The sequence below is a fragment of the Neolamprologus multifasciatus genome, chromosome 13 (assembly GCF_963576455.1).
Source record: "Neolamprologus multifasciatus chromosome 13, fNeoMul1.2, whole genome shotgun sequence".
Lineage (NCBI taxonomy): Eukaryota > Metazoa > Chordata > Actinopteri > Cichliformes > Cichlidae > Neolamprologus > Neolamprologus multifasciatus.
In genome coordinates, this window is record NC_140451.1 from 16,940,988 (window position 1) to 17,044,747 (window position 103,760).

At 40.5% G+C, this 103,760-nt stretch overlaps 6 protein-coding genes across 18 annotated transcripts; 5 read left to right on the forward strand and 1 right to left on the reverse strand.

Moving 5' to 3' along the window:
* Window positions 1-15,042: 15,042 nt before the first annotated feature.
* Window positions 15,043-29,098, forward strand: ercc6 (excision repair cross-complementation group 6). 5 transcript variants are annotated; one of them, XM_085182020.1, is made up of 22 exons: window positions 15,043-15,143; window positions 15,778-15,983; window positions 16,073-16,301; window positions 16,472-16,592; window positions 16,709-16,823; window positions 17,335-18,049; window positions 19,354-19,485; window positions 20,100-20,258; window positions 21,140-21,275; window positions 21,475-21,645; window positions 21,740-21,916; window positions 23,158-23,274; window positions 23,716-23,811; window positions 24,484-24,702; window positions 25,132-25,242; window positions 25,732-25,851; window positions 26,110-26,204; window positions 26,689-26,834; window positions 26,932-27,498; window positions 27,639-27,804; window positions 27,932-28,010; window positions 28,102-29,098. In XM_085182020.1, the coding sequence occupies exons 2-22, from the start codon at window positions 15,788-15,790 to the stop codon at window positions 28,546-28,548; spliced, it is 4,314 nt and encodes a 1,437-aa protein (XP_085038146.1). In that variant the 5' UTR covers window positions 15,043-15,143; window positions 15,778-15,787; the 3' UTR covers window positions 28,549-29,098. The 5 variants fall into 5 exon arrangements, with proteins under 5 accessions (XP_085038146.1, XP_085038143.1, XP_085038147.1 ...); XM_085182017.1 differs by having other exon boundaries at window positions 15,082-15,195; XM_085182019.1 differs by lacking the exon at window positions 15,043-15,143 and adding an exon at window positions 15,176-15,269.
* Window positions 27,638-103,411, reverse strand: wdfy4 (WDFY family member 4). Of its 4 annotated transcripts, XM_085182010.1 has the most exons (65): window positions 103,151-103,411; window positions 101,965-102,058; window positions 100,857-101,108; window positions 99,511-99,622; window positions 98,934-99,058; window positions 98,706-98,834; window positions 98,375-98,564; window positions 97,642-97,831; window positions 97,127-97,287; window positions 95,739-95,971; window positions 95,486-95,625; window positions 95,088-95,218; window positions 94,692-94,793; window positions 94,378-94,568; window positions 92,732-93,459; window positions 92,477-92,570; window positions 92,162-92,376; window positions 91,950-92,068; window positions 91,650-91,842; window positions 91,271-91,347; window positions 90,973-91,191; window positions 90,649-90,833; window positions 90,328-90,559; window positions 89,817-89,968; window positions 89,630-89,741; window positions 89,312-89,502; window positions 89,056-89,208; window positions 88,898-88,971; window positions 88,391-88,549; window positions 88,180-88,268; window positions 87,986-88,082; window positions 87,688-87,890; window positions 87,345-87,511; window positions 87,141-87,260; window positions 86,883-87,062; window positions 86,639-86,797; window positions 86,119-86,245; window positions 85,884-86,035; window positions 85,401-85,639; window positions 85,201-85,316; window positions 84,905-85,096; window positions 84,721-84,827; window positions 82,209-82,286; window positions 81,896-82,087; window positions 81,742-81,811; window positions 81,439-81,653; window positions 79,410-79,558; window positions 79,210-79,324; window positions 78,945-79,030; window positions 78,798-78,860; window positions 74,759-74,801; window positions 74,462-74,581; window positions 73,893-74,016; window positions 73,703-73,809; window positions 72,438-72,588; window positions 70,994-71,085; window positions 69,575-69,784; window positions 69,359-69,479; window positions 68,091-68,248; window positions 67,167-67,325; window positions 66,883-67,062; window positions 66,449-66,631; window positions 65,845-65,932; window positions 65,009-65,138; window positions 27,638-64,786 (listed from the first exon to the last, which is right to left on the reverse strand). In XM_085182010.1, the coding sequence occupies exons 2-65, from the start codon at window positions 101,983-101,985 to the stop codon at window positions 64,723-64,725; spliced, it is 9,726 nt and encodes a 3,241-aa protein (XP_085038136.1). In that variant the 5' UTR covers window positions 101,986-102,058; window positions 103,151-103,411; the 3' UTR covers window positions 27,638-64,722. The 4 variants fall into 4 exon arrangements, with proteins under 4 accessions (XP_085038136.1, XP_085038137.1, XP_085038135.1 ...); XM_085182011.1 differs by lacking the exon at window positions 103,151-103,411 and having other exon boundaries at window positions 92,477-92,567; window positions 101,965-102,241; XM_085182009.1 differs by lacking the exon at window positions 103,151-103,411 and having other exon boundaries at window positions 101,965-102,240.
* drgx (dorsal root ganglia homeobox) lies at window positions 29,364-35,328 on the forward strand. The gene is made up of 7 exons (XM_085182038.1): window positions 29,364-30,721; window positions 30,878-30,967; window positions 31,763-31,863; window positions 32,448-32,549; window positions 34,242-34,414; window positions 34,729-34,841; window positions 34,949-35,328. The coding sequence occupies exons 2-7, from the start codon at window positions 30,910-30,912 to the stop codon at window positions 35,326-35,328; spliced, it is 927 nt and encodes a 308-aa protein (XP_085038164.1). The 5' UTR covers window positions 29,364-30,721; window positions 30,878-30,909.
* On the forward strand, window positions 41,870-53,915 carry c13h10orf71 (chromosome 13 C10orf71 homolog). Of its 2 annotated transcripts, XM_085182008.1 has the most exons (2): window positions 41,870-52,083; window positions 52,358-52,467. In XM_085182008.1, the coding sequence occupies exons 1-2, from the start codon at window positions 41,950-41,952 to the stop codon at window positions 52,376-52,378; spliced, it is 10,155 nt and encodes a 3,384-aa protein (XP_085038134.1). In that variant the 5' UTR covers window positions 41,870-41,949; the 3' UTR covers window positions 52,379-52,467. The 2 variants fall into 2 exon arrangements, with proteins under 2 accessions (XP_085038134.1, XP_085038132.1); XM_085182006.1 differs by having other exon boundaries at window positions 41,870-53,915.
* Window positions 55,120-61,926, forward strand: vstm4a (V-set and transmembrane domain containing 4a). The gene is made up of 8 exons (XM_085182037.1): window positions 55,120-55,259; window positions 56,451-56,903; window positions 59,368-59,421; window positions 59,511-59,618; window positions 59,731-59,764; window positions 59,965-60,113; window positions 60,545-60,612; window positions 61,368-61,926. The coding sequence occupies exons 1-8, from the start codon at window positions 55,211-55,213 to the stop codon at window positions 61,518-61,520; spliced, it is 1,068 nt and encodes a 355-aa protein (XP_085038163.1). The 5' UTR covers window positions 55,120-55,210; the 3' UTR covers window positions 61,521-61,926.
* Window positions 74,898-78,757, forward strand: lrrc18a (leucine rich repeat containing 18a). Of its 5 annotated transcripts, none has more exons than XM_085182041.1 (4): window positions 74,905-74,956; window positions 75,784-75,879; window positions 76,031-76,120; window positions 77,733-78,757. In XM_085182041.1, exon 4 carries the CDS (start codon window positions 77,737-77,739, stop codon window positions 78,589-78,591), a length of 855 nt encoding a protein of 284 aa, XP_085038167.1. In that variant the 5' UTR covers window positions 74,905-74,956; window positions 75,784-75,879; window positions 76,031-76,120; window positions 77,733-77,736; the 3' UTR covers window positions 78,592-78,757. The 5 variants fall into 5 exon arrangements, with proteins under 5 accessions (XP_085038169.1, XP_085038167.1, XP_085038165.1 ...); XM_085182039.1 differs by having other exon boundaries at window positions 74,935-75,091; XM_085182043.1 differs by lacking the exon at window positions 75,784-75,879 and having other exon boundaries at window positions 74,898-74,956.
* Window positions 103,412-103,760: the final 349 nt, after the last annotated feature.

A 103,760-nucleotide genomic window follows, 5' to 3' on the forward strand; every position in this document is an offset into this window, starting at 1 on the left:
AGAAGTATGACCTCTCTGGGGAGGTATGGTATCTGTTAAAGCAGATATTGAGTTTGTTATTTTAGCCCCAGGAGGCAGAGAGGATCTGTTTTCAGATGTAACCATGGGGGTGCTGGTGTGGATGTTTATTTGTCTTTCTCATTGACAGAGGCTGTTATCTATCATAAGGAATTACCAGCAGCCCTCTGCCACCAATGATAATCCAATAAAACATCACCTACAGATGTTGGTGAGTGCCACGGGCTGATGTAGATGCAAACTATGGTGCAATTAAGCCAACCAAGCAAACAACCATGTCCGGCGATCACTAGCAGCCATTAAATGTGACTCTGGGAATCATGGGAGCTTGACCAATTTTTACTTTTAACTTTTAATTTTTACTAATTTTTTTTTTCAGTTAGTTTTATTTAAATTGGTTAATCAATTCATTTGATTGGTTCCAGTAAGAGATATGTGTGATGCATGTGATACTGGCTTTGCAGTGAAACATCATCCTTCTTACATCATTCAGCATTAAATGCCCTACTTAGACTAAATTGCATTTGATGTGTTGAAAGCTCATGCAGGCAGAGTGACTGACTGCTTCAATTTAAAACTGAATTTATAATGCTCTGAAAATAAATTCCATTGCAGAGGATGTGTGTGATGATAGTGTGAGAAACCACATTTGGAGCAACATTTGAGTCCTGCTCCCACGTGGCCTGTCTCATTTAATTTAATTTTTTTCTCCTCAGAAGACTTTTTTGAGCTTGATAAAATGGGGAATCAAGCACACTACCTGCTAATAAATCCACACAAAAGTACAATTGTGTTGCAACGTGATCCTGCACCGCAACAGTTGCAACATTTTACCAGAGGAGGCTTGTTAAAAAGGAATACAAACACACCACTTGGATCTTGAGGCTGATACAAACTGAACGCATTAGAGAGGATGTTGAGATGTTTAGTCTCAGGAGCCCCCAAACCCTTCTGGGAGAATTGGCAATGTGGGACCATAAAACTCCACTGACCTCTAACCTCTCAGAGGGGCTCTGAAAACATAGAAAGCACTCATGAATTTTAACAAAAAGATACATATAAATGTATAAAAAAGGGAAGGGACGATGGCAAGCGGAGACAGCAGGAGGGAGAGGGCAGAAGAGGGGAAGAGAGATCTGCGCAGGAAGGTTGAGTGTGGCCCTTCAGTAAGTGTTAAGGATAATAAAGACGGGCTTAAGAGGTTTCAGGAGCTGTTGGTGGATAACAGCAGGACAAATGAGAGGTTCCGTCTACCAGCAGCACTTGACTGACCCCAGCTGAGTAAACAACAAGCCACGAGAAACTGGAATTTACCTAGAAGGGAGGAAAGCTATAGGAGGCTGTTTCTCCTCTCAAATGTGAAAAATCATTCTTATCACAGAGAACAGTAAATAGTTTGGTGTTTTATAGCCATTAAAAATGAAATGAGCATGAGAGTGTCGTGTTATGTGATGCAACTGTCACTAACTCAGTTTTATACATAACATATTAGTTTCCTGCATTTGATTTTGCAGTGTAAATAAAACAGCGATGTTCAGATGCCTTTTCATCTCAGAAGACTTGACTGATAAAATTCCCGATGTTGCTGATTTTAACTTCTTAAAATTAAAGGGCTTGGTTCACATAATATCACAAACCAAAGTACCATTTATCTATTTATATATGACAGATGTCTTTAAGATTTAAGGGTAAGTCAGGAATTAATAGAATTTGTGCTTTAATCATATTTAAACAATGTAGTGGTTAGGATAATTCACAATGTTCAGTAATATCTGCTGGCAGAAAATTAGATCAGAAGATTAATGTCATGTGTCTGAAGGGTAAAGCCAGATAGTTTTGCATAGCACAAAGACTGTAAACAGTGGGAAGCCGCTAGCCTGGCTTTGTCTACTGTTAACAAAACAAACCTACAGCTTGCTATTTCTAGGGTGGGAGGAGTAATGTAGCTGAATCTCATAAAAATAAAACCTCTGGAAGGCACTGAGTTATCGTGTTTACCCTCCAGTTGTACAAATTACATCAAGTATGACCTTAAATTTATTACATTTGGCACCATTTTCAACACAAGATGCAAAAAAAAAAGCACATTTTCTAAAATTTCCTTTAAAAAGATTTGATTCCTTCAAGTTTTTTTTTCCTACGTAATTGGAGCTCAGCCCCAGGGGCTCATGTCCAGCATATTTAACTTGTCACTGAATCAGCAATGAATGACTTTCTTCATAGAAAAAGTTTCTGGGAGTGGTTTCTCAGTGGGCATCAAGCAGTCAGAACAGCAGTGCTTCCCTCGAGGGAGGGAGGTGATTAACAAAAGCTTGCTGAGAACTGGAAGACGTCATATGGACTGTGTGCCAGTTCTCTGAAGCAATGAGAACATGTATGTGCCAGCAGTCATAGTAAAACTACTTCAACAGATGCATTAGATGATGCATGCAAAAGCACGCTATGGATAAAAAAAAAAAAAATGCAAATAAACATCTGTCAACAGATGCCAGGAATGTTAAATCAGCAGCTTTTTACTGCTAACTGTGAAGCACAAAAGACAGCATCAGAGCTGATGGGCAGGTGAGACCTCACACAGTTGTGTTGATGCAGCTATGGCACTGTGCACAGAAAAGACTGAGTTGTAATAATAAATGAAAAGTAGTTTTCTTTCTTTTCAAAGCACCAACTTTGTGAAAAACATCTTCTTTGTGTGTGTGGTTTGTTAAAGAAAGGCTTATTTGATTAGCTTCTCAGTTTGAAAGCTGTGGCATAATCTGGCGCGCAACCTCTACAAATAAAGTCATGGAAAATGATCTCGAAGATGAAAGATTTCCTGAATGCGGACTTCATCGGCTCAAGAGAAGGAAAAAAAGAATTATGAAAATTATTATTCTTCTGCAAACCAACAGAGCTTTGTTCTACAACTTTCCCTCCTATTTTTGTTGGCAAAAGGGACCGTAACAAGTCAAAACTCTCTTTCAATTCACGTCTTTACAGCCAAGGAGTGCATGTATTTTTTTACATGCACTCCTAACTATTCCCCAGCCAGCTTACTGTCATGTGTTTTTTTTTCTTCTGTAGACAGTATCTTAAACAGACACCAAAATCACTGAGATAATGAGATCATTAAAAAGTGAATATTAATGGTTTCAAATGTAGATAAATTGCTACTTTCTTTTCTGGATCATGGGAAAAGCCAGTAGGCATCTTACTTTTTACCCTTATTTTATAACCAGTAATTATGTTCAAGCTCTTACACTATTTTCTTCTTGGCTTCACTCTCACCCCAGACTCGACAAACTTGTTTATCTCTTTCTCGTTGTGGAAATTACACATCTGTGCTCTTTTTCAACCACCTGATCGTGCCGTAATACTAAGGAAGCATTTAAGAGATGCTAGACCAGTTCTCTGTGATGAAATATGCTGACCTTGGTGAATGAAATTGCCTAGGACATTTCCTTTTTTCAGTGTCATGGCACACTAACTTCAGCCTCTACAGAAAACTGTAAAGATAGCTAACTATATACGATAGATACGAGAATAAAAATGCTTAAATATTAATCACATTTTTAATAAAAAGCTCCCAAAACAATGTAGACATGTGAAAAAAAAATCCTTTGTCATTAGTGCCTGAAAACTGTAAACTGAATAGAAATGTGGCCTACTAATATAGCCTGCATGTTTACATGCAGCAGAGTTGTGGCCAGCCTTTTCCAAGAATTGCTTTGTTTACACTGAATAAAGATGTGTTGGATTCTTCTGTTGGTCCCAATTTTCCTGTTTTGGCTTGAAACTATGCATCACTGTCTTCAGCTAGGAGTTTCCCTGCTTGTCCACTCTGGACAGACTCCGGGTCACCATAAACATGTGGCAAGATGACGACCCCATTATCCCGGTTCATGGCTCCTCAGGATGTTGCAGAGTGAGGGAAAACTAGTTCTGGAATATAAAATGTGCCCCGATGCAGGAAACACAATAGCTTGTGCTGAATGCTGACAATAAAAATGGCATGACCTTAAGCATTTGCCCCCAAACACAGACTACAAGCGAATATAAATGGATAGCGGTGTCACGAGGTCTGACGTGAGAAATTTTGGTGCTTGCAAAAATGAGATTAAAAATGACAGAGACAACAAAAAACAGTTTAAAAAGTATCATTAATCACAACAAAGAGCAAATAATAATTTTATACACAACAAGGGACCTAGGAAATTTTCACTGTGAAACAGGAAACATCTTTCATGGAACAATGAGACTCTTGTCAACAGTAATGTGTAACCTATTAAAGTCCACCCGCCTGCTTATTTTTTGTATTATAAAGCGTTACGTGACAAGATTCATTCTTATGTTTGGACATTAAGCACCTAGATGTTAGTACATTCTTGGTGGGCCCAGCTGTTGAACTCATGTTGAACTAATTGACAGGTTGACATTTTCTTGTGTGTGGATGAATGATGAGATAGCTCAGCTGATAGCCTCTGGTGTACCGATCTATATCCATGTCTCCAGAGAGATTCAGAGATGTGCTCTCGTCAATAATACAATTAAGCTACAAGTGTTGGAGTATTTGTCACAACACATGAATAAATACTGAACACTAACTTTGTTCTGTCTGTCAAAATCTGACTGCTTACCAAAGGTGTTCATTAAGCAACCGCATCTTCAGTCTTAATTGTAATTGCAATTTGCTCCCTTTACTGGTGTCTGCAGCATTAGTTAGCTTAGCCGAATGATTATCTTGTTGAAAGCTTATTGTGGCTAACCTATTGCTTTCTGGAGAACGAAGCCGACCAGAATTAGAAACAAACATCTTATTGTTTACTTAAAAAGTAAACTGTGATCTGAAATGATCCAAGTGGAAGTGATTCCTAGACCCTGCCCCACCTCCTCTCCACTGCATGCATTTACAGGCATGGTAAAAAGAAAGTATACCTTGTAAGGTTTTACATGTCAGGAAATATATATGTTTTCAAATCTGGTTATAACCTCAGATGAACAACATGTGACACATAACACCATGCCATTAATAAAAATCTTAAAAAGCTAAGTCAGACATTGTAGAATGACCTTTACGAGCTTGAAGAAGAACTTCTGTATGATATTTGTCTCTCAGATCATTTGGGAGGAATTTTAAATGTTGTTTCAGTTCACTGGGACCCTTAAGGTCCTACTACCACATTTGATTCAGATCTGGACTTGGGGCCATTGCAGCACTTTTCTGTTCTGTTCTTCTGTTGCAGATTTGATGGTGTGCTTCAGTTCATTGTCCTGTTATATGACCTGTTACGTGGGTCAAGATTTAGCTGTCAGACAGATGACTTCACTTTTGCCTCTGGAATACAGAGAAGTTCATGGTCATCTCAGTGACTGCAAGGTGATCAGGTCCTGCAGCTACAAAATAAACCCAGTCGCTAGCCCTCCGCCACTGTACATGACAGTGGATTTAAGGTGTTTGTGTTGATATGCTGTGTTTGATTTTTGTCAGACATGGCAGTGTTCATTATGACCAGACAAGACAGACCTCTCAATTTCGGTCTTGTCTGTAAAAAAGACATTTTTCCAGACGTCTTGTGCTTTATTCAGATGCAACTTTGCAAACCTAAACTGTGCCGCCATGTTCTTTTTAGAGAGAAGAGGTATTATTGTGGAAACTCTTCTAAACAAGCCATATTTATCCAGTCTTTTTCCAACTGTCATGGACTTTAACTTACAACATGCTAACTGAGGCTTGGATGATGTAGTTCTTCCTTAATACCTGTGGAAGGAGTAAGGGCATACTTAGTCATTTTACACACCGTTTCTGTATTTTGGTTTTGTTTTTGTCAAATAATTAATGATGCAGTTTTATATGTCATGTGCTGTTGTTCCTTCAAGGCTGTTTTTTTCTCTTTTTTTTTTAAATGTAACACCTGCTAAAAAACTACAGATTTTCTTTTTATTACACCCCAATATGTAAAACTTTAAAACTGAAAAACAGTGTACATTTGAATTATCATTACTGCATTTTTGGTTGGATGTGCTCCCCTCTTTGTCAATTAACAATCACTAACAAGGGAGGGAAGAGAAGGAAGAGAGCCAGGAAGGAAGGGCAGTTGTGGGTTAGGAAAGGAAGTCGACTCGGCTGGCAGCAGCAGAGAACTAACTGTATTTTCCATGACTGCCCACCTTGTGTTAGGTGACTGTGAACTGTCAGGACAGAGGATGTGGTGGAGGACAGAGGATGCACAAAGACACAATAAGAATGCGAATGAAAGCATTCATTTTATGCTTCCCTGCTGACCTGTAACACACACAAAGGTTTTATTTTTACTCACCGGCATGTCTCCTTTGCTGATTCTTCGGCCCAGAGCTGATATCAGATTTGGGTTACAGGCTTTCAAGACTCAAGGCTCTTGGCATTTTATCTATTCCTGAGTCAGGCTTTCACTTTCCCAGCAGTACTCCTCATTTATCTGGAAGTGTCTTTAGTGCACATACATAAATCTGCTGTTCTTCAGTCTTGTATACTTTTGGCAATTGATGTGGAGTTACCTCAAACCCTACAATAAAGGGTCACATTATGGCCAGTGCCACTCAGTCTTAACACAGAATAGACTTTATGCTTACCGGGCTAATTTAATGCACTCTTTATACTCTGATGGGACACATGATACATTTGCAATCAGAGCCTGAAGCTCTGGCTTGCCAAGTCTCTGTTGAAAGTGTAGAAACCAGAACATACTGGCAGAGAAAATACTTCATGAGAAAGTGACAGAGAGTACTTATGATCATCTAAAATAAGTCACTGCTGACCTTTGATATGGTGTTTTGTAAAAGGGATTTGGTGAAGCACTTCATATATTACTGCAATGCACTGGCTTGTTTTACTAGATTGGTCATTGCCTCCCACAGTTGATAGCTTTGTGCAGCTGGAAATAATTCTGCATCTGCGATTAAAATTGGTCTCAGAAGACAGCAGCATGTTTGATTTGGTCCACTAAGAAGATTAGCTAATCTTATGCATGCATTTACTTTTACTGGTCAATTTTTTCTCATCATATCATTCTAACATGTATCAGATTATAAAAGAGAGTTTTAAAAAAACAGAAAGAAAGTCTGCAAATCTGCAAATCTCTACACGTGCTAGTAGCATGCTACCAGTGTGAAGAGTGATGTAGCTTCGCTGCTTTTCACTCCACTGGGGACAGCAACAAAGTCACTTAGGCCTTTCTGTTATCGGCCAAAGTAGAGCTACTGCTACATACCCCACGGCTCTGTTTGCTCCCGGCTGGATGGCGTGGGGCAGGCTTCTAATCATGCTGAGTGAGGACAGGGGCCAAATCAGTGGGGATAAAGGGTAAGTGTGGCAGAAGGGCAGGAGCAGAAGACAAAGCTGCTAACAAAGCTTTCGGGTAATTTATGATTCCCAGGGTAGGCTGGGGCCTGTTCCTAGCTTTGTCGGCTATGAGCAGCCTTAACTCCATGGTCCATGGGCCTTCCCTTGAATAAATCAACCACTCTAAATGCTGACATACTAAGGGCTGCCCCTAGCAGCATATCGTCCCCTCACAACACCCCACACTCCTGTTGTAAATCAGTTGGGGATCACAGAGATGGACAGGCAGACACAGGGAGTATGGACAAAAGACTCCCTTGAGGCAAAAACTCCATAAGGACCGAAGGTTTCTGTCTCTTTTTAATGCATAGTTTTAGTTGAGCAATCTTACAACCACAGACCATCTTACAACTGGAAAATGTACGAAAAATAAACAATAATAAGCATGAATCAAATTTGATTTTTTTGATGCCTAATAAAAGTCTTTCGATTTATATTTTTTTCTCTCTCTGTTTCAAGAATATTTAATAAAAGACAGTCAGTGATTTATTCACCAGCTCCTCGAGAGACACTGAACCCCAAATTGCATTTGCCAAATGAATGACATATAATAAATTGCCTTTGCTTGCCCAGTTAAAGGATTTCATGTTCTTTCTTAGACTGCAAGCATATTGTGACCTCTGGGCTCATGAAAAACTTGCCAGGGTCATGTGTTCTTTTGCACAACCTTAAATGTGACCCAACAGCAATGATAAACTCACTTTTCATATGAACTCCCCAGCCATAACGCAAGGCAGATGCTTTTATACTTAGTTTCTCAATATATATCTGCACCAAAGTAGCAAAATCCTTTGAGATAATAAATAAATAATTTCAAAATGTAATGGTTTTTTTATCCAAGTCTGTTCAGCAGATAAACACTCCCGAGGCTGAACTTTTACTGTAGATAATGTAAGTCTAGAGTTATGAAGAAGTGTTGAGTTGTTTCCTGTTCCCAGCAAACTGGAGTATGCAGTGGCAGGAAGAGAGAGTTTTGAACTCGAAGTTTGAGCTGACCTTTGTCACCAATCTTACTCTCACTCATTACTTTTATTGTTTGTGCCCTTATTTGTCCCAACTTTGGGAATTCCCAGTATTTTCATTTTCCCCCCCAAATAACATCTGATAATCCACTTTTTAAAAAGGAAGTCCACCTTTTTTTATCATCTACCCTTATGATCCTTTGTACATCTTGGTTCAGCATTCCACCACCTTTGACTCATGATGTTGTGTTGTATCACTTCAGTTTACTGCCAATCTGCAATATAATTTCCCACTGGGTGAGGTCTCCGCGCAGAGGTCCAACAGTCAAAGTTCTGTGTGTTCAGCACACATTTCCGATGACGGTACACATGTTTCTTATTAGACTGAGAGAACAAGCACACAACAAACAATAGGGCTGTTCAAAACTTCTCTATAGATGCATCCCATGTGGGCACAATAGCATCAAACCTATCTCGCACCGCAGGGTAGCGGCACAGAGAAATGTGAGGAATCTGACAGTTAGTGCTGAAAGGTGTGGAAAATCACAGCTCAAAGGCAAACGAGTCAAAGAAAAGTGAGAAGTGTTTGACAGTTTGGAATTTTTTTTCCATGCCAGTCAATAAAAGGGTATTAAAGACAAAAGATAAGCTGCTGATAATTAACTGTATTGATAGTGGGGGTTTTAAAAGGTTCCCTTTAGTGTTACTAGCTTGTAAATAAACACATTGGAAAGCTGAATGATGGAGAGATGTGTGGAGAGAAAACTGAATGAAAAAACATTTGCATAGTTAGATGTGCAGTACTGGTGAAGTGTTTGAGTTAGATTTGAATTCACAATTATTTTTACTGTTTGTAGCTTGTCGAGCATGAGCCATAACTCAGTTTAAACATTTGGGAGGTTAACAAATCTTAGTAGTTTTAAGGTTTCCTGTTATAGGAAGTTTACATTATCAGCCTTTCTAGGTGCTCCCTGTGCACATGAGTTGACAGATAAACTGCTGGGTTTTTTTTTGTTTTTTTTACCAGAGGCAACTGTCCACAGTACATCTATCATCAGTTTGACAACTACAAATGTATGTTTTAGCAACTTGTGAACCGAATGCTGGAAATCAGACCTCTGGAAAAGTAAAATATACTCTGGTCTGGAATTGTCTAGTCTCTGCTCAAGCTATCTTTTACATCCGTTCTACTGTATTCCCTCTGCTTGTGTTTCAGGTCAAGGTCTTGTGAGGCACTGCTGCCACTGTATATCATCATACAAGTCCTGATTTCTGTGTTGTGGTCTGCAGCTATCACTGGCTGGAGTCCTCCAAGCCGCAGCAAAGAGAAGAGTCTAGTTATCAATGGAGAGTGATGGAGAGCTAAGCCAGCTCTCGCACAGTGAAACACAAAGGCACACACACATAAACACGCAAGTACTCATACGATACGTTTTGCCCACATTGCGGTTCTGGTGGTTTCATGTGATGTGTCACCGAACCACACAGACCTCATCCTGATTCTCTCTGGTGTGGTTTGTTCCAGCTGTGTTTGAGGACTACTAAATGCACACTTCTGTGTGAACTCACACTAATGTGTTGACACAAGCTGACCTGGAAGAGGTAGGCATACAGTGTGTGTTCAAATGTGCTCAGCCTTAGCTGGAGCTTGCGTGCAGGTGATTTCCTGTGCTCTCTAGGAATCACTTTAAAACCTTTTATTTGATTATTAAAACCGTTTTCCCCAGGCCTAACGTTTCTGAATTGTTCACCTCCAAAACAAGTTTTTTCTCAAGAAATTTAAAAGAGCGCAGCAGTGTACATCTGTCATGTGGTTATGTGTAAATGCACACCTGCTGCTGACTGGAATCACATCCAGATGAATTAGACATTTACAGCAGCATGGCAGTGGTCTGATGCACCCGGATGAGAGCCTAGCCCACCCCTGTAATTATTGTCAGACACACAAACAGACATGTATTAGCTGGGACAGGAGAGCACATGGGAGACATTAGCACTGCCAACACTGACACACATGTGTAAAGCATGCTGTGGCTGGAATATACATTAATATAGACATGACGATGCTTTACTCATGTTGATTTATTAACCGCTTTGAGGCTTAAGAGAACATCATAGGCCGTATGTCTGCTCGGCTGGGCCATGAAGCAGGCACTCAACAAAGAAGCACAAAGCAGGGGTTCAACTTAATGCCGCACACATCAGCAGCTGAAATTAGAGAAATTTATTATGTGTGTGTGTGGTTTTTTTTAGTTATCTTTAGCCGTCTTTACACATTAACTTGGGTGCTGGTTTTGGAGAGTTTGTCTGCCTGGGTGGGATGTGCAGGAGGCAGACCATGTGATGACCACTCACTGGCTGAACATACCCCAGAAGACAACCTGCAGTGTTCTCACATCGATGCAAATTGTGACAACCAGACATCACACTAACTTTGCTCCAGGGAGCTGTAAGGCTAAAGACCATTTAATGTCTAATCCAACCTCGTCAGATGTTTGCGTTCTTATATGCCCGGTGTAGGGTGATGAATAGAAGCGTTCAGGGCTGCAGTGCATTTTTACTATTGGCTTCAGGACAAGTGAGCTTGTTTGGTGCTTACTTACGGTTTCCTGCACCATTCTTGCACCATTTAAGAGCTGTTTAAGAGTTTCTTTTAGGGTTACCGTTGGGTTTGATCCAAAGGTTAGTGCACTTAGTTAATGTTGTAATAATAGAGAAAATGTCCTTTTTAAGTTCAGTTTTAATTCCACAGTGAGTTTGTTAGTTTCAGTTTTGCTTTTATTTTGCTCTATCAAAATTATAGGGGGATTTTTCAGGGACAAGAATTTCACAATACAAATAGAAGTGAAGGCTGTGACGGTTGTTGACTCAAAGTCAAGTAGACTTCCCAGAATTTAAAAAAAAAAAAAATAATAATAATATATATTTTTTAAATGGACCAAACAATGGATCACAATAGCTCATTGTGTTAATAAATTTCACAAAGACACACAACACACACACACACACACACACATTTTTTAGTTATCTATAGGTATTTATAGGTATCTATGATAACTAATACTTTTATGTGAGGCAGGTATTTCTTTCTTTCTTCTAGGAACCAAAATCTGTTTATGAAGTCATATCATGAGGATATGTCTTTCTCATAGCGACAAAAAATAAGCCATCATTACATAAATGATTGAACTGTAAGGTGTAGACATGATGTAAGGTTCAATTTTAGGTTAAGGTTAGTCAAATAGTAGTTGTGGTTATAATGAATCTCCAGGAAATGAATGTAACTCAATGTAATGTCCTCTGAAGTCATGCTTTTATATGCTTATATGTGTGCACTGTGACAAATGGAAGTGTGACATAGGGTAACTCTATCCCTGTGGCCTACATGTGTATGTTTATATACCCACAAATGTATTAGGTGTCAACTGAGACACGGAAATTGAAGTGTACATATGTAAGAAAACATTTATTATTGGACTACAACTCATTATTTTCACCGTTATTTCTCTGCCAATTATTTCCTTCCTCAATCAGTTAATGTTTTAGTGCATAAAATGTCAAAACAGGATGAACAGATACACATATGATCACATATTTAAGAAGGTGAAAGAGGCAAACGTTTTGAATTAAAACACTATCAAATGCAACTATCAAATAAAATAATTTGTCAATGCATTTAGTTGTCATATATTTTGTAAATTAGATTTTCATAAATCATTCATTCATTCATTTGTTCTTCTTGTGTAAATGTGTGTATTGAGAAGAAACTAGGGTCTGTAACAATAACAGATCTCCAGTATATTCACTTGAAGAATGAAGTGGGAGGGAAACAAAATGTCCCAGAGCCATGGAATTACTCTGAGAAACCTATCTCCACCATCATGACCATTCAGAGAAGAATGAAATTATACATTAGGTTTTGTGGGGGGAAAGAACCACATGAAATTATCATATTTCAGTTTTGCTTTTTTATCTGTGTGTGTTTTTAAACACACACACACAGAGAGAGAGAGAGAGAGAGAGAGAGAGAGAGAGAGAGAGAGACTTTCTCGTTTTGATATCTTAGTGAGGAGGTCTAATTGACATAAAACTATCCTTAGCTGCTTACGATAACCATCAAAAATGAATACCTAACTCTAACTCTTAGCCTAAACCTAACCATAACCTAATTGTAACCATGACACTAAAAATTTTGAGTCTGAAAATTGCCTTCAAACTCGTGAGGACAGGTACTTTTGTCCTCTCGACAGTTGGTCCCCACAAGTATAGTAACATTCCAATTTTTGGTCCCCACAAAGATGTCTAAACAGGTCCACACATCAAAGGAAAGTCTTAAAAATTAAAGTCTTTAGTACGAGGCTAAAGAAAGGATCCGGTTCATCAACACAGCTAATGGACCAGTTCTTATAGAGACTGTATTCAAGCGCTACTCTACTCAAGCACTTACAGCGCTTTGTACAATATGTGCCATTCATCCATTCATACTAGCACTTTTTTCCACATCGGACTGTTTTCTATCTGGTTTTCACACTCTGATGAACACATTGGAAAGAACTCTGGGTTCATTATCTTGGTATCCAAGGATACTTTGGCAAATAGACTGGAGCAACTAGGGTTCAAACCACCAATCTTCAGATTAGCGGGTTATTCCTCTTCTACCTCCTGAGCCACAGCCACCTCAAAATATCAACATAGATTAAGATCAAGATAAATCTTTGCCATCAGTTGGAAGTACGTTTTGGACGTGCATCCTTCTGTTTATTGTGATCCAGTGTTTCAGAATACAACCTATAAATTAAATTAGGAGAAAAACATCTTCTGCACACCTATGAGAACTGTTGGATTTATGAGACTGTATAAACAAAGATAATGACCACAAGGAACTCCCTTGATTGTCTCTCCAGCTGCCTCACCAAATTCTTGTAAAATTATTTCATTCTCAAGAAATTCGTCTGGTCCCAGAACGATAATAAAGGTTACCGTTACTGAAAGCAAGGAGGACAGTGTGCCAGCGACAGCAGATGAAACACAACTTCATACTGGAGCATGTATCAACATTTAGAGTATTTTGACACAAAATCCATAAAAAGCAAGGACCACCCCAATTTTCACACATATAAATTCAAACCTATAACACTGCCTGTAAATCTTGCCCCCTGTGTTATTCTACTGTCAGGATGCAAAGTAGCTCAGAGCAGCAGTGTTAACAGTACTCCGCGGCACCCTGGGAGATTTGCACCCAACCCTCATACGCCTCTGTGCATACAAAGAAGTGGGATTTATCACAACTGCATCCATTTAAGATAAACACTTTTGCTACCTGCAAGCTTGACATGGTCTATCAGTTAAATTTAACCAGTTGAACTTTCCCTCCATTATAAAACACATAAAAGCACAGCTGTGTACTAAATATTATCTCCTCCTTCTCTCGATAAAGGCTTGCAAGTACTGGTGAAATACGTGAGCGATGGAAGGGGAAGATAGAGGTTTGCATTCCTCTCTGCAGCTCATCGTGTGAATGCATCAGTTTATTTGCCACCTATGATGATTTATAAGCAGCTCGATAGTTTATTTAACCCTTCTTGACTCCTGTATGGAGTCAAGAAGGGCATTTTATACACTACCCTGAGAGAAAAGAAAAAAACAAGGAAAACACTGTGGCTGTGAGCTACCTGATCACAGCTCTACACTCTGCAGGTCTTCTACTAACTAAACTGAAAGGTTTTGCGGCAGCACGCTTTTCTTTTAGTTCAAATCTTCATCTCTGGAGAGGTTCCCCTGAAGGTGACCCACATTTACTGGTTAAGCAAATAAAACAGGCAAATGTCTCCATTTTCCTACATTCACAAGCCAAGGGTGACAGCAATATTCATCCTTATATAGATATGTTTGCTTACACAGATAACACTGTTTGGAAAGATTACTGACTGCTGCCCATGCGCTAAAGTGCAAGACGGAGAGGAAATTTTAATTAAGCCCTTCATTTATTTTTGCATTAAAGTGGAAATAAACTTCCTCTCAGAGGCAAATACTCGGAGCTCCTCATCCATGAAGTGTAGGCTTTCCAAGACTCAGAAAAAAATCACAGACACTTGGCAAATTAGAGGAAAAATATAATATATAGTGTCTTAGTAACATGTGGGAGCCCCACGTGCCACCAGAAAAGTTTCTGTGTGACTCTACAAATCCCAAGAAATCTACTCTCCAAAGAAAATGCCCTAATTTGGTGTTTTAATTTTAGTGATAAAGAGTTCCGCCTAACATGTTTATCCAAAATCAACAATCACTGTTCAGTTAAGCCAAGGTCTGATGACTGTCAGGGTCATAGTGTATGATTCACGTTATTTCATGACGTTCTCATCACTCTGTGATCCTTTGTGCCTGTAAATGGGATCATTGTCATCCTCTGCCATTAGTGCAAAAAAGAATTTTATCACAAGATAAAGATCATAACTTCTGTGCTGATCTGCAGTGATCCTTCCCTCTAAGGAGACAAAACAAAAAATGCCTGCAAAGCAGGTAGCAGACCCACCAGATCTTCAATCTTCTCGGCATTTTCCTTTAATTTGTCACATTCCTGCATATTAATAATGACTGAAGTGTCTAAGTAGTTCCCTAAAAACGCAAAGAGTTGTTTTTGAAAATGTGGTTCACAGTTTCTCCAATGTTAAGGCAAAAATAAGTGGTTTTGTGGCGCCATCTAGAGTGCAATGTTCTCTGCTGCTGTCAACCAGCAGAGGGCGCTGTTCAGCAAGTTAATCATTGAACGGATGCCTTCACTAACACCGGAAACCAGGAAGCGGCTGGTGAGCAATATGACATAAAGCGAGCCAGTGATGTTGTATAACTGCACGTTTTGTGAGTATCTCATTGTCACTGTCCCTTTGACGCTGGGCTTAATGGACCAGATTTTACTCAAACAGCGAGAACCAGTGGGTGCTGTATTAGGAACATATCTGAACATGTTTGGTCCTTTGAACGTCTTCTGTTTGTTGAAGCTGAACAGCTGATGATGTTCGGCTCACTGTTAGCTTAGCAGGTTAGCCTAGCCACGTAAACAATAGGTTGTGAGAGACTTTAATGTTTCTTTCATTTTTATGCCTATCCTATAACTCAGCGTCTAACCGCTATTGTGGTACATTCTTTAATTTAAATTGGTATTATTTACATTCATTTCTTCCCATTACGAGCCTCCACATTCACATAATTAGTTTAAAAGACCCTTCCGTTAATCGTTAGTAGCCATGGATATAAGCTAGGTTTACATTCCGATCGTTACATAATACCGTTCAGAGTTAACAAAGCCCTTTTGGACGCAATAAAAAGACGACAAGCAATAACTGTTTAGTTTTATTTCTCTATTTAAAGCAGTTCTTTAACAGCTTAGACGAGACAATGGCTTAAATTACTTGTTTGACATCTGTTTGACACTTCTGGCAGCTGCTTCACTATGCCTGTAGACGGTACAGAGGACCAGGTGCCCTCCTCTCTTTCTAGCCCGGCTAGTGCTGCCCTCACCCCGGGAGGAACGGAGGAGGATGGAGCTACAGGCGGCTCAGCAGTCTGTACTTTCCCTGAAAACAGTCAGGCCCCGGAGGCTGCTGCAGCCTATCCTGCCAACACTGGACCTGGGGAGGGCAACAGCGGTGAGCTGTGCAGCATGTTGAGAGAGGAGATGGAGAATGTCATTATATCCTTATAAAATCATTTCATGTGTTATCTTTGGTGCATTTAGTTGGGAAAAGGTCTGGAGCCTTGCTGCAGATTGACCGACAGCGCATCCAAGCAGCTTCTGCCAGTTCGGGAGCTGATGAGCTCCAAGGTCTTGGTGTGGCTGTGTATGACCAGCACATACTTGAACAAGGTGTTTTGCAGCAAGTGGACGAGGCGATCCAGGAGGCCAGTCAGGCTGCTGTTAAAGCTGAAGCCGAGAAGGAGTATCAGTCTGTGTTGGATGATGTCAGGTACAGGAATTTAAAAAAACAAAACAAAAACGCAAATGGTTTGTGTGTGTTGTGTTGAAGTAATCATATTACTGTGTTGAGATGCTATAAACTAAAAAAAATTGTTATTAACAAGTAGCAAAACGTCAAGGGACTAATAAATCTTCTGCTTTTAATCATGTGTGTTGCAGGTCTGTTACAGCATCTTTAAAACATATCAACAAGATTATTGAGCAGCTTTCTCCTTACGCAGCCTCCAGTAAAGACATCAGTAGGAAGATTGAGTCTGTCAAAAGACAGAAAGAAAATAAGGTAAAATACTACATGTGTAACGTTTTAAAATAAAGTAATTGGTTTATATGATGATGGTGTAATAACATAATAATAATAATGGTGTGATTGTGGTGATGAAAAAACTTGTCATACAGGAGAAACAGCTGAAGAAAGTCAGAGCCAAACAGAAGCGACTTCAAGCCATTCTGGGAGGAGAGGACACTCAAAGGGTGGAATTTGAGTTTTTGGCAGAAGATGATGGAGAGGAAGGTAACGTGTTGTTTTTTGTGTACTGACTGGAAACATTAACCACTGATCAGTGGATGGAAGCAATTTATGTGGCGACCAAGATGCCTAATTTGTAGCATTCACTGATTATGGTCCATATTAGGTTGATGAAGGAAATTTACTGTGCATTCATGGCTGTTTAGAATAGCAGGGTGTCCATTTGCTTTCTGCCTTCAGCAGATTTCACTTCTGACACAGGCTTAAATAGGTGTGACAACTCTCCTCTTGTATTGTTTGTTGCTACACAAGCCTGTTTTCACACATAATATTGTGCAATACACATAACAATACACATAATATGTATTTCACACCTAAAATTCAAGCTAGCAAGAAATATTTTCATGTACATACTTCCTGCACACTAGCCAAAGTATTTCCTTCTCTAAAACATAAATAGACCCCTCTGAATCCTTTAGAGTTTTCCTGTAGTCATTCATGTTGACTCTGGCAGTTAAGAAAATCTCTGAATCTGTATTTGTGTGTGTTGTACCAGAAGCGGGACCATCCACGTTGGGCAGCATGCTCATGCCATCTCAGGAGACTGAATGGGAAGAGCTTATCCGGAAAGGTCACATGACTCCTTTTGGAACCCGAATCCAACAGAAGGAGGTAAAGAAGGAGCCTCGAAAACTGATGCTTGCGGAGAACTCTGCTTTTGACCAGTACCTGGCAGACCAGGCCAAGTTGGCTACTGAGAGGAAGAGAGTCCCTCTCCTTAAGAAGAAGAGAAGCTCTGGGGTTGGAACCGGTGGAGATTCAAGAGAGAAAACCAAAAGAACGGTTTCATCTACCAAGGATAAAAAACTGCGTAAGCGCATGCAAAAGCTCCAGATAACTGCTTTAAAGGCCCATCCTAAGGCCCGGCCCAAGGCTGAGCCACAGCTCCAAAAGCAACGGAGAAAACGTCACACTGAAGGAGAGGAGACAGACAGCGAGGGGTCAGAGTACCTCCCCAGTGATGAAGGAATAGATCCTGACCAAGAGGAGAAAGAAGCCATGGAGGAGGGCTTTGGAGATGATGATGATGAAGAGTATGCGTTGAAACCATACAAGAGAAAAACCGAAGGGAAAGGGAGGAAAAAAGTAAAGAAAAGTGACAGTGAGGAAGAATACCACCCTGAAAGTACAGATGAAGAGGATGATGACAAGGGAAAACCGAAAAAATACAAAGATGATGGAGATGTGGAGTATTATAGGCAGCGAATAAGGTACGGTCATGCACTACTAACATTGCTTTAAACTCATGTTTAGATCTGTGGTTGGGTGCAAAGGTGTGCAGACTTTTTACAAAACGAAAGCAGCAACATATGCCTGCATATGCCATGCTCAAAAACCCACCAGATTGTTCCTTTTACTTTGCATCACATTTGTAATGGCAGTGCTGTGTGCTATTGTTATTCCTTTTACTTAAGGAGGAAGCAGTTGTCTCTTTTTCTGCTGGCTCCATAGTGCAGAAAGAGAGTTAATCCCAGATGAGATTGGCAGCTGTTTCTTGACTAAGCAAATTCACTCCCTGCTCTTCTTCTCTCTCTGCTCTCACACTGGCCTAATTATCCTCCTGCACATGGTTTTATACACTCACTCACTCTAATGCTCAAATTAATGGAAGAGCAGCCCTAATGAGATTTCATATTTATAGCTGCCAAATAAATTGTGTTGGCATGTGTCCTTTTTCTACACTATAGTGACTGAATGTCAATTCCACAGCATACGGCATGGACGGTGAGACTAGCTTATACGTGGAATGATATTATTAGAGCGGGCAGTATTTGTAGTTGGGTGGGATGTGGAGTGGGGGCAGAAAAGTGTAATTAACTGAACCAATGCTTAGTCTTGACTTAATTAGAGAGTGTGGTCTCCCAGGCCTAGCTTAAGGACCAGTTTCGTGGCAGGGTGACAGGACCAGGCCCAAATGAAGATGGATTCTTATCCTCTGTACCTCACACCTTTCTGGGGAACTCGCACTACTAATTGTCTGTATCAATCTTCATTTGCTGTGCGACGACTGTGCCTCTAACTGCCCTCTCTCCTGCACTATTAAAACTGTTTTCCTTTAACATTTCCCTTTTTGCTGTAGATGTTCCACTGCTCAAGGGAAATACCTTCAACTCAAAACATTCGCTATCCTTACACCTGTGTAGACAAATGCTCAAATAAAGCATGGAGTGCGAGAGGTGCAAATAGAACACCTTTCTATCCAGTCTCCACTTATCCTGTTTAGGTTTGCACTATATTCACTTGAAATGTCTGATTTAGTTTGGATCACTTAGTTGTTTTCATTTTGCATCTGTAACAACAATTTCATCACTGAAAGTTTAAACAGGTTGAATTCTTCACTGTTGTTCAGTTAGTGTATTAGTCTTTTTAAAAGACGAAGCAGGTGTTTGTTCTCAGCACCCAGGCTCACTGAGCTTACCCCTTGCGGTTGTGAGCTTCTAACTAAAATAAAGAAATTCATTTTATCACATTGGTGTGCAAACACTTCATCAGTGTATATTAATTTTCTCAACAGGAGATGGAAGCGTCAGCGTCTTCGAGAAAGGGAGGAGAAGAGAGAAAGGGGTGAGGAGCTAACCGATGACAGCGATGCAGAATTTGACGAAGGCTTCAAAGTTCCTGGTTTTCTCTGGAAAAAGCTTTACAAGTAAGTTCAGTCCGAAACATTGATTATGGGAATGAGTTATGTTAAATATCCATGCATGTAGATAGAGCCACTTTTATCAAGTGAGAAAGTGATAACAAGGACTAATAAAACATTTTTCGCATAAAGATTATATGTGTACTTTGTTCTGCATCACAGTCACTGCTCTGAAAAAAATAATGATTATTTCATCAGCGAGCCTTGCAAATTTATTTGTTCACTGCTTCTGAAGTTCACTGGTAGTTACTGTTAAAAAAAATCTGTGGGGTACTATGAAACGGTTATGAGAAAAACATCAGTTTGAGTTTTATGTGATTGATAAGATTGCCAGCCCAACTCTCATTGTGATTTTTACTCCATATTGCCTTTGCAATGTTTGTCACACCTACTATGCATGGTTTTAATAATAGTGTAATACTCACCGTGATTCATTGCCCCTTCAGCTCCTAGGATTATGTAGTTTAATGACACTTGAGCAACGTGGACTGGTCACTGACGAGCATTGCTGATCTATGAGATTACTGGCAACCCTTTATGTGTGTTTATGTGGATTGTCCATGGTTGCTGTTACAACCATGTGTTTCAAGTGTTTGCATTCATGTCAATGACCTTTTCAGGTACCAGCAGACGGGTGTGCGGTGGATGTGGGAACTCCACTGTCAGCAGGCAGGGGGCATCTTGGGGGATGAGATGGGATTGGGTAAAACCATCCAGGTCATCAGCTTTCTGGCTGGACTGAGCTACAGCAAACTGAGAACCAGAGGGTCCAACTACAGGTGTGCGCACACACACATGCGTACACACAAACTGTGTCCAGAGACTGTGTGTCTGTATGGTATGAATATTTGATTAGGGGGATTTCTACTTGAGAGTGTTCATCTGAATTATTAAACATGTTTCAATTATCAGACTCTTCACTTTTTTTATTATTTTTTTTTACTGCAGACATCAGAGAAAACACTGACACTCTGTGTATGAGGAGGGGGGGTTGAAAGTGAGAATGCGTTAGAGTGAGTGTCTGCGTGAACACTTAAAATGAATTTCAGGCTCATGAGGTGGGGGTAGAGCAGGTGGGTGACAACAAATCAACCGCCAAAAACGTGACGGAGCGCTGCTGATAATCTGGTTTTACTTCCTCGAACAGCACTCGTACATTTATTGGGTGGAGCTTCCCTGATGGTCAATACTCTGTCTACTATAGACGCCCACAAATTGATTGCTTGCAAACTCAATTATGGTCCGGTATCAATAGCTTCCACTAGGCAGAGGTTCATACCAGCCCATTAGTGTATCTTTTGTGCGTGCCTGTGTGTGTGTTTGGCAAAGTTCTTGTAGATTTTCACAGAGGAGCTGCGGATATCGCCACACACTTTCTTTGATTTATTATAAGTACAAGGCTGTAGTTGCGTCATTCCGCTGTGCGCTGTTCCTCATCCTTGAATGCATCATATATTGTCATTGCAATCTAAGCACATATACATTATTTTACTTAATAGGGAAAAGACCTTTTATTTTACACTGTAAAAATGATGGCTGTGATTTGCTACTGAAGCCTGCTCAGGTTATCCAAAGTTTAATGAACACAGTTCCATTGTTTACCCATCTTAATCTCTGGTTTTCGATTAAACACGTGTCTGTGGTGTTTGTTTCGCTGTAGGTATGCTGGTCTGGGTCCAACAATCATTGTGTGCCCAGCTACAGTCATGCACCAGTGGGTGAAGGAGTTTCATACCTGGTGGCCTCTTTTCCGAGTGGCAGTCCTACATGAAACTGGGTCCTTCACTAGCAACAAGGTAGCTGTTCATGAGTTTTATACAATCTTTTTTTCCCTCTGGGGGGCACTAGAGGTCTGTTTACAGTATTAGCTCCTGACCTTACCTCCCACTCTTTCCCTCTAGTATATGATACTAGACATGGTTAATAACTGCACTGGTTTATATTAAGGTTTAAATATTAAGGTTTGTGTCTTTGCTTTTTTCCCCCATGTTGCAGGAAAAGCTCATTCCAGAAATAGCAGCATGTCATGGTATCCTTATCACTTCATATTCAGCTGTGAGGAATATGCAGGAAACCCTACAGCTCTACGACTGGCACTACATTATATTGGACGAGGGTCATAAGATCAGGAATCCAAATGCTGGAGTTACTGTTGCTTGCAAACAGGTATTATATACACATGGACACATGCATGAACATAAGCAAAGTTCATGCGGTTGTAATTAATATAATAATTTTTCTAAAATTTTCTCTTCTCTAGTTTCGCACTCCTCACAGGTTCATCCTGTCAGGCTCACCAATGCAGAACAATTTGAAGGAGCTGTGGTCTCTGTTTGACTTTGTGTTCCCTGGCAAACTGGGGACATTGCCTGTTTTTATGGAGCAGTTCTCCGTGCCAATTACTATGGGTGGATATAGTAATGCATCTCCTGTACAGGTACACACACAAAATTGTGAAATAATAATTTATTTCAGTTCTGGTTCTGTGTCCTTTTCCTCTTTTGAAGTGGAGTAATGTTATTGTAATGGTAATATCATTCCAGACAGAAGCCAGTTAATCCAACAACTCTACTATTTCTGTAACTGTATCATAAGGGTGGAGCATAAATGGGCTATGCTAATTTGAAAATACCTTCTATTCATGTATGCAGTTTTGGAAAGCTTGATGGAAGCCATTAGGTGCAGTGCAGGATAATGTAGGCCCATGCAAGAAAACTTCTGTGCATCCCCAGTGTGTGAGAGAGGGAGAGGCTAAAGTAGAAAGGCGGGGAGCTAAATTGTAGCCCTTTGTCATTAGTGTCCAATCGTTAATAACTCACTGACTGAATAGATTTAATTATTTAAGATGGCTATTGATGCTTCTTCCGCTGTCGATAATAAAAACCTTTACTAATTATTAATGTTATTAAATGGTCAGAGAGGGCAACGCTCTGCTGCCTTATCTTCTTCTCGAAATTCTCAGAGCAGCAAAACAGGCCCTGAGATGATACATAAAGTTCATGTATGTTCAACTAGATGTATGTTTTAAAAAAAACCCATATGTGATTGAGGTGGGGCTTTATGAGCATGTGCATATAGGCTCTATTACTGAGGCATGCATTTGCAGCCCCATGTGAATCCACTCAACAGCTTGCGCCGAGATCACTGGATCATCTGCTGCCTTCCTCGTTTTTGTTTTTTCTTTCCTCTCCACTTTACCCCATTGAGCTCAAGATACCACCATGTTATTGTCCCCTCCAGCTTTGCCAAGGGTGTCTTTGATCCCCCCCGTGGATCCCCAGTGAGTTAATGTTTAAGAGACTAACTGGCTTTTAGCACTGACCCTACATACAGTTTAGCAGGCCATTTGCAGTGGGGCTTCTAGTGTGGACCAAGTGTGTCTGAATCCCCCCCTCTGTTTCCACTGGAACTGGCCAGCAGCACTGATGAAAGAAGGCTGTGTCCCTCGAGACCAGCAGCACTCAGATCAATGTTGAATGGCTTGTACCGCTTAGAGGGACAGCAACATGAGGTGATGAGAGATAGCAGATGAGTGGCCAAACAACAGCCATGCCTTAGGAAACATGAGCGCTGACAGGAGTGTGTATGTGTTTGCTTTGCATGCTGACCTGAAGGTTCCTTTTGTTTTAAAGCAGTTTGTTTATCCTTAAAGGTGTGATTTTTATTTATTTTTTTAAGGTCCAGACAGCATTTAAATGCGCATGTGTGCTGAGGGACACCATAAATCCTTACCTGCTCAGAAGAATGAAGGCAGACGTCAAGGCTAACCTCTCCTTACCTGACAAAAATGAACAGGTATTCATCATACTCTAAGACACTTGACCCTGCTCTAAGTATTGAACAGCGTCTAACGCCTGCATCTCTTAACAGGGGAGATGTTTATCTGATTGGATGTGACTATTATGTGCCACATCTAAGGAGTATTTGATGAATGTGCATCGCCCCTGTCAGGTGAAACCAGCTAATAAAGTCCCAGTAAAGTAAAAGAAGCAGGTATTCATTAAGGCGGCTGGTCTCTGGTCTGTCCTTGCGGCTGACGCTGGTGGACTTCTCAGTCCACTTCTGCTCATTAAGTCAGTCCCTCAGGACACCGGTGGCTTCAAAAAAAGCCGTTGCTTCCTTCTAATTTCTCTTCTCAAACACTTCACTTCATCAAGGGGCTTTAAAGTGGATGTTCACTGCTCATTATAAACTCTTACACTGCCCTCTATTGTGTGTGTTTGTGTCTGTGTGTAGGTTCTGTTTTGCAGATTGACAGCAGAGCAGCGTCAAGTGTATCAGAGCTTCTTAGATTCCAAAGAGGTCTACCAAATACTAAATGGGGACATGCAGGTGAGCCTTCATAGTTTGTGTTCTGCTTTTGTATTTGGTTGACACACACTTTACGAGGATAAGAAAAGCCAAAGTAGAAGACTTCCTGGAACAAGACATTCATTATTTAACCACCTAACAGAGGCATTTCCGTTTACCTCCCTCTCACAGAGACATTGTGTGGATTTTTATCAACTCTCGTACAATTAAAGATCCCCACCTTTAAGTGGAATCTGTGGAATTGAAATAATTTTTGCCATGTAAATTATGTTAAACCCCTAATAGCTTGACTTTGGTATTGTTTAAGAGGTTCAATTTGAGAAGGTTGTACAGTTGTGTTTCTCACATTAGTGAGACCCTTGAGAGAGAAACTACCATTTATCACCACTGACCAAATGGACGTGGTTGGAGAGCTAGAGGTGACCACAGATTATGCATATACGCACACATGCGTGCTCTTACAGACGTATTCAGTGGTCACTCTCAGTCCATTAACCACCATTACTAATGCAGTGACCACTGGGCCCTCATCAGGAAAACTGGCTAAATTGTCTTTAAATAAATTATGTAACTCATTCCTGTAGATTTTTTTAAGGTGCAACAGAGTAAAAATCTGTAACTTTATCAAAGTTGACATCAGTTCTGCTGACAGCGTTCATGAAGGAATCTCCTTTTTCTTTTTGTCTCATGCAGGTGTTCTCAGGTTTGATAGCTCTGCGTAAGATCTGTAACCACCCGGACCTTTTCTCAGGCGGACCCCGGATACTGAGAGGAATCCCTGAGGACCAGCTAACTGAAGAGGAACACTTTGGCTTTTGGAAGCGCTCGGGCAAGCTGATTGTTGTGGAGTCGCTGCTACGTCTCTGGTTCAGACAGGGCCACAGAGTCCTGCTCTTCACTCAGTCCAGACAGGTGAGGAACACTTTCCTGAAATAAGCACCAGTATTAAAGATGCATTAACAATGGTTTGTATAAATACAAAAGATTTTTGTAAAGCCAAGATAATTCTTTCCTCCTTTACATCTTAAATTGTGGTGTCATGTCATGTACGTGTTGCCAGCTACCTATAAGCCTGTTAAATTTAGTGTGTCTGTGAACGTGCGAGACAGAAGGAAAAAGTGAGGAAGTGAGAGAGTGTGTATATGTGATGGAGGCCCCAGCTGTTGCAGTCAATACCAATGAGATTATACCTCAGAGGGAACCTGAGACCCTCCCTGTCGGTATCTCTGTCCATGTAATATTAATCTGCTCTAATCCTTTTAGAGATAATCCAAACCTCAGCCCTTCTTTCCCCGTCTTTATCTCCTCTTTCTGCTGTCTTTATCCTCCCACTCCTTCCAGATGCTGGACATCTTGGAGGTGTTTGTAAGGGAGAATAACTACTCGTACCTGAAAATGGACGGCACGACTACAATATCTTCCCGACAGCCTCTCATCGCTCGCTACAATGAGGTAAGGATTAGTCATCTCTAATGGCTGTATGTGTTTCCAATGAAAATCCTGCCCTGAGGGACCAAATGCTTCAGTGGAATCCTTCTCACCCCGAGGTGGGGACGCTAATTGATGAAAATCTGTTGTTCAAAGTGGATGTGCTCAATTTTCTGTGTGTGGAAGATGTTGAAATATCACTTAGCATTAAAGCACTCTTTAAAACTAAAACTTTTTAAAAATGTGTTGTATCTAATACTAAATCTGATCAACATACACTGCATTTAGATAAAGCTGTTTTATCGTCTTTAAATAGGGTTTAATTTGAGAATAATTTGAGAGCAGGAGATTGTTATCTTACTTGCATTAAATTTTAACAATTTACTAATGAAATTTTTTTTTTTTTTACAGGATTATAGCCGAAAGTGATTATCAAAGAGAGTATGAAATTGCAGATTGGGTTCATTAATCACCAGTATTTTCTCTGCTTCTCTCTTTTCTTTTCTTTTTCAGGACAAATCCATTTTTATCTTCTTGTTGACCACTAAAGTCGGAGGTCTGGGAGTCAATCTGACTGGAGCCAATAGAGTCATCATTTATGACCCAGACTGGAACCCCAGTACTGACACACAGGTTAGACAGCCACACGTAAAATAATTAAAAACATTGACTCAGTGAATTATTTCTCATTTGAGTCTTAATGTTCGTTAGAGTTGTGATTTGTCACATTAAATTGCCTACTTTTTTTTTTTCTTGTTGGATGCCAGCTTTTCATGCGTTTCCAATTTCTTGTTGCCTGGTTCACCTGCTGCTCTGTAACATCGCTTTTCCTCGTTTCTCACTGAATGTTCGGTTTAATCATTTGCTCTGAATGTGTTACGCTGCTCGCAGGCTCGCGAACGGGCTTGGAGGATCGGTCAAAAGCAGCAAGTAACAATCTATAGACTGCTGACTGCTGGGACCATTGAAGAGAAAATCTACCACAGGTCAGACAGCAGTTTACTTTTCTAAGCACTTTATAAGGATAATATTCAGTTGCAAAAACAAAATCCTCTGTTGGCCATTGTGTTTCCTCTCACCGAGCCTTTTTGTTTTAGTTTTCTTTCTGTTGATTTCACACATTCATGAGTATTGGCAATGACGTGACTAATTGCTTACATCACTGCTATATTAGTACTTGCACTGTCCCAGTTCTAGGTAATTGAAAAGCATTCCTGCATTATTAAATGGCCAATTGAGGACTTCTAAACTGTTGCTCTGTTTGTTTTTTTGTCTGTAAAGTGCTTTCAGAAAGCAAGTTGGAAAAACTGCAGGCATAGTGTTTTGATACCTACAGTGGTGAGGTTAACTAATGTGCTCATCCATCAGCCAAACTACTCTGTGGTGACAGGGGATCAGGACTGCATGCTGAGCTGAAATGGCAGCTTGCATTCAAGTATGTAATTCTGTATTTTATCTGCTGTAATTCAGGCAAATCTTCAAACAGTTCCTAACCAATCGAGTACTGAAGGATCCCAAACAGCGACGGTTCTTCAAGTCAAATGACATCTATGAGCTGTTTACTCTAGCTGATCCAGATGGAGGTCAGGGAACAGAGACAAGTGCTATTTTTGCAGGTCTGTTGAAACATTTCATTGTCCAGTTATTGGGTTGTTAAAATAAGCTTGAGGGATTTAATTTTATTTAATTTGGTTTATTTCTCCCTCATAACAGGCACAGGTTCTGACATCAAAGCGCCCAAAAAACCCGAAAAGCCAAAGCCATCACACAAAGTAAATCACAGCAGCCATGCACCTAAACACTCCTCAGCAACCTGCATTAATACAGGTCCAGACAGCACGCACACTCCTGCATTAAGGGCCGGAAGTACCTCTCCATGCAGTAAAAACTCTCAGGGTAAACAAAATGTCCCAATAGACAGTCCAAGCACCAACCAGGATGCTGTAGATATAGCGCCTGCGGGACAAAATAAAAACAGCGACTGTGATGCAGCCAAACCAGACACAAATACCTCAAACTCAGCCAGTTTTCACCAGCACAGAGACAAAACCTCTGCCCGGACCAGCCCACAGAAACACAGGGAGAAGAGAAAACACTGTGACTTGGACAAACGCAAACATAAGAAACACAAACGCTCCCGGGATGCTCGATTCGAAGGCCACCGCATCTCTCATTTGGTAAAGAAAAGAACATATAAGAAATCCGAGAGCGAAGACAATGCAGCAGAGGACCAGAAGAAATCAGACGATTATGTCTTGGCAAAGCTGTTCAAGAAATCTGGTAGAAGTTTTTTTTGGTTGGTTTGTTTGTTTTGTACCGTCTGCAGTATCAGACATTTTTATATACAAGATTTGCGAAATGGCAAGTTTCTTTTTCTTATTCTTAAATGTGCTGTTCTTTTCTTCCATGGTGTTTCTCAGGTATTCACAGTGTGATGCAGCATGACACCATCATAGAGTCTTCCAATCCGGACTATGTTCTTGTGGAAGCAGAAGCCAATAAGGTGGCTCAAGATGCCCTTAAAGCTCTTAAAATTTCCCGGCAGCAGTGCAGACTGCGCTTCAAAACTCCTCCTGCCCCTGCAAAGTATGTAGTCTCACACTGACACGGTGGGGTTTTGTCTTTTTCTGTTTTTTTTTTAGAGCTTCACTAATTTAATTTAGAACAAACAAATACAAATGTATTTAAGTCATTCTCTTGTTTGCCTTCTCAGGAAACGCTTTGGACAAAAGAAGAATTCTCTCTTAGCTACACCTTCTGTTCAGTCTGTTCCCACTTCAACCAAATGCAAGGTAATGGCCAGGTTCTCATTAAAAGATGTTACTCTGTGTTTTTTCATTTCTGATGCCATTTTGGGTGTATTCATTGATTTCTTTTGTTTAGGATGCTGCTATTATAAAGAAGTCTGTGTCAAAGAAACCAGGTTCGGGAGCTCATTTCAGCGGGGAGGGTGCAGAAAGTGACTTGAATTCCACCCCGCTGTCATCCTCCTCTCTGCTGGCCCGGATGAAGGCCCGTAATCACCTCAGCATGCCCTCCAGGGGAGAAGAACCAGAAGAGGAGGAGGAGGATGCCTCGGGAGCTGCAGGGAGTCTTCCCGCTGCTCCGCCCACTGAGCACGATGAGCTGTTGGTGGATCTGCGCAACTTTGTAGCCTTCCAGGCGAGTGTGGACGGACAGGCCACCACCCAGGAAGTGCTCGAGTATTTCAAACCGAGACTGACCCAGGAACAGGCTCCTGTTTTCAGAGAGCTACTCAGGAGTATCTGTGACTTTCATAGGACCTCTGGTCAGGAGGGCATCTGGAGACTGAAAGAGAGCTTTTGCTGAGGGAAGAACATTTAAACACCCCTTCAAGCTCAAGCTTACAGTCGTTGTCTTGCAACCTTCGTGTTGCTTGTGTTCAGGAAAGACATTTTGCCGTACAGTCTTGGGTTACCTAATGAAGTCATAATTAGTTAAGCAAGTCTTGAAGGTAGTTTCTGTGATTTGGCGGTTGTTCTGTTGTTGTTTTTTCATTGTTGCTTGTACCTGGTGATACTTGAATTCATTTACTTTGATTTGACTAAAACAGTGTAATATCATATTCAGATATGTGTTTACTCTCAAACTGTGTTCTTCAAAAACCTCAGCGATGTCAGATTATACCAACTTTCTATTAAGTTTAAGAATAGGGTGCCATTTTATACCTCACTTAAGGTTTTTGTAGATTTTATAATAAACTTTCGTGTACACTGTAGAGGTTTTTGGTCACTTCAAAACAAATTAATATTGCCTCTCTGTTATTTTGAGGCATTTTAAAAACTGTGTTTTATATTAAAAAAATAAATGCAATCCCATATCTTGCATGTACTGTATGCAGTAAATCTGATGGCTGCTTTTCTGGCTTTGTTATTTCAAAAATACACAGATGTAAAGGAAGATGTATGATTATGAATATATGCCAAACTATTTGCAGGTTACAAAAGACATGTGGGACAGTTTTGAATCAAGAACACAGGTAAATGTGAGGACATTAAAATAACACGATAACGACATACCTTTTATTTAACTGTGGTGCTGACCAGGGTCCTGAAATAGTCAACGGCCAAAAATTCTGCAGGCCTAATCGTTTTATGCAAAATCTGCAAAACCTGAACTAGTTAAAGTTTATTTGTAAATGTGTCTCGACCTACGGAGATGAGATGAGTAATTGCATTTAGTCTTTTAAGCAATCATCAGAGGATGGAGAGGAAAGGCGCTGACAGGAAGCACACACGCAGACACACACACACAAACACTCTTAAGGCCTGCACTCTTGTCAAGAGTTGTCTAGACCAAATATTGGGATAAAGTTATCAACCGTTATTTGATTTCAATTTTCTCCACGCACCTCACCGAGGTCATAATAACAACTTTATTTTCAGTGGTGCATAAATTAATTACGCGCATTTAATAACTAAAATATCATTATATTCCCCCTTTAATAACATAAACGCTGCACGCCAGGGAAACCCTTAATAGCGCGGGGCCCTGTAACTGGCCATTATCCGCCTGTAATGATATTACAGAACCAATTACGCGCCATTAGAAGGGATTTTCTGCACTTTATGTGGTTTAGTCCAATCCCGCACTCCTCTTCTAAATTTCAGCTGCTTCTCGAAGCCTCATTTTGCCTCCACCTCAGAGACGCATGGCGTCTGCGCTCTGCCGTCCCAGATGCGCTTTAAAACTAATTGAAAGGGTCCCGCAGCAGATCATTTATCTGAGGAAGCGAAATAAATCGCTGGACCCCTTGCTGTGAACAAAATCAAAAATTTGGCCTTGTGAGTGTTCTACATGCGCAAACCCTTGTAAAGTGGACCCCCTAACACACCCTGACGAGCAATTAAACCACCCGACAGTCAATCTAAAACCCAAAAGCAGTCATCCTGCTTTTTTTAATATATGAAAGAACCAAATAAAAAGTGCAGTGGGTATGTGTGCATGTTTATGGTTAGGGAATATGCTTGACTCTGGAATAACAATCACTTGTGATGAATTTTTTTGGCACCAGAGCAGAGCTGCCGTTTGCCACCCCGGGTATGTCTTTCCTCTCCTTCTTTCTGTCTTTCTCTGACACACACACACACACACACACACACACACACACACACACACACACACACACCAGGGGTTGGAGTGAGAAAGACAAAGCCGTGATAATCCGATTAGGACCAATTAGGCGTGAGATTCTGCGACACTAGCTGAAAGCCTTAACACTCTATAGACAGTTATACAGTTATAGAGACATCTGGACACTCCCAGAGAGAAATAGAGAGACAGACACAGAGAGAGAGAAGTGAGTAGTGTGTGGGGGTGCGTGTGAGTGTGTGTGTTTGCAGGAGCGAGAGAAAGAGTGTGGGGGGAGCGAGAGACAGAGAGATCTGGACACTCCCAGGCAGAGAGTCAGAGAGTCGGTGGAAGTGCAGCAGCCACTTCTCTCCGAAGCGCCAACTCACTCACATCAGCATCCTCACCGCAGGTAGGATGCTCTCACACATTAACTTTGAATCTCGCCAAATCCCGCGCGGTTCCATATCTTCTGCTGACGGTTTAAGAGTGTTTTTGTTGCTCCCGTCACAAATCTGCATTACTCTAGGTCTGTGGGTTTAAGCTGAAACTTTTGTCTTTGTTCCAGGTTCCGTTTCGGAGTCTCTTAAGCGCGCAAAGATGTTCTACTTCCACTGTCCACCTCAGCTGGACGGAGAGTGCTGTCGCTCCAACACGCGTAAGTTCGCTGTCTCGCTGTTTTTCCAGCTACGGATTATTTCTAACGTTACTCTTAAAGTTGTTCTCTGTAAACTTTCGTGATGCTTAGACAGCGCGCGGTGATTCTGCGCGTAAAGTGTGTGTGCTGTCGGAGACTTGAGAATGGGCCCGAATTTATCATTACTTTCTCTAAATTATTATAATATAATCATTTAACACAATGTGTTGTTATTAATTGTTAATTAAAACAACACCGACTTATAAAATGTATTTTTATGTCGTGGTAATATGTAACTAAAAACTAGGTAAGTCAAACGGTTTCGGTTGTGAATCTGAATATCGCATGTAAAACACTCTTTTCAAATTTTAACTTGAAAGTGTTGGTTGCTTATTGCATATCTGGTAATATTTATATAAGTCCAAAACAACAGCCGGTATATTTCCCCCCACAAATTCAGCGATGGATGTAAAGGGTTAAGTCTGATTTTCTCTCTGCTCTCTTTTGGTGAGAAGAGCTGGTGGTTTGGCCCCGGGGCAGAAGGGGCGTTTTGTCCCGGGCACAGATGTTGGGTGTCATGGCTTTTAGTCCGTCATGGTTCCCCTTAGACACCTAACGTCAATGTTTCATGCAACTAATGGAAACACGAAATGTGCCTGCTTTGGCCAATATTTGTATTTTTATAGCCTTTCTTTTATCACTTTTATCACTGAACTTACCTAAATACATAATGAAGTTATTAACTTATTAAAGCAGTATTATTTTTTTCTAAGTGATTGAATTGTTTCCAATTTCCCTCTCTCTCTCTTTTTTCAGTGAATTCAGGCGGATTTGGCAACCACGCCCCAACTGATTTTGACGATGGATTTCTACGTAGGAAACAGCGCAGAAACAGAACAACATTTACTTTGCAACAGGTAATTATTTACCAGAACAAATAAAAAAAATACATATATAGGCTATATGCAAATCAGAGAAAAAGAAAGGGGCCTAGCTGAAACTTCTCTTAAAGCAAAGCAGGTGTAGGGCGCTCTAGCTTTCATCAGGAGTAGGAAATAAATACAAAGTTGGGCAAGTTTTCTATTTTAAGGCAGGGGGGAATTTCCCTGATATTCACCACAGACATAAAAAATAAAATTAAAATTAAACCTTTATCGCAAATCTATTTCCAAAAGCCCAGAGGCAATGATGCCATAAAATCATATGAAAATAGAAGACGACGACTGTTGATTATTTTATTATAATTGTGGATTGTGACGCGTGTATTTAACTGTAAGTACTTACAATTACAGGCTAATCTTTAACATCTTTATTTAGCGTTATTCACTATGTCTCTTTACAAAAAGAAAGAAAGAAAGAAAGAAAGAAAGAAAGAAAGAAAGAAAGAAAGAAAGAAAGAAAGAAAGAAAGAAAGAACGAGAATAGTCTGCTTATATTCAAATCAACTGGCAAATCATTTTAATAATTAAAAGTCTGCCCTCTGTTTTTTGCCAATGTGCAGTTGGAGGCTTTGGAGGCTGTTTTCGCCCAGACCCACTACCCGGACGTGTTCACGCGGGAGGAGCTGGCGATGAAGATCAACCTGACCGAGGCCAGGGTGCAGGTATGGCTGCAGCAGTGGTGTGTCCTGGGCACGTTTGACCATGCAAGAGAGGGTAAATTAAGGCACTCTGTCATTCCGGCTATGCACTTTAATAACATCAACATAATGGTGAATATTAGATTAGCTTGATTAATCGGTCATTCATAATTAACCAGCGATAATGTTCTTCACTAATTTGTCCGCGTCTCTGAGGTAGGAATACATCATCCGCGCAGATCTCGTTCTCGTGACACAGCCAGAAAAGAGAGAGAGAAAAAAAAACGTGTTTTAAAAGAGGGCAAAGTCCGTAGCCTCCACAACTCCCTTTTCCTATCTCCCTGATCCTATCACACACACGCGCGCGTACATAAAAGAAAAAATGGGCAAGCATGCACCTTAAATGTGCCAATTTATATTCCGCTCCTGCCCAGCACATATGCGCGGTTATAAACTTGGCCAGATGTAATTAAGTTATGTGTCCTGTATGTAATTTCCTGCATTCCAGATTTGCTTTTGGGTTTTGTTGTGCGCGCAGATCTAATTGTGGGAAATATAATAGTTTGCCTTTTGTTCCCCAGGGTCATCTTACTATCGCTTAAACCCAATGGCTGGGTTGATAATGGAATCCAGCGCTGTAAATTAGGGATTGTAAACAAATTATTCCCCTCCTAATCCGATTACCACATTCCTATTATTAAATCTGAACATGAATCCACCGCAGTATGCAGGGATATTAAACTTACATTATTATTAGAAAATAAATTTCCTTTCTGTTGTAGTGTTGTTGCCACCCCCCCCCCCTTTTTTTTTGTGTAAAGTGTCAATGGGCCTCCCCCGCATTAAGAGCACGCCGCAAATTGAGATTAATGGAGCAATTATAGCCCATTCAGAGATGGGTGTGTGTGGGGGGGCGCGACTTCTAGCTGGAAGGTGCAGGGGTGAGATAAGTCCATCGGCTGTATTGTTGTCCTGCCACCAAAATGTTGTCCTTTCTTTATGCCGAATGAATGCATGTGTTTTGTTTGGCTGTTGACATCATTTATACCCCCGGTACAATAGCAGGGATGCAGAGCACATGCACACCGACTCTAACCTCCATTCACACATCATGATTAATGCCTGCTAGAACCAAGTCCTAATCGAATCTGATGTTGTCAAACAATCACTAAATAGGGAAATAAACGACTTCATCATTGCCGCCTCTCTCTTGGGCAGCACAACTGTCAGTGGGAAGTCATTAAAATATGATAATGAAAAATTGCTCAATTAAATGTTGTTATAGGCACTGACCTTCATTCGATTAAGATACCAGAACTTGGCTATATGTGCTCTCAGCTCTGTGGATGCTGAAGGTTTTGGGGCTAAGTCAGGGACTGTGGGAAATCAGAGCATTGCTTTGACAGGTTCAAATGCCTCTTGATAAGAGAGGTCACAGAACAAAGGAAGTAGGGAATATTTCTTTTAACTTTACTGTTAACAAGATTTTTTTTAAAAATGTGAATATATATTTAATGTAGTTTCAATTTCTCTCAATATTATGCAAGGTAGATTACAAGCCTAAATCCAAGGAATTAAACTTAAATTATTAAATCTGCCGATGTGTCATTAGGCCCATTTTAGAATTCCAGTTTTAATTTATGGTTTAATTAATTTGTTGTACTTTTTTATTTTTTCACATTTTTAATTAATATTATTTTTTTTTGTCAAATGCAGGTTTGGTTTCAGAACCGCAGAGCAAAGTGGAGGAAGACAGAGCGAGGGAGCTCGGACCCTGAAGGAGGGAAAGAGCAGATGAGTGAGGGAACTCCTCCATCTCGCAGCATCAACTCTCAGTCCCCAGTGGACCAGAGCAGAAAACAGAAAGAACCACTGGAGATGCAGCCAAGGTGAGAAGAGACAGACAGACGACCGTCGTCACAGTTATCTTAGTGAAACAGCGTCCTGTTAAAGGGGAAATTTGTGAAGCACTGTCGGCCAGACTAGAATTTTTTTTTTTCAAAACTCTGATAGCCAACATTAACTTCTGGAGAAAGCTCCATATCATTAGTCAATAATTCTAATTCATTAGTGTATTTTGGAAATAGCTGTAGATATTTCTAGATATATATTACTAGAATAAATTGTCTGTTTAAAGTTATACCTGGATATTTAAGTATTAAGTAATTCCTAATACTTAATTAAGTATTTATTCTCTCTCCAGTATCAACAGGACAGTGGGTACTGGTGGTCCCTTCTTTCCATCCTGCTTACCAGGCACCCTCCTTAACTCTGCCACCTATGCCCAGGCTCTCTCGCAGGTCGCCACTCTGAAAGGTAAATATGATTTTTGTTAACTGATGAATAAAGATGGTAATAAAGATGATGAAGATCTATTTTTTTAAGTTGTCTTATCACAAATTCCACTGATTCTCATTTTTCAGGTAATGGCTTGTGCTCGTGCTGCGTTTCGGACCCCATGGGCTTGTCCTTCCTGCCACCCTATGGTTGTCAGGGTAACCGCACAGCCAGTGTGGCCGCCCTGCGCATGAAGGCCCGTGAGCACTCTGAGGCTGTGCTGCAGTCTGCTAACCTGCTTGGTGCAGCAACCGGACCAGGTGCCAGCGTGGGAGTCCTGTCAGGAGTCGGCGTGAGCGCAGCTGGGGTGGTAAGACCCTCGGTGGGTCCTCCCATTGAGGTGTCAGGCGCTGTCGGAAGAGGGGGAGATAGCTCCAGTCCCATCTTGGCCTCCAAGGTCCCAGTCCTGGGCAGCAGTCCTGACAAGCACCCTCACTGCCCTAAGGAACCACTGGAGAAAAAGTGAAGGCGCTGGACACAAACGTGGATGTACCGATACTCTAAATCTGTGTGACTGTGCCTGCTGTAACTACTCAACCCTGGCTGTATGAGAAACTAAGCACAAATGACTGACTCCAGAAACAGCCTGGGACGGACTTTTCTCATATCACACTGTATGGATGCAAACATTTAACTATTTATTTGACAGTAAGTTATGATTGTGAGAAATGCTCAGTAACTGGGGCCTCGTTCCCTCATAAAAGCACAACTGTGGTTTTTGGATCTATTATCTGTCTTCATGCGCTCTTGGACTCTTTCGATGGACTTACATAGAAACAATATGTGTGCGACAAAGACATATTTGATAATGTGAATTTAAATAATCCTGATGTTGTTCCTCTCATTTTCATTAGGAGGACTGGTGGTTACGTTGTAAACATTAATGCATGTAAACTGTAAGTGTGCAAATGGCTGGCAGGACAGTGAGGAGTTTTGCAGGATTTTGGGCAATATATTGTTTATGGCATCAGGTCAAGCAATCGGCTCTCATTCTTTTGAGTTTAAAAGTGAAAGTGCACTTTAATATTAATCAGGCATTTTAAGTGTAAATGTGTACATGTGCCAGACTATGTGTGAACCCCAGGCAGCCTAAAGCAGACTCAGCGAGAGAGCGGCAGTTGTCCCTTCCACTCTGTTAGCACATCTGTAGTGCCAGCAGACAGGGAACACACCAGTCCTGTTGTGACATGTTCTTTAAAACAATTAAAGATGTACTCGCTCATGTTCCTCTCCTGTTGCCTCTCGCTCCAGCCATCTGTTCTAATACATTATTTATCAGTTTCCTTTAAAGCTGGGAGAGGAGAGCATTCGTGACTCTTATTATTTATTTACTTTTAGGAACGCTTGTGCTCACCCTTCCTCTCTGCGAGCCTTTTTTAAATTTTTATTTTTATTTTTAATAAACCCCATTAAAGATGATATATGCTATTTGTTAATGTTGGATTTACATTTGAAAAAATATCATCTGTCATCACCTCAGGGCAACGTAGTTTATCACGGGCAATATATTTGTTGATTCATTATTCTTAAATATCTCCCCTCACTAGAATGACTCTTGACTATAAGATCGACTGATCAGACTGAGAATACTTAACCGCAGTGCACACAACCAGTAGTTGCTGATTCAATTTGCGTCCTTGAGGATTTTCAGGAAATTACTTTTGATAGTCAATAACACAATTAAGTAAACTACACACACATTATCATGAATAATTGATAAGAAATTATGTATTACCATGAAGTAGTGGTTCAATAATTGATGAGGCGACACCCTGGTGACACAGGAGAGGGAGATAATGTCAGAAGTCGTGCCAGGTTGTACACAGATCATCTTTTTCTTCTTTTTTTTCACACCATTATGTGTGCATGTTGTAAATATCTGAAAACTATACCAATAAAGTGAATCTTTTACTGATTGTGACTTTAAGACTTTTTGGTAGGATTTTTAATTTCTATGAACCCACAAAACATTTGTGTTACATTTTCAGAGAAAATCCCCAAATTTAGACAAAAGTTTCAACTGGAGGCCATTTTTTAAATTTTACATATTTGATATCATAAAACACTGCAGGTATAGAAATATTGCATTATGTAGCAACTGCTCTCCTGGATCTAAAAATGGCCCAAATATTATTACCAAAAACATTGCGCCTTCATATAATGCTTTATCTTTAAGTGCATGAGAGAGCTCCAGAGCAAAGATGTTGAGCCCAGTGACATGGCAGCTAATGATAACACAATATCCTTATACAAACCAGCTTCTTCTCCAAAATGTACCAGTATGGACAACGTAATCCGGCCAACTCATACAAAAGACACAGAAAAACACATTCAGTCTCTCCAAAATTGAATACAGCAGTTGTGGAATTTAATCATTAGCCAAAACAAAGGATGCTGAAGTTATAATGACTCCGATCATCATTAAGTTCTGCATGGTGCCCATAATTCACTGCTTTAATATTTCATAAACAAGTCAAGTTGGTGTTGACATTCAGCTGTGCATGTGGCATCATTGATAATTTTCTGTCACCTAAAAAAAGTCCTGAGGCAGTTTTGTGGAGCATTGTTATATCAAATTAGCTGGAGAGTGGCCAGAAAAGCAGACAAACATGGTGAATACGGGGGACAGCAGTTGAACTCTGTTCTTACAGTGCAGTTAATGGGCTTCTTTTGTTGCAGTAATGAAATATTTTTGCAGGGATGTGGGGAAAAAATGTCCTGAAACAGGGAGACGCTGCGCACATGCACCCATCCACAGACGCACGCAGACAATGTAAGACAGAAAGAGGCCGTACACTCAAGAAAGAGTCATCCATACATGCAGCTCCTTTTGCTTGACATTAGGTGCAACACTAAATTTTTACTATTTACATACCTAGCTCCCAAAGTCAGACATAAAGTGAATTCAGGCCTACGTCCAGTGAAGGGCCAAAACAACCTGCTAAAGTATCGTCTCTGCTTTTAATTCCTGCAGCGGAGCTGACCAATAACCCAATCAATTAGAATCAATTAGGCTCATTTCTGGATGGAGATTATACAAACAAAGCATATCTTAATGCAGCAAGTAATGTGCCTGTCTGCTGTTTGCCACATAACCACAGCTCTGCTCCCCCTTACTCAGCAGAAGGAAAAGCATCCTCAGCGTTTGTGATCAATGCTCACAGTCCCCGGCAGCTTCTCAATAAAGCTATTCTGAAGCAAAGCTGGAGAGCTGCATTGTACAAAAACTTGAGAGGTTTGTATCAAAAGTCCACATTACTGCACAGAACTGTAAAAACTGGGTGTTTTGTAATCTAAATTTGCCCACTAGAGGGACTTAGTGAGCAGGAAACTGATGTGAGCGGCATCATGTCTAACCTAAGTGGGGAAATTGAGCCTTTTGGTTTATGACATACAGATTATTTTTACTGAGGCATGTTACAAATGACAGTTTATCAATCAAAACAATTTTTTAAAAGACCGTACTCGTAGATTAAAGGCCCAAAAGTAAATAGCAAAACAAGATTATGACAGCAACTTGCATCTGTTATTGATATGAGTGGAACATACAGCTGATTGTCAGCGACTGACTTGGTTCCAGGGTGGAGAGGAAAATAGAGCATGAGAAGGGCGTGTGGGTGGAGTCTGTTTAGAAGGGCGGAAAGAGATTAGTTAAAAAGGGATTACATCAGCCTTTCCTAAAGTTTAGTGAGCTCTACGTAAAACCATCTGTGTGTGTGTGTGTGTGTGTGGGCATGTGCGGAGGAGTGCGTCTCCATTAAGGCCCATGTGTGTGTGTCCATCATCCTGTCAGGCCAGCCCTGCACCCGCCAAGAATCCCAGGAAACTATCTGCTGCAGCAATCTCCTATTATAGCAGCAGGCTGTAGGAGGGGAAGGAGCTATGGGGGTGAAAGGGGAGGTACAGTTCCTCCCCTTCCTTTGCCTTATGGCCTTTTCTGCTGGGGGTTGAGTGAGGCTGTAGTCAGGGAGATTGGACGGGCCATGGTTTGAGTACTGTAATAAAGTGAAAATTCAGGTTAAAATTAACCCCTCAGACATGATGTGTCAAACAAAAAATAAAAGGAAATAGATGGGGAAAAAGCCCAACAATGCTAGAAAAAAAAAATTCCCTCATTTTGGTCTCCAACATGAAGCTTCATTCAACCAAAGTGGCCAGAGGCCACTTGTTGACACTTAATATAGTGCTTGTCAGTTCTGTTCAACAAAGAAGGCGGCACTTGAGTGCAACACAATCAAGTTATTTCTGTCTCCCAGAAGGGCACCCAAGCTACAGCCCCTCCATACACCCTCCCAAACACCCAGCACCATAGCACATCCTCAGGAAGTTAGTGTTTTCTCTTGGTTTAGATCTTGCAACCTCCTCACAAACTTGCAATACGTTTCCAGTTTACTGACAGTTAGTTCTGGCTGCTAATGGCCAATAGTAGCTGTCCAGATTTATAAATAGTTGAGAGGCTGTTTGTTTCATCCATCTGACACTCGACACCAAAGGATTTCACAGACCGACATGCTAGCCCGAGTCCTCATTCTGGTCCCCCATGGTGGACACTCTCCCTGGGACAACTCCTCTATTTCTGTCTAGTCTCCAGCCCCAAGTCCTGCTTGCTGCTCAGAGACCTGACAGTGGACTACATAGAGGGTTTTTTTTGATTTCTGAGAGCTGGAGCTGTGAGAGGGGACAGATCAGATCAGCGTCAAAGGCTTTTTTAGAAAGATGAAACACTTTTGAGGAGTTTACAACAAGGCGCAAATTATGGAATATAAAACTCAAAGGTAAGACAAGAAGCTCAGTGTGCATTCTTGTTCATATTTGAAAGAAATACATGAAAAATGCCCCAAAAAACATGACCATAACAGATGTACATAACATTACTCTTAAGCTTGGAATTTCAATGATTTTCACACAGATAAGAAAAGTAAGAGATAAGAAAATCTCTGATCTCGTTTGTAAAGAGGTAATACACATTGACTTACTGAAGGTACTGTGCAGTGTTTAGCTGCACTTATAGAATTTGATTTTGTTCCACTGAAACTTGCTGACATCAGTAAACATTTACTGTTATCCTTTGAGAAGGTACAGAGACATTCCCGTTCAGTCTTCCTTTGGACTGGATTGGAGTCCCATCTGAAAACGAGTCATCTTTGGTGTCAGGTTTAAGCTGGAGATCCGTCACTGCACAAAAATAAACCTGTCACATGCAAGAATGGGCTGAACTCAAGCTGGCAGTTTTACAAGACACCATTGCAAAAAAAAAATAAAAAATGCAGCCGAATGAGGGATGGCTATCAAAATTGTGCACATCTTTAATGCTTCTTTTTAAAGAAGTCTCTCTATATATATCAAATGTTTTGTTTGAGTCAAGACAGACTGGGACGAAAACAAAAATCTAAAATGTTTTCATTGCTTTGATTGTTTTCTCAATGTTTCTTTTAATGCACTGAAAGAAGATGCTTGTTGTGAGTGTACTGGGACAATGCAAAGACATGGAACATGTGGCCTTGTTCAAGCTACTGCGTTTTTTTTGTTTTGTTTTGTTTTTTTGCTTAATAGAGAAAAGTGTTGCATTATAGTTTTAAACTTTTTATTTCTGCGTTGCTCTTATTAGATGCTGATGTAGTCGGTCAGTACAGCAGTGTGGTGAGTAACTGTGTTATAGATGTGTATCAGATGGATAGCCTCCAGGTCAAAAGATATTAATGAACCACTGGGTACTCTGAGAAAGGTGATGGCTGCTTGGCAGCTGCATAGTATTTAACCAAAATATACCCATGATATTACCCATTTACAGTACACCAGAAGAAGAATGTGATACCTCACCTATATCCCTCACCTATATCCTGCAGCTGGGAAGAAACAAACTACATTATTGCAGATATGTTAAACTAGATTTTAATATTTAACCCAGGGTTTGTGATTTGTAGAATTTTGGATATATTTTCTAATTCAGTTTAGTGAATTTTGAAGCCCACCACAAGAAGTTCATGAGTGTGAACAACAGGAAAAGTAAAGCTTCTGTGTCAGCTGTTCTACTACTTAGATCTTACATGTGGCCTTGGATGTTTTGAGTTTCATTTAGATTAAGGCTTTGCATGTTTATTTATGAAAGAAGAACATTCTTTGTAATTAATGATAATTTAAAGGAGTCTAAATGACATATAGTTTGTTTGAAAAAATAGATAACAGATTATGTACTTTAATGGCAGTAGATTAGGTCATTTTTACATGTAAAAATCCCAGAATAGTAGGAGCTATGCTTAAGGATATTATAATCTAATTTCCACCCCCTTTGTAAAGAAAAAAAAGTTTCAGTGTCACACTTGACAAGTCCTAATAAGATGTTTTCCCTCTTTGACTAGACAGGAAACAGGCTGATTGAAGATCAGCAGCATTAGTGACTTGAAAATGTGACATTATGTGTTCATTTCAAGCTCTGATTACTCAGTTTCTGTCTTGCACTGCGAAGTCAATTTGCGGTGCATGCGTGCCCATCTAAATTTGTACAGATGCATCTTGATTACCCTAAATAACTCACGTGAGGCTGTCTTCGCCGTGCCTAGCAACAGTGTAGTTTTATTCACAACATGTCTCTGATCTCTGAAGGTCACGGTGATTGAGTGGAAGGATTTACAGCGCTGTTTTCAGAACCACATACAGTACATTGTGGCTTAATGCAAAAGAAAATTTAAACGTATCAAGACCAGCAACCAAAAACATAAGCACCACAACAAATGACATAGGTGGGAATATTGTATATATTTTAGTCTTTGGATAAGTTTGCAATAAATTGAGCAAAATAGTGTTATGAAACTGTGTTGTATACAGTGATGGATTATAGCACTCATCCTGGCCTATTTCCCATTTCTTTTTTCTTCTAGGAAAACAACAAACTCTGGGATTGTTTTGGAGACAGGCCAGCTAAATGGCATGATGCCGTAGGAGCTACTGGCTTTACAAAATCCTGACCCAGGGCCCTAAATTCTGGGTGCAGCAGCTCCAGCAGCAGGCAGAGTGTAATTTTGAGGTCTATGTTTGCATGAATGTTTGAACAACTGAAGGCAGACATTTTTGTTTGCAATTCTGCATCATGACCTCTGTTGAGAAGCGCCGCTCTGGCCGAAAGAGTGGCGGGCATCGAAGGCACAGCGATGGAGGCTACAGCGACACCTCCAGCGGTGGGTCCTTCTTGGATGAGAATGACCGAGAGGTCTGCAGTCTGACAGACAGGGCATTCAGGAGTCTCTGTATCGGCGATGAAGCTGTTTATAATGACTCAGACCTAAGTCTCTCTTCACCCTGCACTCAGAGAGACAGACAGCTGGCCTTTAGCCAGAGTGGACAGGACAGAGAGGACGGAGAGGACGGAGAAAGGGAAGAACTTAAGAGAGCTGCACGTGAGAACTTCAGCCTCAAGGTGCAGCAGTATGGACAGGACTGGAGCCATGGAAGAATGTATGGAGGTGAGATTCACAGAGATCCACAATGGGAGGTTCATGGAGAAAGGACACAGGGGAGGATTTCTGCCACATTCCAGCACTCCGTTGTGGAAACCTCTCAAAAGGAAACATCTTTAAAGGAGGAACAGCTCAACTTTCTCAGCAATGGAGCCACAGAGTTGAGTTCACAGCAACGCAAAAGCAACTCCAGAGTTTCCTCTCTCATCAGAGCATTTAATTCTGAGCGAAACAGGGATGGAGTAGAAATGGATGACAAAATCAGAGAGTGGAAAGATGAGACGAGCTGGGACAAATCAGCTCTAATGAGTATCCAGAGGGAACTTTCTGAATTCTCTACATCATACCAGCAAAATTTTCACAGCGGTCATTTCCCCTCTTCTGGTTCATTCTCATATGGAGACACCAACCTCCATTCCTTTGGATCTGATGTAGCAGCAGTGTCTCACAGTTCTGCATCTTCTTTTATGAGATCTTCACACAATAAACAGAGCATGTGCACACAGGTCAACTGCAACTCTAATGTCTTTATACACAGCGAGTTTAGTCCCTTCAAGGTGTGGAGGGACCATAACAGGTTTCCCTTCCAGCAAGGACAAATCTCAGGCTTTATGCACCGTTCCGAGTTCGCTAAATGGTATGAGACACCTATGTACAAGGAGCCTTCACAGATGGGTCAACCACAAGGTCATTATACAGGTATCAGACGGCCAAGGAGTAACTTGGCACCCATGATTTCACCAGCTCTTCCACGTTCCACCTCGACATCTACAGTGCTACAGAACGCTTCAGCTGTGGAGAAACGCTGTGAATCAGAGTTGGCAGGTCATTACCCCCACAGAAAAAGAAGCCAGAGTGTGGGAACCAACAGGCTTCCGTCCCATCGCCCATCGACTGCATCACCCACCATTGAGATGTCTCGACGTGTGAGGGACACCATTAGCTCTGTCAAAGCCCTCCAGCAGAAAATCAAAATGATGACAGAGCAAAATATTACTACAGAAGTGACAGAAAACCAACAAACAGTACTTTACAGAAAAGAAAATGTAAGTCTTGGCAATAATGCAGTAACAGTGGCACCTAACGCTATTGGCAGTAACACAAGCACCACGCCATTTAACATCAGCCAGCTGCTGACACCTCTGGTCCATGCACATCAAGAAGCTGTTTCTTCTGATCTCCAACATTATGCAACTTCTCCTCAACCTGTAGAGCATTCTCCAGTACGAGCTGAAAGCAGGGGTGCGACTCCCGACATTAGGATGTCCACCTACAAATCCAGAGCCACGAGTCTGCTCTTCAATCTCAAAGACAACAGAAAACGAGTAAAAAGCACCTACAGTCCTACCAAATTTAAAGCAGCGGAGATACCTGAGAACAACAAACAGCCACCAACGCATGAGCCTAGAGATACTGTGATAGATATCCCTGAATTTCCAGATTCAGAAATTCAATTTTCACAGCTACAAGAATCCAGCAGGACAAATGCTGCTATGAACCAGTATCGCAGCCCAGAACTGTCACTTACAATGTCAAATTCTCAACCTGTAATGGCAACTACAGGCCAATATGCAGAATACTCTTTAAGCGATTACCAGAGAGCTCAGATGCAAGCACAGATGGTTCATCACTCTGGGTTTACTGGATTTTTACCTGAAAACTACACCGGCAATAAGCTGGCTAATGGACAGAATCTCCATGAAGATTTAGCATCATTTGCTCCCTATAGGCAGGATACTATGGCTGATGTAGGAAGGGGGCTGATGGGAGGGGCTTTATACACACATAAAACACCTTATTCAGCTACAGAAACACCAAGGCTAAATGCTGACAACAATCAAAGTGGAGAATATTTAATAAGCAAGCCAAACATTGAACAACCTTTTAATGAAACAGTGGGAAGGCTATTCACAAAGGTGGAGAAATGTGAGCAGCTCAAACACAACAAACATGATTACAGTAATGTCTCCTTACAGGATAAGTGGAGGCAGACAAACAGCCAAGATACAGAAAAGCTCAGCATGAATGCAACTATCTCTCCATGGAAACAAGAAACAGCTGCTTTACTGGAAAACACAAGGCAAGAAAGTCACCAGGACAAAAGAGTGCTTCAAACATATTCTGGATGTAGTGAGAAAACTGATTTGAAAGATCATTATTTTAAACAGGATTATAACAAATATAATGACAATGAATGTATAAGCCATCAGATGTTTTCTTCTGCTAAAGACAAACATATAGGCATGGGTGAAACAAGTCAAAGAAAACAATATATGCAAATTCCAAGGGGACATGAGGTCCAGAGTGTGGTTTCAGAAGTGAAACCACAGTCTGAACATAATATACACATAAATTCATTTAACCCAGACAAAACATCTGCCCCCCAAATAGCAGAGCAGATGACGGAGAGACAGTTTGTTGAGGTCAAGGCTAAACAGGTCATGGCAGAACATATAAAATCCCACCACACCCAGGCAGAGGTGGCAAAAGTTCAGCAGGGGGCTCAAGTGGAGCAGCCTAAAGCAGAACCCTCTAAGTTAATTTTAGCAGGGCAGAATGATTCGCAGAAAGACGCAGCAGAGCAGGTCAAATCAGGACTAATAAAGGAGGAGAGAGGGAAACAACCCCAAGCAGAACATATTAAAGAAATTAAAGAGGAGAAGATAAAAGGAGAACAAACAAGACAGTTCAGAGAAAAACAACCAGAGCTTGCCAGAGAGGAGCAGACAAAGGCTGAACATACCAGAGTACACGAGGTCAGAGATGAGCCAAGAAATATCACAGAGGAAGCAAGAGCTGAGCACATTAAAAAGGAGCGGGGTAAGCAGGTCAAAGCGGAACAAGCTGAAACAGAGAAGCTAAAAGAAGAGCCCATAAAAACTGAACTGGCAAAAACCGAGCAGGCTTGGCAGACGAGAATAGAGGAAGCTAAAACTGAACAGGCCACAGAAAAATGGATCAATGTAGCACAAGTCCAGCAAGTGGAGGTAACCACTGAACAAGTTAAGAAAGAGCAGACAGAAACAGAACAATCTGGAACAGAAAAGGTTAATGTAAAAACGGCTGGGGCGGAAAAAACAGAGCATGCAAAAGAGCAGCAAACTGAAGCAAAAGAAGTGAAGACAAATGTAGCTGAAGTGGAGAAGATCCAAACAGACCACATTAAAGCTGGGAGTTTCCGAAAAGCAAAGGAAGTAAAAGCTTCAGTTCATGTGAATACAGAGCAGTCTACAACAGGAACAAGCACAACGCAAGATGCCAAACCTGAAGAGGGAAAAGCAGAATGGGCAAAGCAGGAGCGAGCTAAAGCAGAGCTAATAAAAGCAGAAAGCATGCAGGAAATGTCAGCTAAACTCACAGCTAAACTAACGGCTACACAACTGGTCAAAAGTGAGCCAGATAAAGTCAAGCAAGTCAAGACCGAGCTAGCTAAAGCTAAAGCAGAGTTAGCCAAAATAAAAGAGAAAATGAGAGGTGAGCAAAAAGAGAAAGGCAGACATGCCATCATCATAAAAGAGGATGGCACTTCAAAGAATGATGTTCCTTTAAAGTTAAATATAAATGAAAAAGAGAATTACCTAAAGAAAGATAAGGAAGTTCAAAAGTGTCACCAGGAAGAAACAGTTATCAGAAAAGGCAGTGGTCAATCCAGCAGAGGCAGTGATGATTATGAACATCTGAGAGAGAAATATGGCTGTACTAACAGAATTTCAACAAACAAAAACAATTCATCAGTGGCAGGGAATGTCTTATTAAATGGTCCTTGGGAAAAGCAAGTTTTACCTCCTAATAAAGTTGAGAAAGTAAATAAGGAGAAATCAACAGAAGAACACAGTCCTACAAGCAGATTTATCACAGCTAACCAAAAAAATATAGAGGAAGTAGGTGGCTTTAAATCCAGTGAAGACTCTGAAAGTCAGCCTGTTTACAATGAGTCAGCCAAAGAATCCAAATTACCCAGTGCCAATTATTCTGTAACTAATGTAAATAACAGAGCAAATTTTGACACTGTTAGCGATAACACAAAGGACAACAGTGTTGAAAAATTGGAAAAATGCATCCCTGTGAAAGACACTGAGGTTTCACAGCAAAGAGATTCTGATTGGGCGAAACTGCTACCCCATGAAAGAAAACCTAAGTCAGCTGAGCACAATGTAGGCCCAAGTAAAGATCAGCATTTTATGCCTCCCAAATCACTGTCTCATAAAGAAAGAGCCATGACCAAGCAAGAGATTCTGACTTCCAAGATAAAAGCTCATGCCGAAAAGGAAATTTCAGCAATTAAAGAAAAGGGCTGTGCTATACGAGATGGATTCATATCCAAAAATTCTTCCAAGCAATTAGCTGGTAGTCAGACAGTTAAGATACGACAGAGGCCGCCATCGCAGGAGGTGTCTAAAAAGCATGAAAGTACAATACCCAGTAATGCAACACTGAAACCTCAGATGGGATCTTTAGGAGTACAGATGGACCGTGTCAAGTCTGTTTCACCTTCAAGCTCTGCTACTATACCAGTTAAATCTGCAGCAACCACCACTCATAATATCATGAGCACAACTGAATGCTTGCTACAAAATCAAAAGCTGGAGTCCAAACCAATGCAAAATAAAGAGCAGCCACTCACGATCAACCAAGATGAACAGAAGGCAGATCATGCAGAAATATCTGGAAAACCAAAAGATGGAGTTAAAGACTCTTCAGATATAAAAACTGACATTCCCAACAAAAAGGAAGAAGATCCTGCAGATGCCACCTGTGTCAAAGCTGCAAGCTCCAAACCTGTGATGACAGAAAAGGCTGAAAGTAAAGAAGAAGCTTATGTAGACTTAGCACCTTCACTAAACATTGTCTTTGGTCAGAAAAAAGAACCTCCAGCTGATCATAGCTTGCAGATTATGGGAATAATGGTAACTGTACATGAAAGAAAGCCAACTGTGAACACTGGTCAAGGGAATAACAATGCTCAAAACCATATGAATGTAACAGAGAAAGAGAACAACAGTTCAGACCTGGATAAGTGTTCTCCCAACTCATGTCTAGAATTAACTGAAAGAAACACATCTTCAAATGAGGTCATAAAGAAAAATAACACACAGGAAACAGAAGATCAGGCTAAATTTGTTAGAGAAAGTCATCCTGAAAATGTGCAAGAAACACCACTCTCAGAAGCAGTAAAGAACAATATGAAGATGTGTCAGGAAAGGACACATCCTCAGCAGGATGGTTCTACTATGAATACAAAACCTCAGGGAGAAACACAGCCAGAAACCTTGACCAAAAAAGGTACCATCACTGTACCCGCTAAAAATAAAGTGCCAGGTGAAACTCAACCCCTTCACCACAAAGAGGACATAAAAGCAAGACAAGGAAAGGATCACAACACAGATAAACTGCTAAGAGAGAGGACAGATGAAGAGAAAAATCCACAAAAAGTGCAAACAGCTCATAGCAATGAGAACTTAGCTGTCACAACAGTGAACACTGGAATCAACAACATGAATGATGCTGAAATGCTGATAAAGCAGGTCGCCAAGCAAGCTCTGAAAGAAGATATGACAAATGTGGACAATCAGGCCAACATCAGCAATGTAGATGGCAAAACAGCACCGCTACTTGAGGAAAACAAACATGACTCTATAGTTCCAAAAATGTTAAACACCAGTCCTTCCAACAAGTTATTCAAAAATGAAAACACACATGGATCACACAAATTTCAATATAATGACAACCAAATCAGGGATAATAAAAAAGAGAACGATAACGTGCACATTGACAGCATTGCCATCAGAGTTGTACCATCAGTAACTGAGACGGATAACATGACGATAGTTGGAAAAGAAGATGGTGCAACTTTGCCATTTGATCAAGTGCAAGCTAATAAAGAGAAAGAAGTTACATCATCTAGATGCCAAGAAAAAGTTATCACTTTAAGCACAGAAGAACAAGCATGCACTGAGAGATCTAGTTCTGATGACAAACATGTGCTGTCCAGTATTAGAAAACTGTCTGATTCGCTGAAATTTAGCAATCAACAGAATAGCAACAATGCAACAAGCGAGAATACTCAATCTGAGAATGAAGAGCTTGAAAAAGTAAAGAAATGTGAGGAACTGGTGGGTGAATCAAGTGAACAACAAGCAGATGGAGACTACTTTCAAGTACAAGGGATAACAGAAACCAGCAATGAGCCACAGTACAATAGCAAAACTGATAGAGATGCATCTGAGGGAAGGGGACTTCCAGGGTTACCACCAAACAGAACAGCTGCCAGCAATAAAACACACAATGAAGGAAAGATTGAAGCCTTTGTGTTCACTGTGGATCAAAGTAAAAGAAAAACAACCGATTCAAGTACAGTTCAAGATGAAGATGCTAAAAGGAAAAATTGGGAAGCAGAAGATAAGCTAGAATCAAAACAGACAGACAGATCTAGGAAGAGATGGAATAATAATGAAAATGCTAAGGCAGAACAAGCTAATCACATTAGAAAACAAACTGAGAACCACTCCACTGTATCGGCAACCGAAAGACAAAGTTCAAGAAAGTCATTCCCAGCAAGGGAGAGCACATTTCAAGAAAAACCTGAAGTTAAAACAAAACCAAAGGGAAAGCTATCCACAACACCAGAGATATCAGCAATTGCAGACTATGCAAGGTTAAAAGTAATTGTTTCAGAGGACAGAGAAGCAAATACTTTTCAGGAATACCCACCCAACAAAAAGGAAGGATTCTTTCCACTAATACAGACCCGTCATAGCAGACGTCCTGTGTTTACTACTGACCCACATGAGAACTCTGTAAAAGAGAAAAGTTTGCCAGATAAGACAGAAATGAGTGCTAAGGTGAATAAAGTACCCAAACTACTAGTATTTCCCATCACAGACAAAGAGCATCAAAGAACAGGGATGTTCAAACTGGGAGAAAAAGAAAGACAAGACTCCAAAGTGAAGGAAAGCCCGGTAGACAATGCAGCAAAATACACCCAACACAAAGAAAGGAACCATTCACCAAAAACTCAGACAATACAAATATCTGAAGCTGGCTCCCAAAAGGGATGCCAAGAAGATCAAACCGTTTGTCAGCCAAATAGTCATTCTTTGCAACCAGCAACATCATCTTTTGTAGTTAACGACTCTCTACATCCAACCATGGAGCAAATGCGCAACAGGAAAGAAAATTTTACCCAACAAATGCAAGAAGGGAGATTTGAAAAACATCAAGCTAAAGACCTGGGGCCTAAGACTGATGATGAGAGGACAGAAAAACTAAAAGAAGAAAGTCTTGAAACTCAGCATGGAATAATCATAGCAAAGCAGCAGAGTATGAAAAAACAATCAGAAGAAGAGCAAGCATTCATGTCTGAAGAGATAAAAAGAAAAGAAGACATGAAAATAAAGCACATATTGGATGAGAGTAGAGCTTCTCTGGCTGAAGAAGAGAGGAGAGCCACCCAGAGAGAAGAGGAGAGGAGAGCAAAAGAGCGTGAGGCCGTAGCTATTAAGATCAAGGAGAGGCGAGAGAAGCAGAGGGAAGCAGAGAGATCAGATGAAGAAAGAAAAGTCAAACAGAAAGAAGAGGATACTAGAGCAGAACAAAGAGAAGAAAAAGTGAGAATGAAAGAAATTGAGGAAAAGAAGAACAGAAGAATAGAAGAGCAACAGAGAGCTGCACAAGAAGAGCAGCAAAAAAGAGCTGCACAAGAAGAGCAGCAAAAAAGAGCTGCACAAGAAGAGCAGCAAAAAAGAGCTGCACAAGAAGAGCAGCAAAAAAGAGCTGCACAAGAAGAGCAACAAAGAAAAGCTGCACAAGAAGAGCAACAAAGAAGAGCTGTGTATGAAGAGCAACAAAGAAGAGCTGTGCATGAAGAGCAACAAAGAAGAGCTGTGCAAGAAGAGCAACAAAGAAGAGCTGTGCAAGAAGAGCAACTAAGAAGAGCACAAGAGGAAAAACAGAGAGTTGCAGAAGAACTGAAAAGAAGAGCTGCACAAGAAGAGCAACAAAGAAGAGCTGCACAAGAAGAACAACAAAGGAGAGCTGCACAAGAAGAGCAACAAAGAAGAGCTGCACAAGAAGAGCAACAGAGAAGAGCTGTGTATGAAGAGCAACAAAGAATAGCACAAGAAGAAAAACAGAGGGTTGAAGAAGAACTGAAAAGAAGAGCTGCACAAGAAGAGCAACAGAGAAGAGCTGTACAAGAAGAGCAACAAAGGAGAGCTGCACAAGAAGAGCAACAAAGGAGAGCTGCACAAGACGAGCAACAGAAAAGAGCTGCGCATGAAGAGCAACTGAGAGTAGCACAAGAAAAACAAAGGGCTGCCGAAGAACTGAAAAGAAGAGCTGCACAAGAAGAGCAACAGAAGAAAACTACACAAGAAAAGCTACAGAGAGCTGCAGAAGAAGAGCTACAGATGAGAGTAGCTCAAAGAGAGCAACAAAGGAGAGCAGTTCAAGAGATTCAACAGAGGAGGAGAGCATCTTTGATTGAGGAACAACGACAGATTGAGGAGAAGATACTTGCTAATACTGAGGCAGAAAAGAAAAGAAAACCAAGAGAAGGAGATAAAGTTATGCATATTTCAGAAGAGGAAAGGATCGAACAGATACAAATGGAAGAGCAAAAGAGACAAAGGCAGAAAAAGGAAGAATGGCTGAGAACTCAAACAGGGGAGGCAGAAATGAGATCTGTAGAAAGAGTAAACATCATAAAGGAAGAAAAGCAAGCCAAAGAGAGACCTAAACTTCATGAAAACAGCCAAGAAGCACTGAAAAATGAGATGAGAGTGGAAAAAGAAGGCATGCTAGCTCAAAGAGAGAATAACATCAAGGCTAACAAGAGAGAAGAACAAAAGTTAACAGCTGACAGTGAGAAGGTGAGAGATAATCGGAGAGAGGAAAAAAGAGTAGTACAGGTGGATGCTCTCCAGTACTATGCCATTACTTCAACAGAATCAGAGACAAAACAAAGAGAAAGGCAACTATGCTCCCCTTTACCCTCCCAACAAAGAAACAATCTATCAGAAAATGAGTCAACTGAGTCCCATGGGTCCCACACGAGATCTTATAGACCCCATGCCCCTGCATCTCCAGCTCCATCTCTGCCCCGATCCAACACTTCCTCACCTGCTCTAGGAGTCAAGCCCTTAATGTTCAGAGTAAAGGACAACACCTTCAGAGGTTCCACTTCCACCAAATCGGTTAAGCCACGATTCTATAAGAGCTTTGGAGAAGATTTCCGGGTGGGTTCACCCAGTGACAGGGGATTAGAGAAAAGAGAGGAAGGACAGGAGAAAATAAGACACAGTGCTGGAACTCCTGTCCAGCATCACACAGGTTTAAATAGACTCACTGCTATCAGTGAACCTTCAACTTTCCAGTCAGCATCTTCACCACAGGATCACTCAGCCCCTATCCCTCATTATAGGCCCTATTCCAGGAGAAGCATTGCTATGGAGGAAGATGACTCACGCTCTCTTATCAGCAATATGTCTGAAGATATGGAAAGTTTTGCCACCAGTGCAGCAGACCTGGCAGACATACGAGGTCTTTATGACTACGAGAGACCAGAATCAGCATGTAGCTTCAGCAGTGATGTGTCCCGTTCTTTGGGCAAACCTCCAGCTGTTCCCCCAAAGAGCGAGAAAGCCCTACGGAGGGCTCAAAGGCTAACTACCCGGAGAATGAAGAAAGAATTGTCCAAAGTTGGCGCAGACAGCCTTTCTGGAGTTGAGAAAGATGTCTCCACTATTCGTTCCTCTTCATCCACTGAGGTACGATCCTCTAATCGCCATGCTATGGCTTCCCCTCATTTTTCCTCACCTGTCTCCCTTGCTAATGCTCCTGTGTCGGGGTCCAGCTTGCCTTCCACCCATACAGAACACCACTCTTTCCACGCTTCCCCTCATGCCACTGGTCCTATTTCTATCCCTCATACTGCTGCCGTTTCCCTCCCTGGTGTGTCTCATTATGCTACTGGCCCTGCTTCCCATACTGCTGCTCCTAAGACTGTTGCTCATGTTCCCTCTTCTCCTACTTTCCACCAAGCCCACCACCCAGCTCCAGTGACACAGTATCATGTAGAGTCAAGCTATCCCCAGGCCTACCCTCTGACCCAGCGCAAGGTGCTGCAAGACCCCGGTTCTGGTCAGTATTTTGTAGTGGACCTGCCTGTTCAAGTGAAAAAGAAGACTTTCTTTGACCCACAGACAGGAAAGTATATCCAACTTAATGTGCGCGAGTCTGGCAAGAGCATCTCGCAACCTCAACCCCAGCAAACATGCCCACAGCCTGAAATACAGATCAAGTCCCAGCAACAGCCCTTCTCCCAGACTTTTCCTGCTGGCAAACCCTTTGTGCTTTATCAAGGGTACCACGGTTATCCCCAACACTACCAGCCTGCAAGTATCAATTCCCTGCATCCCAACAAGTCGCAGGTTCCTGCAACTCTCCACCAGAACCAGCAGCCTGGACATCAGGCTTTTGAACTGGGACAAAACTCTGATGGGCATCGCTACAGTCCAGAGAAGACCCCGTACATGGACACGGTTAATGACAAAGACAAAACCTGTAACACAATTTACAGCACACATGGCTCATATGAGTCGTTCCCAGAGTGTGACACAAACAGCCAGCTTGCAGGAAGCTCAGTTTGTGAAAATGATAACTCAGCCCACTCGCAATATAATCCTCGTGATATAATAGCTATGAGTGAACTGGAGGACTTTATGGAGGTGTCTGATTGGTGAGAGTAAAGACTGATATTAAATATTTAATAAAGTAAAGAGTGAATGGATCATAATATACATGATTTTAAGTGGTTGCAAATGACTTTTTCAAGTGAAAATAGTCTCAGAATGTTTTTGGTTTGTAGTTTTAATAAGTCTCTATAGCAAACTGTTATATTGTTTCTGCTTTTGGAGATTCGCTGTTGATTTACTTGTTTTACAGAGTTCACCATTCCATTTGACTTTGAATGTGAGAAGCTAAGCTATGCTTCTTGTGTAAACAGTGTCATTAGCACTGCCTGTTCAACCTAATTGCATTTTATTATATATCATACGGTATATCAAAAGTTGTTTGGAAAAACCTTTGCTACTGACAAGCCGGCTTTACCTTTAAGCACAAATTGGAGATTTTGAGATTCAGAAGCATAGTTTTTTAATTCAGCCATGTATGGAGTGAAAAAATGGTGATGTGGCTGTTGCTGTTTTTAAGAATTAATATCATACAGTAGTCTATTTTTTAAGCTGAATGTTTGTAAAAATTGTTTCTGGGTTGCTGTGAAACAGTAGCGTGACATGGGCTGAATCAGATAATAATCGATTAATCATTTCTCATCACGGTAGCTGTATTTTAAACCTCTTTGTAAAAGTTAGAAATAAACCAAAAGGAAAAGATAAAAAGGTTCATGCAAGAGGCTGATTTTATTTTACAACCATAATATAATGTAATATAATGACATCTTGTTCTGACTTCTGAAATGTACCCTGGGCCTGAGTGATTCAAAATGAAGAGTCTTTTTATGATTGCATAAGACAATTACAATGTGCTATTGTAATGTGCAGTAATATGTCCTGAGAGATAAAGGAAAATAACATTTTGTTGATGGCATTTATTTTGTGTCCTTTTTACTGTATGAAGCAATCCAAATGTTTAAATATTTTAATATTATACCCACGAGAGTGTGAAAATGTGCCTTCTTTTATTTCCCTTGATCCACACACTCCAATTAAATGTAAGGCGCTGTGGTGAGAATGCATGCCTATACTCTCCAGTTTAACATAACCATACTGCTGATCCCCTGAGAAGCAGTAACCTGCTTTGACCACTGTGGGGCAGAGCAGAGTGCTTCATCTGCTGGAGCAAAGACCTGAACTTAAGACCCGGGAAGAGAAAAACCTGAAGGAAACTCTGAACACAAGATTTTGTTAAGAAGTCAAAATCAGAAGTATCATTTTAACACATGATCCTCAATTTATAAAACTTGTACTGTGGCTTAACCTTATATTACAGCTGTCTGTCTATGCAAAAAAAAAAAAAAACCCAAACAAACCAGTAGATTCCCACAGACTCAGTTCCTCTTAAGAGAACACTACATACGACTTTAAGGGTTAAATCTGTTGTGTAATTCCATTTGGCTTTGGCAGAGCTCAAAGCGCCAGCAGAAGCCCTGCCTCAGCAGTTTAGCCTGCCCAATAAAGGAGCAGGCTTCATACCACTGGGACAGTCTGACAACCACAGCCAGAGACAAACCCATGCCACTCTGTCCAGCAGCTGGGAGAGGTCCCAGCACAGACAGACACACACACACACACACGGGGACAAATGTGCCTCGACATAAATGCATAAACACATGCATACATACACAAAAATATGAACCTCACACAAATAAACATCAGCATTTGGCCTTTACTCCGAGATGCAAAATGAGCATTATTCCTGGTGACTGAGGTGATGGAAATGCATTTTCAGCAGTTTACTGTGTATGCTTCTTAGAACTGCACACAATGTCACACACACGCACGCACACAAACCACGAGACTTGACCATCACTTTGGAGTTCTGGGGGTTTTGGGCCACGGTCCAGGACACACTCAGAACACAGGAACACAGGAAATGACATTTCCTACGTTTTGCAGGACACACAAGAGAAAGAGAGTGAGAGAGAGACAGCCACAGGGAGAGGGAGGCAGAGAGTACTGGGAGAGAGTGGGAGTTTCTAAGTGGGAACAGAGCCTTTACTGTTTCATATTACACAGAAAAGAGGAGAAAGAGGAGAAGAGTTAATGGTGGGTAAGGGCTCTGGTGGGTTGTGCAGTCAGGCTCTGTTTTGAATGTAGCTGCTTGTGTAAGTTGCTGTGCAGTTGTCTGGGTTTATGGATTCACTGACTGTGGAAAATGTACTTCTCTGTAGTGATCCTTGTCCTGACTAAGGCTCTGGTCACAGGTAAGTGTGCCTTCTTTACCGCAGCATACAGCAATGAGAAAGTGAGCAAGCAGGCGTAAAAGAGGCAATATGTGTTTGAGTTGTAACTTGAGCTGTCATCACACACCACCGTCAAAGTTTCAGTGCATTATGGACCTTTGGTAAGAAAATAATAGAAAGCATACAACTACAGTTATCATCTAGAAGTCATCAGATCTACAATAATCACAATTTGCAAGTGCATTTGTTATTGTGTTAATAGTGTGGTGCAGAAAAGTTGTTTACAAAAAAAAGAGCAAAAAAAAACAACCAGTTGTGGCGTTAGGGTGGTTTGTTGTCTGTGATCAGAGAAAACCTCAGTATAGCTTTTACATATAATTTGTGTCCTAAAAACTGCTGTAAAGCAGACTTACAACTCGTGTTTTATGTCCTATATATTTTTTCAGCTGTGCATAATGTTGTTTGAAGTACTTCAGCTGCTTTTGTTGCCACATTAAATAGTGTTAGACAAGCCCCAGAGAGCCTAAGGGAGATTCCCCAACAAACAAGACCAAAAGAAAAAGAAAAAGAAAGAAAAGAAAAGAAAAGAAAAAATTAAGCAAAAGCAGCATGGAAGACCAGATGGTCCCTGTTATCCTTCCATGTTTCTCCTTGCCTGTTCTGGGTTGTTCCATACCAAGTATGAATGTTTCCCACCTGTAGCTACTCTTTGCCTGTCTGGTCACACATATTGTGTCCAGACCCCTTTGTCTCTGCCCTGGCTCACAGCAGACTAAACCAAGAGCACATCCAGGAAAGTAAAGTCATACTTTAGCTGTTTCTTTTGCAGTGCTTTTACACTTCCTTGCTAAAACAGAGTGAATACACACACAATCATGGGAAGATGCACAAATAGAACCAGTGATTGTTTGAAGCTGTGACAGCAGACAAACACACTTTTAACTCTAGTTTATTACTAATTTAGAAAGAAGGATTGAGTCATATAAGCGTTCTGTGAGGCTTATGGTTTGATTTAATTTTATTCTGACACACATTTACCTAGATATCTTACTCGGAAAGTATTACACAGTAACAGAAGCAGACATTTTGGAAAAGGAACATACTGAGTAGAATGAAACTAAATGATATATTTAAAAAATTGAATTAAAATGAAGGCTGTATACATTTGTGCATATATAACCCAAAGCGTTTGTGGGGGTTTTTTGTCAACAGAGGTATGCCATGCTCTTAATGTGACAGTGACCCCTGGGCCTGTCGTCTTGGCAACAGAGAACGACAACCTGACACTGTCCTGTCTGGTATCTCAAAGGAAGAGGACCACCAGTGTCCTGATTCTTCACTGGTTCTTCTCTCCTCTAACCGCTCCTACTCCTGTGCCTCCTGCTTCCCTTCCACCCAACTCTCCTCCCGTACTCGACCACCCGCAGTTTCTGATTGTAAAGATGGGCATAAGGAGAAGGAAGCTGTATGGGAACTACACCTACCGTTTCCCACAACCAAAGTTTCATCTGCATGAGAAAACTGAGGGAGAGGTGTACCAATTGCGGATTCTCAGCGTGACTGGGTCGGACCAGGGTTTTTACAGCTGTAAAGTTCAGGAGATCCGCAAACACAGAGACATATGGAGAATCACTTCCAATGGTACCAGCACCACACAGCTGACAGGTAAAAAGATGTATTCCCTCACATCTCTGTACCATATTTCTTAAAATACAGACCCATGGATTCATCTGACTTCTGAGGTGGATGCTGAGAATTGAGGACTTGAGACTTGTCAATGTTCCTAGTTATTGTTCTGTATTCATATACACATGTAATCATATGTATATGATTACCTTTATTTAAGCTGCTGATCCGTTTGTTTATTTGCATATTAAAACTATAAAACTGTTTCAACTTTTGAGCCAAACTGAAAGGAGATAATTAAAAATAATATTTTCAGACTGCTATTTTTCAAAGAATTCCCTTAGCCCACATTCGTTTTAGTAAAAATGTCGACCAAGTTATCTGGAAATAAAAACAACCAAATTAAGGAAGGGCCACGATTTTCTTCTACTAAGAAACAAAGATTGTGTAGAAATGTGTCCTCTAACTTTAACTTACAATATTTGCAGATGGTCATGCCTATATGTTTGAGTGCGACCCCAGTCCTCTGGCATTTCCATCTCAAAACAATGAGCTCACACAGCCAAACCACACTTAACAAAATCCCTGCCTGTGTGCGTGTAAGGAGTAAAAGGTAGGGTGTTGTTGAGCTGGCAGGGTTCAAAAACTCTGATGTCAGCATTTTGGGTTTACTTTTATGCAAGCCTCAGGAAAAAAAATAAAAAATACTGGAGAGTTTAGTTGCAGCTTATTCAGTGTGTGCCAACAAACAAAACAAAGAGAAACGGGTTAAGAAATCATTTAAATCACATGAAGTAATAAATATTTCTTCAATATTTATTTTTATCTGTGCAACACACTGGACCGATCATCGGTGAGATGCACTGGGTGAAGGGGTTTACTAGAGATTTATGATGCTTTACCACACTTTGTGGAGGCCGTGTGTGACTCAGTTTACCTTTCAATAGTTTTACGCAAGAAAAGCGCAGAGGTTCGAGTCAGACAGAGCCTGACAACGCCCTGCCCTATATTCAGGGCAATGTCCCACTAAGGAAGCCACATAACCTCAGGCATCTCCGCCATGCATTGACCACAGAACCAGAAACAGAAGACCTGACATTATGAGGGTAAACAAAGAGGAAAAAAAATTATATTGAGGGAACCCCTTAGTCTGCAGATCTCAGTCTGCAGGGCATAGAGCAAAGACTACACCCTAAAGAGGTCAATGGACTACTTTCATTCACAAAACTCCAACCTTTTCTTTATATCTAGTTCCCAGCTTCAGACCTTTAATAAGAAAGTTTGATTGCTTTGAGCTGATTTTCTAAACTGGTAAACTTTCGAGACACTGTGTTCAAGTTCACTGAGCTGCCAGTTTCAGTGGTTGGTAATTTGTTTTCCACATTTACCTTCACAGCTGAAAGACCTCAGATAAGCCTAAATCTGGACCTGATGGTGTAACAGGGATATAGGGTATTTACATTTCACATAAAAGTATCACTATTGGTATGATGTAGAAACATTTGTAGTGAGCGTTTACATTTAATAGCTCCCTTACAGAGAAGCTGGTGACCTCAGTGTGTTTGCTCTCATCAGATGTGCGGTTTAACTGGTGGTTAACCTCAGCCCAGATTCCAGCCAATTGTAACTGTCGCCTTGTCTGGTGAACAAGACTGGTAAAGTTTGCCTGCTTCACAAGTCTTTATCTTAGCTTAACAGTGCAAAGACATGATAGCCTGGCCCACCACACCTTTATTAGTCTTAAAAGAAACTTATATTCATGGCAAAGATAGAATGTGGTAAGAGCATTTTTAAAAACAAGCTTTTATATTTGATGAATTGGAAAAATATTTGTGAAAAAAATTCTTCCATTTCAAGACAAAAGGAGAACAAAAACATGATTATTTACTTTTTATACCTTTTTCCATCCTAGAAAGATTCCCTAACCCACAATGTTCCACATTAATTATGTGTTACTGAAACAGAACAGTGAAGACACATTGACAATTTTGCATGTAGTTCAGTGGTCTGGAAACAGGCTAAAAGTCATTTAGAGTTAATATCTTACAATATGCATCAATCTGTGTGGAAAAGTCATATTAAAATCTCATTATGGAGAGCAGAGACAGTCTTTACTCTCCTCAACCTCTCCCTAAATACCCCTGACCTGTACAAAATCAGTGACAGCTCCCTTGTTTGTTTGTTTTCCCTTAGTTAATAAGGACAAAGAGAACACTGTTGATAGCTGATATGTGGAACAATGGGGAACCCCCAAACATGGTCCAAGAACAGCAACACAGCTACTATATGTGTGTGTGTGTGTGTGTTAATGTTGTGTTTGGCTGATGGTGAAGCAGACTCTCCCTTTATGACAGTGGTTTGGATATTTCCAAGAACCACTGGGGTTTGTTGTACAGAGCCACAGCCCTCAGACATCAACAAATATAAAGATACTCAGTCTGGGCACAGTTTCCATCTTTTATGTACAGTTTCTGATGACATTCTAAAATGTCTGTTTCTACAGTGCACTTTACACCCGAGGATGGTAGAAGTGAAGGATTGTGGCTTTTGTTTGCAGGTACTGTTCTCAGCTCTATTCCTAATTCTGTCTCATTTACACATCTTGCTTAAATAAAGCTTATTCTATTCTGATGTCTCTGTTTTTAGATGTGTATCTGTGTGCTGTGCTGATCTGCTCACTGGGCCTGCTGTCCATCTTCCTATTCACTCTCGTCCTAATCTGCCAGTACTTCTACAGAAGACACAGGCTCAAATGTAAAACCACTTCCCAAAGCAACTGTAGATTTATGGCTTTATGTTTCCCACATTTGTATCTAAAACAAACTGTCACATCAAATGTTTGTCTTTATTGCTTCTTTCTCTACAGCCAGTTACCCTCTGGTCAAATGTCCAGAAAGCAGGTACTAGTATGTTCTTTATTTAGAAATCAGAAAGCTGGGGGGGAGACAAACACAGTATTTGCCAATTATATATATGCAAAACAAACAAACGTTATGTTGAGCTTCAGAAGTATTTTTAAATGTCTATTTATTTGCACATTTTTAAAAGAGTATTTTTAGCTTTAATATAAATTAAGATCAACTTTATCTACTCCTTACAGCTCAGGAGAGACTGTAACAAGCTCTAGTAGTTGCTCCAGTTCCTCCCCAAGCGCACAAAGGAGAGACATGAGACAGAAAACCGACAGAACAAAAGCAGTAGCGCCACCTAAGCTACCTGAAGAGCCTCCACTGCACATACCAGCCAAAGGTAAAATGTCCTGCAGAGTCCTTCACAAAGTAAAATGTAAAGTCAGGTTTCAGATTTTAAACCTAAGATGAAACATACTAGAGGTACCAGAGTCACAGAGTGGCGTGAGAGGCCCTAGCCCCAAGAGCAGGAATTTGGCAAAGAACAGTAAATTACAGTAAATTGTCAGCAAGCAGAAAAGCAGGAATTAAGCTTGCACAAAAACAGTCAGAGAATGTGAAATTCCTGCCTAGTGTGTTACGAATTAAATGAACACTGTCACTGAAAACAGCAGAATAAAGAATTTACATCCGTTTTTAAACAACACTGTGATTAGGTTTAACACAAAGTGCTTGTGAAGGACAATTTTGACTTCAACCACAATTTAATATTTGCCAGTTCATTCCTCCTGGCTGCTATTTTGAGTCAATTAAGGTTGTCTCCGTTTTCAGTGCCCGTTGCTGCAAAGAGACCTCGAAAGCCCAGAAGGTTGAAGACTCAGCCAAGGAGATCTGCCACTGTAAGTCTCTTCCTTCAAGCACAAAACCTGTGAACTAAAACTATGAAGATCAGTTATGAAACACAGGTACTTAATACCTTTAGAATGTATTTATTAATGTTTCGAAAATATTTTTTTTCCGCGAGCACAGTTGTTATTGAGATGCATGCAAGAGGGAATTTGTCTCACGACTGCATGATTGTCTACAGCAGTTTATTGCCATGTCTTCATTCAGTTATGAGCTTGATAATTCTATTTAGCTTTATTGCTTCTGAAACACAATTATTTATTTATAGTGCTTCATTGGTTTTATATCTTCAATAAAAGTGTCAAACAAGTGTGTACAGAAGAAAACTACTCAAACTAAGCATCATCAGTATTTCGTCTAATGGTGTTCTTGTAATTTTGTACTGAAACGAAGCACTGGAGATGTGAGCTTTTCTTTAGCACGAACATGCTGATTAGATTAGTGCAGCCAGGAGGATCTGAGGATTTTGGATAGGGCTCCTGTTGTACCAAATGTTTTCCGGGTAAACTAAATGTTCCAAGAGGTCCTGAAAACAACGTAAACAGATTCTGCTGCTGGGAAACAGAAAAGATGTTTACCATGGAAGTTGACAAAAACTACAATTTGCTGACAAGATGAAATGCTGACAACTTACAGTTGTCTGTGACTATTTTTCCAGTTGTAAATTCTGAAATTGTTGCACATATATACAGCAACAATTCTTTTTTTGTAGATGAACTTACTTTTACCCAATTCCTCTCTCCTCTAGCCTCGAATATCACAGGAAGAAAGCCTGACATATGCAGAGCTAGAGCTTGTCCGACCAAGACAGGAGCCCCTGGTCCCTTCCACCCCCGACCCCACACCCTCCAGCCCCGACACAGTCTATGCTCAGATCCTCTTCCAGGAGAAATACCTGTAAACATGTAAGCTTGGTACCTCCTGCAGAGATCCAGCTCTCCGATCGGAACTGTGCAGCAGCCGAAGGACTATATTTATGAACTGTTAGTATGACATTTGTTTTATTTTTTGGGTGCAAGTATGCCATGTGTGGGTAAATGGGAGGCTTGTGCTTGCTGTGTTCAGTTCCAGTTCCAGCACAGCAGCTTTGGGTCTCATAACTTTGTTTCTTTGTTTGTTGGCATCACTGGCCTGTGAGCCAGATGTTTATAGAATGCTCTTACCGTTAACTATTCTTTATAAACTCAGGAGACTGTGTGGGAAGAAACTGTTGTCCAGGCTCTCTTACTGCAGTGTAATAAGGCACTGTAAAAGTCAGTTTTGAAATGCATTTATGATTACAGTACTAATAAATCATATTAAGAGATGCTAAAGAGTACAGTGTTTGATTTCTGTAAATACAGTTTTTAAGTGCAGCTTTTCTCTAAAGAAGGGTGGATTCCACTTTGCTTACGAATCTGGAAATTTTAGACACATATACAAACATAACAGGAATGTTTGATAATCTTTCAAAGTTGGGAAATCTCCTTTCTGCGTCTAATGATGAAAGTTACACAAGATTGAAACCATTCAACTGTCTCTAGGGTTTACAGAGAACGGCTAAGAGAGAAAAAAAAAATGTGAACAGCACTTCTTGTGGTCAAAATGCCTTGTTGAGGTTGGAGAACAGACAGACTGCTTCACACTAAGGTGTACAGAAAAGCGTTTCTGAATGCTGAAGCAGCCACTCCTGTTGGCTATGAACAGGAAACTGAGGCTGCAATTCATAGGGGCTAACCAAAATTGCACAACAGAAGATTTAAAGAAAGTTGCCTGGTCTCATGAGTCTCAATTTCTCCTGCAACATTTAGATAGAAGCCTCAGAATTTGGTGCAAAAAAGACGAAAGCATGTCTTCATCCTGTCTTGGATCAATGATTCGAGTTTGCTGCTGCTGGTGTAACCGCATGGAAGATATTTTCTTGTGTTGTTGCTGAGCATGCCAATGCCTTTATGATCACAGCGTACCCATCTTCTGATAGCTGCTTCCAACATGGTACAAAGATCAAATCATCAAATCGAGTTCAACCCAACAGTGCACAGTGGAGATTCTGATCGTGGATGTGCAGCTGACTGCGTGACGCTATCATGTCTCTGAGGACATTTTGGTCTATATTAACACAATAGCATGGATAAGATTAAACATTTAATAAACTGGTGTAATGGATCCAATACTTTGCCACCTTCAGACAAAAGGCAGACCAACAGTTTCCAGTATTTATGCTAAGCTAACAATCTAATATCAATCTTCTCATCCATCAACAATAAACATGCATGATTCCTAATAAAATAGTAGAAAGAATAGAAACAGCACAAAGTGCCTCTAATTTCAAAGTGTACTCAATGTGGCACAAGAATAAATAGCAAATATAAATCTTAGAAGCAGCAGACATAAAGCTCAGGAAAGGTGAAGGGTGCAGGCCATTTTGTGAAGGTCACTGTGTGAAAAATGGGATGAAGATGGAGGAAGAGAATGATGCAAATCCACACCTTTCCCTTGGTGAGTGGGAGAGATTGAGAGAGACTATCATCCCCCACAGTTCATACTCACTGACTAGAATGAACCCGCTAATGACTACATTTATTCAAATTAGACTAATTGTAATCATGGTTAATAATTAGCTTTACAGTGCATTATAATTGGGTTAGGCTACAAGATGGTTCTGCCTAGGTGCAATAATTTATTTGATTTAATTATTCTGAGGAACCCAGTGGTTTGACATTTCATATCATAAAACCAGCGATGTAGAGAGAATGGAGATAGCCGTTGTCTTAAGAGAAGGTCACTGCTAGCTCTCTGGGAAAATTATGAGGACTATTTTCCACTCTATTAAGCTACTCCACTTAGCACAATTAGCCACACACACAAAGGTTAAAGAGAGAGACCTCCTCCTTTATGATAGAGAGGAGTGGCGCATGTGCATGAGAGAGCAAGTAGGAGACAGAAAGCAAACAAACCTCCACAATCAACAGCCTAACATGCCCACTTATTCACTGGAGTGCAAGTGTGATAATGTAAGTGTTGCTATTACACTTTTCATCTGCAAGTTGGGACGAGTTTCATACCACATCTTGTGAAATTTGTCAGATACTCTGTTTATTTGGTATCTAATATCTTTGGGGATAAAGACACACACACACTTAAAAATCACCCATGATAGACATAATATGATCACAGAGAATTTAAGGCGGGTAGTGGTACAAAAAGGGCTGTTCAAAAAACCCTCATAAATACCGTATTACAAAGCAAAATGAAAGCACATTGTGAAAATCAAAATAGTAAAGTCAGCAAACTATTCACATCAAACTAAACAGCCTGAATTTTTCTTGCCACAAACATTTACCAGACCAAAACATTACAATGCTTACATGATTAAATGCTGACTTATTTGTCTCTTCACAACAGTGTTTGCTTGACTTGCAGTTTTTCTCAGAAATGTTTAAGTGAAAAAGCTGCATTTCTCAGGAACAGTTTATGAAGCGCGCATGCCCCTGGTCATCATTCACACACTCCTTCTCATGTTCAGTTTAGCAGTGCCCATTTCAACCACAGGCTTCTGCTGTGGGCCCTAGAAAGCTCTGCTAAAGCAGTAAGGGTCCATTTAAATGACTGTACGAGTGTTTCTCTCATCCGAATCCTTCCACCAACTCTGGAAAAATTTAGCCAGTGTCCTTCTGGTTTAACTCGAATTAAATAAAATAAAATCCAACACAGAATTCAGTCAAAAATCAAGGAGACCAGCAGAAAAAGGTTTTGGCAAGTGTCTATCAATAATTTTATTCAAATATACTGAAATTCTGTATTTACACACAGAAAAATACAAAATTAAATATTTGTGTAGAAGGTAAAAGTCATGTTTCGTCTAAATGCATCAAATGTTGTAACACTGTTTTCTGAGAAAACACAAACACACACACACACACACACACACACACACACACACACACACACACACACACACACACACACACACACACACACACACACACACACACACACACACACACACACACACACTTGACATACAGCACTTCTGCTGCTCAGCTGCAGCCAGACCTGAGATACTAATGAATTTCCCATCAGAGTCTCTCTGGGAGGATAAAGGGCGTGCAGAAATTGTGTTTTCACTCACACGTCCAGGTGAAAACTTGGCCCCAGGCATCGCCTGCCAACAGAGTAGCGTGAGTCCTGCAAAGAATACAGCAAGGGAAATGCAGTGTTGTGCTGTAAAGCATGCAGTGATATACACACAAAGAGAATTAGAAGCTTTCAAATACTGCATATAATTAAATATAAACTCATACTATTTTTCTTTGAACACAGAGATGAATAAAGTTTAAAGTACAGTAATAAACAGAAACTAAACCCCAGCTGGCATTCCTATGAGTGGGTGCTTTTTATTTACTGTACCTGGACATAGCCAGCGCTGTGACGGCTGGATTATTTTTGTAGCGCCGCTGTGACACAGCTTGACTTCTGTTCAGCTCTTGATGTAACACCAGATGTCTCTCCCAGCCTTTAGCCTGGCTGGAGTTGCTCACTGTGGATTCATGAGAATACATTAGCATCTACTTAATAGTGAATTACAGGGCAGTTGTCCACCCCGCCTGAAATCAGAACCTCAGTTGTCCTCCCCACCCCAAAAACCAAAAAAAATAAAAAAAATTCAGTGTGTATTAAGCGTGTGTCCATCTGCAGTCAGCAGGCTGCAAAAGGGAGAAAAAGCCCTCAAATATAAATGCTTCAGTGTTACGTAAAAACTTGTCTCGATGTAATTGGAAAGCATAATACTCCTATGAGGTGACGCGAGGCTGTAACCAACGTATGCCAAATTGGATCTGGGTATTATTGCTTTCTAAATTATACACGCTCACACACGTCAGCAAAATTACTCATCAGTGTTTACTGCCTCTATGTTTAATAACTTTATAACAACATAATTCCTGCTAGCCCTAATGCTAGTGAGGGATAGGATGAACATTACAAGCTCTCATCTGGAAACCACACTGTCTAGCTCTGAGATGAGCGGTTAAAAATAATCATCTCACTTAAGAATTTATCTAATTAGATAGCAATGGTTCTTTCTTCGTCTTCTTTTTTTTTTTAACACTATAAATAATGATGGTCTTTGTGTGCAGTTGCTTTTCAGATGGTTTCACAGTTTTGTTATTGTCGACCACTCTCATTCATTTTATTATGAACACAACACCTGCATGTATATCCCATCGTTCTGCCAGTAACATTACCGTCTCTCTCTGTTTGGTCTTGCCCTGGGGACACAGGCTCTTCTGGAAGGCCAGGTAATTGTGTTCTGGTGTACTCTGCCCTCCATATCTGTATGAGAGACACATAACGAGTAACAAAATCATAAATATAATTCAAGATAATAACAAACACACTCATATATGCACCAACATGCATGCACATACGCACACACACACACACACACACACAAACGTAATAATAAAGTAATGATACTGTTTATGTGTGCGTGCTGTCCACGTGGCATGGGCACCCACTCCAAAGTGAAGCACAATTTACTGTTTGCAGCTTTGATTGCAGAAAGGCAACACATGCTTATATTAATCTTAAGCAAAAAACAGTCACACACTGCACACAACTCATATACTGTTATTAATACTTTGATGGACACCCAAGCTGGTACCAGCAAGGCTAATACCAAAGTAATGACTGCCACAGTTGAATACTGTACAGAAACACTCCCACTGATCTATTAGGAGCTATAGAGAATTGTGATAGCATTAACAACAACAACAAAAAAAACATTCTACATAATACACACAACCATTATGTTATTTACCTGCATGAAAAAACAAAAACAAAACTCACCCGTATAATGCCATCCTCACAGCCTGTGATGATGACATTCCTGGAATCCCACTCGTGTCTCTGTGTAAAGCTGATGCACAGGATGTTTGACTGAGGCCCACAGGAAGTGTCAGTGCAGGTCAACAGCTGGCCCTTCATGGTCCACAGGTAGAGTTGCGGTCCAGCACATGACACAATCTCTCCCTTGGACACATTAACATAGTGTTGACGTTCAGGTGTGCAGACATACAGACAGAAAGAGGGAACAAAAGGAGAAGAACACACACTAACAGGATATTCATGCTGTTAACAGTGAGAACCCTCCCTTCCTCATGCTGCGAGATGAATGAAGAGGAACAACGTGACGACAGTGAGCCAAAAAATTCAAAGGACAGGAGGAAAAGAGAAGGTGAGACAGAGCAGTGGAAAGAAGGGGACCCAGAAGGTGGACTTACAGTTAGATCATTGATAGCCAGTGCAGAGACGACGGTTGTGTGTCCTGCTAACTGAGTGATATAACTTAGCTCTTCCAAGTCCCACAGGATACAGGTGAGGTCATGAGAGCCGCTCACTATTATGCTGTGGACCTCAGACACAGCGAGACACACCACTGCATCCGTATGACCATATAAAGGCTGTGAAGGACAGTGGGGTCAGTATTAGTGCATGTGTGTGTGCAAATAAGTTGTCAACAATACTGTTACATTTCAAGAGCATACAAACATTTGGACAGACGAACCTGTCTGAGTTTCATGTGAGTGAGTTTATCCTTAGTGACTGCCACATCCCACACACAAACGACAGTGCTGGTTCCTGCAGTGATGACGGTGGTCACATTGGGACAGGCGGCGCACAATATGTCTCCCCAGTCACATAAACTCTCACACACTGCAAACGTCTAGAAGTCGACATACATAAAGTGTTTAGAATTACACTATGTTATGGTAAAATCTGAACTCAAGTTTAGCATCAACTGAAAAATAATTAACATTAAACACACTTTAACTTGCTCAAAAGAATACAGTTGTAGTCCTGCAGCTTTAAGGTGCATCCATGCTCCAACACACCAAAATCAAATGAATGGCTTGTTACTAGGCCTTTACCAAACTTAATAATAATAATAATAATAATAATAATAAACTTTATAAAGCACACAAAACCAAGGGTATACCAAGGTGTTTGACAAAATAACATAGGAAAAAAGGAGATGGGAGAGGGAGAAGGGACGCGGCACGCATTAAATATAAAAACCATGACAATCATAACACATAAAAGTGGTAGTAAACTTGATGGCATGCTGAACAGGTAATTCAAGAATCGGATTCAGCTGTGTTGGAGTAGGGATGTATCTAAAGCTGCAGGACAGTAGCTCTGAAGAACTAGAGTTGGAGACCCCTGGCACAAATCAAGGGGATGGAATTGGCAGGTATGACAAATCAAAACAATTTAAGTTGTGAAGAAACCAGCAGACTCGCATAATACAGTAGTGTGTGCGCTCAGCAGATTTTTAAAAAAGAAAAAAAAAAACTTAGGGTAAATTAATGACACTGTTAATTACTTAGCATAACAGGTCCCTGCCTAATTTGCACTCACTTCCTTCCAATTTTGATTTGAAGTTCAGTAGTTATGGAAATGTGTAAAATGCATTGACATTACATAATACCTTTTCTGTGGCATGGTTTCCAAAGGCACAACTGTTGTCAGGAAATCCCCAGCTGAAGAAGCAGCACAGTAGCGGTGACAGGAGGAGCTGGTTTTTCTCCAGAACCAAGACCTCTTTTTCCAAGCACAGTATCTGACCTACCGGGCCTCTTGACAGCTCTACAGTAATATTTAGAACAGTATATAAAACTTGTCAAACCCAACACAAAAATGTTATAGTTTTAAAAAAGAAAAAGAAAAAAAGAAAGAAAGTAAAGAAGTATATCTGTAATAAAGATAATAGCTCTTCAAAAACATCATATTAAAGAGTTTCGTATCTCAGTAAACTTGTAAAGTGTTTCATTAAAGAGAGAACAGAAAAACTGGGCAATTAAAACAGCCATCCTCATGGTTACGAGCTGAGGCTTGGTCCTAGGGGGCACCTGCATCTGGGGGTAAGGCAGTGATTGCGCTTGTAACTGACCTATTCATGCAGGAAGAGGCAAAATCATTAGATCCGATTGCCAGTTCTGCTTCTATAATCCCCAGAAAGAAGCTCTGTCTGCATTAGTTCTTAGTGTTCCTCGTCCTATTCATCTCTATCTGCTTATTGATCAGATCAGACACTCTAAGATTTAATATGAAATGTAATATGCAGGAATCTCTCCCTGAGCATTCGCAGATTCATCTCCTATCCCTCAGTGGGCCTATAGGGATATCCCGATTATTAAGTAGGGCTCAGCAGCAGAGTCATCTCCATATTGTAGCTCTAACAGATAGCTTCTATCCTTCTGTAGTGTAAATTAATCTATGGGCATTCTCACTCCATTTCAATGATTCCCTTAAGATTTGGGCACATCCGGTGTATAATAACCAACATCAAATAGTAGGGAATAAAATAAAGATGGAACAATGCAAAACAACGAAGATACTATAATTGATTCAATTTAGTTTACTCAGCATAAAATAGCAGTACTTATAAAAGTGTTGAATGTGTGTCATTCATGAGGCTGTATTAAGATTTGTTTTTATCTTATACCATAGTTTGAAGACTAGAATAGTTTGACAGTTTTGCCGCAATTACACCAAATATGAAACCAAGGCCTGTAGCAACAAAGCAGCTTACAATAAAGATTGGAAACAGGTTGAAATAGCCACCCTCCCTTTTTACAAAGAAAGAAAGAAAAGAAAGGAAAAGCAAAGAAGGGGGAAAAAGCTTTTGAGGGGCAGGAAGCCAGAAATCCTAAGATATGTTGCATATTCTCTGAACGTCTTTGTGTTTAGTTATACCTCTGAATGGTTGCGCAGGGGTCTTTAGCTTATCCAGTTTGAAATAAAATGGAGTTGGCTGATGTGTTGATGACCCTTCTTTCTTAGAGCCACTGCGAGGCGGATGGGGCTTGATGAAGAGCTATGGGATATACATAATACATAATACAGTAAATATACTCCAATTACACTAATTCATCGTCACATTATTATTATCATCATCATTTTTTTTAAAACCTGTTTGGGAACTTGTCCAAAGTTGCTGACATATCCCAAGATTGTGCTCTTGATGACAGGGTCTTTAGTGTCCTGCCAGCGTTTCTGGGGGTAGAAGTAAGGGTGGAACGTGTTCACGCTTTCTATTGCAGCTTGACCTCGTTGCCGATATCCAAAAATCAGATCGATCCACAGGTGTAGGTTGGCGCTCACATAGTCACTTTCCAGTGCCTAAAGCAAACAGAGCAGGGGATTGTTTCACAAACTAAAACCATCTAGTCAAATAATATTATAAAGCTATTAAAACATGCATACAACAGTCTTTAAAAAAAAAAAAAAAAAACAGCAGTGTTTAGCACTCGTTATTATTGTGGTCCCCAAACCATCAGTCAAACTGCTAATATGACACCAATGCACAAAACTTCTAAGACTGTACAGCCAATCAAATTATTAAGGTACCCTACGATTCCTTCCAAAAGTCAATTTAGAAGTCCAGGACAGCAAAAGACCGAACAGCTGTGTTATGAGCATATCTTCATGTTACAATTAAAGAATGATTTGGGTTGAATTAGCCAGAGATTGGTTTTGAAGAGTTAATGAGGAAAAGTGGGCATTATGACCAGCTATATCCTAGCGCCACATTTTAATAAACACGTCCTGGATGAACAGAAAGGTGGAAAAAAAGAAAAAAGTATCATAACAAGGATATATTGTCCTGAGTTAATTTGTCTGTGGAAGAAAAAAAAAACAATCTTCTAAAGTCACTAATTTTATGAGAATGGTAGGCAATAAGAGTAGTTCAGTAGATTACAGAGTGATAACCATCACATATGCCCCAGGAATGGAAAAAGGGAGGGTCATCATGTAGAAACAGAAAGAAAATGAACAGACGGGTACAATAACCCCACAGAGGGATAGATGAGGGTAAGCTGGGAAAAAAGAAGAAGAAGAAGAAGAAGGAAGATAGTGAGAATATTCAACCAATCAACAACTGGCAGAAATAATGACATTATGAAAACGAGAGAGTCGTATGTGTTCCCCGGATCCTGTTAAATAGGCTTGTTGTCCTGTATTGTCTGTCATCTAAGCTTCAGATAAATGCCTTTTTATGCATCTTCTGTATAGGAAAACAACTGGTCATTATACTTGACTAACAGTTCGTACCACAAGAACATAACTGAACCAAACTCAGCGAGACAAAACTGCCTTCTGAGAATTTACTGAACTGACCAACATCTGTGATATGAACAACAAACTGCAACCTACACTATTACAGTGCCACACATGTAGTGAATGTATGTGTGGAGATACTTAATACAGTGAATCTTCTGTATACATCAGCCGGTACTGACTATCATTATTAGGTGTTGTGGGTAAATAAGTCAGAGTACACAACAGGCCAGGCTAGCGGTTTGGAGGGAAAGTCTAGGTGTCACTGACCTCTCGATGGATTCTAATGAACTCCTGGGGGTCACCTTTTGCCCATGGAGGTAGCTCGACATCTCCCAGAGCTGTGCCATCTTCCATACAGCCTAAAAAGACACACATATGCATTATTGACTACGTGAACTGTGTAGGAAAAAGAAAGAGGAGCCACTGGTGACATGGGTGAAGCAGTGTTTTAATTAGTGAATACTGTTTTTGTTTGCGTCTCATTTGTGTGCAGAGACACACATATACATGCATTAACACTTGAATAATGCCATTCACAATATTGCCAACGGCTTCATGCAATTACACTGACTGACACCAACTGGTGAAAATGTGCCAAGAAACATAATATACAATCAAATTGGCTTTGCAAATGTTTTTTAAGGCCTTTAAAAAAAAAGAAAGGGAGAAAAGTGGTATCCTCATGTGGCATACTATATATTTTTATTGCCAAATAAAGAAAGACCAACGACATGACTGTAATAGGAACAGGCCAGAGATTAATATAGCTTATTATTCTGTGCCACACCTTCATTGATGGCCAACAAACACTCCAGCAAACCACTGTGGTGTGATCTGTTATATGGTCCCTCATTACCATGAACAAATGTATGCAAAACCTAATCAGTCAATCTGTGGGATACATGTACAGTTTCTACTGTATCGTCTTTCATTCAAATTAAGCTAATTAGTCCATCAGTTAAGCAACAAAAGAATTATAAAGAAATGATCTGATTACATTTCACACCATTTCTTTGGATGCTTCATATCTGTTATCACTTATGCAGTTTATTATCCAGAAGCTTAGAAGAATAGTTATAGCAAATTCTGCAATATCGTTGATCACTCATATGCAAATTAACGTAGAGTGCTTCAGAATCCAATCAGGACATCTACTCTACATGGAGTTCCTCTCATAAAAATAAAAAGGTTTAATTTGAATTCATTTGAATCATTGCTTAATCACCAACATGATGAAAATACACTGGCCATTTCATTAGATATACCTGTTTAACTGCTTATTAATGCAAATATCCAAAAAGCCAATGACATGATAGCAATTGGGTGTATGTGGGCACACAGACTGTAGTCAAACATCACCAGAACAGGATGGGCAGCCAACAATTGTGCAGCAACTTCATGTCAATATTTGGTGTTTTCAACAAGGTCAGCACCTTGTTGAATGTATGCCATGAACAAGGCAGCACAGAAGGCAAGCGAGGTCCAACCCTGTACTAGCGAGGTACACCTGATAAAGTGACTGCTGATTGTATGTAGCATATATGACTGAGGACATACAGTACAAAATACAGTATACATTCTGACCTCGCAGAAACAAAACAAAACAAAACAAAAAAACAAGAGACAGGGTAGGGAAGTCTGAAATAATCACTTTACATTCTTTTGTTTTCATTTACGAACATTAGGTACACAGAGGATTCAAAAAGCTGACCTAGCTGGATTTGGTTGGAGTTGATCAGGAAGTCTGGCAGGTAGAAGAACTCCGGGATCAGCTCTCTGACGTCCCCCATGTTGTCTCTTGAGGCAGAGTCCCACTCTTTCTTTATACTGTAAAACATCCGCTCTGGGATATCAAACCCTCCCTGTGAGGAGAGCAGATAAAACACTGTCAGACCCGCAGAACATCACTGAGATAAACTTTTCTTTGGGCATATTAATAAAGCAGTCTGCCTGATACAGTGCAGAGAATCATATTTTATGTTCTTTATTGTATTATGTAAGCACAGAATATTTGCTACCATTAGAAGAAAGCTTTTCATCTTTCTGTAAAATTCCATCATCTGTGATGCGAATCTCATGAGAGTGAATGTAATTTAGAGTAAAACAATTACCTCAATGAATGAAAATAGCATATATACTGGTAAACTGGGTTAGAGATGTAAATCCAGTTATGGATATTACTACACACCCATTATGTGCTTCAGAAGACAAAAAGGCTTCCTAATTCAACATCTTTATTGTTTTATTCTGACTATCAAATATGCATGCCTTTTCATTATAATCAACTGGATGCTGTGTTGTAAATTGGTAACATCTGTGGCTATTTCCACTGGCTTCTTTTGGACGCTATGTGTAATTATTTGCATATATATTAAAATGTCCTTATAATCTGTTTTTGAACCAAAAACAGCATTAAAATGGGATCTGGACAGCTGAAAATAGCTCACATTAGTTTCATATTAATAGCAAGATTACATTAAAAAAAATAAAATAAATAAAAATGACAATGTGATGAATGCCAGTGGGCATCGAAAGCACAGGCTTTGCAGAAAGCCCTGTGGGTTACTAAAACATACTGAACACAACTTTCCCCATCATTTCATCTGACAAATTAAGACAAAACTTCTTTAATGATCTCATTTATGCTGTAACCTTATCAACCACAACAAATTTTGCATGTTTTCAGTCTTATGAGCCACAGCACTCCACAGCAATGACATGAACCTCTGCAAAATGGTTAATATTTCTTTTTGCTGCTAGAGTTTCTCCAATTGGTCAAATTCTGGACTTTAATAATAATGTGAAGTTATGATGCCTAACTGGCAAAAATGTGACTCCCAAATGAAAAGTCTTGAATTTTATACTTTGTGTGTCATCATCTTTAATCTAAACCACTTTTACAGACATGTCAGTAACAAGGTCTACTTTTTCCTACATGCAAATAGTATTTTGTTAAATTTCTGTTATTAGACTCACCTGTAGCGCCTGGAAGGTGTGGGAAAATGGCTCCATCCTGACAAGGAAGGATGCCACAATAATGGCCGAGGAGTAGTGGGTACAGTAGTGGCATTGTGCTGTCAAGTCTGTTAGAGAAAATCACTTTAAAGATACTAACAGTGACACGAATAAAGCAGTACAAGTAAATAAAATTGAGCCAAATGGATACCTTCACTCTCTTTGCCTTCAACTTCTTCGTATCTCTGGATAAACATCTGTTTCCTTTTCTCTGTTTGAGCTCCCATCGGCTTGGACAAATCCCGGAACGTTGCAGGATTTGACAAATCAAGAATCTGTGAAGGACACAGATAAATCATACATTTGACACATGTCTTTGTCCCCACCTCCCACCAAGGATCTCTTTACATTTATTGGACCAATTTAGCTGGACTTGGTATTACTTGGGCCGACTGAAATATTTCTCCAGGCTCACCGGATAGCTTGCTAAGCCAAGCTACAGAGCAGCAGGAAGGGTTTGTTTCACCCTGAGAGAAATGAGTGACACCTGATGTGACATGTTGCAGTTGCAGCAGGGAAGGATAAAAATGGACACAAAATGCTTTTTTAAAATTAGAATTAACAATCCCCATCTTCATTGATGCACTTTTGATTGATAGAGTAAATCGTTACAATTTAGAGCAAATCCTTTTGCAGACCCGTTAGCTTTTGGCTGTGGACCCTTGAAAAACCACAGTTTGAGACAATATTTAAGACAGAGAGGTCATGTGTAAGGTTTACCTCTGACTTGTAGTCAGCAATGATCCAGGGGAAAACCGGATACTGCATCAAGTCATTGTATGTCCTCCCAGCAATCGTATTCAAATGCATCAAGTACTCAAAGTTACTTATCTCCCCCTTCTAAAGGACAGACAAGAAAAAAATACAACTTAGAAACAAGTCAATTCAGAATAAAGTGGATTACATCAATGCCATTTATTCAACTTTGTTGGCTGCTCCTTCAACATTGGCAATGGATGTCTGCCCAAAACAATCTGTGAGCACAAACAACTTATGGAAAATCGTAACATGCATTACCTGCCATTTAACAAGGGCCGTCTTTTCAACCACAGGAGTCTTTCTAAAGCACAACAAGAGAAAATACTTTGAATTAGCAACAGAAGCTGATCACTGAGCAGTGCCTATCAGCACAAAGTTTTCCTGCTTGCTTTGTTGCCTAGCAACCACAGTTTAAATGTATGCACAGCAGAGTTCAGCAACAGCAGCGTAGCTGAGGTGAGTGAGCGAACTTGGAAAACAGAGTGTGTGTACACAGCTGCAGGAGCAGTTAAGGGGCTGATGTGAGCTACAGTATGTAGCATAAATAGTGAGCAGACATGTGAAGGATATAGCACATGATGAGGAAACGAGGTAATTAAGACTAGGTTCTTTGACTTGGAGCTACTTCAGCAAACTGGAATGTTTGAAAGAAGATTTAATGACTTGAAGGGCATGTTTTGACATGTGGCACCATTTTTCCTAACGGAAGTTGATGATTACTTGGACAACAGGGGCACCATCATCTTGTGAAATTCCTGTTTCTCAGCAATGAGAAACAACGGTTAATATCTAACTTGGTGTCAGCTGTTTTTACTTTACAACAATACAATACCTAAATATAGTTTTTTTTTTTATAACTGACTGGGAAATATCAATGCTGACAGGTCAATTTGTCCTGTTTAGGTTCTGATTCCACTCTTTGTGAGAAGGAAACAGAAAAGTCTCAAAAAGTAACAACTGTTTGAAGTCTTTTAGCTGTTCACTCCTAAATGTCAGCTTATTTCCAGACAGATCCAGATCAGGTGATACTGATGTTTGAACAGATATGCTGAATTTGCCCCATTTCTTCAGTCACCACAATAAAAGTTGCTTTTTAAGAAACTAAACCAGTTTGCTTATCTCTAATTACAAGAGAGTGTGTGACTGGCTTGAGAAAATAGATACTAAATAACAGTGTGGCTAAACATTTTATTCAGTATTATACTTCTGCCTAAATGTGCTTAATCTAAATAAGGAAAGTGATCAACTGCTCCCGAAATCTCCTCTCTTCCTCTGTGGACTAGTAACAGGGCAATAAAGTCCAGGCGCCAAGCAGCCCAGTTGCTAAGTAACGTTATAAAACAAGAAGAACCTTGACTATCCCCGTTCAGATCAGGAAGGCAAGGAAAATTTTGATATAGAAGAATGGTCTTTCCTTTTCATTTAATCACAAAAACTTTTACATACCAACCAAATTGTACTGATCATTGTAAATGTACTTTGAAGGTGTTGCATCTCAATAAAACATGTTTTGTTTTGTTTTTTGCACAGAAGTGAGAGACTGTGAGATGAGCAACCAGTTCACAGAAGCTTAAGGAATGCTCTTCACTTGATTAACAACAATCCAAAGGGAAAAATATGGTAAGTACCTGCCTTCATCTATTTTGATAATAAGTAGTAAGATCAGGTACAAGTCCAAGCTCTAAAGCTATCCTTATAAATAACCTACAGTTGTCTAAATTTAGAACTTAAAAGAGAACAAATCATATATAGCCACACCGGTCAGAAACAAGTGATGATCATGAAGCAAGACGACAACAACAACAACAAACTTAGACTAACACTAACACAGAAAACACTATTTTAGTTAAAGTTGTTATACTTAAAACATTTCAATAAAAGTCAGACAACTAGAATTATATGTTAGCATTAGCATGGTATGTATATGTTATTTATGTTTTGACATTATACACCCCTAAAATTATAAACTGTAAACTGTTAGACGAATACCTTTATTTATACAGGTGGCCCCATTGAGACTCAATGTCTCATTTACAAGTGAGACCTATGATCAATATGATGTACTGCCATGCTTTTTTTGTTGTTAAATTGTAAGTATTGTAAGGATTAGTTGCTTCTTGTTGTCCGTCCTTTCATTTGGCTTGGCAATTAAAGGCGTATTGCACCTAAAACAAACTGCGGATGAAAGTCTTAAAAGTACAGTACAGACAGCAACTCAAAGATGAAATAAGGATGCACGTGGGAAATGAGTTCAAATGATCAAGAGCCTCTTAAAGTGTGTCCGTTTCCAACGCCAATAACTCCTGACCAAATATTTTGTAAAACTGCACTAAATCAATCATTGCATTTGGCTCAGTACGTGTTATCTAATTGCAGGCAATAATTTCATGCAATAGTTTTCTATAGGAGTTATAATGGGAACAAGCACCAGTGGATAACCTCTCTCATCCTGAGGATGATGAATGAGGCGAGAGAGGGCCTTGGGGTGTAACACAGACACAAACAGACACACACCTTGCTCTTTTAGACAGGGAGGGGAGAAGAGCGAAGCCCTCATTACACTCCCAACACTCACCAACTATCATTTATCAAAGTCCTGATTTGATTCTTTGCACACACACACACACACACACACACACACAGAGACATATACACACACACAGTAGTACAGCGCATCCATGTCTGTCAACACACCTGCATGGCAATATGTCACACGCACACACTTTTCTTGCCTGAGAAGAGCCAAGCAACACAATCCACTGAATGGTGAGGGAGCATCAGCACTCATTTGTTTTTGCTGTATTACCCAGTGTCGCCTCTCTCCTATTGTTCCCCAGCATTAGCCTTAATTAGAGAGTCATGCTCTTAAATACCCCCATGGGCAACACTGGGTGAGCACGCACTAGTGCAGTCACAACACTGCGATACATGCACACTCATGGAGACACACACACGCTGTTCGAGCTCTCATTCCTCAGAGAGCATGCTTTCCCCACCGCCCGAGGCCTACATAAGCCCGTGTATTTGAATAAATCACATCAGCCTCACACAACGCACACACACGCTCACATCTTTACGCATAAACTCACAACCCTTTTGTTTGCTAGAGTACTGTGTGGTGGTGTAGATTAGATAAATTATTGTAAATTGGTCTCTTGGTGAAATAATCTCAAAAGGGAGGCCAAGTTGAAATTTTAAACTGACTTGTTCAGTAATTCTCTGTGCATTGCAGTACCATGCCCAAGAGAAAGGAAGCAAAAAGGACAAAGGTGACCCTCAAAACTGCAAAGAAGGCTATACGCACGACCCCAGATGGACGGTGTAGACTCGTTCTTAGCAACATGGGAATAACCATATTCCCAAAGTGCCTCTTCAAGCTAACCTTTGTGGACGAGTTGGACTTGAGTCGCAACCTCATAGAGAAACTCCCAGAAAACTTTGGGAACTTGTCATCACTCAGATGGCTGGATCTACACAGTAACAAGCTAGTGTCTGTGCCCGAGTCCATCGGCAACCTTAGGGGACTTACACACCTAAACCTCTCCAACAACTGCTTAACCTTTTCAGGTTTACCCTCCACCCTGGGCTCCCTGACTAATCTGAAGAGTCTCAATCTAGGAATGAACCAGCTTGATGACCTGCCTCTCACTTTGGTGGCCTTGGAAAATCTTCAAGAATTGGGCCTGTTTGATAATCTCTTTAAAAAGTTACCAAAATTTCTGCAAGGCCTACGCAACCTCACCAAGGTGAATGTGAAACGAAATCCTCTATCATACCATCAAAGGAAAGATGAGACATTACTGAAGGGAAAGTCAGAGCATAAGGAGGATGTGTATCTGGTCCATGAGAGCAGCTTGTGTAGGACCTGCCTTAAAAGGTGTCAAGCAGAGAGGGAAAAGCTTATTAAAGGAGGTGCGGAAGGGAGAAGAGGAAGGAGAAGGGAAGCAGAAGGAGGAGGAGTAGATAGTTGCATGTCTGAAAAGAAAAAGAAAAGCGCATTTCCTGGCCTGGTGGCACCAAACTCAGTGGCTATAGTCAATCAGGATTTGTGGAGACTACGAGAAAAGCTTGAATGCGTGCAAGTCAAATGACCAGCAGGTCTCCTGATGTCAACTTATCAAAAAACAAAACAGCAGGAAAGGACGGAATGATAGGTCAGTCACACAGCATTTAATAGGCGTGTGCATTATATCAAGCTGTGACTATTTTTTGTAAGCTTAATGTTTCTACTGATGATTAAAAAGAAATTTGTTGAAATATTGCCTATGGGTGGTTCTAAGAAATGCATGACACTTACTTGGCATTAGCAATGACCTCAGCAACTCCTCTGCCCTTTAAAGCTGGCACTACTCTGCTCAACCTGTAGGGAGAAAAAGACCAAAGACAAAGATCAGAATGCTGAAAATAAATCTTTCTTATTATCCAGTATATATAAATATGTTACCTTTTATAAGCAGAGACATGGTCTTTATTCAGGAATACCAGGAAGGCTGAGTGACCGTTTTTCATGAAGATCTCAATAGCATCATCCTTACAGTTACAGAGAGAGGGACAGTAGCCTTTTTAAAGTGCATATTTTCCCCCACTTTAAACAAAAATTCTATCAGATTTGCTTTTCCACAAAGATATAAGAGCAAATAAAATGTGTGTCAGAAGAGGAAGTTTAAGATCAAATGTGGTTGATATCTGTAGGTGTATGGGTGTCTGACCTCTAAAAGGAAACGCATGAAGCGTGCCTCCTTGATATCTTCATACAGCCAGCATTTGCAACTGGCTGCTGGCAGGTCTTTATTTAGCATGGTAGAAATAAAGGAATCCCTCACACTGGCAGAAAGAGACACACAGGATGATGAATGACCGACAAGTGAGGATCCATGGTGTGCAGAACTGTAAACATGCACAGTTATACCTGCTGGGGTGGTGCTTCCTGCAACAAACATCTCCAGCAGGGCTGAGGGTGAATCCCTCACACAAGAGCAGGCTCTCCTTCCCAAACAGCAGCAAACCCTCTGTGATTCTGAGGCCACTCACCATCACGACACACATCTTAGAGATTACCTACAGCAAGAGAGAAAGAGTTCTTGCATTAATGTTCATACTGCTGTTATTGTGTAAAGTACTTTACAATGTATGTATTGTGATTGTAAGCCCAACAAGGGACAATTGTTGAAAATTAGCAACAGCTATAAACTTGTGTGTTTACATCAGTTTCATGTTTTGTACTTGGACTATGTTAAATTGCACTGTCCCATTTAAATAAATAAAATTGAAATAAAAATGACATTAACTCGTTCTTTTGAACTTTCATGCCAGTGAAATCCTTTCAAATTGAATTTTATTGAGCATAGAGTAGGAGATATACATTAAACCCCATGTGAGGAGCACAATCCACATCAGCGCCCATCTCGCTCAATCTCTAAGGACATGACATGGCAGCAACATAGGCACTTCAGGCCTTATTTGATTGATCATTTTAATCACATATTTTAATCATTATTAAAAAGACACAGTTGAACACTTCATTATCTGAACTGATTGATGGGGTTTAGCAGGCCCGGCCCCCTTTTTTCCAGCAGTGTGTGTTCCATCCAGTGCCAAAGTGAACCCACATGCTGCTTTCAGTACTGGTTGTAGCTAATGCTAACTGCATTGTGATAATGCGTGGATAATTCTATTGTCTCCCCTCATTTCACCACGAGTGCATGCACCTGGCTGTCTCCATGTGTTGGCCCCTCTGCAGGCCCTCTGAGACATAGCGCCCAAAAACCATATGGGGCCCTTACACACCCGCAGGCTCCTCACAATTTATACTAATCAAATCAGACTCCTTACCCCCAGACACAGAGTCTCACACACACACACACACACACACACACACACTTACTTCCTTGGTGGAGGAGAAGGCCCTGCCTGGCCATTATTAGGAGAATTAATCACTGCCACACACACAATAGAAAACCTGATAAGTGATCAGAACCTCTTGTCTGAATGCACACGCAGGGATACGCTATGAATAATATCACTTAAGTGTTTAAGAAGAGTCAAGGTGAGTGAGTCTTAGCGACATGGTAGAGAAATCTTGCACTGAGTTATATCATGTTCAGATTGTGCAGCAGTTTCCAACAGTGAAAGCAAACTGGCACCCAGCCTACTGTCTCCAACAATGACTATATTTCAGAAAAAAAATAGTTAAATTTATTGTTATCAAAGATTAAATACATAACAATAAACTTGTTTCCTTATCTCCTTACTGTGCGCTGGACAGATACGCATTATCAGTCTGAGAGTGATTTAGCTGATGATGGGAAGAAGGAGAGAAAAGGAGGACTTTTATTGACTAAGAGCCTAATGTCAGACCATTGATTTCTCCCCACACACATTATTGTCATAATCACACTATTGGCGCTGGCAAGCTAATTATGAGTGGGTCTCCCTTTGTGTGTTACTGCATGTGTGTGTGTTAAGTCTGTGCATGTGTGTGCATTTTTCAGAGCTAATGACTGTGTTCATTTGACAGGAAGCTCAGCAGGACTCATGCACTCAACCACTGCAAGACAACAGGACACACTTGCACACATCACACACTTACTAAGCGGATGCAAGACAGCTTGCATCACCTCCTACTGTTTTTATTAATACTTCTGTCAGAAACATTAAAAGCCGCGGCTGGTTGCCGGAGCGATGAGAGTCCCTGTCAACATGTGCACTGGTTTCTAACTCACTGTAAGAATGAGAAGAGCTGTGCTGGGCCTCAACATTAAAACATTATACTAATGAGGAAAGATGAAATTCTGATAGCAGCACTGGGCAATTGGAATCCCTTAGTCTACATCAGATAATTATGATTGTGAATATTAGTAGGGTGGGAAGCAGTTGTGCTTCTTTTTAGGCCCATGGTTGCAGCCCAGCATACCAACACACACTCCAACCCAAAGTACCTCCTCTCCTGGGAGCAGCTCCTGCAGGATGACACGTATGTCCGGGCAGTCTTGCGTTAGGGAGCAGGGCACAGGAGCTAAAGGGTCGGATAGATCCTCGGTGATAACAGGTGTGTCTTTCAGTGCAGGGAAAAAAGTCAGTCGATCACATAAATGTCCTCCATCCTCTTCCTCGTCTTTAACCTCAGCAGCAACTTCACACAAGAGCTTAGGCTCTGTGAGAATGAAAATACATTTTCCCACTGAGCATAATGAGTAAATACAAAAAAATAAATTAAATAAACAATCAGGTATCATCTTTACCCGCGTCACTTTCTGATCTGTTTTTGCCAATTTCGGACATGTCGGGCCTTATACCCAGCATTCCTAGCGCCTGTTGTAAAAACATATGACATTGTAACAGGTTAGACTGTGCACTATCTGAACATCAAATGTGTTTCACACAAAAGTGTTATACCCGTTTGGACTGTCTCAGAGTCTTTCTGCGAATGCGTGATCTCGTTCGATTGCGTCCTTCAGCAGCGTCTTGCACCCAATCTTGGCTCAACAGCACTCCTGGGCCAGGTCCGAAAATGGCTCTTTCCCTCAGCAGCTCGGCCTCCAGTTTCAGCCACGTGAAGCTCAAATGCTCCCACTCAGAGGCACGTACCTGCGAAACGAAGCAGAATAGTGGGGGGTGAAGTGCCACAGAGGTAAACAGCATTAGACCCGCTTTTAAATTTGTAATAAAATACACGGCAGCGTATTCATGTTAAAAATTTCCATCAAACCTGTAAGTGGTTTGCCCTCATTTTTTCCAACACGTTGTAGCCTCTCTGTCGATGCGATTCCATGTTGGACAAAAACTCCTGCAAAGCAACAAGAGTAACCTGATGGGTGCAAATGAAAAGAGGGGCAGCACAATCACTCTTCCCCCAGCTCATATCGTACAAACACACACAGTACACACCATGTTCACATAAATTGTATATGCATAATAGTATTGTTGTTTCCTCATGCAATTACAATGCATTCATACAATTACATCTGCTCTAAATTGCATTTACTGGGCAAAATAAGCTAGTGGCTACAGTCTTACAATAACCCTGTCTGGAAATGTAATCATTTGTTGGTATTATCTAATTAACATAAACGTTAATATTGCTGAGCCACACCACCGTAAAGGGCAAGGTAAGTGTGTGTCTATGCTTTTATATTGTGCGAGTCAGAGTTTATGTGTCGATTAAAAGAGGATAGAAATGAAAAATGAGGGGAAAAAAATAAAACAAAGCCGTGTTGACACTGCAGGATGCTCATGTTCAGCAGACACACTGGGATCATATTCTGACTGTTAACTGCTTCATTAAGCCCATCATCACAGCAGTGCTCGCTTAGAGACTAGTGAAACAACATGTGTCCATCCTCACAGCTGACCCAGGAAAGCCGTTTAATTGACTGAATGAAAATGCGGTAAGTCTTTATATCGAGTCTTATTTACAGATACTAATTCTATTTTGTGAACTATAAACCCACGAACAGAATAATTGATTTCAAGTAGAATAAAAGGAAAAACAACTAGTTCTGCATTACAAGAGATGCAGGAAAAAGGAAAAAGAATTCGGGGGGGGGGGAATAAAAGTGAAACCCAAAAAAGTTCCAAACTTTGACAAGCTCGCCAGAGAATGAAAAGTGTTTGCTGAAATCCTGAATGACTAAATGACTGACTGCCTATTCAAATGAGAAGTTGTAGGGAAAAAGAAATAAAGGGGTAATCTGAGGAGAGATTATAGAAATATTACAGACAGAAAAGAGTGTAATAATGAAGTTTGCAAGCTAGAGCCATGTTGTGACAGATAAACAGCAAGTCGGCGTCATCATCTCCTAATTTCATTCCTTCATTTTGACAAACATAAGTAATATATAGCATTAATTACCCCATTTAGCAGATAGGAACCTCATTGGCTTTTTAAATGCTGCATTAAATACATAACTCATCTCTTCCCTCTGCAATTAACATCAGAACATCACACTCATTTCCATTTTAATGACTTCCCAACAATACGCCACCTTTGATGATAAGGCAACATAATGTCAACTTCATTCTGGGCTGGCAGTGAATGTGTAATGAACTTAACGTGATCATTAGTGCTGTTAATTATCTTTCTAATATGAGGACACAGATATGATTATGGAAACTGCATTCGGTGATGAAATAAATCTCTGGAAGGATTGCACTGAAGCTTGACTGAGGACACAGTCTGCCTATCAGTCTCTATATTCTCATTCATTACCTACAGTGGGCTTTAAAACTCTTTTTTGTTCAATAAATGTACATTTCTGAGCCCAAGAAACTATGCTCAGTGCTCTATGCAACCATGGATCCTGTGTCTGAAAAGAGACTCCCCATAAGCTCGTCACATGCCAAACAAAGGTCATAAGTTGATGATCCAGAAATTAATTAATGACTCACTTGTTTCTTCATGAGGAAGGATGAAAAAAAAAAAAAAGGAGCTGACTGGCTGACCATAGCTGATGATTCCATTTTTTTTCCTGAGCACTCAGTGCATGCTGCAACCTATTTTGAGCAAAGTGGTGCAACTCACTGCAGAGAGGGAAAAAAAAATTCTCCTCCCTCTTCTTTCCTGCATCTCAGATGGAAAAACAATTCATCACCCTCTCTGATAGCCTGTCAAAGACTGATATGATAAAGAATAACATCAAATGAATAATGTTTTCATCAGATTGGTACCACTATAATTGCCAACCCGATTTCTGTGGGCAAGAGACGTGCGCAAGAACACACACACTTTAAGGGTGTGAGACAGACACACAGACGCGGTAATTTCATGCCTGTGTGCCTGAGTAATATGTCCCTGCTCCCTGCTCCAGATGGCTCGACGTCTTAAGCGTTGTGGGGGAACTAATGATGTGGGCCACGTGTTTTTCGGGGGGAAAAACAACAATAAACGCGTCTTTAACCTTCAGCTGCAAACAGTGTGTTGTAGTGAGTGTTCCCATGGATTGGCCTAACAGATATCAATTACAATGCCCACTCAGGGGCAATCAGCTGTGATAATCCAAATCTATTTAAAGAAATAATCAAACACCCCCACAGGGCTGGATGGCCCACAGCACAAGGATAGTGGTGACTTTGGGATGAGTGTTTGGCACAGAGCTCTAGGATGCAGAGACACATGGGAAAGGTAACAACCCCACAATCCTCACAGGGGGCAACAGTCACAGAGCTTGGGCCTGCTCTGTGCAGAAGAACCAAATACTGAGACAACGTAAGTGCACAATTACCTCTACAGTTACTGACTCTGGAACTGATTTTCCCAAAGCCGAGCGAAGAGCACTGCTGATGTCAAACTTCTTCTGAGAGCTGCTGGCCACTTTCTTATTCTGATACTCTGAAAGAAAGTCAGGATTTAGATGACAGTATCATGGCACTAATGGTCAGGCATTACCTCCCATGGCAGGAACTAACCTGTGTGTAGAAGCCAGGCTTTGCGTGCCATCTCCTCCCAAAGAGGACTAATGTCAGTCATGCTGACAGGCTCTGTCTGCACTTTGTGGCTAGCTGAGATCTCTATCTTATAGGTTTCTTCAAGCATGCGTTGCCTCTCCAATATGACCTTTGACCAGCAGGCCTCCACTAAGGACACTAGCTGGCTCTCATCTGGAACACACAAGCACCAAATTGTTCTGAACTAACCACCTGGTGGACTTAAAATTGACAAAATGCCAGACTAAAGTGATAAAAGTAAAGCAAAATTCATATACCTGTCAAACCATCTCCTCCATTGCTGAGGGAACTGGATTGCTTAGTTTTGGCAAGAGACAGGCTGGATGAACTTCTGCTCAGTTTTTGTGCCACACACCCAAAACCTTCAGGATAGCTACAAAAATGTGAGAGTGTGAATTACCAGTGAATCAGGTTTCCCTGTGCGCGCGCTTGTGTGTGGGTTTTGTTTTTCTGTTACCTGCCAGAACGTATCAGTAACAAACAGTGAAGAAGGCAAGTAACAAAGTTGGCATTTCCATTGTAAGTTGCCATTACAACATCCCAGCGTTCCATTAAGGTCTGCAATGCCTTGATGACCACTTCCTTTTCTTCTTGGGAATGTCGCGGTTGAGACAAGAAGTAAAGGAGGACTTTATTGGTGCATGAGTAGAGGTCAGACACAATCTTCTCTTTCTGACTTTGGCCTTTCTCTAGAGCCTAGAAGAATACAGCACTGCATTTATCATCAGTTAAAATAAAACCGAAACAAAATGAGTCATTTGTGCACTGTGGGCATATGTTGCACCATAATAATTTAAAGTTCCCACTGATTATAAAATTGTCTCTAAATTAACAATTTATAGAGCAGCTTTGCAAGTTTTGTTAATTTAATATGTACACTTTTTAGAGGAAACATTCACATACCATTACATGCATGTTTGTGTATGTGCATTTGTCTCACCACCACAATCTGATCTGCGAGGAAGTTGAGCAAAATCTCACAGTCTGCCAAATAAGTTCCGATGTAAAGTTTCAGTAGCAAAGTCTGACTGAAAAGCACCACATTCTCCATCAGTGTAACCATCCGTCCTTCAGGCCTCTCGCTACTGGAGTCTGGGAAATTAAAATAAAAAAATTAAACACACGTTTGTGTACAGAATTTAAGTATTTGTATAAAGCATGGATTGTAATTCTACCTTGTGAACTCAGATGAGTGTTGTTGTCTTCCTCATCGCTGAGCATGTAGATGATGTTTATGACCAGCTCCAGCAACTCACTCTGAAAACTCTGGCTCTGTTCAAATGACGCGCCATCAGGGGAAAACTGCAACATTTAAGTAGTTAAGTGGTTAGAAATTAATGAGACAACATGTTGATAGGTAAAAGTTTTCTCTTTTCATTTGATGTTTGTTGCAATCAGCATCTGCACTTGCAGTGTCTAGCTGAAAACGTGTAGAACTCTGCACTGCTTGCCCTCTTTGTGCTTTGCCCTCCTAGTGGTGAATAATTTAATTGAGAATAGCTTGACTATGCTTGTTTTAGTAACTGAGTATAGAGTGGCACCTTCTGGACAAATGAGAGTTTTACAGTATTACTGTAAAATGAAGAGGCCTCTTCAATGGAAATATATTTTTGTTTGTGATAAGGACATGTTGTCTATGTTTCATATATTTTTTGCTGAAACATTACACAATAACTTGTACGCATGTAAATTCACCTCCAGTAGCAGAACAAAAGGATGAGCGTTGGTGTTGGCAGACACATTGAGAAGACTGTCCATAAGAAGAATACGGATGAAATCAAGGACTGGTTTCTGGGTTTGATGACTCTTGACTGTATCCTCACCTTCACTTACTATGCTGCACTTCCTGGCCCCCTGAAAGATGTGAGAAAATGAGAGAATAAGACCAGAGACAGGAGAACTGCTAAAGAATTTTGTGGAACTAGAACACCACACAGACCTCTGAAATATCCAGAGGGAACACAACGCCAGCGAGCGCATGCAGGAATGTGGGTGATGCCCACAGTGGGTCTCTTGGCCGGAGGTTATGAATGAGACAAAGAAACTGCATCACGCTTGCTGGAAGCTGTGACTCCCATGATGTATCACTGACTGACTTGCACTTCGATGGCGAAAAGGGCTGTAAGAACAAAAGCAAAGTTATTAAGCATGATCCATTTCTGGTGAAAAACTGAAGCGCTATGCTTATTTATATTACCTGAGTGACAACAACTTTGACCAATTCCACCATTATTAAACCAGCTTCAACACAGAGGGGCTGGGCAGGAGTCTCCACTTGGTTGTCAATAAGTGGCTGCAGGATATCATCCAAACGAACCTACAGTATATCATAAATTATGACCAAGGCGATTAAGAAGACAGATTACTACATTTAAAAATAAATAAACAACAAAGTACCCACATTTCCCTTTGCAGTGTGACTGGTCTTCTTCCCCTGGAGCAGAGCAGCCAGAGCTTCATACACGTGAGGTAGATGAGACTGTTTGATCAGCAACTCCCGCAGTACATCAAAACCAGAACACGTGGTACTGAGGCACTCGTGAGACCAAGAATTGGCTTGAAGATTGTCTGGCAGCATGGCAAAAAATTACTGATATTAGTTGGTTTTAGGTGAAATACTTATATGTGTAAAATTAATAAGTAACGTTCTCTATAAAAACTGCTGTTTAGTGTGGTTGTATTAGTACTTAAAAGCAATCAAATTTCTAATTAAACAAGTAAATATAATGTTAAACTTTATGTACCCATGACAGCAAAGGGTTCTTCCATGCCCCCAATGAGTGTTCCTGGAAGAACTCCCTCTCTGAAGCTTCTCTGCTGGCTTGGACTTGACAGAAAGTGTGTGAGGAGAATGAGACCCAGTTTAAATGTGGAAGGATGAAGGTGTGGCTGAAGGACGAACAGGAACCAATCACTGCCCAAGGCATCAAATACGACCTTCTGTTGACTAGCAGGGGGAAAAAGTTTTTTTCAAGGTTAAGCAAGAAAATAGATAAATTCTTTATGCTCAGAATTTGGATAGCTAAAAGGTAACAGACTCACTCTTTGTTTAAAAACGTGTCTGACTCAAGGATTTCGCAAAGCAAAAGCAGCATCTGGTTGCGGATCCAGATGAGGCTGGCTGGGCCGGTACTCTGAGCTGCATCACAGGGGAGACAGGCCTGGCTCAGTACAAGTAACAACTTGAGTTAAACATGAGACACTATGAGATACAGTTTTGGTTTTTTGTGCTGTACCTGGCACATCTTGTGAAACATCAGATATTTCACCGCTTTCTGGTGCATTACTAGAAGGAGGAAGAGTATAGACCAGGAAAAGCCCAAGTCTAATCAAATAAAAGGAATCCAGAGAAAGTATTAGCCCTTACAAACCATAATGAGATAACATACTTTTTTAAAAATGTAACAAAAGGACAGTTGTTGTTGACAGTGCGTTCCCTGTCTATACCTGCTTATGTCAGTAGCGGTCAAGTAAACCTTAAGGAGAGATGTGATGACACGAGAAATAACCACAACCTTCTGAATGGTCACAGCAGGGTCACACAACTCAAATAGCAGCTTTGGTAACATGTCCACGCTGTGGATGACTGCTGCATTCCCGTTGTCACTGTTGAAGATACCATGAAGGAAAGGCAAACAGTATTAATATCAATCGCAATCTGTTCCCACAGACAGAAAATCTAATACAGCAATCCACTCAAACGTTCACTCTTCTCTTCAGCCTCTGTCGCTGATTCTGTTGAACATTCCCTTGACTTTCTGTCATACAGTTCCAGGATATCGATGGGAAGCTGTTATAAATGTTGACAGAACAGCCGATAAAGTCTGTCATCAATTCTGAACAAAAGCCTCTTTTGTGCCCCGTACCTTGTCAATCATGTGAGTTAATAATAAATTAGCTACTACACATGTAGACACTGTGGTCGGGTTACACGTTGATAACAGTGGAAATTACCCTGAGGAATTCAGGATTTCAGCAAAGTAGTTCAGAAGTGAAAGGTGCAGACTGTCTGGAGTATTCTGCCACACCTGAAAAACAGAGAGACATTAAGATTCCCGCTAGCCTTCAAAAATAAAATAAAAAAAATAACAGGGTAAAATTTGGATACCCACATCTAGGTCACACAGCAGAGCTTGGAAAGCAGGTGTTTTCTGTAGGCAACCAGATCCATAGCCCGGCTCAAATGAATTTGTGAGATGCAGAACCAACTGAAAGGTTCGGTGGCTGACCAGACTGCTCTTCATCTTCAGCAGGAAAGCTAGCAGCTACAAGGACACACATAAAAAGAGATAACAACTGTAAACAGCAGATATTTATGTCTTTTAATAAATCAACTGTGCTACTCCAGCACAAGAAGATCTCACAGACCTTGTATCCATTTATGCGGTTCATTTCCTGCTGCATGGCAGAGTTGGTCTCCAAAACAGAATGAAGGACTTTAACTGCTGCATACAAAGAGCTATCATCTGGTGCCATTGCAACCAGACTGAGAACAACAGCAGGTCCACCGACGTACAGAAAACCATTAGATGCAGAACTAGGGGTGAACGTACGCACACCTAGAAGGAAGTAGTCAAACATAGAACAATAAATAAATGAATAAATGAATGAATAAATAAATAAATAAATAAATAAATAATGTGTCAGTAATAGGGAACAACAGTTTCAGTACAATATTTGAATTACCAAAATGTCCAACCAGCGCTGCTCCTATGGTACGAGCTGTACCACTCAGGTGTTGGCTGATGTTGTGAGCAAGGAACACAGGGGTGGACTGATCGCGACATGTTATCCCCATCTGCAATTAGACACATGGATTACTACAATCTATTAAAACAACAAACAATTAGTTTCAACAAAAGGCTCACCTTACCTCTTTAGCAATCAGCCTGCAATCCACCTCGTTGTAATCCTCTCTGATCTGAACAACAGTTGTTAATGTGGAAACTGCTGGGTTAATGCCAAATGAGATCCTCTCCTCAGGAACAAGTCTGAGAGGCAGAGAGTCATGATCTCGATCATGGCCTGGACACAAGCAGAGAGGTAAATACAGACCGGTGAAGTATATTAAGTCCAGCGAGTGAAGCTAAACAATGCACAATGGATGGATTCACATAATGGATCACAATAAACTGTCAAATTCTGTATATTAAGAAAAACTACTTGTGCAATTACATGCAACTGATGTAATAATTTAAAATAATCTACCATGATGTTTTTTTTGAATGAGAACTGTAATGACACTATTAAACTTGTACTTAATTGTAGGTTCACATGATGAAAACTCATGACAAAATCAGACTAAACCTAAAGTGCCCATTTAGGATGACTCACTAAAAGTGAACAAAGAAGAGATGTGTGAAATTAGTGCAACGCTGACTCACTTGTGTTTCGCAAAGCCAGAAAGTTGCCAAGGTATGCGGTGCCTTGTGTGTATATAGCACCCACTGCCTCAGAGCTCAAAGCTTCTTCGAAAAGGTAAGACGGACCCACTCGCCACACTACAGCAACATATTCCTTCCAGAGAGGAGGTGTCCCCATTACTCCATATACATCAATCACAGCTGAGGGATCCATGGAGACATATTGACCAGGGAATGGCTGAATATACTTCATCTGACAGGAAATGGACACATGAATGAACACATGAATGCTACAGTAAGACTTTGAATCAGTTCAGCTCCTCGCTCCTCTCAGCAGCATACCTTTCCTGTCCCCACTGCTTTGCCATTGAAGTAGGCCGAGGTCACACAGCTCTTCTTCAAGTCTTTGGCCATGACCACAGCCAGATGGTGCCACTGACCTGGGACCAGCATACTGGAGCAACGGAACCTCAGCGACGTAGGCAAAGATGTGGGACTGCTAACTTCAGCTTCCGGCTCCATCATATCTGTTGAAAAACATGGAGGATAATGGTCTCTGTAGTTTAAACACCTCACTGCAAAAACACTGATGTTTTTAACTAAAAATTAATTAAAATTCAAAACAAATTCTGCAAAGTTCATACCAAGACCAAACAGTACTCTCACCTAGATATGTTAATGCTTCCTCCTCTGTAGAGATTACCAGACAGCCGTCATAGGCTGAGAAGGAGATGGACAAACAGATGTACTGTTGTTCAGTGCGGGACATGTGGCGAACCACAGACAGCAAGCGGATTGGGTGGGAATCGCAGGCTGAACTGAACCTGTTGATCTGGAACCAGCAGGTAAATGAAAGACCAGCTGCAGGTGGAAAACTTCTGCAGTCTAAAATATGAGAGGGAACTGATTAAACAGTTATTCAGAATCACGCACAAATCTGCAATAATAAAGTATGGGGACTTGCCTCCTCCAATTCCACCTGTTGAGACTGAATCAGCAGTCACGCCTTTCACTGTGGCCAGAGAGGGGAGGAAAAGACAGCTACAAAGCAAAATGTTACATTACAAGTATTTAGCAAATGGCTGATTTATTTATTTATTTTAATTATAGGGTAATTTTATGTACAACACTTACAGCACAATATTTTATTAAGGTAATGATTTAAAATTCTTATCTCTTTTCACTACTGTATGCTCACTATTTTTCCTTTCTTATCACTTGATGAAATCTGATACTGCAGCAAAAAACCCAACAAAAAACAAAACAAAAAAAAAAAACATCAAATCATCTACTCTATTTAATATTGCAAGAGTAGTCAGAAGCTCAGTGAAGCAAGAACTCACCCATATCCACTCTCACTCATGTCAAACTCTACAAAAGCAGGTGAGCAAGAGAGTCTGTGTGGTTTAAAGGTCCGCGGTGAAGTCATGGACACGAGACTGAGGATCTGGTGGACAGGGATTGCTGAACCAATGGAGTTTGTAGACTGCAACAAACTGAAGCTGCGCTTCAATGTCTTTACCCCTGTATTGTGACCTGGTTTAGACAACAAGCAAAATCTAATGTGTTTCATGTATTATAACCAAAGCTAAATCTCAAGAGGATGAAATGAAATATTTATTGATTTAAAAAAAAAAAACAACCTGACACATGTGTACCATTTGATACAGGTCCGTTGGTTTCTGGGTTACATTCTGACTGTATTTGCTTGGCTGTTTTGTCTCCCAAACACATGAGAGGATCCCCCAAACACAGGAATTTTCTGAGGAGGGAAAGGTTATATAGATAATATTGTAAGTTAAGTACAAAAAAGAAATACTTTGAATATAAACTCCAATTTATGTGCATAACTGACCTGAAGTCTGAATGAGTGATGGACTGGGAAGAGAGCTTCTCCAAAATGCGTGTAACAGGTAGATGTAGTGGGTGGTTAGGAGTGAGCAACATGCTCTGACAGTGGGCCAGGAGGATGGAGACCAGCCCACCCTCGCACATAATCTGACGGTTTCGCTCAGATTTGACCATTGCCTGGATGTGGTGTGCCAGTGAGAGTTGGACTTCCATTGAGAGCTGTGAAAGAGGAAAATTAATTTCTCTAATGCCGGGCCTCTTTGAGGATTAAAAAGTATGGCACATTAGAGATTGTAAAATGTCAGGTATGGAAAGGTACCTGTGGGTCCTCGTGAGTAAAAACCGATGGAAGGAGAGTCATAATAACTCTGATTGCTCCTGGGTGAAGAATAACAGGATCACAACCGAACCTACTATAAACCAGGCAACATAAAAATAAAAAAAGAGATTAAAAAAGGGGGGGGAGAAAGGGTCAATACTTGACATCACAGACAATTAGTACATTTATGTGTACAATTTAGATGTGAATGCATAAATTTTTATTAAGAAAAACCCTCCAAAATGAAATATCCACCTGTACTGAGACTCCGTGCAAACTGAGGGACTCCTGGGCACCATGTTTCTGGAACTTCCCTGTTTGTCCTCCATGGACTGTGAGCCTGATCCCAAGTGGGCAGGAGGAGATCCTGAATAAACTCCTTCATGTGCTGCTGTTCCATTTGATTTCCTTTTATCGTCATCACATCCATTCTCTCGCTCTGGTCCCAAATTTAACTTCTGAGGAGAGTATGTTCCTGTGGCAAACTGGTCGAGAAAGGAGAGCAGCCTTATACATGTCTGAAGAGTGAGAGGCAGATTGGGCTGTGGTGTGGAGGGAGAGGCAGAAGATACAGGGGATTCTGCCAAATCAACAAACTGGTAGAAGCTCTTTCCAGGAGCCTGGTTTTCTTCTCCAGTCCAGGGACAGGAGCACTTTTCACCAACCCACTTCTCTCTCCCAGAGCCTTCAGCATGGAAGCAGCCCAGCTGAAGTAGAGCCTCTGCCAGTTTTTCATAAAAGCCACCAGTCTCAAAATGATGGGCATTTGCAGTGTGAAGATGCACAACCACAGACAAAATGTGCAATGTGAGGAGGAGGTGGTCAACTAGTGGTTGATGCCCCAGTGACTTCCACACTTCTCCCTGCGGAGGGTTAGATAGGGCTCCTTCCATGTCCGTCACCAGAGACAACAGTCCAGTGAAGCCTCCCGCCCTCCTGAAGGCATCCCAACTGTTGGGGCTTTCCAAGACCTTCAACAAAGACTTAAATACCAAAGACAGAACTGAGACCATTTGGACAATCTGCATGTACACTAAAACACATTTTAGCTTAATAATACATTTACACAGTAGATTCTGATAAAGCATTGACAGATAAAGCAATGTAATAGGCACTAAGCCTAAAATCTTGGCTTTTAAAAGATCTCCCCATTCAATTAAAACAGTGTCATAAAAAATAGATGAAACGTATAGATAAATCATAAATCATTTCTGGTAACTAGTTTTTGGAAGTGAGCAAAATCACATTAGCCTTTATCAAATTTAGAGAACTAATCCATCAGGTAGGTAATGTGTGAGACAGAACGCAGGGGAAAATGTGATTAACTGAAACTGGAGTAATCACAATGGCTCTCAACACTTGCTAGCCCAGGTCGCACCCAATCTGATTGCCACCTGCTATAACCATGTTAGCACAAAGAACAGACACACACATACACACATACCCACATATCCAGAAAAAAAGCGTGCATGTGTGCACAAACAAGCACACGCGCTCACACACAAAGTACACATAATATCAGCAAGTAAGTGGTCTTCTTGCTGCCATCTATAAAAATGGACACATACAGTAGGTGTGTAACTTGGTTAAGTCTAATCAGATCTGTCCCATTCACTGATCTGATAGAGGTGGTAATCTTCTGAGTGCCACAGCACAAGGCTGCAGGTCTAATCAAATCGGTCCAGAGTTAACAGCTAAACGCATTTTAGCAAATCAATCTGCATTTGTCCATAATGGAATAAGAGTCCCACATGCTAAGAAAATAAATTCAGAAGCTTATTATGTTTTAAGTGTATTACTATTTGTTATGATGTGATATAGAGGCTACATGAACAGTTCAACTTAGATCACTGGATGTGTGTGTGTGAGGTTGTCTCTGATGGAGGGTCCATGTAAAGTACCTGCAAAAGGTCTTGCTTTAATCCAAGTTCCTGCTGTGTGGAGGAGCAGAGAGCTCCGATGGCTGTACTCATGAATTCCTCTGGGTTAATCTCAGCTAGCTGCTCCAAAATGCTCAAAGTGGACTCTCGATACTGATCCACATCCAAGAAGATCTTGATATAGGGAATCATACCAAGGTCTCGCACTGAAACTGGAATACATGTGCAAAACATTTAGCAAAAACAGTGTGCAGCTTCAAGACAAATGAAAGAAATAAATATTTATTATGCCTGGTACACAAGTGACTGGATATGGAAAGTATGACTGCATGTACCTGTGTTTTTGATTGAACGCAGAGTAAGGGCTGACACAACTTGAAGCATGCAAGTAGTGAGCAGTTTCTCACCGTCCTCGACACATGGCAGCTGCTGAGAATCTAAAGAGAAGGTGTGAACCGCAGGGCACATAGTCAGGATGAAAGATGCACTTTTCAGGTTACATTTGCCTGCTAGACCAAAGGTACATGCCCAAATACAAAGAAGCATACGAGTTTCATTACACAATGACACACTTTGTATTCTTAAGTACTCTTTCATGGCCAAGTGTTCTGTTCATTCCCAAGTTTTCTGTAACGGCAGGCGTTATGTCACACAAGCACCCTTTGTCTGCACTTAGTACTTGTACAACTAATTATATGACAAGTTGAGGAAACTGAAACAATCATTTATACCCATTTTAGGACAAGAGACTACTCCAGCCTTCCTCAGGATTTTAGCTCTCCTGCGGAGTTCTCCAAGCAGCAGCTCCAGCAGACCCAAGGCAGTTAGCGCCTCGGATAGCATTGCACTGTGCATAGTCATCCTTCAAAACAGAGATTTTATTTAAAGAAATTAAAAGAGCAGTACACGTCATTTTTAATATTTAAAGACAGACATTTAAATGATCTGAATAACCCACCTTATTGCTTTTAAAGACAATTGTTTTTTGGCTGCATTCTTTTTTAAAGTAATTTCACTAACAAGACCAAAAACAATATATATATATTTTTTTATTTTAGGATTAAAAAAATAAATGAGCAAGCAGGAACATACTGAGAAGATAAATATTTTAACAACTTGCACTGCTTACTTGTGAAAACTCTTAAGAGCCACCACTCCAAATTCTATCCCTGCCACCGCACCAGCCAGAGTCCCAGCCCAGCTCTGCTTCAACACATTCAACAGTGCACGCAAAGTCTCATGGGGGATGTAGTTCAACTTAAATATGACCTGTTTAAAATAAAAAATAAATAAATAAAAGATATTTAATCAGGCCCTGTATGCTTGTTGCATTGATGACAAAGGGTGCATGTATATTTTACTGTCAATATCAGAAATCATACCATCTCTACAAGGGAAAAGAAGAGTTTCTGGACAGGAGCTGGTTTACGCCACACACAAGTAGCCAGCTGGGCCACTGACTGAACAGTCCACTCCAAGAGGAAGAAATTGGCTGGGTCGCTCTCCCATATTGTCTGTAAGGTTCGAAGAAGCTGGCAGGCAAGCAGAGAATCCTCAGAATGCATCAAGGAGGCCTGCAGCAAGTGGAAGGCACGAAGGTTCTTCACCGCCAAACCTGGAGACACGAGTATGGAAACTAAAACGTGTCCAAAGACTAGAACACTTCTCAAAATAAGATTTTTGCTTTTAGATCTGATCAGATTTGAGAAAATATGTTCTATATGAATGGGTAGGGAATGCACTCTTATACTACTTTATGACACAGAGTAATGTGAAACTATATCAGTTTGAGGTCAATTTAGCTAAAAGATGTTTTGAATTTAAAACTTGAATTATCCGATTTTGCTCTGGCATGCAAATTCCTGGCATCACAATGCGAATGTCATAGGAAAACAAAGACATAAACAACAGAGCACATGTTCAATCTCACAAACCTATTGAGTTATACAAGCAAAGATTTGATAGTGTCGCATGCATAGGTGCAGAAGAAAAGTAGCATGATCTACCTTGATAGAGTTTGTTTACTGTACTGTCAAAATATTAAGAGGAGGCCTTACATTTAGGTGCCAAAACACACTTATGTTTGTCATGAATAAATAAAAGGCTGGTTAGTAATAGGATTCATTTTCTCGATTAAACAAAATTGCATCAAAACCAAATAAGGTCAGCATAAAACAGTCCCTGGTCCCTCTGCTGGAAACAGATCTACTCCTTGATGTGATAGATGGGTGTTGAGTGTGTGTCTGTGTGTACGCTGGGATGATATGTATGTGTTTGTTATGGACACTCTATTTATGAGTGTTGATAGAGGTGTGTGTGCATCCATGATAGATGACTGGTTGCTGTAGGCCAGTGGTGAATGGATGTGGGGCATCCTAACAGAGTTAGAGGGGAAGCCTCCACTTCATCATCCCAGACATAATCACCTCAGCTTCCTGTTAACCCGAGGGGCGTTGTGTGCTGCAGTGGGGGTAGCTGTATGGGGAGTCAGGATGAGTGGGAAATCATAGGAAGTGGGTAGTGTAGTTTGGGTGGGTTATATAAAGGCAAAAGTGCAAAGGAGGGATGACCTGTGTGGTTCTTCTGGGAGGGAAATCTGATTCTGTCTTTGCTGAGCCATGCAACTGATATTAATTAGATGGTTTGGAATATGAAGCATCTTATCCAAATACAGAGTTTATCCTCAAGGTACAATCAGCTCTTAAGTGATAATTAGGGACAGGTGCCCTGAGAATAACAATAGAGAGCTTATTATGAAGGCTTGGCCTACCTTTAGTGAGTGGAGGGTCAAATTTAAAGCCTGAAGGTTGGGGGTTGGTGACACAAAGAGCCACTTTCAGCTCAGTTTTTCCAAGAAGAGTGAAAGACCCAATGAGAGCCAGTAACTCCTCCACAGGCTGAAACTGCTCTAAGGACACGCCCTCCTCACAGCTAATGATTTTATAACAATAGGAGACAACAAAGATAAGAAATGATGAGTAGAAATAAATATTTAAAGATAAGCTCTTTACTAAAGATAAATAAAGCTTCCTCTGTGCTGGCCAACCAAATTGATTTTATATGAAACATTTCATTACTTGAAGTGGTTGTATCCTAATAAATTCCACTTAACTTTCACTAATGTGCATCTCCTTGCTTAAAAAGACCAACAAAACAACAATACAATTCTTTTAACATATTTAATTGTCTTTAGATAAGTATGTCTGCTTAATATGTTTTTAATTGGGTATCATTAACTTCAACTTCTGTTTCATTGTTTTTTGTGTCAGCGACCTTTATTCTCACCGTTTCAGGATATTCTCGAGGGTCTTGTAACCATTGTTTGTGTCAAACTCGATGAAGAGGGCTGGACTGAGGTGATAGGTGTCTCTAATGAAGCTAAACACAGCCACAGCCACCTCAGCTAGCAGTGATCCTGAGACATCACCAGTGATGTGCAAGAGGTTCTGGATGCAGATGCGAACACAGTTCTTGCCTAATGAGAAAAGCAGTGTTCTTGGTTAGCAAATTGACAACAACATCCATTTGCATAAAAGTTTACAGTTCAATCAAACAATTTTTTTCAACTATACGTCTTTATAGCAGTCTTGAATAGTGACTTAATAAAATGTTTTTCTTAGTGCAAAGTTCCCCAAACTGCAGTAGAATGTTAATTCCACAGCAAAGCGGCACAGAGTCAATTGAGCAAAATTTCACATGGAAAAGTGTTGATAGCATCTTGGTATCCAAAATAAATTGAGTAAACCCATGTGCACTAGAACATTCGAATGAATTATTTGTGCTTATTAAGGCTTCATGTGACTTTCAGTACAACTCTGTTGAGATGTTAGATCATGTTTCTTGCTATAATTAATTCATTACTGCACAAATCACTTCCCACTCATGCTACTATGTATCCTGTTTTGACACAATATTTAAGAGTGCAATGAGGCCTATTACAAGTAAGAAACAAATCAATTAGAAGACTATACTTGCTACAAAAATGTTAATTACTGCAAATATTTGTGTTTTATCTTACCTAGTAAGCTGGGGACAGTGTTGCTTGTTGCTACAGCAGAGACTGCTTTGAGGATGCGGGAGGCTTGATACCTCCAGGTGCCACTGGTCTGATCCCATAATGATGTGAGACCAATAATAAGACACTGCAGTTCCTGAGTCTCTACCAGTATCTCCACGTTGACTGGCAGCCTACACAGCTGAAGAATAACCTAAAAGAGAAAGACAAGAGAAGTATGGTTTGTCAAAAATTGGGGAAAGAAGAAAATGTGAGTTTGCACAACAGAAAACCAAAATCACAGAAATAAAAATAACCCATTGCCATCTAAAGGGAGAAGTCAGTTGTTACTAACCTGTGTTAATGTTTCCTGAAAGGTTTCTTCTATTCTGATGCTCTCCTTTTTAGATGGAAGGCACACTAGAAGGTACAGACATTTCATCAAAGCACCAGGGAGTTCTTGATTTATACATGACAGTATATCCTGAAAACAAACACATAATTCATTCACCTGATCAACTAAAAATATGGAGTAGTAACCCGACTGAAACTTTACTATGCTTTAAAACTGTTAATGACTCACTGAGCTGTCAGCTGTAAGCAGCAAGAGAGACTTTAACAGCAGCCATCCTAAACTTTCTTCCATTTCATGATTTGTGTCATTATCTGGCCTCTTGAAGAACTGCACCACCTTTTCACGGGCCTCCTCTGAAAAAAATGAAATGAAGGTTAAACTTGAGAAGAGGTAAATCACTAATAAGCTACTACAGGGACCATGCTGGCCTTTTTCTAAATTAAATCACGTGTCTAAAAGAAGAAGCATTTACTTCCTCAAATAACTTTCTCTTTCTTATCTAAAGAAATATACAGTTTCATAAACAACGGGCAATAGTTGGAACAGAGAGTAAGACAGGAGAGAGACAGAGAAATAGAAATATAAAACCAGAAAAGTGGTAACCTCTTTCTGTGTTTTCATAATTTTTTAGAACAGTCTGCATTACACTGTACTGCATGCTTTTGATTTTCAATATGCATCCCATTTACCAAGTGGCCAAAATAACTGACTGAAAAAATAGCGACACCCAGAAATAGCAGAAGTAGGTGGAGGAAAGTCCCAAAGTCTTAATTTACTGTGCTATATTTACTGTAAGAAGCAGTACCTGCAGGTCTGTCTGCCAGTCTCTTGTGGACAATGCTGATGACAGTGTCAGCGGTGAGAGCTGCGAGCCCCTTGATGTCCAAACCTTCAAATCGGCCACCATCTTCACAGGCCTGGAATTGAAGAATAGAAACCATCACATGTATTTTGACTTATGTCGCCATGATGCCAGGTCTCTCTTGGAAATAAGATTTTTAATCTCAGTGAGATGTTTTACCTGGACAAATAAAAGACTAATAAAAAATAAGAAGAAGAAGAAGAAGAAGAAGAAGAAGAAGAAGAAGATGCTGATTTTTGTAAATGTAGCCATGTACTAAGTTACATGTTGTTCACACCATTTCCTCATCTCTATACAACAAAATACAGTCCCAATACCTCTCTGAAAACCTTTAAGTAAAAACTGAGAACAGAAATATTGATTTGGACTTGATGTACTGTCAACATGTTTGATGTAACCAATTTAATTTGTAAGAGTTCTCTCTGCAAATTACTTTGAAACTGAGTGTAAGAGTAAGTTAAAATGCAACCGATTCAGTAGCAAATCTCGTCAGCTTTTACTTAGCTAAGTACTTGGCATTAAGTTAAGTAACATATTACATTTAGATCGCTGTTTTATACTATAAATAATGAAAGGTACCACACACTATACAGTCTTCAGTTCCATGAGAAAATATCAGATTTTACTTAGTTTGCTAAAGATGGACTTATGAGGTTGTGAGGTTTTCACATACAACCACACACAGCCATCAGGTTCCGTGTGGTTGTATGGAGACTAATTATGTCTGCATTTGTAAGAACACAGTGGTGAAACAGTGCATGCAAGTGTTACAAAAAACAGTAAGGGTTCCTCATAACTGGGATGCATCGAGAGAGGAAAAAACGAAAAACCTCTTTCACCAGTTAATCAAAGTAAGGCATGAAGCCACCAATTTAAAGGAGTTTTTGTTTTTTGTTTTTTTATTATTATCTAAAGATACAACATACACAATAGTTCGGGAACCACTCAGTGATAAGATCACCTAAGGTTGAAACATCTGACTGTCATCTAATGTTGCTTTAAGTCTTCATTCCTGTGGTTTAAAGCATTTCCAGATGCCACACTGTCTCCAGCAATCTACTTACCCATTTCAAAGTTGATTATAAATTTGAACTTAGGCCCCACTGCAAACTGGAATGGCATAATCTAATAAAGGTTCTCAAGAAGAAAATTTGTTCTGTGTTATACAATATTCAGAAATACATAACATGCTCGGTAGACTACTGAGGTGCAAGACATAATTCTGAAAACAATAAACAGAAGAACAATACGTGGCAAGTATGCACTTATTTGCTTATAGTGGTCTATACCTGTATGTATAGAGGCAGGACTTTCCGCAGATGGTCTTTTCTTTGCTCCAGAGTAACAGCTCTGTGGTCAGGGGTACAGGCTGTTTGAATTCTCAGCTCCTGCAGTTGTTCTTTGAGCACTTGTGTGAGTTGAGGGTTGCTACAAGAGCCCTCCACTTTCTCTGACTTCAACTCCACAGAGACTGTTAACTCTCCCGAAGCACTCAGCTCTCCAGTTTCCTTATTGATCCTCTCCCCTCTAAAGGTTTGCTCCTGGAGGGGGTTAGAAAAAAAATATGACTGTTCCATCTTTTTTTTTTTTTTTTAGATACAGCAAGGTTATATAATATTCACAATATTATCTAATCACATTTTCTTCACTTGTGTCACTCAGTTTAATTTGTCCCAAGCTAAACCTTCTGCCGCCAACCCTGGTCACACTGTCTCAATTGAGAAATAGGCACAGGGACAAACCACTGGCAGTCATGTGCCATTCTCATTTACTGATTACCATCTTTATGAAGGGGCTGCATTTTACAAAGGATGTCCAACTTTCAGTACTTTGAGAGCTACTGTGTGATACTTTTCACGCTTCACACGCACCATTGCTTTGTCAAAAAAATAAGACTGATCTTTTGCTGAGAATAGGCCAGTAGTGTAGTGTTAAATGACCAGCACCAGTTATCGCTCGTGTGAAAATGACACAATAAGCACTCCTAAGGTCAATTTAATACAACTGCAATTCCAAAATCAAAAGCTTGTTATCCTTATAATAGAACAACATTGTTGGGAGTAAGTGACTCTGAATAAGCCCTTTATTTAAATACTGCGAGGCAATGTGTTTCACTTCTGCTTAACAGCATATCAGGAGGTGAGGAGTTTTACTGCTAAACATTCATGCCATTGTACTGCATGGCAATTGTAGCCAGAGTGTCGTTTCCATATTATAGTCGCTCTATTTCGACTACTTTCCATTTTGAATCACGTACTCATAACGAACAATGGTGGTAAGAATCAGAGGGCTTAACTTATAGCCAACACATTTTGTTACAGCTGTAAGTAAAGTAAAAGGCAGCTCATATTTCCCACAAAATTCATGAATACTTAGATGCAACGGATCATTCTTTACCTGAGTTTGTGTAAGAGCCATCTGGGGTTTTCCTGGCACTAAGGTGATGTTGTCATCTGTGCTGTGTTATTCCAACTACTTGAGTGGTCTGTTTCTGTTCCCATGTCAGGAGGAATAGACAAGAAGAAACCTGCTAAGACATGACTGGTGCATACATTGCAGCCCCCTTTGTAAAAGTACCCGCCCCTTACTAATCTCCACCAAGTAGACTGAACTTTGAGCAACTCAAATCAGCTGGTGCGAGTCATGTGCTATCCCACTTCCTTAGAGAAGCAGAAGTGAAATAACAGTTGTTTAGCTGGTTAGATGAGGCCCTCCCACTGCAGCACAAAGAAACGTCCCTTTTCTTTTTATAGACCGGTCTTGTAAGGTTGTTGTGATATTTAATCACAGTGGCATGGCCCATGACTCACCAAAAAAAAGCCACAAACCAGGCTTTGAGTCACGAATTGGCGTGAAGGAACTGACTTGCTGGTGGAACAATTAGAAACAAAGTGCTTTTTGTTTGTTTGCTGGTAATAAATAGAATGGCTGGACTGTTTTGTGTTTAGGAAGGACTTTTCAAAACCAACCTATGACAAGATCAACCCATGCAAGTTGACAGTTGATGTATTTATATACTAAAGTAGTATTTTAAATACAGAAACTAGCCTTTAGCAACGTTGCAGAACACACCACAATTCGTGAATGTGAATTAAAGCCAATAAACACAGCAGAAACTCGGCACACAGACGTGTGCGGCACTTGTGAAGTGTTTAGCTAAATGACTAAATGGCGCCATCTTGTGAGTATTGACGATACAGAAACGTGTCATCAACAGCAGTTGGGAGTAAAAGAAAAGGCTCAAAATTACACAGACTTTCAAGCTTGATAAGTTAGTGAACCGGTGTTTTTCAGTAAAGAGAGCAGAGACGCTGATGTAGCAAAGAAAATGGCTTAGCAATGTCCTTCCGCATAGCTCAGTATTAGTACTGAGATTAAGTATCACAAGTGAAAATGCCTGCACTTAAAGGGGGTTCCAGAATTAGCGAATGCAAATTAAAGAGTAAAGATAACAGTGTGGCTATGGAAATCACACATACGTTTTCACACATATGAGTCAGCTCCCCAGCCAAAGTTGCCCTCTCTTTTGTAGGATCAAGCCGTCATATAGTAACCACTTTCAAAACGAGAAGTGTTAACAAACCTTTGTAAGCTGACGACATGTGCAACTGACGAGCTCCTTCCGAGGTTAAAAAGCTGGACTCTTATTTTAGCCTCCGACTCCAACATGCTCACCTCCTGAGCACTATAGGTTAAACCATGCTATTCTTACGTAATCTTACACGACTAAATGCAAGGGGCAAATAATAAAAAAGACATGCTCTCTTTTCCTTCAGTATATGCCTTACACTTCCATTAAATGTGGTGTTTGCATTTCTTTTACACTATTCTGGTAAGTTCCCCAGGTCACTTTCAGTTTACTAGAGGTGGGCGGGGCCATCCAAATATCGATAATATCGATACCAACACTAGCATTGAGATCGGATCAATATGTTGTTTCTACCCTCTAAGTCAGGTACTCTGGCATACAGGGCATTTTCCCAATAGGCCGATGCACTTTTCGGCCGATGGGCCGGCCTGAAGAGCCACCCAGTGGATACAAGCACTTACAGCCCATTCCCTCCTCTACCTTTGCTGCACACTCATGCAGCTTGTAGAAAAGGTTCAGTGTGGAAGAAGTGGGTAAAAGATGAAGCTGGAAAGCTGAGATAAAACAATGAAAAGAAAACAAAAAGAAATGCAGCCCAATGTGT

What these genes read in the sequence shown, in the direction of transcription:
- ercc6 (XM_085182020.1), top strand. Translation starts at nt 15,788, where the DNA reads ATGCCTGTAGACGGTACAGAGGACCAGGTGCCCTCCTCTCTTTCTAGC. An exon ending in GGTCCTTCACTAGCAACAAG is followed by an intron (nt 21,276 to 21,474) that starts GTAGCTGTTCAT and finishes CCCATGTTGCAG; the next exon opens with GAAAAGCTCATTCCAGAAAT. An exon ending in TTACTGTTGCTTGCAAACAG is followed by an intron (nt 21,646 to 21,739) that starts GTATTATATACA and finishes TCTCTTCTCTAG; the next exon opens with TTTCGCACTCCTCACAGGTT.
- drgx (XM_085182038.1), top strand. Translation starts at nt 30,910, where the DNA reads ATGTTCTACTTCCACTGTCCACCTCAGCTGGACGGAGAGTGCTGTCGC. An exon ending in GTGCTGTCGCTCCAACACGC is followed by an intron (nt 30,968 to 31,762) that starts GTAAGTTCGCTG and finishes CTCTTTTTTCAG; the next exon opens with TGAATTCAGGCGGATTTGGC. An exon ending in CAACATTTACTTTGCAACAG is followed by an intron (nt 31,864 to 32,447) that starts GTAATTATTTAC and finishes GCCAATGTGCAG; the next exon opens with TTGGAGGCTTTGGAGGCTGT.
- c13h10orf71 (XM_085182006.1), top strand. Translation starts at nt 41,950, where the DNA reads ATGACCTCTGTTGAGAAGCGCCGCTCTGGCCGAAAGAGTGGCGGGCAT.
- vstm4a (XM_085182037.1), top strand. Translation starts at nt 55,211, where the DNA reads ATGTACTTCTCTGTAGTGATCCTTGTCCTGACTAAGGCTCTGGTCACA. An exon ending in GACTAAGGCTCTGGTCACAG is followed by an intron (nt 55,260 to 56,450) that starts GTAAGTGTGCCT and finishes TTTTGTCAACAG; the next exon opens with AGGTATGCCATGCTCTTAAT. An exon ending in AGCCAAGGAGATCTGCCACT is followed by an intron (nt 60,613 to 61,367) that starts GTAAGTCTCTTC and finishes TCTCTCCTCTAG; the next exon opens with CCTCGAATATCACAGGAAGA.
- lrrc18a (XM_085182043.1), top strand. Translation starts at nt 77,737, where the DNA reads ATGCCCAAGAGAAAGGAAGCAAAAAGGACAAAGGTGACCCTCAAAACT.
- wdfy4 (XM_085182010.1), bottom strand. Translation starts at nt 101,985, where the DNA reads ATGGCTCTTACACAAACTCAG. An exon ending in CTCACATGAAACTCAGACAG is followed by an intron (nt 67,063 to 67,166) that starts GTTCGTCTGTCC and finishes TGTCCTTCACAG; the next exon opens with CCTTTATATGGTCATACGGA. An exon ending in GTGAGGATGGCATTATACGG is followed by an intron (nt 65,933 to 66,448) that starts GTGAGTTTTGTT and finishes TCTCTCATACAG; the next exon opens with ATATGGAGGGCAGAGTACAC.